This window comes from Theropithecus gelada, chromosome X (genome assembly GCF_003255815.1).
Source record: "Theropithecus gelada isolate Dixy chromosome X, Tgel_1.0, whole genome shotgun sequence".
Taxonomy (NCBI): domain Eukaryota; kingdom Metazoa; phylum Chordata; class Mammalia; order Primates; family Cercopithecidae; genus Theropithecus; species Theropithecus gelada.
The window spans coordinates 13,500,939-13,645,117 of NC_037689.1; the positions used below are offsets into that span (position 1 = coordinate 13,500,939).

General features: G+C 39.1%; 2 pseudogenes; one reads left to right on the top strand and one right to left on the bottom strand.

Moving 5' to 3' along the window:
- Nucleotides 1-5,153: 5,153 nt before the first annotated feature.
- Nucleotides 5,154-6,021, bottom strand: LOC112616436 (annotated as a pseudogene).
- Nucleotides 6,022-37,304: 31,283 nt separating this feature from the next.
- On the top strand, nucleotides 37,305-95,273 carry LOC112616342 (annotated as a pseudogene).
- Nucleotides 95,274-144,179: the final 48,906 nt, after the last annotated feature.

Consider the following 144,179-nt stretch of genomic DNA (forward strand, 5'->3'; position numbering starts at 1 on the left):
CTGCACATTGTGCACATGTACCCTAGAACTTAAAGTATAATAAAAAAAAGAAAAAACAACTTTATGAGGTATAATTTACATATATTAAAATGCACCAATTTTAAGTATATAATTCAAAAAGTTTTGATAATATATACCCATTAGCAATCATCACAACCAAGATATAAAACATTTTATTATCCTAAAAATCCCTCTCATGTCTCTTAGGTCAATTCCCACTCCCCTCCCACCGCTACAAGGCACACACTCACCTGCTTTCAATCAATAAATTGGATTTCGTTTTCTAGAGTTTTATGTAAATGGAATTGTATATATAGCCGTATGAGTCAGGCTTCTTTCTTTCTCTTTTTCCTTTTTTTTTTTTTTTTTTTTTTTTGAGACGGACTTTTTCTCTTGCTGCCGAGGCTGGAGTACAATGGCACGATCTCGGCTCACCGCAACCTCTGCCTCCCGAGTTCAAGCGATTCTCCTGCCTCAGCCTCCCGAGTAGCTGAGATTACAGGCATGCGCCACCATGCTCGACTAATTTTGTATTTTTAGTAGAGACAAGGTTTCTCCATGTTGGTGAGTCTGGTCTTGAACTCCTGACCTCAGGTTATCTGCTTGCCTTGGCCTCCCAAAGTGCTGGGATTACAGGTGTGAGCCACCATGTCTGGCCGAGTCAGGCTTCTTTCACTTGGCATAATGTTTCTCAGATTCTTCTGTGTTTCATGAATCAGTAGTTCTTTTTTACTGCTCAGTAAAAAAGCTATTAAATGGATATATCACAATTTGTTTATCTATTCATCTTTTAATGGACATTTGGGTTGTTGTTAGTTTTGACTATTGAGAATAAAGCTTTTTATGTACATTGAATCTTTGTATAGTCATATATTTACCTTTGTCTTGGGAAAATACTTGTGAGTCACAGGTAGGTATATTTTTAATTTTATAAGGAACTGCCAAACTGTTTTCCAAAGTAATTGTACCACTTCATGTTCTCACCTACAATTTATGAGTGTTCCATCTGTTCAAATATTTTTGCTGACCCTTGATATTGGCAGTCCTTAATTTTAGCTGCATTAGTGGCTATGAGTAGTATCTCATTGTGGTTTCAAATTGCACTTCCCTAATGACTAAAGATATTGACTTTCTTTCATGTGTTTATCTGACATTCATATGCTTTTTTGGTTAAATATCTCTTCATATCTTTTGCCCATTTTTAGATGGAATGTTTATCTTCTCATTATTCAGTTTTAAGAGTTTTTATGTATTCTGCATAGAGATCCTTTATTAGACATGTGTTTTGCTAATATTTTCTCCCAGCCTGTTGCATGCCTGTTCTTTTCTTAACAGTATTTGTATTAGTCCGTTTTTACACTGCAATAAAGATACTACCTGAGACTGGGTAATTTATAAACAAAAGAGGTGCAGCTGGCAGAATTCCCACACTGGCTCTCTGAACAGTAGGGTGAGGGCTACTATGGTGGGAAAGGCCAAATGGAAGTCATTAGAGCTGCCTCTGCCTAGAAAAATAGTAAATCAAAAACAATATCCCATCCCTGGAGGAATTGTGGAGATCAGTGCCACCATCAAGGACTTCAAAGACACATGGATGGTGATTTCCACTACACTCCCGTTCAACTCTCCTATTTGGCCTGTGCAGAAGGCAGATGGATCTTCGTGAAAGATAGTGGGTTATCTAAGCTTAACTAAGTGGTGACTCCAATTGCAGCTGCTGTACCAGATGTGGTTTTGTTGCTTGAGCAAATTAACACCTTTCGTGGTACCTGGTATGTAGCCATTGGCTTGGAAAATGCCCTTTTCTCCATTCCTGTCCATAAGGCCCACCAGAAGCAATTTGCCTTTGGGTGGCAAGGCCAGCAATATGCTTTTACTGTCCTACCTCTGGGTTATATCAACTCTCCAGCTTTGTGTCATAATCTTATTCGGAGAGACCTTGATCACCAAGCTTCCTCAAGATATCACACTGGTGGCAGGGGCAGGCGTGGGGTGCTGGTGGCGGAGAGGCCCTGGGCCTGGCCCACAAGGCCATTTTTCTCTTCTAGGCCTCTAGACCTGTGATGGGAGGGAGTGCTAGTCTGACATGCCCTGGAGACAATTTCCCCATTGTCTTGGCTGTTAATATTCCCATCTTTCTTTCACCTGTGCAAATTTCTGCAGCCTGCTTGAATTCCTCCCCGGAAAATGCATTTTCTTTTCTACACATGGTCAGGCTGCAAAATTTCCAAACCTTTATTCTCTGCTTCCCTTTTAAATGTAAGTTCTAATTTCAAACCCTCTCTTTATGAATGCACATGACTGAATGTTTTCAGAATCAGCCAGGTCAACTTTTTAATGCTTTGCTGCTTGGAAATTTCTTCCACCAGATACCCTAAATCATCTCTCTCAAGTTCAAAGTTCCACAGATCTCTAGAACAGGGGCAAAATGCTGCCAGTCTCATTGCTAAAGCATAGCAAGAGTGACCTTTGCTCCAGTTCCCAAAAAGTTTCTCATCTCTATCTGAGACTACCTCAGTCTGGACTTCATTGTCCATATTGCTATCAGTATTTTGGTCAAAACCATTCAACAAGTCTCTAGGAAGTTCCAAACTTTCCCTCATCTTCCTGTCTTCTTCTGAGCCCTCCAAACTGTTCCAACCTCTGTCTGTTACCAAGCTCCAAAGTCACTTCCACATTTTCAGGTTATTTTTATAGTAGTACCCCACTCTGCCAGTACCAATTCTCTGTATTAGTCCATTTTCACACTGCTATAAAGATGTTACCCGAGACTGGGTAATTTATAAACAAAAGGGGTTTGAGTCACAGTTCCACATGGCTGCGGAGGACTCAAGAAACTTACTATCATGGCAGAAGGCAAAGGGGAAGCAAGGCACATTTTATATGGCAGCAGGAGAGCAAGAGCACAGGGGAAACTGCCAAACACTTTTAAAGCATCAGATCTTATGAGAACTCACTCACTATCACAAGAACAGCCTGGGGGAACCGCCCTGATGATCCAATCACCTCCCACAAATTCCCCCCCTTGACACATGGGGATTACAATTGGAGATGAGATTTGGATGGGGACACAGAGCCAAACCATATCAGTGTTGTTCAAAGAAGAGAAGTTTTTGACATCTAATTTATCTACTTTTTTTATTTTTTATTTTTTATTTTTTTGAGACGGAGTCTCACTCTGTCAGCCAGGCTGGAGTGCAGTGGCCAGATCTCAGCTCACTGCAAGTTCCGCCTCCCGGGTTTATGCCATTCTCCTGCCTCAGCCTCCCGAGTAGCTGGGACTACAGGTGCCCACCTCGCCTGGCTAGTTTTTTGTATTTTTTAGTAAAGATGGGATTTCACTGTGTTAGCCAGGATGGTCTCGATCTCCTGACCTCGTGATCTGCCCGTCTCGGCCTCCCAAAGTGCTGGGATTACAGGCTTGAGCCACCACGCCTGGCCTACTTTTTTTATTCTTTAGATTTTTTTAAAATTTATTTTTAATTGACTAATAATTGTATATATGTGATTCAATGTGGTGTTTTGGTATATGTTTACAATGTGCAATGATTAAATTAAGCTAATTAACAACCCTACACCTCACATACTTACCTTTCCGTGGTGAAAACATTTAAAATCCACTATTATGGCTATTTTTAAATATGCAGTATATTATTATTTATTATAGTCACCATTCTGTACAATAGATTACTAAAGCTTATTCCTCCTGTCTAAGTGAAATTTTGATAAGCTTCTTTCATTTTCTCATCCACTCCCATTCTGAGCCTCTTGTAACCATCATTCTGCTCTCTACTTCTGTGAGTTCACGTCTTTTAGATTGACTTGTAAGTGAGACCATGTGGTATTTGTCTTTCTGTGCCTTGCTTATTTCACTTAACATAACGTCCTCCAGGTTTATCTATACTGTTGAAAATGACACAATTTCCCTCTTTTAAAGGCTGAATTGTATTCCATTTTGTATCTATACTGCATTTTTTAATTGTTTTACTTTTAAGAGTATCATGCTTTTTATATTTCCTTATTAAGGAAATCTTTTCTTTTGTCTCCTTATAGACTATTCATAATTTTAGCTTTTATTTGAGGTTTATGATGCATTTCTAATTAATTTTTGTGTATGGTATAAAATAAGGGTTGAGATTCTTTTTATTTGCATGTAGATTTCTAATTTTTTTTCAGCACCATTTCCTGAAAAGACTATCCTATTCCTACTTAATTACATTGCTCTCTTTTAAGAAAATAAATTAACCATATATGCATGGGTCTATTTCTATTCTGTTGATAGGTATGTCTATCCTCATGCCAATATCACACAATCTTGATTACTAAAGACTAAAGTTTTATAATAAGACTTGAAGTCAGTAGTTTAAGTCCATCAACTTTATTCTTCTTTTTCAAACCTTATTTGGTTTTATTTTTTGGTTGACAGTTTATTAAATATACCACATTTGTACTTAATGCTGTAGTTTTAAAAATTATTCACACATGGACTTAGTAAAAATGCACTTTATAGAAAACCAACTGCAAGACCAAAATGAAAATAAGAACACACTTATTGCACATGTATTAGATAAACTGCTGAAATGTTATGAATTAATTTAACCTGTACACGTGCTTAATGAAGGTGATCATGAAATATTAGGTGGTTTGATTTACTTAAATTTGACACCAGACCATGACTTCAAAAGTGTTAATGTTGAAATGTAGATGCAAAACCATCTATTAACAAAATCGTTTAATCTATTAGTCTTTGAAAAACAGAATAAAACATTGTTTTTCTTTTTAAAGATACTTTCCGAAATCCATTCTCTATGCACTCGTTCTCCCATTCAAAAAGTTAGTTGTGCAGGCTGATGAGGCAAAAAATCAATTCCTTTTAAAAAAATCCTAACAAACTAGAGCCTACTTACAAAACATGCAAAGGGAGAATTTTAAGTAGGTATTACTGCAGAACTGGTTAAAAGTGAATACAGCTGAGTGACAGAATATACCTTTCCTCTGACAATACAGGTCCTTCCCCCTTCTCTCTGGAAGAAACACATCACTGGGGCATGGACTATATAACGGCATAAAATGCAAAGACAGAAACAAAGAAGTTTGCAAGTTCTCTATATTTCTAGCTGTTGAGGCCGTATGTTTAAGAGCTGAAGTTACCTCTAGCGGCGAAACCAGAGCCAGGTATTAAGCAGCCAGAATCCTATGGTAATTGAATACATGACCATTTCTCTCTTGGCACGTTCTTTGTTCTCCTCTTCTAGATGTTGTAAGCGTCTATTTAGTTTGATTATCTGTCGTCTTAACGAAGCTGCACCTGCACCAGTCACGTCATCCAAAGTTCCTTCACTTGTATCTAGGTTTGAAGTGCCATACCTGATGTTGTCACGATGCAGATTAGAAGTGGTAGCAGCAGACCTGCCATTCTGCACAGGTCTGCGATTTTCACCCATCTCATTCACGATATGCTGGTAAGCCCTACGAGTGGAAGACTGGATAAATGACAGAATGCCATGAACAGAGGAAAGATTAGTTCTATTTTCGGGTAACATCTTGGGAAGACAGATCCAAGCTTCTTATGGTGATGGTGTCACGATGAAATAACTCCTGATCAACTGTCTATTTTGGCCAACAACATTTTCACTCAAAGAGCAGTCTCTTTTTAGCTTGCCAACCACACAGATTTCTTCATTTTGAAGGGTTGAAGGAGGTCTTTCTAAATCCTGAAAATCTGGTGGTCTTCCACTTGAAGTACATGAAGTGGTGGTTTTAGTGCCAGAGGTTTAAAGGGAGTTGACTGAATAAGATCAAGATGCATTGGTGTTCAAAACAGAATGTCTCCGTTGTTCTCTGCTGTAACAATCCTCTCTAGAACCTGCATCATCACATTAGCATTTAGAACTCCTTCTTGGAATTCTTGTTCCAAGTCACCATTTGATGATGCTGACTTAATTTTTCTGGGACCCTCATTTGCTGACTAATATCTTTATTGTATTCCATTTCATACTGAAATTCACTAATTTCTTCCATCTCGGCACCAGTAGGAGAAGGAAGTGCTTCCCTACTCACCAAATATGTACCAGCTACTACTTGCTATTTGGCACTATCTGCTCCCTTGCTTCATATTAAATGCTTTAATTTCATTCAAAGTACATGTGCTGGGTTTGGAGCCACTTTTGTTCCTCTGGGCCTGTAGAGAGTTCTCAGTGAGAGCTGCCAGGGTGGGTGCTCTCAGGGGCCATTAGCAAAATGCAGGAAAGAGCTAGGACAAAGCACCTGTCAGGTTGGCCTGTGGCAGACTAGGAGAGCCTCATGTGGTTATTTTAGATACTTTATAATTTCATATAAATTTTACAATAAGGTTTCCAATTTCTATGAAACAACTTGGTGGAATTTAGATTGTGATTACATAAAATGTATCATCTATCTATCTATCTATCATCTGTCTATCTAGATATCCCTCTCTCCACCTCTACTCACTACTCACTATGACAACTTTTTCTTTACTGCGTAACTGTGCTTCCCCTGGAATAAATACTTTTCTTGTTTCTTTTGTTTCCTTAGTTTTCTATGTATTTACACATACTTTTGCTTCCAGACTTTTCTTCATTCCTTCTCTCAATAAATTTGAATACATTAGATATTCCATCAGTTTTATCTTTTTAAACAGAAATATCTCTTTTTTTAAATTATTATTATACTTTAAGTTCTAGGGTACATGTGCATAACGTGCAGGTTTGTTACATATGTATACTTGTGCCATGTTGCTGTGCTGCACCCATCAACTCGTCAGCACCCATCAACTCGTCATTTACATCAGGTATAACTCCCAATGCAAACCCTCCCCGAAATATCTCTTAATAAACCTCTGATCTGCTTAAATATAGACAGCTTGCTCCCTAGGCCTGTTGAACACTCTCATCCTATAATCTCCCTTTGCCACCATCTCGGGTTTTTTTTTTTTTTTTTGCCACCTTCTTGACTTGGTTCCCCTGTTGCCTTATATATTCCTCTTCCTTGGTTTACCATCTTTCTTAGTGACCACATACCCTAGTAGTTGCCCCAGAAAGAGGGCATGGGAGGTAAAATTTTTAAGACTATATATAATATATATATACTTAAAATATATATATATGTTCTTTTAAAAAATACATTTATATATATATATATATATATATGAGACAGAGTCTTTCTCTGTCTCCCAGGCTGGAGTGCAATGGCACGTTCTTGGCTCACTACAACCTCTGCCTCCTGGGTTCAACCGATTCTCCTGCCTCAGCCTCCTGAGTAGCTAGGATTACAGGCATGAGCCACCACGCCTGGCTAATTTTGTGATTTTTTAGTAGAGACGGGGTTTCACTCTGTTGGCCAGGCTGGTCTCGAACGCCTCACCCCAGGTGATCCACCTACCTCGGCCTTCTAAAGTGCTGGGATTACAGGCGTGAGTCACTGTGCCTGGCCTTCCTTCGAATTTTGATCACATTGTTCTATTGTTTTCTAGCTTCCAGCATTGCTGTGGAAAAATAAAATACCACAGCCATTCATTATCCTTTATGTAAAAGCTGAGTTTTTGCTGTTGCTGTTTCATCTCTTTCTCTTCAGAGAGAACTTTTATTTGACCTAAGTAATGTAAAACTGGCTTGATGCAGCTCTATCTTCCTTCTTTGTGATAAGTTCTTTCAAATTGGAAATTCAAGCTTTTTCAATTTTGGGGAAGATTCTGGAAATTATTTTGTTGCTGATGTCTTCCTTTCTGTTTTTCCATCTTATGTTTGTGGCCACAGGAACAGAAGAGAGGGACAGCTGTTGGTCTTTTCCATAAGTCTTATAGACCTATATGCCTCTTAAACTATCTACATTTCATCATGACTTCAAGAAAACTAAATTATAAATAAGAAAAACAACGAAAACTTAAAACAAATTTTGTAAAGCTTAGGAACTCATAAGTATACCTCAGCAAATGATTTTAGTTACTTCAATTTTCTTCTGCAAAATTAACACAGATTATTCAGATTAGTATCTTCGGAATGGATTATTTTTGCCTTCATATTTATACTTTTTGGTCTACTTTCTGAGATGCTTTCCAAACTCGTATTGAATTTTTATATTATTGCCAACGGCTCTTCAACTTTTTGTGTATTCCGAATGTTCTTTCCTCGTACCATATTGTTCTAGTTTCATGGATACAATATATTATCTCTCAGAAGATATAAGTAATCCTTTTAAAAGTTTTCTTCTCTCTGCAAAGTTTGTTTCTTGTTTCTTTTCTTTCTGGTTGTTTTGTTCACTTTGTTTCATATTTCTCATATCTGATGACCCTTGACTGTCTGAATACATCATACAGCTTTGTACCAATGAGTAGGGTTTTTCAATTGTGGGAGACACTATAATGTGATTTGCCTGATCTATTTCATCAGAAAATCCCTAATGCCAATATCTCTTCTCCCCAACCACCCCAACTCTTGCCTCCCACCCAGTTGGTCAGGTTCCAAAATGAAGACCTTTACAATAGCTTATGAGTATCTGGGAAACTGAAAGAGATGAGAAAGCTGACTGTGTCAACATTTAATAGGCAAATTTCCCCCTCTCTATAATCAACTGTGCCTGGTGTACCTTAGTCCAAAGACCCGCTGTCCTCATTCGCTACAAGAAATAAACCTTCAGTCTCCTGTTAGGATGAAGTAGGATCAGTGTCGACTGCTTGGAGTGGAGGAGGCACTTTGGGACCCCAATTCTTCTTAAATAGATTTTCAGTGAAGTCTCCTGTTTTTAGCCTTACTTTAACTAGCATTTCTACAGCTGCCACCAATTCCTAAGCTGTTAGGAAAAAGTTCTGAGGTGCAAACTGGGTTGTTTCTGGCTTTCCTGCTGCCGGCTTAGAATTCAGCTGAGTTGAGCCTTTTAGGTCAGTTACCATCTATCCATCTGTTTTCTGGCTTCCATAAATTTATTACTGTTGTCTTCTCTCTCTTCTCTTTGTTCTTGTGACTCTATGACAGATATAAATGTATTTGTTCAGTTGGTCATTGTTATTCAGAACAGTGCTCTCCTTTTAACTTAAATTCATGATAATATTCATGTGTTTTCTAATGCACTTGTTTCCTCCCATTATTCCTGCTGTCCGTCTTTCACCTCAATGTAGCCATATATTTAAGTGTTAAACCTCATTCATGATGCCCACATAATGTTATAAATGATAGTTGCAGAATCCAGTACAACTGTAGGAAGAAACCATATATGTGTGTGCATGCCTGCACACATGCACACATAGGTTAGATTAAACTCCTGGTTTATTCAGGCCAGAATGTAGAATCTTCTTGGAAACAAGGTAGCTACCTTTCCACTGCCTGTGCTAGCATCTCTTGGAAGCTTCTATTAACATTTAACATGCAATCTTGGGTTTTTCTTTTGTTTTTTTGATCTGAGGAATTCATTTTTTGACTATGTCACAGTACCATTGAGGAAGCATTTACACAGATAATGTTTTTCCTTAGAAGACAATATTTAGATATATTCTGGAACATTAAAGACAATCTAGAGGGTAAATGTGCTAATGATTCTTTAGCTAAACTCAGTGTCAGCAAGATTTATGCTTATTTAAAGGATAAAACAGAGTGAGTGTCCAGAAGTCCCTGGATAATCTCTGTATCCTTCTTCTCAGTGTCCTGGAAAGCCTATTTCCCCATTAGTCCATGCACAGGTGTAATACAATATCTTATTTTTTTTTTCTGGGGTGGCTCTGATAGTGTTTTTGGTCAAAGGATCATCTAGCATTAAATTTTAGAACAGTTTCCCAAATGTGTGACTTGGTGTTGATGGAATATGGCAATGTTGATGTCCAGAGGAATCTTGGTATAGAAGCCATTTATTGCTCTGGCAACCATTAATATTATCTGTGGCATCACACTTTTTTAGTCCTAAGCAATTATTGACCCATGTAAGTCATGCAGAAACTTTCAGTTTTAAAGAGTATGCTTTCACCCTCGATGTTCTGCCAAATGGTCTTTCTCCCAGGAATACATTTTAGTTTTATGTAATGGAGCGCAGTAGGACTCTGTTTCCTATGGGTTGGTCTAGTTATAGAAGCTTCCAAAAATGTCATAAGGTGCTGGAGACCTTCATGTGGTCTTATAGAAGGTGCTGCAAGGGCTACAGTGATTGGTACAGCCTACTTTTGGAGAACCTTTTTTTTTTGTTTAGCATCTAAATGGCAAATATAAGTGAGTTCAAAAAGACCTATAAGCCAGGCACTGTGGCTCACACCTGTAATCCCAGCACTTTGTGAGGCTGAGATGCGGGGATCACTTGATGTCAGGAGTTCAAGACCAGCCTGGCTAATGTGGCAATAACCTGTCTCTACTAAAAAATACAAAACTTAGCTGGGTGCTGTGGTGAATGCCTGTAATACTAGCTACTTGAGAGGCTGAGGTGGGAGGATTGCTTGAACCTGGGAGGCAGAGGCTGCAGTGAGCCAAGATCACACCACTGCACTCCAGCCTGGGCCACATAGTAAAACTCTGTCTCATAAGAAAAAGACCTATAATTAGAAGCAAAGTGACTTTTTTCTGTTTCTGTAAAGAATATCCTTACTGTTTTGATAAGGATTGCATTGAATCTGCTTTGGTTAGTATGGACATTTTAACAATTTTAACAATATTAACAATATTAATTATTTAACAATATTAATTCTTCCAATCAGTGAGCATGGGATATCTTTCCATTTATTTGTGTACTTTTCAATTTCTTTCATCAATGTTTTATAGTTTTCATTGTGGAAATATTTCACCTTCTCGATTAAATTTACTCCCAGGTATTTCATTTTTTTATAGCTATTGTAAATGGAATTGTTTTCTTGATTTCTTTTTCAGATAGGCTGCTCTCTCTATATAGATATTCAGATATATACTATCTATTAATCTAATATTATTAATGTTGATTTGGTATTCTGTAACTTTATTGAATTCATTTATTAGTTCTAACAGTTTTTTTTGGTGGAGTCTTTAGGATTTTCTATTTGTAAGATCATGTCATCTGCAAACAGGAATAGTTTCACTTCCTCCTTTCCAACTTGGATGTGTTGTATTTCTTCCTCTGGCCTAATTGTTCTGGTTAGGACTTCCAGGACTATGTTGAATAGAAGTGGTGAAAATGGGAGTCCTTATCTTGTTCCAGATCTTGGAGGAAAAGCTTTCAACTTTTTCCAGTTCAATATGATGTTCACTATGGGTTTGTCAAATAAGTTCATTATTATGTTGAGGTATATTTCTTCTTTACCTAATTGGTTGAGAGTTTTTATTATGAAAGGGTGTTGAATTTTGTCCAATGTTTTTTTGCATCTCTCGAAATGATCATATGGATTTTGTTGTATGGAACCACAAAACACCCTAAATAGCCAAAGCAATCTTGAGCAAAAAGAACAAAACTGGAGGTATCACATTACCTGACTTTAAAATATACTATAAAGCTATAATAACCAAAACAGCCTGGTACTGAGATAAAAAATAGACACATTGACCAAAGGAACCAGAATAAAGAGCCCATGAAAAAATTTACACATTTACAGCCAACTGATATTTGACAAAGATGTCAAGAATACACATTGGGGAAAGGACAGTCTTTTCAATAAATGTATTGGGAAAACTGGATATCCACATGCAAAACAATGTTATTAGGTCCTTATTTCTCATCATATGCAGAAATCAATTCAAAATGGCTGCATATTATTTCATGGTATATATGTACCACATTTTCTTTATCCAGTCTGCCATTGATGGGCACCTGGGTTGATTCCATGTCTTTGCTATAATGAATAGTACAATAATGAACACATGCGTGCATGTGTCTTTTTGGTAGAATGATTTTTTGGGGGGCTGTATATACACAGTAATGGGATTGTGGGGTCTATGCAGCCATAAAAAAGAATGAAGTCATGTTCATTCAGCAACATGCATAGAGCTGCAGGCCGTAATCCTAAGCAAATCAACGCAGGAACAGAACATCAAATGTTGCATTTTGTCACTTACAAGTGGGAGCTAAACATTGAGCTCACATGGACATAAATGTGGGAACAATAAACACTGTGGACTATTAGAGGGTGGAAGGAGGGGGTGGGTTAAAAAACTATCTATTGGATACTATGCTTACTACCTGGGTGATGGGATCCGTACTCCACACCTCAGCATCACACAATATTCCCATGTAACAAATCTGCACATGTACCCCCATATCTAAAATAAAAGTTGAAATAAAAAAGAAAAAAACTCTAAAGAAATAAACACAAAATGGATTAGACTTAACTGCAAAACCCGAAACTATGGAACTACTAAAATAAACAGGGAAAATGCTTCATGACATAGATATAGAAAATGATTTTTTGGATAAGACCTCAAAAGCACAGGCAACAAAAGCAAAATTGGACAAATGGAACTATATTAAACTAAAAAGCTTATTCGTAGCAAAAGAAACAATCAGCAGAGTGAAGATATAACCTACAGAATGGGAAAGGATACTGGCAAACTATACAAACTATGGGGGCTAATTTCCAAAATATGTAAGGAACTCAACTCAAAAGCAAGAAAACAAACAACACTATTAAAAATTGACAAAATACCTGAATAGACACTCTGTAAAGAAGATATACAAGGGGACAACAGGTATATAAAAAATGTTCAGCATTGCTAATCATCAGCGAAATGCAAATCAAAACCGCAGTGAAATATCGCTTTATACCTGTTAGAATGACTATATCAAAAAGACTATTACAAAAAGTGTTGGTGTGGATGTGGAGAAAAGGTAATTCTTACACACTGTTGGTGTGAATGTAAATTCGTACAGCCACGATGAGAAACAGCATTGAAGCTCCTCAAAAAACTAAAAAGAGAACTACCATATGATCCAGCAATACCACCACTGGGTATATATCTAAAGTAAATAATATCAGTATATCAAAAAGACATCTCCACTCCCATGTTTACCACTATTCACAATAGCCAAGACGTGGAATCAACCTAAGTGCCCATCAACAGATAAGTGGATTAAAAAAGTGAAATATATATATATATATATATAGAGAGAGATAGATTTATATACATGTATATGTATACACATATATACACACATATGTGTGTATATATACATATGTATATACATATATACACACATATGCCCATATGCCATGTATGACAGCATGAATGAAACTGGAAGATATGATGTTAGTAAAATAAGCCAAGCACAGGAAGATAAATACTGCACGATCTCATTCATCTGTGGAACCTAATAAAGCTGATCTCACAGAAGAGGAGAGTAGAATGGTGGTTACCAGGGGCTTGGGTGATTGCAGCATAGGGGGAATTGTTGGTCAAAGGATATACAATCTCAGTTAGACAGGAGGAGTAAAACAATTGTACAGAATGGACAAATATATAGAAAGGGAAACTAGACAAGTGACCGCCTGGGGTTAGGGGTTGGAGGGGAGAGGATAGAAGGGAGTGGAGAGAAATAGGGAATGACCACTAATGGTTATGGAGTTTCTTTATTAGATAATGAAAATGTTCTCAATTTGATTATGGTGATGGTTGTACAGCTCTGTGACCATACTAAAAACCATTGGATTGTACATGTTAAATGAGTGAATTGTATATTATGTGAATTATATCTCAATAAAGCTGTTGAAAAAGAAAGTGAGAGTGTTTCATCAAGGTATAAATAGCTAAATAACCTACATTTATTCATAAAATAAAGCAATATAATAAGTGTGACCAATCTATGACTGAATGTTATCTTTTTTTTTTTAAATTGCCACTTAAAATTTCTGTTTAAATAAGTACCTTTTTTTCCTCTTTGGTACAGAGATGATAAATCCAGACATTTTTGCACCAGCAGAGCTTAGTGAGCTGTAGCCATTGTGAAAGCAGCCACCGAAGGGGATTTCATCCATGAGTCAAGGAAAGCTGGACTCTCATGCCCTCAATTTTATTCCTTGCTTTGAAATTTCCTTTAGCAAGTTTATGTGTTTTACACGTTTGGCAGTAGAGTCAAAGTTAAATAATCAACAGTATTCAAGTCTTGAGGCATTTAGTCCTTTTTGCAAATTGGATTTTTCTCATTTGAACTCTCAGCTCAGATTCAAGGAGTTCAGTCTAAGTCTGTGCTCTCACATTAAGGAATAAGCAAAGTTTATTCCTATGTTGTTCTTTTCTATAGGATGGCTGTTACTAAGTTAATATAATTCTTTTTTTCTTTTTTGAGACAGACTCTCACTCTGTCACCCAGGCTAGAGTGCAGTGGTGTGATCTCAGCTCACTGCAACCTCCGTCTCCTGGGTTCAAGCAATTCTCCTGCCTCAGCCTCCCGAGGAGCTGGGATTACAGGTGCCTGCCACTATGTCCAGCTAATTTATATCTATATTTAGTAGAGATGAGGTTTCACCTTGTTGGCCAGACTGATCTCGAACTCCTGGCCTCAAGTGATCCACCCATCTTGGCCTCCCAAAGTGCTGGGATTACAGGTGTGAGTCACCATGCCAGGCCAAGTTAATATAATTCTTTTTTTTAAACAACTAGTATTATATGTTTTAAGAGCCTGAATCAGAAATGTAAGAAAACCCTCTCAAATCTACATTTTTCAAACTATTTAAAGAGAACAAACCCAGACTCAAATTTCAAGATGACATTTTTTAAAAGACTGCACAAACTACATTTTTCTGCTGCTCTGTAAGAGGATTTTTTTGTAACTTCTTAATGTCTGTTATGTGGCTCACATGGCTTTTGGCCAAAGTTACCGTTTATGCTTATACTTCATCTCTTGTAGAAATATTCTTGCCTGCCTTTTCAGTGCCTCATCCACACATGGCCTATGATTAATCACTATTCACATTTTAATTAGTTCCAAGACTAAACATAGAATTGAAGAAAATGTTTAATCCATAACATATATATCCCAGTTGATGGTGTGCATTTCCAAAGTTGTATATCATATTAAGAAAAGACCTGAATGAAAAGGCAAAAATGGATTTCTTTTTTGAGATGGAGTCTCACTGTGTCGCCCAGGCTGGAATGCGGTGGCGCAATCTCAGCTCATGGCAGCCTCCACCTCCCTGGTTCAAGCAATCCTCCTGCCTCAACCTCCCGAGTAGCTGGGATTACAGGTACCCACCACCATGCCCGGCTAATTTTTAAATTTTTAGTAGAGAAGGGATTTCGCTATGTTGGCCAGGCTGGTCTTGAACTCCTGACCTCAGGTGATCCACCCACCTTGGCCTCTCAAAGTGCTGGGATTACAGGTGTGAGCCACTGCGCCCAGCCAAAAATGGAATTAAAAAAAAAATCTAAACCCTGATGCCATTCGCTGGAAGATTTATGGCTTTAAAAATTCCCTCTATAGTCATTTGACAATCAATTTTCTCTCTGGTCTGGATTGCACATGCTAAAGATATGTTTAGAGTCTTTGTGCTCCTTTCCAATATTACAAGGACTCAGTTGTGTTGGTTTGTCGTTTTAAGGTCCTATTTTCCAAACAACCTCATAGCTGAGAAGAAACTAAAAAAATTGAATATTGAGTCTGAAACATATTTTATAAGTTTCTTTTAAAGCATACGACCTTCTCAAACTCTTATAGGTCCAGAGATGCCAGCAATTTATAGTAATAGATCATCTCCCTCATTTTACAGATGAGGGCACTGAATCCCAGCTAGTAAGCCAAGATATGTATCTGCTTTTGGCAAAACAACTTTAAAGGATGTAAGCAATAGCACGAATGTATCAAACCAATGTGGCAGTGAAGCTCTAATTTTGAATTATTTTTTAGCACACAATAAATGTGAAGAAAAAAATTATATATATACACACACACTATGTACATGTATATGTAAATATATTTGAGTTTCAGAAGAGGCTTAACTAACTGGACTCTGAACATTCCTAGTCTACGTTCTTAAGAGTAATACCAACCAATGAATATGAGGTTTGAATACTACCCAAATTTTGTAAAGAACTTGCTTTGAGAATTCAATTCTACAGACATTTATTAATGCCTGCCATGTGCAAGGCACAGTGTCAGATGCTAAGAAGGCGTTGCATTTCCTTTAACAAATAATCCCAAAATCTCAGTAACTAAACACTTAGGTCACAGTCCAATGCATTTAGCAAGTGTTGGCAGGATGACGGGGTGATCCAGGCTTTATCCAGTCTGGTGGCTTTATGTGACAGACTAGATTCTCACCAAACCCAGCCAGTGTTGAAGATGGCAGAGTAAATTAGTTAAGGTAAGTTATACACAATAGTATGCTGAGACAGGTTTGTACAGGTTCACAAGAGCCACTGATTAGCATCTCTTTCCAACTCCAAGTTCAGTAAATGTTGAATAAATGATCACTTTGGTAGCTTGAAAACAGCCATGGTGGGAGGATTTACATCACAGAAATCAGCAAACACTACAAATAGGAGTTATGTGTTTGGTTTTATTTTGTTTCATTCGAACATCCCGTTGGTAAACATCTACCAACACAGGAGTTCTTATATGATCTGCTGTTACAAACAATCCCCGTATGTCAGTGACTTGATATAAGAAATTTTTATTTCTCCCTCACATCACTATGCAATGCCAGCTGACAGTGGGGACTCTGCTCCAGCCAGTAAGTCAGGCATCAAACTCCTTTCACTGGAGCTCCACTATCTTCACATGGATTCATAGTCATCTGGGGATATCTGCTTACAGAGAGGGTAGGTGGAGAGAACACAGAGACTACCACCTCTTAACTGCCTCAAAGTGACACATCACTTCCACACACTCTAGTAATCAGAACTAACCACAAGGCCCTATCTGGATGTTTGACAATGAAGTGTAGCAAAAGAAGTAACACTGTAAAGGGATTGAAGGGCTGAGAAATGTTTTTTCCCTAGATTTGGAAAGACCTGGATTCAGGAAGTACTCATTATGTCGAACAAATCCTGCTCATGGGATGACAAGTTGACCATTCCATTGATAAAACAGAGTCATAAGATCAGCCCATATTCAAAGGGAGGGGAAAGAAATGCCATTTCTCGATGGGAGAAGCACATCAAGGAAGGAGCACACTGCAAAAGGGCATGACTCACGGGAAGACATTTTTTTTCTGTCTATATTATTTATTTATTTATTTGTATTTTATTGACGTATATATTTTTTATTATACTTTATGTTCTAGGGTACATGCGCACAACGTGCAGGTTTGTTACATATGTATACTTGTGCCATGTTGGTGTGCTGCACCCATTAACTTGTCATTTACATTAGGTATATCTCCTAATGCTATCCCTCCCCCCTCCTCCCACCCCACAACAGGCCCTGGTGTGTGATGTTCCCCTTCCCGTGTCCAAGTGATCTCATTGTTCAATTCCCACCTATGAGTGGGAACGTGCGGTATTTGGTTTTCTGTTCTTGCGATAGTTTGCTAAGAACGATGGTTTCCAGCTGCATCCATGTCCCTACAAAGGATACGAACTCATCCTTTTTCATGGCTGCATAGTATTCCACGGTGTATATGTGCCACATTTTCTTAATCCAGTCTGTCATTGATGGACGTTTGGGTTGGTTCCAAGTCTTTGCTACTGTGAATAGTGCCGCAATAAGCATACATGTGCATGTGTCTTTATAGCAGCATGATTTATAATCCTTTGGGTATATACCCAGTAATGGGATGGCTGAGTCAAATGGTATTTCTAGTTCTAGATCCTTGAGGAATCGCCACACTGGGGAAGACATTTTTAATAATCTACCACAACCTCACATCAGCAGCGGGATCCCACCAACCTGGCCTGCTCTCTCTTCTTCCACATACACCTCTTGAAGGCATTTTGTGACTTTGGCTATCTGTTATGGTGGCCCTAGTGTCCACTATAAAGTAATTTGCTTGTGGCCTGCAGGACTTGACAAAAACTCAGAATATGCTAACTCAATCTTAGGTCTCTGCTTTTACTCGGTTTTTTGTTCTAGCCATTTGTCCACTGGTAATTTCTTCTCTAACAGGCCACTGACTTCTTGAAAGCAAGGCCTGGGTCATTCTAACAGGTATAAGGTGATATCTCATTGTGGTTTTGATTTGCATTTCACTGATGTTTAGTAATGTTAAGCATTTTTTATACACCTGTTGGCCCCTTGTGTATCTTCTTTACAGAGTGTCTATTCAGGTATTTTGCCCATTTTCTTGCTTTTAAGTTGAGTTCCTTACATATTTTGGACATTAACCCCTGTAGTTTGTATAGTTTGCCAGTATCCTTTCCCATTTTGTAGGTTGTTTGTTCATTCTGCTGATTGTTTCCTTTGCTGTGAAGAAGCTTTTTGATTTAATATAGTCCCGTTTGTCCAATTTTGCTTTTGTTGCCTGTGCTTTTGAGGTCTTATCCAAAAAAAATCATTGTCTATGTCCATGCCATTAAGCATTTCCCACTTTTTTTTTTTTTGTAGTTCCATAGTTTCAGGCTTTGCAATTAAGGGCTAAGCACAGCTTTTTACATATCAGGCTTCAATAAATATTGAATAAATTATTCAAATTGACCAGCTCCAATTTTTACCAACCTTTCTGTATGATCTTCCCCAATATGTAATTATTTCTGATTATTATTTAAGAAAAGAAAGCAAATGAAGCAATATTGAAGTCTCCTAGAGAATTTCTAAAAATTATTCTTTATTTCTAGCCACACTGTTTCTCACAGGCAAATACCATCCTTCGTCTGGTATCTATGCCTGTGGTTAGGCTTCTAAGAGCAGCCCAAGGAAGGCCAAATACTTAGTGGGTACTGAATGAAGGAACAGGAAGAATCAGAATAAACTCTTTCCACAACTGTTTTTTCAAAAAACACAAAGGAATAGAGCCTTGGTATTGTAAAGGGCTGTGAGCCTGGTGTGGAAAAACATCATATGAGAACAATGAATGAATACATACCCCGCTCTTAGAAGCCAACCACATACATACCTCTTTCTCCCTCCCCCAGCCAGAAGTGACTGTAGAATCTGTTGATGCCATTAGGAAAATTGTAGAAATTCCCGCTATGTTCCACTTGATTCCAAGTGCTGCCTCATGACCCTGTCAGCCAAAAAATATTCGTCAATACACTCACCACTAATTCTGATGCAGTCTTTGTCTTTTAGATGTGTTTGTTGACCCTCCTCCACTCTGGTAAGCACCTGCTCATTCCAAGGCAAGGCAGTTTCAGATGAATCCCAGTACTTCACCCACCCAATTAAATTGGATATTCATGCAGTTTTAATTTCTCCCATTTTCCAACCCCACTTGTGATTTGGAGAATTAGCCAAGCTTCTCTATCTGCTTGTCTGTAAAATTGGGCTAGCCATTTACATAAAAGAGAAAATCTGCAAAATAAGCTGAGATTTTATTTTCAGAGATTACTTAGCTTGAGTCAGATTTTAGGCCTTGCCCATTCCCACAGGCCGAGAGGAGCTTGTAGAGGAGTTACCCCCCACCATACCTTAAGGTTCTTTCTGGGACAGAAGTAGCCCACCTTCCATTCTCTTTCCAGATAATTCTTGTCTCACCTCACCACCTACAATGGACTGAATGCTTATGTTCCCACAAATACCCCCCCCAAGGTGATAGTATTAAAAGGCGGGGCATTTGGGTGGTAATTAGGTCATGATTTGGATTGATGCCCTTATGAAAGGAATCCCAAAGTGCTCACTTGCCTCTTCCCCATGTGAGGACACAGTGAGAAGTCTCCATCTATGAGGAATGGGCCCTCACCACATACTGAATTTGCCAGTGCCTTGGTCTTGCACTTCCCAGGCTCCAGAACTGTGAGAAATCATTGTGTTTTATGTATAAGCCACCCAGTTTATGGCATTTAGTTATAGCAACCTTAACAAACTAAGACACTGCCCATGTTTAACTTAGCTATGTGATTTTTTTTGTTTTTTTGTTAGCTCTTTGATATTTTTGTAAATTGTAGTTGTTTGCATTTGGATCAAACACTTTTAAAATCAATGAATGGATATTTGTCTATGTGAACTATTTATCATGAACCATTGATTCAAAGCAAAACAGAAAAGTATTATTTATAGAAATTCTGTACTATTGCCATATAATCACTGTATTTTAAATACCTTTATTGAGGTGTAATTGCTATAATATATGCCGTATAGATTGAGAATGTACAAGTTGATAAGTATTCACATGTGTGTATATACCTGTGAAGTCACCTTCACAATCAACATAATGGACAGATCCATCACCTCTAAAAGTTTCTACCTGCTCTTTTATAATTTCTTTCTCCCAACCCTCATCCCACCTATCTCCAGGCTGGGAGGAACAAGTATTATTTACTATTTCTGGTTCTGTGTGAGCACTGGATATTGTTCCCTCTGAAGCTTTCATGTGGTTCTTTCCCTATGCTTGTATAGTTTCCTCAGATGCATGTGCTAATTAGTACTCTGCTGAATACTCGAGAGGGACCTCCGCAGCAATCCTGAATTTTTTCTCTTCTCTCTACACTGCCAAGTCTAGTTGCCTTGGTCTCCCTCAGATTCTCAACTTTATTTCTGCAACTCAAGGAGTCTTCTGGGCCCCCTCTGAGTTCCCCATCACTGCACTATGACCTGGACACTCTCTCCAGGCAGTAAACTGGTGCAATTGTAGGGCTTAACTACTTTGTTTCCTGTTTCTCAGGAATCATTGTCTTTATTGCTTAATGTCGAATGTCTTGAAAACCTTTTTTTTTTTCATATATTTTGTCTAGTTTTTTAGTTGCTTAAGACAGGAGTATAAATCTCCCTGGTATTCCATTTTGGCTAGAAGAGGAAGTTGCTCATAGTTCTATTGTTTGCTATAAAAATCTTAAGGGGCAATAAAATTTCCACTAATAAGCTGTAGGAAAATGTTTTTATAAGTTCAATAAGCAGATTTGGAAGGTAAATTTAACTTCTCAACTTCTTAAATACAGGGCCATGGAAACATTTAGAAGATCAATATTTATTACAACTCTGTTTGAAGGAAAATGAATGAATTGAATAAAAAATTAGAAGTGAATAAATGAAGTGGCATGATTTCTGATTTCTTTTCTCTTTTGTCCGTTTTCTTACAGTGTCTTCTCTCTGATGTTGGCCCACACTCCTGCATTTAAACTTTACCACTCAACCCATCCATCTATCCGTCTACTAGTCCATCTATCAAATGTTATCTAATGCCAGGGATAAAATGACAGGGAAGCTCCTACAATGTATGTACATATGGTGGGTGGGAGTTCTATTATTGTAGAAGCCTGAATAAAATGCTGAAGCATTGTGGAGGGCAGAGTCATTAACTTGGGGCAGGGCTGGGGAACAGATTAAGGAAGGCTTCTCTCAGGAGAAAACATTTGAAGTGAGTATTGGAGAGTGACTGGCGTTTGGCTAGGTTGAGATGGGAAGGAAGAAGCATTTGAAAGAGAGGTAAAGAGCTAGGCCAAGGTGAGTGTGGGGAAAAAGGCCAGTCCTATTTCTGGAGTGGTAAAAAGCTGACTGTGGCTGGGGTCTAGGGGCTGGAAGGTGGCACGGCAGGAAATTAGGCTACAGAGGTGGTTGGAGCCAGCCTAAGAACTCTGAGTGCTAAGCCAGTGTCTCCCAAGAACCTGAAGTCTCATAGCATGGAAATAACATAATCAGATGTGGGTTTTTGGGCTCTCTAGAGGAGGCAGGTGGCAAAAGGCTCCACAGGATGCTGCTGAAATCTTCCAAGAAAGGATACTAGTCCCTGAACTCAGATGGGGAGGATGCAGACTAATTCAAGAGACATTTCTGCAAGAGAACTGGAAATGTACAGTGACCGGTTGCATGTTGAGAATGAATGAGAGGGAGACATAAGGATAAATGCCTCTAGGTTTTTCAATTTGAGAGAACTGGCAGATGTCATGTAATTAACTGAGATGGAGACAGAAGACAGAATAGGTTTGAATTAGCTTTTAGTTCCACTGAGTTTAGGGTTTTTAACGGATCACTCATGTGGAGAGATAGAACAGGAAATTGGACCTCAAGAGAGAGGTCTAAGAGTTGATGGCACAATGCCATAGTTAGAATGATCACAATTGGTTTGATCATGGTGCATAGAATGAGCATAAAATAATATGACATTCTTGTTCTCTGGAAAACTTTAATGGAGAATTTTGTACTTCAAATATCTACCAAGCAAAGATATTCATGCAGGCCAATTTCTGAGTATCCCAGTGCAGGAGATAAAAGTCTGCTGTAATATTCTCTATTCTCTCAGTGGGCAAAGGGAGTTAAGGTATTCTCATCAGTTGTCATGAATTCTAGAATTTTACACAGTGTAATAATGTTCTTCAGTCAAAATGAAAAAATCAGACACGGACATATACTGTCTACAGACTTTCTAAGCAGTGACCACTGGAACAGAAAAGTAAGAAGAGCATCTGAAAGAGAGTCTCAGGAGTCAATGCCGAGCCCTTTTCAAAGAGTTGTTATTTTAAGGTCAGCTCTGATTTAAATATTCCTGGTACTGAATAAGCAGGGGAACTTGGGAAAGCCTGAGTCACCCTCACACCATTAGCTGGCTTCATAAACCAAGACACATTCTGACTTGGCCATTTTATGAGCCTGTGAAAGTGAGATCTATTTGAGGAAGAAGTGATTTGATGTGGCCTTTAAGCAGTGGAAAAGAAAACACTTGCCACTTCCGGAGGACTTTCCTCAGAGGAGGTGCTGCCTCAGGCAGTAGAACCCCGCTGGCATTTCCCAATCTCCTGAAATGTCAGAAATATTGGCTACAACATTTGTGTTCATAAGGACTACATGTTTGAGAATTATTGGTGGACAACTTTGTTAATGTCAATCTGTCCAAAGCTCTAATTAAGTTCTTTCCTTCCTTAATTAAGATGGTCCAAGGTGAGCAGACAGTGTTATATATTGTGAGGAAGCTCCCTTTCCCCAGGCTACAAGATGTAGGCAGAGAAAATGAAGAGCCCAGTTTTCCCAAATCCTAATTCAGGAAATCCCTCAGACATGGCATGGTTCCATTCCTGTATTTCAGTGTCAGATATTCGGTGGCATGGCCACTTAGTTTTCAGACTGAGACCAGATTTGGTGGGGTTTGTGTCTTTCATGGAAGTAGACAGCACCAAGAAACTTCTTGCTCTTGCTCTAGTGCTACCCGGGATGAATGATTCTTAAATATAACACAGGTTGCAAAATGGTCAGGATTTGCCATCACATGCTTTAAAAGTTTCTTCTTTATATCACTGGAAGTTGTGGATGGCAATAAAAATATGCAATAGTAACTCTCTTCAGAAACTTCTAGACTTGCAAGCACAACCCTGAGAGGAGAGACTGTTGTCATCCATCTGAGAGTATTTGGAAGGTACTTGATAAGATAGAAGCTGATCTTCAAAGAGCTTAGCAATTCTTGGCAAGTGTAGCCTGTCCTGGAAGTTGGGGCTTTCTGTCTTCTGGGAAATGAGTACCTGAAAACAATGGTGGATGGGCAACTACAGGCCATGTCTACAGATGTCCAGTGTGAGGCTTCTGCAATGAATCCTTTGACTGAAATGCACAGAATGCTCAATGGAGTAAAAGCCTTGAGTCTTTTGTATCCAAAATTCACTGTGTGGAACAATGAATCACCTTAAGGATGTGGTATGAAGGGTTAGGGAGAATAGGCTCACACTCAAAAGACCACCACCCTTGTTCCAAACTTCTACTGATCCCTGAACTTCTACTACCAGTCATTCTCTACTTTCCCTCTTTATGGAATGTATGGAAGAAAAACAGGTGTTGCCACCAGGCTGTGAATTAATTAATCAAATTGACTCCCTAGTTAATTTCTGGGCCATTGGTTGGGAAGAGAACGCGAGGAGCCCAGTAAAACTACCTAATTATACTTTTGCTTACTTATTATATGGTCTGATGAAACATTACCTTAGAAGTGAGAATGCCTTACAATACACTAGTTTTTGGTGGCCATTTTATTGGATATTTACTATGTGCCAGGTTCTGTACTAAGCATTTCATAAGCACTATTCTTAGAAAAGAACCTGAGAGATGGGTAGTATGACTCTTTTACAGATAAGGAAACTAAGAGTCCCTGAGGTTAAGTGACTTAACCAAGGTCAATGAGACCCAAACCTAGGTTTGTGTAACTCTGCTGTCCTATTCTGCTTAGACTTTCGTTATATCTTTAACCAGCTGTCTTAGTCAGCCTGAGCTGCTATAACAGAATACCACAGACTGGGTGGCTTAAACAACAAACACCTACTTTCTCACACTTCTCAAGGCTGAAAGTCCGATATCAGGGTGCCAGCATGGATGGGTTCTGGTTAGGGCTCTCTTCCTGGGTTGCAGAAGGCTGCCTTCTTATTGTATCTTCAGATGGTAAGAGAGGGATCATCAATCTCATACCTCATCTTATATGGGCACTAATCCCATTCACAAGGGCTCCATCCCCCAATACCTAATCACCTCCCAAAGACTACTCTTCCAAATACTATCCCCACTGGGGAGTAGGGCTTCAACGTATGATTTTGGTGGGGCCACACTAAGTTCGCAGCACCAGTCATAATAATATTTTTCTTCATACTTAAAAATGTGGCTCCCCCCCAATAGCTTTTAGATGGTTTTCCACTAGTGTTTATGGGTTTGCATGCATCCGTCCTCACTGTTTGACTCAGTCTCCGTTGGGGCCAGCTTTTGCCCACATTCACTTGTATATACTTCTTGCTTCATCCAAACTAAAATGTTTCATGTTCCCATACATGCCCCATGCTTTTCATCGTGTTTCCTTTTGCCAGAGCAGAAACACAGGGGTGGAGGGTAGAAAGAGCTGCATAGTGTTCACCTTTTGCTCAGTGTTGAGGCAGGCAGAAGCTGAAGACATTGTTTTAAGGAGGGCTGTATCAGATATGAGAAACATGACACAGCCTCATGTCCATGTGTATGACCATAGAGGGCAAAAGGTCATTCTCCACAATTCTCTGTAGAATCAATAAGGCTTGAATCCCAGAGGTCAGAAGGGACCATGACACCATCATGGTCTCCGTTGTAGCAGCTTTGCAGACACTGGAGAAAAGCACCTAGGAAGGTACACCATACTCACAGAGAGGGTGGTGGTCTGCAGAGTGGGCATGACTGAAGTGCTGTCCCTCTCAAAACATTAGATAAAGACCAGAATGGAAGAAAAAGAGAGGATAGTATGGAAACACAGATTAAACTCTCTGTAAGATCCTGGAAGTAACTAGAATGATTTGGGAGGGGGACACTTTTGGTGCTGAGACTCAACATTACCCAGAGTTGTCAAAGAAATCTGAGTTATCCCCCTTCTGTGACCTCACCCTCATTTATACAACCAACTGGTGGGGATTGGGCAAGATTGAGTTCATTTATTTGCGAAACATGTCTCGTATACCTAATATGTGCCAGACACTGCAAAGCTCTGAAGATCTAAAGATAAGACTCAGTCCCTGCCCTCTCAGGACTTACATCATGGTAACACGTCTACTTCTTATGTCCACAGAGGTTTTGCACTGTATATCTCTTAGACTTTTGTCCCAGGGTTGTCACCAGTGGTCACACAGATTGTTTTCTACACAGAGATTTTGATGTGAATGGCAACCCCTAGAGTTGTATATTGCGTAGCCTGCACAACCTGCACAACTGCACGTGGTGGCCCTGTTTGCCCAAATAATTTCCCCCTAAAATACCTTCCCCTGCAACTCTGCCTTCCAAATTTTTCCCCATGCATCTCTGATCTGAACTCCTCTTTCCATCCTGGCCTTACCACAACCCCCAAGGCATTCCTTTTTCCTCAGACCTCCTTTGATATTTTCTGCCTGTGGTGGTAAACTGAAAATTAAACAGGGCCTCCACGGACCCTTTCTTGTTTAGAGTTTTTTAACTATTAGTTTAGCCTTGCCTTTATTTAGCTTTTTGCCAGCCTGAATCTTATCTCCCTGCATGGTTTTTGGTAGTAAGGGTAAGAACTGTGTCCTATCCATCTTTGTGTCTCCCCACAGGGCGTTGCACATAATTGAAATTCAATAGGACGAAAGAAGAAAGTGGTATTTAAAATGAGAGACCTTTCAAAGAGTGAAAGATGCCAGTTGAAATGGAGTGTTTGTGACAAAAATCTTCGGTCAATACGTTTTTCAAATTCTTTCAATGTTGACTCTCAAATATTTATGCTAATGACAACCAGGAAAAGCACAGATATTGGAAATGTACCAAACCAAGACTAATTCTGGCCAACTAATTCTTTTCACCAAACCTTCTGTAAGAGTATCTAACAAGAAAAGTTTCAGGCACCACTGACCCCTCACAACTCTTCCTCAAGGGAGTCAAGCTCGATTCATGCCTCAGGCTCAAACCATTCGTGAGAGGTCCAAAGTGTGGTGATCTGAGGGTACAAGAGAGAGGGAGGAAGATGGAGAGAGAAAGTCAAAAGGCAAAGGGTCTGAAAATGAAAGAAAATATATAATCAATTGTTTACATAGAGCTTGGATTTAGAACCTTTAGATCAGCTAAGGTCATTTCCAATTAATTACTTAAGTGATTTTATTCATATAAAGAACAGCTACTTTTTCCATAAAAGGACGGAAAGAAGGAAGTAAAGAAAGAATGGAAAGAAAGAAAGAAGAAAGAAAGAAAGAATGGAAAGAATGAAAGAAAGAAAGAAAGAAAGAAAGAAAGAAAGAAAGAAAGAAAGAAAGAAAGAAAGAAAGAAAGAAGAGAGGGAAGGAGGGAGGGAAGGAAGGAAGGAAGAGAGGGAGAGAGAAAAGAGAGAGGAGGTGGAGGGAGAGGGGAGAGAGATAGAATGCAATCAAAAGGGTAGGGCAAAAGGGAGCTCTCCAAAAAGACCATTATTTGCCTTTTTGGTATTTTATTGAAGTTCAATATGCTTTAATTGACACAGGAGTCTGGAATGCTCTGAAACTGTGACTAAGGGGACAGCCTCCCTGGGTAATTTAAGCTTCCTTTTTCATTCATAACCTCAACCACAAGGTTGAACTGGCACCCTGTTCTTTTTGAATTTCATGAGTAAAAAATGCACTGAAAACCATTACTCTAGCCAGAATGAGTGCTGCTTCCTCCAGATCTACTTACTGACAAATAGTACATCCTAAACCAGGTAGCTGACTAAGTCCTTAGTCACAGAAACAGAAGTTTTTCATCCCATCAGCCTTTTCCTCTCCCAGTTGGCCAGGCTGCCCCATCTGCTCTGAGACACTGGAGCCCGTTGAGTAAATTAGAAACCCAACTTCAGGGGAGTGAGCTACAAGGAGAAAAACCCCAGCATCCTGTACCCTCTGACAGTAGCACCAAACAAGGACATTTAGGAAAGAAAATGCAAATAGCTTGACATAGACTAAGAATTAGCAGCCTCTGTGGTCTGATACTAGGGAGTCTGGGAAGGCCCTAATGTCAGCCCCCACCATCACCACCACAGGGCTGTGGCCTTCTTGGGTAATGCTCTAATCCTCCCTCAAAGGTCAAGTGATTAAGGCCTCTACGACGTTATTACTCACATCTTCATGCGAATGCATAAACTGAAAGGCAAAGACAGGGAGAGAGAGAGAGAGAGGAACAATGGGGGTTAGGGGGTACATTTCAAACCCCAAATCAGAAGCCTTGAAGTGCAGGGTACATTTGGGAAAGTGATTTCATTTCTCTGGGCACCATCTTCATATGAAAGTTGATCTAGCTAGATAATTTTTACATCTTTCTCTCTTCCTTCCTGTCTTTCATTCTCTTTCTTTCCCTTTCTTCTTGTCTACGAGTATTTATTGAGCCCCTACTGTGTGCTACACTTTGGTATAGGCATTGTGAATACCACTGTAAACAAAATAGGCTAAGTCTGCATCCCATGTAGCTTACATTCTAGTAGGGGAAACATAATAAGCAAAGAAATACATAATGCAGATAATTCTCAATTTGCATTGTTTTGATATGCATGAATTTTGATTACCTTGCTTTAGTTAACACCAGGTTCCCAACAAAACAGTTCAAATTTTACTCACCACAGCATATTAATTGTGAGTAGCTGCTGCAAATTTCATTGCTAACTCTCCAGGCCACAAATGGCTATGTAAGTGACAAATGTTCATCATAATCAGTGACCAATCGCATTACTTCTTTCGAAATCATTCAGTGATTGGTCACTGTGCATCTGTTACTCAGTTCACACAAGGAAAGCAAAGCCTGTAGCTGTGTTGCCTCTTTGTCTCCCAGTGGTAGAGAGATACTGTAGGCAAAATAATTGAACTTTTAAAGCACTACTACTGTTGGATAACACTCCAGGTCAACCTGATTCTCTTAAATGGAGATGTGAAAATTTGCTTTTTACACCCAAACACAACTTCATTAGTCCATCCAATGGACTATGGAGTTATTTCAAATTTGAAAGCGTATTAGATGTACTTTCAGACAGACTAGGAATGCTCTAACTGGAAATCATGCCATTTCTTTAGCTGAGTTTTGAAAGAAATATGACATAAGACACGTACTTGAACACATTCAAGCACCGCGGCAGGAAGTAACAGCAAGTAGTACGCCCGCAGTATGGGAGGCAGTTTTCCTATGCCACGCAAGTAACTTTATGGGCTTCTAATAAAAGGTAAATGGAGTTGTAGAAGAAATAGTTGACCATGGCAATGTGGACACACTGCTGCTGTTTGAGAGGCTCTTGATATGCAGCCAGAGAAACTTAGTGAGGGCAAACTTACGAACACAAATGAAAAAGTGATTTTGTGGTGAAAGAGATGAATATATCCCAGAGGAAGGAACACTGGTGAAAAACTTCACATTAAAAGAGCTCTCAGAGATATTTCATGACATTGAAAATGCAAGGTACAAATATTGGAAGCTGATCCAATAAACTTAGAAAGGAGGATGGCTATTCACCAAGGAATGTTAAAAAACATTCTCTCTGCATTGTAGGTTTTATGAAGAGAAGAAAGAAGCAAGCACTGATCAAACTACTCTTTTCGTAGTTTGTACAAATTTATGTGGTACATGGAAAATTTTGTTATGTGTATATAGTGTGTAATGATCAAGTCAGGGTATTTACGGTGTCCATCTCCTGGGTACAGCACATTTTTAACTATAGTCACCCTACTCCGCTAGCAAACACTGAATTTATTCCTTCTATATAACTGTATATTTGTACTCATTAATCAACTCTTCTTCATTCCCCACTCCCCTCACCAGTTCCAGTCTCTATTCTCTAACTTTCCACCCTCTACCTCCATGTGATCAGATTTTTTAGCTCCCACATATAAGTGAGAACATCTGATATTTGTCTTTTTGTGCCTTATGACCTCCAGTTTTTCCATCCATGTTGCTGCAAATGACAGGATTTCATTTTGTTTTATAGACAAATAATATTCCATTGTGTATATATACCATATTTCCTTCATCCAGTTTACCACTGAAGGGCATTTAGTTGGATTTCATATTTTTGCTATTGTAAATACTGCTGCAATAAACATGTGAGTGCAGGTATTTCTTTGATATGTTGATTTTTTTGGGGGGGTGGGTAGTTATTCGAAGGGTAGGATTGCTGGATAGAATGGTAGTTTTATTTTTAGCTTTTGAGAAATCTCCATACTGTAAAACTACTCTTGATAAGTTTTTTAATTGTGGCAAAACATGCATAACATATGATTTACCATTTTAACCATTTATAAGTGTATCTTTCAGCGGCATTCACAATGTAAAAGTATATTCACATTGTTGTGCAGCCATCACTACCATCTATGTCCACAACTTTTTCGTCACCCCAAACAGAAACTCTGTGCCCATGAAACATTCCCTCTTCCCCCACTCCTCCCAGCCTCTGGTATTCTCTATTTTACTTTGTCTCTACGAATTTGACTGTGCTCATATGAATATAATCATATGAGTAGAATCATACAGTATTTGCCCTTTTGTATCTAGCTTATTTCACTTAGCATAATATCTTTAAGCTTCATCCATGTATTAGAATTTCATTTCTTTTTAAGGCTAAACAGTATTCCATTTTATGTATATACCATATTTTGTTTATCCATTTGGGTTGTTCCCACCTTTTGTCTATTGTAAATAATGCTGCTATGAAGGCCGTGCACGGTGGCTCACGCCTGTAATCCCAGCACTTTGGGAGGCTGAGGAGGGCAGATCCCTTGAGGCCAGGAGTTCGAGACCAGCCTGGCCAACATGTTGAAAGCCTGTATTTACCAAAAATATTTTTTAAAAAATTAGCTGGGTGTGGTGGTGTGTGCCTCTAGTCCCAGCTACTCAGAAGGCTGAGGCAGGAGAATCGCTTGAACCCAGGAGGTGGAGGTTGCAGTGAGCCAAGGTCGTACCACTGCACTCCAGCCTGGGCAACAGAGTGAGACTCCGTCTCAAAACAAAAACAAAAACAAAAACAAATAATGTTGCTACAAACATTGGTGTGGAAATATCTGTTCAAGTCCCTGTTTTTAACTTTTTCGGGTGGATAACTAGAAGTAGAATTCTTAGATCATATGATAATTCTGCTTTAATTTTTGGGAAACTGTGACTCTGTTTTCCACAGTGGCTCCCCCATTTTACATCCCACCAGCAATGTGCAAGAGTTTCAATTTTTCCATATAGTCACAAACATTTCCTACTCCTTTTTTTTTTTTTCTGTAGTAGCCATCCTAATGAATTTGAAGTGGTATTTCATTGTGGTTTTGATTTGCATTTCCATAATGATTAGTGATGTTCAGTATCTTTTCGAGTGCTTATTGACCATTTGTATATCTTCTTTTGAGAAATGTCCATTCAACTGATGTTTTCTACAAAGAAATGAAAACATTTTGATTCCCAATATCTCTAGTGTTTTAAATTACAGTTTAGTAAATAAATATTCATCTTATTTTTTTTCATTTTCCTATACATTTATAGCCAATAGTAAGAAGGTTTTTATTGTTTTGACAAAAAATTTTTAATGGTCATTCATGGAGCAATTATTATTTCTCCCATCGATTATTACGGATGCTTTAGATCGTTTCAGCTTGCATGGCCGTTTTTATGGTCCCCTACTACCGTACAAAGTAAGAACTTCCTATAGAGTGTTGAATTAATGCTAAAGGATATGAAAATAAAGCAAGGCAAAGGGGTAGAGAATGATGGACTCTGATGGGAAAATGGGCTATTTATACGGGCAGTCAGAGAATGCGCCTCTGGAAAGGCGAGATTTGAACAGAGGCCTAAGTGGGGTAAAGAAGTCAGCCATATCCTTGCCTATGGGAAGGAATTTCCAGGCTTGGAGAATAGCAAGAGCAAAGGCCCTCAGATGGGAGCCCACTTGGTGTGTTTGGGAAATAGTAAGAATGCCAGTGTGCCTAGAGCACAATGAGGGAGGAAGAGAATGGTAGCAGGGACTGGATCATGTAGAGCCTTGTTGGTTATGGTATGGACTTTGGATTTTATTCTAATATGATGGGAAGCCATTGAAGAACTGAGAGCGATGTTGTGTTAGTGAACAGGGCATTTGATTGGTTAGGGATGAATTCCTCCAAGGAGATAATAAGGGAGAGTGTGAACAGTAAAGATTAACTTCATCTACTTCATATTTTGTCTAATGGCCAGTCTTAGCTTAAATATCAGCACAGGATAAAACACTTGTGGAGACTAGGACCTACTCATGGTCTCATTAAGCATTCCCTGTGTACCAACGAGACCTCTCCATTTTTTCAATTTCACTACGAACTCCTAGAATTTTCCCAAGAGGGGTTTGAGCGGAGACACTTCTCACCCAGGACATGGAGGACCGAGAGTTCCCAGTTAGCAGAACCATCAGCAGACATGAATGTTCTGGAATTACCAGAGAAGCAACAGCCGGATTTCCCCACACACCAAGCTGGGCTTACCAACCCATGAGCCTACATCTAGGTTGGGCAGGGAATACAAAACAGTGAGGCTGGGTCAGGGAGACTGATGGTCGGCTGTTACTACAAGGGAACGTGGCCCTCGGGGCCAGATCTTCAAGAGAAGTGGCAAATCCAGATTTCAGTCCTGGATTTTGAGTAGTGGCAAGTAATTTAAAATGTTTTTAACACATCATGCAGGTTTTATATATATATATATATGTAGTATATATGTATGTAATATATATACACATATATATGTATATATATGCGTATTATATATACACACGTGCATGTGTGTGTTTGCGTGTGTCTGGTGTCTGTAGCCTGGATCAGCCTGCAGCTCTTAAGTTGTTATTTCTGGTCTTAAAGGGCCTTGTCCACCAAAACATCCCTCCTCCATTCCCTAAAAATATTTGTGCAGAGATAATCAGCACTGATACTTTTCTCTCACCCATGTGTCTTCCAGAAGGGAATCACACTTCATTGAAAATCTGAGTGTCTTGCAACCTCTTAGTGACCTTTTAGTTCCAGGTTTAATGTACCTTGACCACTTAAAAAGCCTTTTAAAAAAGGCTCCTAGATTTAGTGAAAACTTCTGGATCGAGCAGATGTTATTTAAAATCTAAGTATCCACAATTTTCTCAACATGCTACAAACTCTTAAAGGATATGGGATCGTTATTACGCAATTTGATACATAAAGGAACATCACCAATATCTTTGATTTACAAGGCAGGAATTCACTAAAAAAATTATGCTTGCTGCATTCCAATTGTGGAGAATGAAGAAGAGACAAGCAAATATGAGAATGTTTTGGTTAAAGGTTGAGTAGATTTCCTTTGTGTTCAGCTTTCTGAAAAAAATTAAAATACTTGTAATACTTAGAAATTGTGTACATGCAGACCTTTTTACACTTCTAAAAATGCACCATATTTGCACCAACATTTTAGTTTATTTTTCCTGCTTCTGATTTGTTTCAAAGAAAAGGGAGGTTTAAATGGGATTGTAATTTGAGGTTATAACAAATTACAAGAAGGGAATACATTGTTATAACAATAACAAGAAGGGAAAATTATATTGATCTTTCAAGGTCAGTCTTTTTTTAAAAGATTTTTTGATGTATGAAGGCAATTTAGTCAACTATTTAACTTGAAAACAAAAAAGGCTTTATGTCTTAAAAAATCCCTGTGACTGTTACTGTTTTAAACTCAAAAAAGCTGAAGAAGAACTTTCTTACAGGACATTAAACTGCAGCATTTGCTACCCAGTGTTAGGTTGGAAAGAAATCCACAGTGTGTAATTCACACAGAATCTTCATTTGATGTAGATAATTACTTTCAAATTATTTAATTATCTTATCTAAGAATATCAGCATCTCCTTGGTTTCTTTCTTTCTATCTCTTTCTTTCTTTTTTCTCTTTCTTTCTTTTGACAGGATCTCATTCTGTCATCCTGGCTGGAGTGAGGTGGCACGATCTAAGAATATCAGCATCTCACTGGTTTCTTTCTCTTTCTCTCTTTCTTTCTTCCTTCCCTTTCTTTCGACAGGATCTCCTTCTGTCATCCTGGCTTGAGTGCAGTGGCATGATCACGGCTCACTGCAGGCTTAACCTCCTGGGCTCAATAGATCCTTCCACCTCAGCCTCCCGAGTAGCTGGGACTACAGGCACGTGCCACCATACCTGGTTAATTTTTGCACTTTTTTGTAAAGACGGAGTTTTGCTATGTTGCCCAGGCTTGGTTTGAACTCTTGGGTGCAAGCAATTCACCCAACTAGGCCCCCCAAAGTGCTGGGATTACAGGCATGAACTACTGTACCTGGCCTACTTGGTTGGTTTCTATAGCAACTGTAGCTTCCGAGCTTCAATAAATGTTGGCATAGCTCAAAAGCTGATGGGAAATGGAACTCATGTGTCCAGCCTCAGAAGTTGAGCAGCCCAGCTCTTCTCACAGAGATAGACCAATAAGCCTATTCTTTAGTTCTCCAAGGTGGTGTCAGGAGGAAACAGCCTTTCTATATTCATTTACAGACATGAGAGAACTTACAGGGATTCAAAGAGGACCTGATTTAACTTAGCAAAGGACTGACCCCTACCATATCCTGTTTCTGAGATGTTTACTCTGATAACAGGTGGAGTTCAGTGATTCCTTTAAAATGCCCCCCAGCTGACCTAGGAGGCTACAGCTCTGCTTTAAAGCCCTCACAGCTCTCATTGTATTTAGCTAATGAATGAGCATTATGAGATCTGTCAATATATACTGCACATGGCTCTGGAATCCAAAGAAAATTCTGTACTTTCACGGAATTCCATTCAAGAGACACAGAGAAAAGTCGCCTTCTTGTGTCACGTCCTTCACAGAACAGATATGGGGCTTATACGTGGCACATTTCTCTAAAACTGAACTGAAGTACTCTTGCATATGGATGGATTTTTCTTTTTGATTCAGCTATGTTTTCCCTCTGCAGAACAGTGTCTTATGAGGTAGGAAGTGACAGAAACCTGATGTTGCAGAAGAAATCAGGATAACAGGGGTGAAGATGTGGGGGAGAATGACTCTTTACAATGTCTGAATGAATCAATGCAGAAATCAATGCACAAATTTAAGGAACCAAGTTGTGAGGCACAAATTTCAAACTTTCCTCCGAGTTTTTTTTGTTATGAGACTTTATGATAAAATGTTAATACTGGCATTGTCAAAGCTCAGGCCAACTGTGTGAGTTTCCTGTTGCTGCTGTAACAAATTATCACAAACTCAGTGGCCCCAAACAATACGAATTTATTATCCTACAATTTTGGAGGCCAGAAATCCAAAATCAGTCTAAGTAGGCTGAAGTCAACGTGTCAGCAGGGATGGTTTCTTCTGGAGGCTGTCAGGGAAGAATCCATTTCCTTGCCTTTCCCAGCTTTTAGGGCTGCCTATCTTCTTTGGCCTGTGGCATCATTGTTTGTCTTCAAAGCCATTAACAGTGGGTTAAGTCCTTTTCACATCGTATCACTCTGACACTAACTCTCCTGCTTCCCTCTTGTAAGGACCCTTGTGATTACATTGGACCTACCTTGATAATCCATGCTAATTTCCCCATCTCAAGATCCCTAATTGAATCACATCTTCAAGGCCCCTTTTGCCATGTAACATAACACTTTCATAAATAGGTTCCAGGGATTCGGACATGGACATCTTTGGGGACTATTATTCTGCTTACTATAGCAGTCACATTGCAAATTTCAGTGGGGTCTAAGGATAGCAGTTCAGCCAGTTAACGTGATGAGTTCCTTTAAAGTATCAAGTTTATAGCATCTCCTGGGGGCTCCTGAGTTACCTCTGCCTACTGTTACATTATTCCAAATAGGAACAATCTTGTTTCATAGGTGTGAAAAGGGAAGCTGAAAAAGATAAATGATTATTTTCAACAACTCTTCAGTGTTATCAAGGCAGGAGTAAGTCCAACTCAAGGGCTTCTGATGCTCTGTCCAGCATGTTTCTTGCCTTTCTCCAGTGCTTCCAGGGAATGCTTCTAAAGAGATGTCAGAGTCAGTTTGGCACCATATTGGGTGGTGTTGTGTGGTATGGGGGTTGAGTGTGAGTGAAGGAAGGGAAATTGACATTTTACCCATAGGAAGTAGATAAAGCAGCCACACAGTGGCAGTACTCCCAGCCACCATTCTCCACTCTTACACAGACTTTTAAAGAGTGATGTGGTTTGGATCTGTGTTCTCACAACATCTCATGTCAAATTGTAATCACTAGTGCTGTAGATGGGGCCTGGTGGGAGATAATTTGATCATGGGGGTGGATTTCTCATGAATGGCTTAACACCATCCCTTTGGTGCTGTTTTTGTTACAGTGAGTGAGTTCTCATGCAATCTGTTTGTTTAAAATTGTGTGGCACCTTCCCCCATTTCTCTTGTGTCTGCCCTGGCAATGTGAAGGGCTGGCTTCCCCTTCACCTTCCACCATGATTGTAAGTTTCCTGAGGCCTCCCTAGAAGCTGAGCAGATGCCAGCGTCATGCTTTCTGTACGGCCTGCAGAGCCATGAGCCAATCAAACCTCTTTTCTTTATAAATTACTCAGTCTCAGTTATTTCTTTATAGCAATGTGAGAACGGACTAATACAAAGAGGATCCCTTTCATAGTGCCTTCTAGACCTTATGATGGATGATGCTGCTGAGCATGCTTCATTCATGTGTCCCCAAAACGGTTTTTAAGGCCACTTATATATTTGATGTAGCAATAAATTGTTTGAGAATGAAAATCAGTTTGGGGTCAGACCCCTGTGGGGTCACATCTCAGCTCTAGCACCTACCATTGATTGTGTGACCACTGGAAATAGCAACAATCTCATGAGGTAGATGTGAGCAGAAAGGAAGCAAATCCCTAGAAAGTAGTTAGCACTGTCCAAGGATGTCATAAATGTTAGCTGCTCTTATTATTACATCAGCTGGTCCTGCATGAGCTAGCCCCTGCCTACTTCTTCAGCCTTATATTCTACCACCCTCTTTCCTTATCTACTGTGCTCCAGTCATACTGGTTTTCTTTCTGACCCTTAAGCAGGTCATTAAGGCCTTTGCATTTGCTGTTCTTTCAAGTCAGAACTCTTCCTTCCGAAATCTACAAGGCTAACCTCTATGTCATTATTCAGGCCCTAGCTCCTACAAAATATTCCTGTGACCACCCTGACTAGAGTACCTCCTTCCTTATTCCCCGCTCACAACCTGTACTATCTTTCTCTTTTATTTTCTTAGTGGTTGGCCATTATTAAGCTCTGAAAATTATCTCTCTCCTTCTTTCCTCCCTCCCTTCCCCTCTTTCTCTCTCTACATATTAAGCTCCTCTAGTCCAACAGAGTTATCATGCTTATTGCTAGATCTCCAGCATCTGGAACAGAGTCTGAACAATAATAAGAGCTCCATGTTTCCTGGCCAGTTGAGCAACTCATATAGGCTACCATCAGAATACAGATCTTAGTTTAATGTATCATTTGAAATTTTTGTTTTCTATGAACATTGGCCTCTTGGGACCTATTTATTATCCACATCCCTCATTAATTACACCAACCTTTCTCTGATATCTCTTCACCCCTCCCCAGCTCTTCCTCCTCTTCATCCCATTCCTTCAGGGCCATTGAGTGGGCTTCTCCCTCCTTCCGAGTACTTAAAACAATTTTTTAATAGAGCGCTCTGAAAGTCCAAAAAGCCCAGAAGATTCAAACAGTGAATCATTACTGGTGAAACTTCAAAGGCCATGGTGGGTCTCTACTATGAGTCTCTTTGTCTCCCTAATCAAAACCACAATTGCACAATTATTAGTGGGCTCAGGAAAACCCAACTCTGCTCTATCCCCAGTGTTCAGTACAGTGGTTTAAGCATACATACATCACACACACATAAATGCGTGTGGAATGAATGGAACTTCTCTTACCTACTCATAAAGTCATATGAAAAAAACACAAATTAATAGTGATTAAGGATGAGCATAAGGATCCTGCCACTAGGTCCTGGCAGACCTCCACACCTCTCGCAGATTCAGGCCACGGGCCATCTCATCAGTGGAGAGGTTGTCCAGATGGGGTAGGGAAGGTGAATACTCTGTTCCTAGGCCTTATCTCCTAGGACTTGGGCTTGGCAGAGCCATCGGGGTTTCCAGCTCACAGACAAGAGCTGTTAACAGGAATAGGAAATACATCTTGGTGTCTTCTTTGAAAAGAGAAAACATCCCATGGAGATAAACAAAGTATCGGGTCATAGAATTTCAAATTGGAAGGGTCTTTGGGAATCATCTGATCCATTCTTCCATTTTCAATTAAATTACTAGCCCATAATAACCCAGTAGCAGAGCTGAGAATAGAACTCAAGACTGATGCCCATAGCTTTGCTGTGAGGAAAGTAAAAGAGAGAGAATGTGTAAGGCAATTTTCTCCTTCTCAGTCTTCATGTTTGAAGACACTCTGAGAGGACAAATGTGAGGCTATGTAAATATATATGCAAGTCATTCTTCACTTTATACACATTATATATATAGCATTTATCAAAATTTTAATTTATTACAGCTGAGAATATAGAAAAATATCCTTGAATTTCTGGTCTCAAAATTCTTATCCTCAAAATAAATCCTTATTTACCACGTGGTAAATCTGTATACTGAGTTAATATTCTGGGTACTTCTTTTCACTCCAGTGAGTAGTGTTTTTAAGGAGTGCTGGATTATACATTGTAAGATACAGATTGGCACGTATTTATATTTGAGGCTGCTGTGGAACAGTCTAGAACAGATTTCAGTACCAAAAAATATTGCTGGTCAGTTGCATCCCTTCCTTTCCTTATTCCTCCTTTTCCTCTCCTCTCTTCCCCAACATGGCTTTCCCCCCAAGCGTCTCTTTAGAGACACAGGGAATGCAATCTCCCTGGGAAATGGATCAGCGATGCTCAACACTGATTATTAGTTACCTACAAAATCCAGGCTCTTTCAGACCACCTTAACTAATAAAACATGTTAGCTTTGTAAAGTTACTACATGTTTTTTTCTTTAGAAAATTGAACATTTAAAAAATCTTTGGAGCATAAATGGTTAAAAAATCAACTCCCTCTTGTTTCTACAATTCTTAAACAGTGTTTATTTATTTTCCAGGGGTGTGGAGGGTGGGGGTGCTCTGCCTGGTATTAATTTTCAGAATTTTCAGTGTGTCATTCTTTGATGAGTGTGTGTGTGTGTGTGTGTATGTGTGCACACGTGTGTGTATGTTTCTCCCTTTGAAAAAACAAAGGATGGGTTTCCTCGCCCACCATGGAAAAAATGTAACATACGACCCAATCCCTTCCTGAGAGCATGGAGGACCAAGAGCAGACGGCTTAGATCAGGGTGGTGAGGAAGTTTTGTCATTTCCAGAAGGAAGCATGAGTCAGAGTGTGCAACATTTTAGGAGGCCTGAATCAGAGCTGTCGAGGAAGTCAGCTCTTGGACAATTTAACTTCAAATCAGAATGTTATTTAATTGAATGCCTTCCTTCAAAATCATGTCTTTCTCCAAGATGGCTGCAGATGGTGATGTTCCAATTATTTCCTTTCAGGAACAGGGAGTAACTTAACAGTTGAAGAAGTTCTTGCATCCACTTTTGAGGCAATGAAGCCTGGAGATGAATACATATCTCTTAGAAAGGAGAAAAGAGAGTGAGTAAGAGAAGGAGGGAGAACAGTGCTCTAAAAATCTCTACATAAATGAAGAATGATCAAGTTAAATTATACTGTTAGAAAAATTAAATTATTGTGACCAATTGAGCATTTTAATAAGGATGCATTTTCCTCCTTGAGGCCAATGCGTACTTGAGAAAAATCTTTCCACACACTCAAATTTCTCATTGCTTCAAGATTTGTTTCTCTTTTGCAAAGCTCAATACACAGAAAGGCTCCAGAATGCTAAAGGGCACTCCATACAATCTTTCAGAAGGGTATGATCAAGGGTGGAGCTCAGGGGATGAGAAGAAATCCTGGTTTGGAGGACTGAGGGAAGGGGTGACACTGGGTTTGGGACATGGCCAAGAGCTTCAGGGAACTAAGGATTCTGAAACCTGATAATATTTAGTTATAACATGATCTGATAATCAAATAGCTTTAGAGTGACTTCAGATAGAGAAGTTGGGGTTCTGCTCCGCTCCCAGTCTCCACCATTATCTCCTCAAGGTCTGAGGGCCGTGAAGGGCTTGCTTTAGCATGACAGTTTCCTGCAGTTGGTTTCACTCTCAGCTAATCACTTAGACAGCCAGCTGCTTTTGACTTGGAAAAAATTACTTGGGGCAGTTATAGCCCTTGGGGACTCTAGGAACATGTATATATATGGGAAAAAGAGAAAGAGGGCTGTATGTTTCACAATGGAGAAATTTAGGAGATATACACCCACATGCATGTGCATACACACACACACACACACACACAATGTGTGGCATGAGGCCCTGAGGTCCATTTGGAATCGCAAAGGATGGCCAGAAGTCTAGACTTGATAGTAGCAGAAACCTGTCCTTCTGACCTTTTATATGTAGGTTATGAAGAAACATTATTAATATCAGGATTTATGCAACTTTTTAAAAAGTCTGTCTCTGAGTCAGGCTTAAACTGGGCCAGGAGCTGCCCCCAGGGTTTTAGGGGTGGACTTTTGTTCCATCAAACTTCCTAGACTCTGCAGTTCACACAGTCTTAGCCTCTTCCATGATACCCTGGTAATGTCCTAGAAGGCATGGAGGACAGAGGGTAAGATGGAGAATCCCAAGATATATAGGCAGAAAGCCTAGTTTCAAGTCTCCAGTTTGCTTTTGCAAGATGTGAGTTGAACAAATCTGAACCTGAGATGCAGTGTCCTGATTCTTAGAAGTGTGGACTAGAACCCCAGGGTTGCAGTGAAGACTTGATTCAGTAAGTACCATGCGAAGCCATGTGGAACTGTGCAAAGCCATAGAACTCTAAGCATTACCACACAGTGGCATGGTAACTGTGCATGGTGTTGGGGGCCATTCTCTTTCTGAACTATTCATTTTTTCTTCTTCCTGGTCCATGAAATGATGACTTCTCAAGTCTGTCCCCTGTCCTTCTTGCCTCCCACTATTGCCCTGGTTCACCTTTCTGTTGCACCTGGGCTATTTTCAGTAGGCTCCTTCCTGAACTCCCACCTCCATCCTTTGCTTTTCCTGTTTCCACTTCCTGGCATGCTCTTCCACCTGGTGTCCACATGACTTGCTACTCATGCCTATTCAAATGTCTCCTTAGGGAGCTCTTCCCTGACCACTATCTATAAAATAAAACCCAGCCCCTCCCTTCAAGTGCCTTACCCAGTTTTATTTTTTTCCACAGGGCTTATCATAAATCTCTGTACTTATTTTGTTATTTTAATGTAAACACACCTTTTGTTTTAGAATACTTTTAACTTTACAGAAAAGTTGCAAAAATAATAGAGTTTCTGTATGACCCTAACCCAATTTTCCCTATTGTTAGCAACTTGGATTGCTATATTACATTTGTCACAAGGGACCAATACTGATACACTATTATTAACTTAACTCCATACTTTATACAGGTTTCATTAGCTTTCCTTGTCTATTCCAGGATTCCATCCAGGACAGCACATGGCATTCAGTCATATCTCCTTAGCTTCTTCTAATCTGTAGCAGTTTCTCAGGCTTTCCTTGTTTTTGATTACCCTGACAGTTTTGAGCAAAGTTCTGCTCAGGTGTTTTCTAGAATGTTCTTCAATTGAGGTTTTCCTAAAGTTTTTCTCATGTTTAGACTGGGGGTTTTTGGGAGAAGGGACATAGAGGTAAAAAGTCCTTCTCATATTATATCAAGGATGCATACTATTAATCAACGTGATTTATCACTGTTGATGTTGACTTTGATCTACCAAGGTAGTGTTTGTCAGGTTTCACTATTATAAAATTACTTTACCCTCCCTTTTCATACTCTGGAAATAAGTAACTAGGCACAGCCAACGCTCAGAGTATGGGGGCTCAGATTATATCTCCTCGAGGTGGGAGTCTCTATCTTACTTGGACTTCTGTATAGGAGATATATGTTTCTCAATTTACTTATTTATTCAATCATTTACTTATATCAGTATGATCTCACAGATATTTGTTTTATACTCTGGGTTATATTCTAATATTATATTATATATTTTGTTGCTCAAAATCGCTCCAGCCTTGGCCATTGGGGACTCTTTCAGTTGGCTCTTGTGTCCCTTTGACATGCCACCATTGTTTTGTTATTTGAACACTTTCTTACTTTCTAGCACTTCAAGACACTCCAGGCTCATCATATATATTTCCAGCCCTAGCCCTAGAATAAGATATGTCTCTAAAGAATTCCCAGTTTCTTTCATTAGAAATATTATTAGAAACCAAGATCTGGGAGTTAGGCATGCTCGTTGCTACGAGGGTGTCTTTGCTTTGAGACCCTCTCAGAGGACAGAGCTAGGAGATACATGTGTATATACAAACTCATGTATGCACTCATCTTTACAACTACTTCTGTATCTATCCATCTGTATCTATATCAAGCTAAATATGAGTTTACCTTGATGTCTCTGACTCTAATCCAGTACCACATGGGTCAGTCCATTCTAATCTCCCCTTGCTTATCTGGAACTTTCCTCACCAACAGAGAGAAGACTGGCTCAACCACTCATTTACTTATTTGCTCATCCAAGTATACATATACAGCCATGTCAGAATTAATTAACTTGTACACCTATGACAAGCAACCTTATCAACTAGACTATAGTGTTCATATATCATCCCTTTTGTTTTTGGTCTTACAGTGTATAGTGAAACACAATTTTTCAAAGTGACTTAGGTCGGAATATTTTGTCTCCATTCTCTTCCATGAAATTATGGCTTACATTTGTAATACCATTAGATTCTTCTGCCATAGTGTACATCTCATCCTGGGATCCCCTGACCTCCTGGTTGATTTTAAAAATTCGCATGCCTTAAGGTTCACTTTTTGTGCTGTAAAGTTCTGTAGGTTTTGACAAATGCATAACAACATACACATACCACTCAATACAGATTAGTTCCACAAACCAAAAAACTTACTGTGCTTCCCCTAGTGAAAAACTATTTCCTATTTTTCTTCTATTTGACTTCATAAGGACAGGGACTTTTGTATGTTTGGGTTAATGTTGTATTCCAAGTCCCTAGAAAAGTGCCTGGCACATAGTAGGTGCTCAATAATTTTTTTTTTCAGTTATCATCATTTATTTTGAACTTTGTTCTAACTTTATTTTTTTTGTTTATTATACTTTAAGTTCTACGGTACATGTGCACAACATGCAGGTTTGTTACATATGTATAAATGTGCCATGTTGGTGTGTTGTACCCATTAACTCGTCATTTACATTAGGTATATCTCCTAATGCTATCCCTCCTCCTTCCCCTCTCCCCACAATAGGCCCCGGTGTGTGATGTTCCCCTTCCTGTGTCCAAGTGATCTCATTGTTCAATCCTAACCTATGAGAGAGAACATGCGGTGTTTGGTTTTCTGTTCTTGTGATACTTTGCTGAGAATGATGGTTTCCAGCTGCATCCATGTCCCTACAAAGGACACAAACTCATCCTTTTTTATGGCTGCAGAGTATTCCATGGTGTATATGTGCCACATTTTCTTAATCCAGTCTGTCACCGATGGACATTTGGGTTGATTCCAAGTCTTTGCTATTGTGAATAGTGCTGCAATAAACATACGTGTGCATGTGTCTTTATAGCAGCATTATTTATAATCCTTTGGGTATATACCTAGTAATGGGATGGCTGGGTCAAATGGTATATCTAGTTCTAGATCCTCGAGGAATCGCCACACTGTTTTCCACAATGGTTGAACTAGTTTACAGTCCCACCAACAGTGTAAAAGTGTTCCTATTTCTCCACATCCCCTCCAGCACCTGTTGTTTCCTGATTTTTTAATGATTGCCATTCTAACTGGTGTGAGATGGTATCTCATTGTGGTTTTGGTTTGCATTTTTCTGATGGCCAGTGATGATGAGCATTTTTTCATGTGTCTGTTGGCTGTATGAATGTCTTCTTTTGAGAAATGTCTGTTCATATCCTCTGCCCACTTTTTGATGGGGTTGTTTTTTTCTTGTAAATTTGACTGAGTTCTTTATAGGTTCTGGATATTAGCCCTTTGTCAGATGAGTAGATTGCAAACATTTTCTCCCATTCTGTAGGTTGCCTGTTCACTCTGATGGTAGTTTCTTTTGCTGTGCAGAAGCTCTTTAGTTTAATTAGATCCCATTTGTCAATTTTGGCTTTTGTTGCCATTGCTTTTGGTGTTTTAGACATGAAGTCCTTGCCCATGCCTATGTCCGGAATGGTATTGCCTCGGTTTTCTTCTAGGGTTTTTATGGTTTTAGGTCTAACATTTAAGTCTCTAATCCATCTTGAATTAATTTTCATATAAGGAGTAAGGAAAGGATCCAGTTTCAGCTTTCTACTTATGGCTAGCCAATTTTCCCAACACCATTTATTAAATAGGGAATCCTTTCCCCATTTCTTGTTTTTGTCAGGTTCATCAAAGATCAGATGGCTGTAGATGTGTGGTATTATTTCTGAGGCCTCTATTCTGTTCCATTGGTCTATATCTCTGTTTTGGTACCAGTACCATGCTGTTTTGGTTACTGTAGCCTTGTAGTATAGTTTGAAGTCAGGTAGCATGATGCCTCCAGCTTTGTTCTTTTGACTTAGGATTGTCTTGGCAACACGGGGTCTTTTTTGGTTCCATATGAACTTTAAAGCAGTTTTTTCCAACTCTGTGAAGAAAGTCATTGGTAGCTTAATGGGGATGGCACTGAATCTCTAAATTACCTTGGGCAGTATGGCCATTTTCACAATATTGATTCTTCCTCTCCAAGAGCATGGTATGTTCTTCCATTTGTTTGTGTCCTCTTTTATTTCACTGAGCAGTGGTTTGTAGTTCTCCTTGAAGAGGTCCTTCACATCCCTTGTAAGTTGGATTCCTAGGTATTTTATTCTCTTTGAAGCTGTTGTGAATGGGAGTTCATTAATGATTTGGCTCTCTGTTTGTCTGTTACTGGTGTATAAGAATGCTTGTGATTTTTGCACATTGATTTTGTATCCTGAGACTTTGCTGAAGTTTATCAGCTTAGGGAGAGTTTGGGCTGAGACAATGGGGTTTCCCAAATATACAATCATGTCATCTGCAAAGAGGGACAATTTGACTTCTTCTTTTCCTAACTGAATACCCTTGATTTCTTTCTCTTGCCTGATTGCCCAGGCCAGAACTTCCAACACTATGTTGAATAGGAGCGGTGAGACAGGGCATCCCTGTCTTGTGCCAGTTTTCAAAGGGAATGCTTCTAGTTTTTGCCCATTCAGTATGATATTGGCTGTGGGTTTGTCATAAATAGCTCTTATTATTTTGAGATACATTCCATCAATACAGAATTTATTGAGAGTTTTTAGCATGAAGGGCTGTTGAATTTTGTCAAAGGCCTTTTCTGCATCTGTTGAGATAATCATGTGGTTTTTGTCTTTGGTTCTGTTTATATGCTGGATTACATTTATGGATTTGTGTATGTTGAACCAGCCTTGCATCCCTGTGATGAAGCCCACTTGATCATGGTGGATAAGCTTTTTGATGTGCTGCTGGATTCGGTTTGCCAGTATTTTATTGAGGATTTTTGCATTGATGTTCATCAGGGATACTGGTCTAAAATTCTCTTTTTTTGTTGTGTCTCTGCCAGGCTTTGGTATCAGGATGATGCTGGCCTCATAAAATGAGTTAGGGAGGATTCCCTCTTTTTTTAATGATTGGAATAGTTTCAGAAGGAATGGTACCAGCTCCTCCTTGTACCTCTGGTAGAATTCGGCTGTGAATCCGTCTGGTCCTGGACTTTTTTTGGTTGGTAGGCTATTAATTATTTCCTCAATTTCAGAGCCTGCTATTGGTCTATTCAGGGATTCAACTTCTTCCTGGTTTAGTCTTGGTAGAGTGTAAGTGTCCAGGAAATTATCCATTTCTTCTAGGTTTTCTAGTTTATTTGCGTAGAGGTGTTTATAGTATTCTCTGATGGTAGTTTGTACTTCTGTGGGGTCGGTGGTGAGATCCCCTTTATCGTGTTTTATTGCATCTATTTGATTCTTCTCTCTTTTCTTCTTTATGAGCCTTGCTAGCGGTCTATCAACTTATTGATCTTTTAAAAAAACCAGGTCCTGGATTCATTGATTTTTTGGAGGGTTTTTGTGTCTCTATCTCCTTCAGTTCTGCTCTGATCTTAGTTATTTCTTGCCTTCTGCTAGCTTTTGAATGTGTTTGCTCTTGCTTCTCTAGTTCTTTTAATTGTGATGTTAGGGTGTCAATTTTAGATCTTTCCTGCTTTCTCTTGTGGGCATTTAGTGCTATAAATTTCCCTCTACACACAGCTTTAAATGTGTCCCATAGATTCTGGTATGTTGTATCTTTGTTCTCATTGGTTTCAAAGAACATCTTTATTTCTGCCTTCATTTCATTATGTACCCAGTAGACATTCAGGACCAGGTTGTTCAGTTTCCACGTAGTTGAGCGGTTTTGATTGAGTTTCTTAGTTCTGAGTTCTAGTTTGATTGCACTGTGGTCTGAGAGACAGTTTGTTATAATTTCCATTCTTTTACATTTGCTGAGAAGTGCTTTACTTCCAACTATGTGGTCAATTTTGGATTAAGTGTGATGTGGTGCTGAGAAGAACGTATATTCTGTCGATTTGGGGTGGAGAGTTCTGTAGATGTCTATTAGGTCCACTTGGTGCAGAGTTGAGTTCAATTCCTGGATATCCTTGTTAACTTTCTGTCTCGTTGACTGTCTAATGTTGACAGTGGGGTGTTAAAATCTCCCGTTATTATTGTATGGGAGTCTAAGTCTCTTTGTAAAAGTCTCTAAGGATTTGCTTTATGAATCTGGGTGCTCCTGTATTGGGTGCATATATATTTAGGATAGTTAGCTCTTCTTGTTGAATTGATCCCTTTACCATTATATAATGGCCTTCTTTGTCTCTTTTGATCTTTGATGGTTTAAAGTCTGTTTTATCAGAGAGTAGGATTGCAACCCCTCCTTTTTTGTTTTCCATTTGCTTGGTAGATCTTCCTCCATCCCTTTATTTTGAGCCTATGTGTGTCTCTGCATGTGTGATGGGTCTCCTGAATACAGCAGACTGATGGGTCCTGACTCTTTATCCAATTTGCCAGTCTGTATCTTTTAATTGTATCATTTGGTCCATTTACATTTAAGTTTAATATTGTTATGTGTGAACTTGATCCTGTCATTATGATATTAGCTGGTTATTTTGTTTGCTAGTTGATGCAGTTTCTTCCTAGCATAGCTGGACTTTACATTTTGGCATGTTTTTGCAATGGCTGGTACCGGTTGCTCCTTTCCATGTTTAGTACTTCCTTCAGAATCTCTTGTAGGGCATGCCTGGTGGTGACAAAATCTCTAAGCATTTGCTTGTCTGTAAAGGATTTTATTTCTCCTTCACTTATGAAACTTAGTTTGGCTGGATATGAAATTCTGGGTTGAAAATTCTTTTCTTTAAGACTGTTGAATATTGCTCCCCACTCTCTTCTGGTTTGTAGAGTTTCTGCCGAGAGATCTGCTGTTAGTCTGATGGGCTTCCCTTTGTGGGTAACCTGACCTTTCTCTCTGGCTGCCTTTAACATTTTTTCCTTCATTTCAACTTTGGTGAATCTGACAATTATGTGTCTTGGAGTTGCTCTTCTGGAGGAGTATCTTTGTGGCATTCTCTGTATTTCCTGAATTTGAATGTTGGCCTGCCTTGCTAGGTTGGGGGAGTTCTCCTGGATTATATCCTGCAGAGTGTTTTCCAACTTGGTTCCATTTTCCCCGTCAGTTTCAGGCACACCAATCAGACGTAGTTTTGGTGTTTTCACATAATCCCATATTTCTTGGTAGCTTTGTTCATTTCTTTTTACTCTTTTTTCTCTACATTTCTCTTCTCGCTTCATTTCATTCATTTGATCTTCAATCACTGATAATCTTTCTTCCAGATGATCGAGTCGGTTACTGAAGCTTGTGCATTTATCACGTAGTTCTCATGTCATGGTTTTCATCTCTATCAGTTCTTTTAAGGTCTTCTCTGCATTGATTATTCTAGTTATTCATTCATCCATTTTTTTCAAGGTTTTTAGTTTCTTTGCACTGGTTGCATAGTTTCTCCTTTAGCTCTGAGAAGTTTGATTGAATGAAGCCTTCTTCTCTCAACTCATCAAAGTCATTCTCCATCCAGCTTTGTTCCATTGCTGGAGATGAACTGCGCTCCTTTGGAGGGGGAGATGCGCTCTGATTTTTTGAATTCCCAGCTTTTCTGCACTGCTTTTTCCCCATCTTTGTGGTTTTATCTGCCTTTGGTCTTTGATGATGGTGATGTACTGATGGGGTTTTGGTGTGGGTGTCCTTTCTGTTTGTTAGTTTTCCTTCTAACAGTCAGGACCCTCAGCTGCAGGTCTGTTGGAGTTTGCTTGAGGTCCACTTCAGACCCTGTTTGCCTGGGTATCAGCAGCGGAGGCTGCAGAAGATAGAATATTGCTGAACAGCGAGTGTTGCTGTTTGATTCTTGCTCTGAAAGCTTCGTCTCAGGGTGTACCCAACTGTGTGAGGTGTGATATGTTGGTCTGCACCTAGTGGGAGATGTCTCCCAGTTAGGCTACTCAGGGGTCAGGGACCCACTTGAGCAGGCAGGCTGTCGGTTCTCAGATCTCAACTTCCATGCTGGGAGAACCACTGCTCTCTTCAAAGCTGTCAGACAGGGACTTTTACATCTGCAGAGGTTTCTGCTGCTTTTTGTTTAGCTATGCCCTGTCCCCAGAAGTGGAGTCTACATAGGCAGGCAGGCCTCCTTGAGCTGCGGTGAGCTCCACCCAATTCGAGCTTCCTGGCGGCTTTGTTTATCTACTTAAGCCTCAGCAATGGCAGGCGCCCCTTCCCTAGCCTCGCTGCCACCTTGCAGTTAGATCTCCAACTGCTGTGCTAGCAGTGAGGAAGGCTCCGTGGGCATGGGACCCTCTGGGCCAAGTGTGGGATATAATCTCCTGGTGTGCCATTTGCTAAGACCCTTGGTAAAGCGCAGTATTAGGGTGGGAGTTGCCTGATTTTCCAGGTGTTGTGTGTCTCAATTTCCCTTGGCTAGGAAAAGGAATTCCCTTCCCCCTTGCACTTCCCAGGTGAGGCGATGCCTTGCCCTGCTTCAGCTCTCACTGGTCGGGCTGCACCCGTGGACCAGCATCAACTGTCCCACACGCCCCAGTGAGATGAACACAGTACCTCAGTTGAAAATGCAGTGATCACCCATCTTCTGTGTCGCTCACGCAGGGAACTGGAGGCTGGAGCTCTTCCTATTCGGCCATCTTGGGTGCCACTTCCTCAATAATTTTTTTTCTTGAATGAGTGAAGGTCTTTACTCTTGCCTTCTGAAATCCAACTCCCTCCTTTCCCATAGTAAAGCTTTGATAAACCCACATAAGGAACATATCAGTCCTTGGTCTGAAAATTTATTATGGCATAGAGAGACTTTTTTTGTACAAATTTAAGGAGTGTAAATGTAGTTTTGTTTCATAGATACATTGCATGGTGGTGCAATCTGGGCTTTTAGTGTATCCATCACCTGAATGAAGTACATTGTATCCATTAAGTAATTTTGCATCCCTCATCCCCCTCCCACCCATCCAGGTCTCCAGTAATTATTATTCCACACTTTCCCAGAGAGACCTTTATGCACATAGGTCCTGACCACCTTTTCTTTCCCAAGATGGGTTACATGTCCCACACCTGTACAGTAAGCATACCATATATACATAACTCTATTATAATATGTTATACTATATAATTATTCTATTCACTCATCTGTTTCCTTGTACTAGAGAACCAGACTAGTCTGGCACTATGTTTCTCTCTAATTGATCTTTAACTCTATAGAGATCTTCTCCATTCCACCTCAGGGGAGTTAGGAGAGGAAACTCTGAGTATTTAGTTTCCTTAGGCACATTCTTCTTACATTGTTAATTAGAAGGTAGGATTTTAATTTTGTTCATTCTCTTTCCATTTTGTTTGCTTTTATTTTATGTTCCCCATCATAAAATCATAAAAACTAATGGATATACAGGGATGGATATGTGAGGGTGTATGCCTGTTTGAGGTTATGTATTTCCCTTTCTTCTTTGTGACTCCTGAGGGCAGAAGCTGAGGCTCCAAAAATTACTCTAGCAGAGACTCTATGTATATGTGGGAATAGGGAGAGGTAGAAAAGGATAGGACCAGCTTTATTCCTCACTGCTGAAGCCCAACTGTTAAGCCAGAGCTGGTGCCTTTGCTGATGTCTTTGATGATAACCTTTATCAGGCAAAATGGCCAGGGTCAGGACTAGCAGCTGACCCAAAAGATTCTGAGACTGCCTGCTTGCTCAGTGAGCCAAGAACTTTTGAGCACTTTGCTTCCATTGCCTTCCTCTGGCACACCCTTAGATGTGGGTAACCTGGTCCTGCTTTTTAGAAGACCCTGATTTGTTCCTGCAAAGACCCTGCTTTGTTCCTGCAAAGAACATGATCTCATTCTTTTTTACGGCTGCATAGTATTCTGTGGTGTACATGTACCACATGCAGAAGATTGAAACTGGACCCTTTCTTTACACCATAATAAAAAATTAACTCAAGATGGATTAAAGACTTAAATGTAAAACCCAAAACTATAAAAACCCTGTGAAGCAACCAAGGCAATACCATCCCTGGACACAGGAACCAGCAAAGATTTCATGACAAAGACATCAAAAGCAATTGCAACAAAAGCAAAAACAGACAAATGGGAACTAATTAAACTAAAGATCTTCTGTGCAGCAAAGGTGAGTATCAACAGAGTAAACAGACAACCTAAAGAATGGGAGAAAAATTTGCAAACAATGCATCTAGCAAAGGTCTAATATCTAGCATCTATAAGGAACTTAAACAAATTTACAAGAAAAAAACCAAACAACCCCATAAAAAGTGGGCACAGGACATGAACAGACTCTTTTCAAAAGAGGACATACATGCAGCCAACAATCATATGATAAAAAGCTCAAGATCTCTGATCATTAGAGAAATGCAAATCAAAACCACAAAGAGATGCCATCTCACACCAGTCAGAATGGTTATTACTAAAAAGTAAAAAAATAACAGATGCTGGCAAGGTTGCAGATAAAAAGGAATGCTTATACACTGTTGGTGGGCACATAAATTAGTTCAACCATTGTGGAAGATGGTGTGGCAATTCCGCAAAGACCTAAAAACAGAAATACCCTTTGACCCAGCAATCCCATTACTGAGTATCTGCCCAAAGAAATATAAATCATTATATTATAAAGACACACACACACATATGTTCACTGAAGCACTATTCAGAATAGCAAAGACATGGAATCAACCTAAATGCCCATCAATGATAGATTGGATAAAGAAAATGTGGTACATGTACACCATGGAATACTATGCAGTCATAAAAAAGTACAAGATTATGTTCTTTGCAGGAACACTGATGGAGCTGGAGACCATTATCCTTAGCAAACTAACACAGGAGCAGAAAACAAAATACCGCATATTCTCGCTTATAAGTGGGAGCTAAATGATGAGAACACATAGACACATAAAGAGGAGCGACACACACTGGGGTCAACTGGAGAGCGGAGGGCTGGAAGAGCAAGAGGATCAGGAAAAATAACTACTGGGCACTAGGCTTAATACCTGGGTGATGAAATAATCTGTACTATAATCCCGCATGACTCAAGTTTGCCTATATAACAAACGAGTACATGCACCCCTGAACTTAAAAGAAAAGTTAAAAAAAGACTAGGGGCAGGGCCAGGCACGGTGGCCGGTAATCCCAGCACTTTGGGGGCCAAGGCGGGTGGATCACGAGGTCAGGAGTCCTAGACCAGCCTGGCCAAGATGGTGAAACCCCATCTCCACTAAAAATACAAAAATTAGCCAGGCATGGTGGTGGGCGCCTGTAATCCCAGCTATTCGGGAGGCTGAGGCAGAGAATTGCTTGAGCCCCAGAGGTGGAGGTTGCAGTGAGCCGAGATCACGCCACTGCACTCCAGCCTGGGCAAGAGTGAGACTCCATCTCAAAAAAAAAAAAAAAAAAAAAAAAAAAAAAAAAAAAAAAAAAAAAAAAGATTGGGGGCATGGAACATTGATAGGCTTCCAGGTTGGCTGGCAAAATTTTGTTTCTTGACCTGGGTGATGGTTACAAGGGAACAATCCTATTGCATTGTGGGGTTTTCTGTATCTATGTTTTATTTTATAATAAAAAGGCTTGTAAAACCCTGCCAGCTGGTATTATAGACAAAACAAAAGAGTTAACTATTTGGGAATATGTTCCATGTGAAAAGACTCACTTTATAGAAATGAAGATGCCTAGATATATATTTTTTTTTGTGGACCTAGGTCTGCCTTTTCCCACGAGGTAGGTGGGAGGAAAATAGCATTGGAAATAGTGGAGAGCAGTAAGTGGAAACTACTCAGGCCAGCAGAATCTTCCAGTTTAGTGCACTGTGCAAACTACTGACAAGGCTAGATGGAGCAAAGAATCTCAGCTCAGTTTTTTAATACATGCAAGTAGATGATAAATATGAAGACTTCAGAGGATTAGATATAGTAAATCATGAAGGCCAGAAAATCTTTTGGGGTTTTCACCTTTGAGCAGGAAAATGTTGAACTTTTGGGCTTTTTATTTAATATATAGAAAGCATGCATATTTAACTATCCCATCTAACAGCAGCTTAAACAAACTGGAGCCTTAGGAAGGGGACACTGAAGCTGGAGGAGGGAGAGACAGCATGAAGGGCAGTGTGTCAATCGTTAAAGGCAGTCCGGAAGGGTATATGTTTTCTTGGTTCCAGTTGCCATATTGTTAGTTAGTGATGAGTATTTTTTTGTGGCTCCCCACTCAACACCCACTTTGGGAATGCTGATTTACCTCTGTGGCATAGAAGCTTTGGACATTTATCTAACTTTTTGTGCTGCCCAACCAGTTCAAGACAGGTGGGTGCCTTGGTCTGATGGGCTCTAAAGGTGTAATGTCCAAAGGCAGAGGGAGACTCTCCCATCTTGCTGGACCCACATTGCTTAGCACAGTCTAGATACATCACAGAACCTAAGAGTCTGTCAGTCTGAAATGATTGCCCTTCACACTGGCCTCATTTCCACTTTCCAAAGAAGTTGACTCTTCTGGAAATATTGTCTAAATTGTGCTTACAGAATCATGCCATATAATGTACGCCCTAAAATCATCTTGGTTTGTAGCAAAAGGGTAATAACTAAGTATTTAATAATACAAATAAAAGAAAAACGGAAATTGCCAATTCAAAATATGATGCACACTTACATGTGTGTATAACATTTTTTTCTGAAAGTACAAGAACAAATGCTTTAATAATTATAGCTAATGTTTAATGAAAGGCCAATATTTGGCCAGGCAATGTGTAGAACATAGTATGTATACTAATCCATTTATTCCTCATCACAGCTTTATGAGAAAGAGACTATTATTTTCCATAATTCACAGGTAAAGAACTGAGACACAGAGAGGATATGTCACAGTCCAAGCTCACACAGACTCCTTTCTTATTCCTTGTTCTTCTTCATATTCTTCTCTATATGGCAGTCAGCACAATTTTTCTAAAAACAGAACAAAAATGATCAGTGCCTTCCCACTGGTTTTAAGGTAATGTGCAAATGCCATAAAATGGCTGAAGACCCTTACATCATCTGAAGTAGGCGTCTGCCTCCCTCTCAACAGCAACTTTCAACCATCCCTGCTACCTCACTCTCTCTCTCCTCAAGCCACCTCATTCAGTTCCCTCAACATGTTATTTCCTACCACACTTCCATGCCTTCTCAAGTGCTGATCTCTCTTTTGGGAACATTTTTTCTGTATCTCTGCCTATCTGACAAAACTTAAAAAAAAAAAAAACCTCTTTATTATCTGCCTACAAACACATGCTCAGTTAGGACTTTGTGGTGTGAGCTCCACTAACACCCTGTCTTCCTATCACAGCACACCTGCGGCCCTTCAGTTGGTGTGACTGCTTCTTTCATCATCTGTGTTTCCTGCTAGGCTGTAAGCTCCACGAGGTCAAAGACCATGACTATCTTAGATCACTGTCCGCCAATACAGAGTCCCGTGATTAGCAAGTAGTAGACACTAAATAAATATGTGTTGTATCAATATTATGCATGCCTGGGATTCAGTTTATTGTTATCAATGAGCTTTTGAAAGTTAATCCAGAGATGTAAGTTTGTGATACAATCATATAATAAGAGTTTAATTATTTCAAACCTACAGCACAAATTCTGTACGTGCAAGGCTAAGAGAGACCACCTTGGGAGTCATGGGCTAGGGTAGAAAGAGTTGGGCTAGAGATATAAATAAGGAAATATAATATGAAGTAAAATAAAATAATCACTATAATTTTCTTCTGTGCATGGGTGAGGGCAAGTAGGAGTGGGAAATTGTGTACATCAGAATAGTGACATAAGAATTGAACGTTAAGGAGTGGAGAGGATTTGGGTAGCAACAAGGTGGTGAGAATAGCAATCTGGAGAGCAGGAATAGCAAAAACTAAGGCTTGGGAACAAGAAAAGGCATAACTTGCTTAGGAACAAGTGGAAGTCTTCATAAACTGAAATGCAATCATATTTTGGCTTTTTACTTAGCACAGCACGAAGCAAGAATCAAAGATGCAGATGAAGTGTTGTTAAATGTGCACAGGTACTCACTGTAGATGCCACTTCTAGGTGAACTGCAACAAGTGGGTTCTGGTATTCTCAAAACCAGTCCTGGTTTCAGCAGGGAAAACACCTGCGATTATTTCTAGCATCCTTCTCTATAAAAGGGATAACCTGAAAAAGGAACTTGAGCAATTTCTTTGGTGTAATGGATTTCTTTAGTCCAAAAGACGTGTGACTATCAGACAATCTTGGCCCAATACCATGCAGTCCTGGACTTGTCAACCTCCTTTGTTTGGAGTCTATATTTTCCTTTGGCTGTGGTTTGGCCACCAGTGGAGGGCTCCCTACAGGAATAGAATATGCTATTCAGTGGGATTCAAGAATTTCCATCCCTGTGATTCTGATTTTCAAAAGCACATTAATAAATCTCATCTTTGGATACACTGGGTTGATGAGAGGTTGTTCTGTAGAGACAGGTCCACCCTTGATGGACTGCCGAGTCAGGTTTGTGAACTGCCAAGGGTGAGATTCAGTCCTCAGGCATTGTCTGTCATCTAAAGCATTAAATGGAGGCACACTGGTATCATGGCTACAAGTGCAGGCTCTAGAGCTAGTAGCTCAGCTCCACTACTGTGATATTAGCTTCTCTGTGTCTCAGTTTCCTCATTTATAAAATGGAGATAATAACAGAATCTACCACATAAGGTTGTTGTGATAATTAAATGAGTTAATAAAACTAAAATCCTTAAAAGAGTGCCTGGCACACAGAAAGTACTCAATGAGTATAAACTATTTATTTTGTTCAGTTAATAGAGACAATCTGGTTAATAACAACTCTTGTAATTCTCAGAACCATTCTTTAAGGTGATTATGAATAATTTCTGCTACTTATGAATTTTTCTCTACCCAGGATACGGAAAACCAAGGCTCACAGCAAGAAAAGAACAATTATGACCCATCTTCCTGGGGGCAATTTCACCTGAAGTTTTAAGGCAATAATAAACATTTTGAGATTAACATAAGCAGACTGTGTTTAGACCGAAAAGCAAATTTTGCACAAATATTTACTCTAAAGCATACAATTTTAAAGAAATTTCTTGCTTACAGCATCCCTCTCCAGGACTCATCTGCCATAACAGAGGAAAAAAGGCAAAGTCAAGTCTGGTCTGGTTGGCTGAATATCTGAGGCATTTGAAGGTTTGGTCCACTCCGTAATAGGGAGCTTTCTACGTAGGAGACTCCTGCTGTCAAGTCCCATGTGGTTGATTAAAAATGGCCACAAAGTTTTGACCCTTGTGTTATTGAGAAGTGAATCTATGTCTCATCTGCTGACTTTGGGATGGAATGTGATTGCTTTGACCAATAGAATATGGCAGAAGTGATACCCTGCCACTTCAGACCTAGCCTTTATGAGGATTGGCAGTTTTTGCTTCCTTCCTCCTGAAGCCCTGAGCTACCCTTTCAAAAGTCTGGCTACCCTGAAGTTGCCATGCTGTGAGGAAGCCCAGGCTAGCCACATGGAGAGTTCGTGTGACAGAAAAGAGAGAGAAAAGAGAGAGGCAGACAGAGACTGAGACAGAGACACAGCCAGCCTCTAGCCATTCTGTCCCCCAGTAGTACAAGTCATCTAAGCTGGGGGCCCAGACTATGTGGAGCAGAGATGACCTTCCCTTCTTTGGCTTGTCTGGATTTCTGACCCAGCTTGAGAAATAATACTAATAATACTAACAATAAATTGTTATTTTAAGACTCAAAAGCACACCAGCAGAAGTCAGATCACACAGGCCAGGCAACCACATTATGGGGTCAAGGGAAGTTGGCTGACTCTGAGGATAGAGGTGGAGGATGGAGTTGGAGGTGACATGGGCCCCCATAAGTTCCCCTTGGACTTGCTGGAAAGCTGACTGGCAGCAGAAACAGATTCCAGCTATCAGTGCCAACCTTGGTTCTCATTGCCCCAAGGACTAAAAGGCAAGTCTCCACTGCCCGAAGTTGGAAGGGTTTGGGTGGATGCACAGAGGGATGTCTATTAGAGTGGGAAATGGAAGGGGGGTTTCTTGGGACAAGAGAGGGCTGCAGACATCACTCTGTACTACAGGGAGAAAGGGAAGGAGACTAATGGTTCCAAAGGCAGGCATGAAGAGGGGTGGTTCTTCAGCCTGTTATTTAGGCTGTCTGCAACCTGGCACCCACCTGCTTTTGCTACACTGCTATCTAGGGCTTTTCTTCATGCATGCTGTGTTCTGTGTATATGACACCCACTTCTTTGCGTCAATGTCTTCACTCAGAATGGAATGTTTTTTCCCTGGCATCACATGTCTGGACTTTGGCCTCCTACAAAGTGTCCTTGAAATGCTATGCAAAGATTGTCTCTGATCCCTCAGTGTGGAGGTAACCGCAACACTCCGAATACTAGGTGTGCTGTCTTCACACTGCACAGTGATGAAAGTCTTGCTTCATCCTCCCTCATAGCTCAGGAACTTATAAGAAGACCTCTATCTGACTTCTGAGACTGCCCAATGCTACGACCCTCACAGCAACCCAATATTGAATGTACCGTTAATATATTTCATTGCCCTCAATATATTTCATTGCATCAGTAATTAGAAGTAAATCTGAATATTTATAAGGACTCTGATATTACTCAAAATGGAAATATTTTGGAATTCAAGTAGCTTTTCCATGGCCATATATCTAGTAAGGATAGTTCCAGGATCCAGACTCAGGCGATGGGGTTCCAGGGCCGGTTGTCTGGAACTCTACCCTGTTCTGCATAGTAAGAGCTTATCGTCTATCCAGAAAATATCTTACCCTGTGACTGCAGATGATTAAGTTAGTTAAACCAATTAAAATCAGCCATGTAAATTGTAAGCTATATCTAATTAAAATAAACTTTTGTTCATTTTTCGGGCTGGGCATGGTGGTTCACACCTGTAATCCCAGCACTTTGGGAGGTCAAGGTAGAGGACTGCTTGAGCTCAGGAGCTCAAGACCAGCCTGGGCAGCACAGCGGGACCTGATCTCTACAAAAACATTTAAAAATTAGCCAAGTGAGGTGGCATGTGCCTGTAGTCCCAGCTACTCAGAAGACTGAAGTGGAAGGATCACTTGATCCCAGGAATTCTAGGCTCCAGTGAGCCATGATTGTGCCACTGTACTCCAGCCTGGGCAACAGAGCAAGACTGTTTCTAAAAATAAAAATTGTAAAAATAATTTGTTTGTCAACTGTATGCAAGGTTAGTGAGATGTCTCTGCCCTCAAAGATCGTATACTCTAATGTGTTTGTAGAATCTCACACTGGATAGCAGTTGCAATGTCATGTGAAACAATTTATCTGATTCAACCTGTTTTACTCCTGCTATTAATAGCTTGCTAGTCACTGAAAGTAGGCTATATCAGTTTTTTCTCTTTGGGGGCCATCTGTATTACCAGGTTTCAGATGCCTGGGCTATCTTGAGTCCCTCCACACTAATTGTTATTACTAAGGAATAGGGCTGAAAGCAAAAGGACAGATAAAGGCTTTGATCTTCCTACAAAACCCATCTGGGGTAGGAATTCCAAGTCTAGGGGGAAAAGAGGGAGGGGAAGAAAGAGGTAGACAGGAGAAAGTGGAGGTGAGAAGGTCAAAGAAATAGCAGCAAAAGGTGTAAGATGATTGAAAAAGAGAATTAAAAGAAAGAGAAAAATTAGAGTGGGAAAAAATGGAAACAGAAGAAAGTCAGAGAGAAAGGTAGAAACTAAATGGGAAGACTAAAAATAAACCAACAGGGAACAACAACAAAAATTACATTCAATTGTGGGCTTATTTGTAGTTGTGTTACCCAAATTGAACTGCCAACTTATTCAATATCTTGACTTCATTACATAATGTGTTTTCATTTTCCCAAAATGTTTGTGTCTGAATGAAAAGATCTTCTCTACAAAATATTTCCATGTCTGAATTTGACTACTCTAACTACTTCATGTAAATGGAATCATATAATATTTGTCCTTTTGTGTCTGGCTGATTCACTTAGCATAATGTCCTCAAGGTTTATCCATATTGTAGAATTTGTAGAATCTTACTTCTTAAGGCTGCACAATATTATATACATATGCCACATTTTGTTTATCCGTTCATCTGCTGGTGGACATTTGGATTATTTCCACTTTTAGCTATTGTGAATAATGCTGCTATAAACACTGGTGGCTTTTTGTCTTAGTAAAGCGATGACTTTTGAACTTAGGAAAGAGAGGCAAAATGGGCCTTTAGGATGCTTTGGTTTTAGGCCATTGAAGCCAACTTTGCTTGAGTAAATGAGCCAGCCATGGGACCCAGCCCAAGTTATTAGAGCTTCACACTTGGGATTAGAAGCAAAATTCCTGTTAGTAATCTAAAGTTTTACTTGGCCTTACTTGCAGATGTCTCTGTTTCTCTCTTCCGAGCTCCTCAAAAGGAGAGACAGGTGAGATGAGGTAATATTTAAGTTTTCTTGAATCAATAACCTAACACCATCATAATATCATTGCTTTGTTATGCTTCATTGCATCTCCAACTACAGAGTTATACTAAAGCAAATAATTGCCCTTCCAAAGAGTAGGTATAGAGAATACATCTTTCCTTCCAGAGAGAAAAGGAGGATTTTGACTTCTACTATAATATGTGTATACATCCTATACATCTATCACATCTTTTAGAGCCTAAATCAATTTATTAGCTTATCTCTGAAATCCACAATGAAACACAATGAAAAATTTGCAGAAAACAGTGGAACAAACTTAGACCCACCATTTGTATTGAATGTATTTATAGGGTACAATGTGATATGTAAAAAAGCTTTTTAAACTTTCATTTTAGGTTCAGGTGTATATGTGCATGTTTGTTATATAGGTAAGTTGCATGTCTCAGGTTTTGGTGTACAGATTATCTTGTTGCCCAGGTAATAAACATAGTATCTGATAGGTAGTTTTAAAATTCTCACCCTCCTCCCACATTCCACCCTTCAGGTAGCCTCAGTATCTATTGTTCCCTTCTTTGTGGTCATGTGTACTCAATGTTTAGTTCCCACTTACAGGTGAGAGCATCAGGTATTTGGCTTTCTGTTCCTGTGTTAGTGGACATAGGATAATGATCTCCAGCTTCATCCATGTTGTTAAAAAGGACATGATCTCATTCTTTTTTATAGCTATGTAGTATTCCATGGTGTGTAGGTAGCACATTTTCTTTATCCAGTCTCCCATTGATAGGCATTTAGATTGATTCCATGTCTTTGCTATTGTGAATAGTGCTGCAGTGAACATACACACGCATGTGCCTTTATGCTAGAACAATTTATATTCCTTTGGGTATATACCCAATAATGGGATTACTGGGTTGAATGGTAGTTTTCTTTTAAGTTCTTGGGAAATCACTAAAGTGCTTTCTATAATGATTGAACTAACTTACATTCCCAAGAGCAGTGTATAAGCGTTCCCTTTTCTCTGTCGCCTCACCAACATCTGATATTTTTTGACTTTTTGATAATAGCCATTCTGAACAGTGTAAGATGGTATCTCATGGTAGTTTTGATTTGCATTTCTCTAATGATTAGTGATGTTGAGCATGTTTTTACATGATTGTTGGCTGCATGTATGTCTTCTTTTGAGAAGTGTATGTTCATGTGCTTTGCCCACCTTTTTTTTTTTTTTTTTTTTTTTTTTTTTTTATAATGCTAGGATTATAGTCATAAGCCACTGTGCTGGTCTTATATTGTTTTCTTTTTGAGACAGAGTCTCACTCTGTCACCCATGCTGGAGTACAGTGGCATGATCCTGGCTCACTGCAACCTGTGCCTCACGAGTTCAAGCAATTTTCCTGCCTCAGCCTCCTGAGTATCTGGGATTACAGGCACACACCACCCCGCCTGACTAATTTTTTCTATTTTTAGTAGAGATGGGGTTTCAATGTATTGCCCAGGCTGGTCTCCTATTCGTGGCCTCAAGTAATCTGCCCACCTCGGCCTCCCAAAATGCTGGGATTACAGGCATGAGCCACTGTGCCTGGCCTTTTGCCCACTTTTTAATGGAGTTGTTTTTTGTTTGTTAGTATGTTTAAGTTCCATATAGATACTGGACATTAGACCTTGGTCGGATGCATAGTTTGCAAATATTTTCTCTCATTCTGTGGGTTGTCTGTTTATCCTGTTGATAGTTTATTTTGCTGTATAGAAGCTCTTTAGTTTAATTAGATCACATTTGTCAATTTTTGTTTTTGTTGCAATTGCTTTTGGCATCTTCTCATGAAATCTTTGCCTAGACCTTTGTCCAGAATATTATTTCCTAGATTTACTTCCAGGGTTTTCATAGTTTTTGGCTTTACATTTAAGTATTTAATCTATCCTGAGTTGATTTTTTAATATGGTGCAAGGAAAGGGTCCAGTTTCACTCTTCTGCATATGGCTAGCCAGTTATCCCAGTACCATTTATGGAATATGATGTCCTTTCCCCATTTGTTGTTTTTGTTGACTTGGTTCAAGATCAGATGGTTGTGGTTATGTGGTTTTATGTCTAGGCTCTCTATTCTGCTCCATTGGTCTATGTGTCTGTTTTTGTGCCAGCACCACGCTGTAATGGTTACGGTAGCCTTGTACTATATTTTGAAGTTGAGTAGCATGATGCCTTCAGTTTTGTTCTTTTTGTTTAGGATTGCCTTGGCTATTTGGGCTCTTTTTTGGCTCCATATGAATTTTAAAATAGTTTTTTCTAGTTCCGTGAAAAGCATTATTGGTAGTTTAATAGGAATAGTGTAGAATCTGTAAATTGCTTTTTTACAATATTTTTTACAATATTGATTCTTCCTATCCACGAGCATGGAATGTTTAGTCACTTGTTTGTGTCATCTTTGATCTCTTTCAGCAGTGTTTTGTAATTCTTGTTGTAGAGATGTTTCACCTCTCTGGTTAGCTATATTCCTAGGTATTTTATTCTTTTTGTGGCTATTGTGAATGGGATTACATTCTTGATCTGGCTCTCAGCTTAGAGGTTGTTGGTGTATAGAAATGCTATGAATTTTGTACATTATTGTTGTATGCTGAAACTTTGCCTACGTTGTTTATCAGATCTAGGAGCTTTGGGGCAGAGACTCTGGGGTGTTCTAGGTATAGAATCATATTATCTGCATACAGAGACAATTTCACATCCTCTCTTTCTATATGGATGCCTTTTATTTCTTTCTCTTACCTGATTGCTCTAGCTAGGAGTTTCAGCACTATATTAAAGAACAGTGGTGAGAGTGAGCATTCTTATCTTGTTTTGGTCCTCAAGGGGAATGCTTCCAGCTTTTGCTCATTCAGTATGATATTGGCTGTTGGTCTGTCACAGACAGCTGTTATTATTTTGTGATATGTTCCTTTGATGCCTAGTTTGTTGTAGGCTTTTAACATGAAGGGATGTTGAATTTTATCAAAAGCCTTTTCTGCATCTATTGAGATGATTATGTGGTTTTAGTTTTTAGTTCTGTTTATGTGATAAATCACATTTATTGATTTGCATATGTTAAACCAACCTTGCATCCCAGGGATAAAGCCTACTTGATTGTGGTGGATTAGCTTTTTGATGTGCTGCTGGATTCAGTTTGTCAGTATTTTGTTGAAGATTTTTACATCTATGTGCAAGGATATTGGCCTGAAGGTTTTTTTGTTTGTTTGTTTTGTGTTTTGTTTTGTTGCGTGTGTGTGTGTCTGCCAGGTTTTGGTATTAGAATGAAGTTGGCCTCTTAGAATGAGTTAGGGAGGCATCCCTCCTCCTCAATTTTATGGAGTAGTGTCAGTAGGAATGTACCAGCTCTTCCTCATAAATCTGGTAGAATTTGACTGTGAATCCTTCTAGTCCTGAGCTTATTCCGATTAGTAGGCTTTTTATTACTGATTCTATTTTGGAACTTGATTTTGATCTGGTTAGATATTAAATTTCTTTCTTGCTCAAGCTTGGGAAGGCATATGTGTCCAGGACTTTATCCATTTCTTTTAGGTTTCCTAGTTTGTGTGTATAGAGATGTTCATAGTCATCTCTGAGGAGTTTCTTTGTGTGTGTATTTCTGTGTGGTTGGTGGTAATGTCCCCTTTGTCATTTCTGATTGAGTTTACTTGGATCTTCTCTTTTTTTCTTTGTTAATCTAGCTTGTGATCCATCTATCTTTTTATTATTATTATTTTTAAAAAAGAACAACTCCTGGATTTGCTGATTATTCTTTTTTTTGTACAGTGTTTTGTCTGTCAATTTCCTTAAGTTCAGCTTTGATTTGGCTATTTCTTGTGTTCTGCTAGCTTTGGGGTTGGTTTACTCTTGTTTCTTTAGATCTTGTAGGTGTGATCTTAGAGTGTTATTTTGGAATCTTTCTAACTTTTTGACATGGGTGTTTAACGCTATAAACTTCCCTCTTAACACTGCTTTAGCTGCATCACAGATATTCTGGTATGCTGTATCTTTGTTCTCATTTGTTTCAAAGAATGCCTTGATTTCTGTGTTGGTGTTATTGTTTACCCAAAAGTCATTCAGGATCAGGTTGTTTAATTTCCATGTAACTGTATGGTTTGTAGCAATTTTTAAAGTACCAATTTCTATTTACATTGTGCTGTGGTCTGAAAGTGTGTTTAGTATGATTTTGGTGTTTTTGAATTTGTTGAGGTTTTTTCTATGGCCAATTCTGTGGTCACTTTTAGAGTGCCTGCCATGTGCAGATGAGAAGAATGTATATTCTGTTATTTCACAGTGGGGAGATCTATAGATGTCTGTTACGTCCATTTGATCAAATATCAAGCTCAGGTACTGTATAACTTTGTTAGTTTTCTGCCTTGGTGATCTGTCTAGTACTGTCAATGTGTTGTTGAACTCTCCTACTATTATTGTGTGGTTATCTAAGTCTCTTCATAGGTCTCTAAAAACTTGTTTTATGAATCTGGGTGCTCTTTTGTTTTTTTTTTTTTGGTTGTTTGAACTTTTTTTTTTTTTAATTATACTTTAAGTTCTAGGGTACATGTGCACAACGTGCCTGGGTGCTCTTTTGTTCAGTGCATATATATTTAGAATTATTAGGTATTCTTAATGAATTGAAACTTTTACCATTATGTAATGCCCTTCCTTGTCTTTTTTTGATCATTGTTGGTTTGAAGTCTGTTTTGTCTGAAATTAGAATAGCAACCCCTGCTTTTTTTTTTTTCTATTTTTCATTTGCGTGGTAGATTTTTCTCTATCCCTTTACTTTGATCCTGTGGGTGACACTGCTTGTGAGATGGGTCTTTTGAAGACAACATAGAGTTGGGTCTTGCTTCTTTATCCAATTTGCTAGTCTGCGTCTTCTAACTGGTGCATTTAGCATGTTCACGTTCATAGTTAATATTGATATGTGCTTATTTGATCCTGTCACTGTGTTGTTAGCTGGTTATTATGCAGAATTGATTGTTTGGTTGTTTTATAGTGTCAGTGGTATATGTACTTAAGTGTGTTTTTGTGGTGGCCGGAAACAGCCTTTCCTTTTCATATTTAGAACTCCCTTCAGGACCTCTTGTAAGGACCATATTAGAACTCCCTTCAGGACCTAATGGTAATGAATTCCCTTACATTTGCTTGTCTGAAAAGTATGTTATTTCTTTGCTTATGAAGCTTAGTTTGGCTGAATATGAACTTGGTTGGAATTTCTTTTTTTTACGAATGCTGAGTAAAGGCCTCTAATCTCTTCTGGCTTGTAGGGTTTCTGCTGAGAAGTCTGCTGTTAGCCTGATGGAATTCCCTTTTGTAGGTGACCTGTCCCTTTGATCTAACTGTCTTTAACAGTTTTCCTTTCATTTGAACTTTGGAGAAGCTGATGACTATGTGTCTTGGGTATAGTTGTCTTATATAGTGTTTCCCAGGGGTTCTCTGCATTTTCTGAGTTGGAATGTTGGCCTCTTTAGAGAGGTTGGGGAGATTTTCATGGATGATATCTTCAAATATGTTTTCCAAGTTGCTTGGTTTCTCTCCCTCTCTTTCAGGGACACCAATGAGTTGTAGATTTGTTCTCTTTACATAATCCCATGTTTCTCTGTGGTTTTGTTCAATCTTCTTTACTTTTTAAAAATTTTTCCTGACTGAGTTATTTCAGGGAACTGGTCTTCAAGTTCTGAGATTCTTTTATCAGCTTGGTCAATTCTGCTTTTAATACTTGCAATTGTATCATGAAATTCTTAAGATGTGTTTTTCAGCTCTATTAGGTCAGTTTGGTTCTTTCTTAAAATGGCTACTTGGTCTTTTATTTCCTATATTGTTTTATTGTATTCTTTGGATTCCTTGGATTGGGTTTCAACTTTCTCCTGAATCTTGATGACCTTCATTCTTATCCATGTTCTGAATTTTACTTCTGTCATTTCAGTCATTTCAGCCTGGTTAAGAACAATTGCTGGGGAACTAGTGTGGTCATTCGGAGGTAAGAAGACACTCTGGCTTTTTGAGTTGCCAATGTTCTTGCACTGCTTCTTTTTCATCTGTGGAGTCTAATGTTCCTTCAGTCTTTGAAGTTGCTGTCCTTAGGAAATTTTTTTTTTTTTTTTGCTTTCATCTTTGATAAAACCCACCTTACAGCACATCTTTGATGCCCTTGAGAGTTTAATTATGGTAAAACAGGGGTTTAGTCAACTGACTTCCTTTCTGGAAGATTTTAGGGTGCCAGTGCTCAGCTTAGTACTCCTGGGCTACATACTGTAATTCTGGGGGCCTAGTACTGGGCCTCTAGCTTTTTTCTCTAGCCCCTAGAAGTTAGGAACCTGTGGAGGGGCTGAGGTATTCCTGTTCTCCTGGCCACAACGATTCAACGAGTGGTACCAGCCAAAGTGCTTCATAGGGGTAGTGGCTCATGAGTGCCAGCAGCTGTGGCAGCACAGCAGGATGCATGTGCATCAGTTGGGGCAGGGTACTAGTGGGAGTGGGGCTGCTGCATTCCTCTGCATGCTCAAACCCATGGTAGCAGTGGTGGTGGTGGTGCGTTGGTGGGCAGTGGGACCACTGGCATCTATGCACACATTTGCACTGGCCATGGCAGGGGCAGCATGCAGGGGGTGGCACTGTCAGCATCCCTGGGTGTTTGCACTGGCAGTGGCATGGTGGGGCATGGTTGCCAGTATCTATGCAAATGTTTGTGCCGGTGATGATGATGCAGGCAGGTGCTTGTGCATTAGCAGCAAGGTGTGACAGGCAGTGGGTGCACTCAGGCTGGCAGCAGCGGTGTGGCGGGCTGTGCGCGCACATGCACCCTCACAAGGGAGGGCAGGTGAGGGCCACCTGCCCTTGCATGCTGGCAAAGCAGTGAAGGGACAGTTATTGGCCAGCACAGTGGTTGGGGAAGGCTATGGTGTGTGGAGTGGTGGACATCAATGGAGTTGGACATCTTCTGGAGTTCTCTGATGGTCAGGTGTGGTTTACCAGCAAAGAAGCTACGATGATGGCCCCCCAGAAGCACCCTGGTTGGGCATCTGCTGCACTGCAAGCAGGCATGGCCAGGCTGGGGCCCCAGGAGAGGTCAGAAGACAGGAGGCACTTATACTGGACTGGCCCCATTGCATGGGCAAGACCATCCCGCTCTGTCCAGATCTGATAATCACCCTAAGCATAAAGTCTCTTGAAGGAGTGTGGCAAGCCTTGAGGGAGGAGTATCCCTGGCCATGCTCCATCACAGACATTCCAGCACCAAAGTCTCTGGGCTCTGAAGAGGCTGGAATTCTGCCCTTGCCACCTCTCTAAGGAGCTCTCGCTGCCAGCTCAAGTGTCCATGGGGGTTGTAGGGTCTCCCGCTGCCAGGATTCCAGAGGTTTGTGACAAGAGTGGGCCACTGCTCACCTGTTCAACTCACCCCTTCCCCAGGAGTTGCTGTGGGCCAGGAACAAATCCCTGTGCTTGGTAGCCACATGCAGGGTTCTTAGCTTCCTCCCCCTTCAGCCCAGCAACTGAGTTTTCCCTCCATCCACTTTTGATGCCTTCCTTCTGAAGATCTGCTTGGAGTGTGCCAGTGTTCCCAATGTCCCAGTCTCTTTGTTGGGGATGTTCCTCCTGGATGCCTCTAGTCAGCCATCTTGTCTCCCCTCCCAATGTGATGTTTCAATATTTGTATACATTGCAGAATAATTAAACCTAGTTAATTAACATAAGGCCCACCAAATTAGACTTGAGTGCTTACGGAATCTGGCCACTGTTGTGAGAAGGTGTTCTTTATTGGTGTGTATTTTCTATTGTTGTTGTTGACAGTGTTTCTCCAGATTTTGATAGTTTCTTCTAAAATGGGGTGAGCCACTTATAACCTAGACAATTTCTTTTGAGGTGAATTTTTATAATTTATCCCTAGACAGCAAATCATAGAATGCTTCTGTTGTGGAGTGAATTGTGTCTTTTCCCACCAAATTCATATGTTATAATTCTAACCCCCAGTAGACACTGGACTTTCATCTGACCAGAGGTATCAGGAGTGCTCAGTGCTTCAGGATTCTCAAACGTGAGCTTGAATTAATGCAAGAAAACTCTGAGCCTGTACATTCTTATTTTATTTTGCTTTATTTTATTTTAATATTCTGCATGGCAAAGTGGAAAGTATGCATAAGGCACTTCTACTGTGTATTCAAACTCAAACGTTGTCTCCAGGAAAAGTACGTGTGCAATTGAGTTGTAGCTTAACTAGCTACTTTTTTCATGGACAACCATTTTCACTTGAATGAATGACTGACAGATAAATCATGGTTGTTCAGATTTGGGTATTTGGCAGATATTTTCTTGAAAATGAACAAAGTGAGCTTGTTATTTCAAGGAAAACAACTGGCAATATGTGTTGCCAAAGATAAAATTCCAGCTTTCAAGAAAAAATTGGAATTTTGGAAAGCTTATATCTGCCACCATGAGTTTGTCAGCTTCCCAATATGTAAAGACATTTTCTGATGAGATTGCTGTTTATATTAACAAATATGATTCAAAAATTTATATAATGAAATGTGTCAACATTTGAAAGATCTGCATAATCTGAACCAATATTTTCCAGATGACCAATTCATAGTTTTACAAAGTCATTTGCGAGTAAAAAAATATATATTTCAAGTACAAAATAGAACAATGAATTTTAATGTAACAGACGATGAAGCACTCATTGATATGGTCTCAGATCTATGTTGCAAGTAACCTTTATGCAGCTACCACTCGCATTTTGGTATAGTATCAAAGAATATTCACAAGTATCTAAAAAGGCTACTAAAATACCCCCTCCTTTATCCAACTACACATTTGTGTAAGCTGGATTTTTTTTTAACATATATACTTTGATCAAGACCGCATATTGCAACAGCTAGAATTTAGAAGCAGATATGAGAATCCAGGTGCCTTTTTTATTTGTTTGTTTATTTATTTATTTATTTATTGAGATGGAGTCTCACTCTGTTGCCTAGGCTGGAATGCAGTGGCACACTCTCGGCTCGCCACAACCTCCAACTCCCGAGTTCAAGCGATTCTCCTGCTTCAGCCTCCTGAGTAGCTGGGACTACAGGCGCGCACCACTATGCCCAACTAATTTTTGTATTTTTAGTAGAGATGGGGTTTCACTACGTTGGCCAGGCTAGTTTCAAACTCCTGACCTTGTGATCCGCCCACCTCGGCCTCCCAAAGTGCTGGGATTATAGTCATGAGCCACTGCACCTGGCCCCAGCTGTCTTTTATTAATCCAGACAGTAAAGAGATTTGAAAATGTAAAATAATGTTATTCTTCTCACTAATTCTTTTGCTTCACAAAAAAGTAGCAATTTTTCATAAAATATTTAACTTATATTAACTTATAATGTTTATTATTGTTATTTCAAAGTGAATTTATAAATTAACATTTTTCAAATTTCTGTTTTTATTTTAATATAGCAACTATCAATAAATATAATCTACATTAACCAAAGCTCGTTAGGATCCTCAATAATTTTTGAAAGTGCAAAAAAATTCTGGGATCCAAATATTTGAGAACTACTGATGTAGATGGCACACAGCAGTGTTTCCCAAAGTAAGCTCAGGGAACTCTTTGCATCAGAAACACTCAATTCACTTGTTATAAAATACAGATTTCTGGGCTTTGTGCCAGATTAAATCAGGTTTCTTAAAGGGTCAGCTTGTATTTGTTTTCAATTTTGAAATTCCCAAACAAAACATTGCTTGAATTTAATAAAATTAAGGCAGTCCCTTAATAGTGTGGCCAGTTGTGTCATCTGAGATTGTAGACAATCAAACTGAACACAACACCTGTTCTATCAGATATCCAAACCTCAGGAATTATGGCCATGTTTGTACAAATGCAGTGATGAGAGTTCTTTAGACAACATTTTCTGCAAAAATAACTTACATACATAGAGAAATTGACATATGGAAGTGGATTGCATTTGACGTGTCTTCTCCAGTTACCTGTGGAGCAGAGCATATATTCCCAAGGCTTTCATTTTTTCTGCTCCAGCATAAAAACCAACTACTGTGGTGGCCATTTGACATGAGGCAGGGGAAGGGTTGGTGCAGTGAGGCTGGGTTGAACACAGAAGAGTGGATCTTGGCAACTAAGACATACAGAAGCCAAGCTAAGGAATGTGTTTTTCTGAAAAGCCACATCTGGACCCCTGGTTAACATCCTGCCTGATCTTTTGCCTCAGACAAGAGACTAACCACATAAAACACACAGAGTGTGGAGATTTGGCCCATCTTTATTTGTCAGATATAGTAACACAAATTCAAAGCACTTTGGCTATATGCATAAATATGTATATGCATGCACAGTCACATTTGTGTGTGTTTTTATGGTGGGGGTGGGTGGGAATTTTAGTACTCAACTGGGAACCATGTCTCCCTGTGGTCTGCCGCCTGGATAAAATCCATTCTCCTTCTTTGTGAACTATTAAAACAGACAAGTCTGCAGGCTCCTGTTGCTGGAATAAGCTGAACAATGGCATGGGATAGAAACTAAGATCTGGAAATGTGTTTTTGGTATGTGGCCCATGATTTCTCTTGCCTTTTTATGATATCTTCACTATAGGCACGAGGGCATTTTTACAAAGTCAACCTGCAGATATGTGATTTTATAACACTCAGTTCACTTGTCATTTTCCTTTGTCTTATTGATGGAGCTTTGTGTCCATCTCCCATCCCTTCCCCAACTCTACAATCCTGTCCTGGCCATATACATCCCAACATGTTTTCATTCTGATCAAAATTTCTTCTCTATGATGTCTCCTGAGTTATGTGCAGCATAAAACATTAAGAGGTTTTGTTGTTTTCATTTTTTTCAATAAAGCAAAGGATTTGGCTTACAATTCACTTAGGTGTTATAGAAGTAAGAAATACAGGTATGGAATATTGGTTTGAATAAAAAAGTCAAAGAAGCAGAATCGAGAAAAACAAGTCTATAGTGGCCAAAAATATTGGAAGGATGAATTAGACTTGTGTAAGCTTCGAATGCAGGTCAGTATAACAGGCTGCATTCATGGCGTATTATTGTAGTGACTGTTTCTTCCTTAGTACATTATCTACTTGTACTAGCTGGGCTGCTAGCCAGAGAATGATATGCTCTGATTGCTCAAAGCTCCCTCCTGCCTTCCCACCCTTTTCACCTCTCTTCTAAGAGGTCTTCTGTGACCACACCCCAACTTTACAACTTCCCTGGAGCACCAGAACATCATTCCTTCTTCTTGCCCAGATTAAACTTATATTTAAGGACAGTCTACAGGAGGCTGGGCATTCATTATATTTTATTCCACTAGATTATTACCACAATTCCATGAGGTAGCAATTATATATCCCTTTTTCACAATTAAAAAAAGTGAATGCCAAAGAAGTGATTTCCTTGTGGTTACAACAGCTAGTGAGTATCAGAGGAAAGAATTCTGGGTGTTCATACCACTGGACTCTCGACTCCCACCCACCTCTACAACTTCGCCTTTCCTGCATTACGTAAGTGGATGTGGCGAACTAGCGTAGTCTAACCAGCGAATGAGTGATGAGTGCTCAATATGCTCCCCACAAGGGGGATTTTGTGTCTTGAAAGAGAGGCCTTAGACATGGGAAAGACTGCTGGACTTCTAGAGGAGTAGCAGAAGGTAAGGGACATGTTTGGGGTCAGAAGGAACCTCCTCAGGAACCTGAAATTGTACCATGTAGAGAAGTGTCACAATTTGGCAATCCTTGGTCCATGTCTGACAAATAGAAATATTTGTTCCTTGGGCTCACGTGGTGTTTTTAAAAACTTGAATATTTGCCAGCAGTTAGAAATTGGGAGATTCAATCTAAAAATCTAGATTTCTAGGTTTTCTCCGCAAATTGGATGATACAACATCACAGGATCTATATTTTTCAATGAAAGCGACTGGCCAGAGCTTCCCTCTAAAGAGATTCAAGCTCTCATGTCATCACAAGGCTTGCAGATCTCCTGGCTTATTTCATTTCTTCCTGTGCCACTATAGGCTTTTGAGTTTGAGACTCCTGAAGTAGATGAAGGCCTCTTCTGCTCATGAGAAGGGCGTCATCCTTAGAGGTGGAGGTTGTGAAGAGGCCTGGAGGCTGAATTTCCATTTTCCTATTATCTTTCAAGAAAGGAGTCAACAAATACATCAGCCCCCATATCTCAAGGCTGGAAAACATTTTACGAAAATAAGGCCCCCGTAAAATAAAATGTGCCTTAGCTTTGTAGGCAGGACTCTGCAGTCTGATAAGGCAATGTTCCTATCAAGATTCAGACCTTTGCCTTGATCACATTTTTTTTTTTTTTTTTTTTTAAGAAACAAGGTCTCTACCCAGACCGGAGTGCAGTGGCATGATTATAGTTCACTGCAGCCTCCAACTCCCAGGCTCAAGTGATCTTTCTGCCTCAACCTCCAAAGTAGCTAGGACTACAAGCATGAGCTACCATGCCTGGCTAATTTTCAAATATTTTGTAGAGACAGGATCTTGCTTTGCTGCCCATGCAGAGCTCAAACTCCTGGCTTCAAGTGATCCTGCCTTGGCCTCCCAAAGCACTGATATTACAAGTGTGACCCACCACATCTGGCCTGCTTCAATCATAAGAAAGATGGTGAGGGCCAGAGGGAATTGGCAGCTAGCTACTTTTACCACCACAATTTGCAAAAGGGATTGAAAACTGTCCAGGCCCACAGAAAAGGCAATAGGCCCATGAAATTCACAGGACTTGACCCACTTTTATAAACATCATCCCCTCATAAACCTGGTCCTCCCAATGCCCACTCATGGGGAAACTGACTCCCTCTGCTGATCCTAACTATTCGTGATGATTCTCTGGCCAGGGCCACATTTGAAAAGCCATCAAAGCTAACATTTGCATTGTAAAAATCATACTCATAATCATAATCATAGTTAGCAGTCGTTGAACTTTATAATGGGTGCTATGCTAAGCTCTTCCAATACCGTATCTCAATGAATCCCTATGACAATGTTAAAGTTTGTTATCATTATTATTCCCTTTCTACAAATGAAGAAACAGAGACCAAAGAGATTAAGTAATTTGCCAAAGATAACACAGCTAAAACATCTTGGAGTCAGATTTCAGGCCCAGATATCAGGGATAGGACCCCTGATACAATGGGCAAAAAAGGCTTTCATCTACACTCTATTAATTTTTGAAATCTTTAACTGAAAATTCACAGTAACTAGATAAGATGTTAAGTCTTGCTAATCCTGCCTGCTTTCTTTTCACAGTAAGTGTATAATATATCGACCCTGCTTTCTATTTTCCCTGCACGTGGTTGATAATAGAGCAGCTAGAACCCTAGTTATATTTTGGACAGTTCTTTTTTACTTTTTGACGTAAGATTTCAAATACTGCTGCCATTCTTTTGCTTATTACCACGTGTGCTTGATTTGGCTCAGTGCTTGATCTCGGTGATCCAGCAATTTGTCCCACTGCAAATACCCTTCATTTCACATGTGCCATATTGGGAACTCTATTTAATCAGAGTTTGTTTGATATGTGCTGGGAATTTAGCAGTGAGTGGGAAAAGTTGAGCAGATCTTCAGCCTCTGTTGAAGTCCAGGTAGAATTTTCACCTTAACTGGAAATGACTTAAATCTTATATAGAGAGAAGTGTGATGCTTGCATGTGTCTCAGTGATTTTATACATTATATTCTAACAGCCATCCTTATGCTCAGAGGGTTATTGTTTTCTCCAAAGAAAAATGTGGTGCGTGCTGAGTTTTGTTTAGGTGGCAACAGAAAAGAGAGGTGCCAATTCCACGTTTTTAAAAATTTGAAGTTGAGTGGGTGGCTTTGAAATGTCATAGAAATCAACTCAATTAGATGTTTGGCTGGAAAACATCAGGATGCATCAACACTGCTTAGGCTGGCTTCCTACAGTCTGAAACAATGTGGCACAAAAAGCATATTCAGAAGCATTGCTTGTAGGAAAATTGCTGCACAAAGCAGGACCAGGCAGGATGGGTTTGGGGGATGAAGAGAAAGAACCTTTTTAGATATGGGCCAGAAGTTAAAAGGGAGTTAGTGATAAAGCCAAGGCAGCACTTTTGTGTGTCAAAGCACAGACTTCACCTTTGAATTACAAAGCAGATGCCACGAGCAGGTGACCTGTAGGTTCAACGTCAGTCACTATCCACACCTCCAATACATGAGGGTACCCTGTTGGACCCTCTAGTTGCTCTGCTTACTGGGACTAGGAAGAACAAATAAAGCAGGAGAATAATGAAGAGGAAAAATAATAGTAAACTAAAGAAAATGAGGGGCCAAACGGGTGGGATGTGTCAGGAAAAGTGCTGACAACCAGGGAACAAGTCTAGCTAGGGCATGAGAAATCCAGTCTAACTCCAGGCAAGGATAGAAAATGAAGAGGAGTCTTATCTGGAAAGAGTATGGGAATATGGGTGAGGCTTTGTAAGTTCAGGGCAAGAAGTATGACTGCACCTAGCTGGATAGGTTCATTTTATTATCAATATTACCATATTATGAAAAGTGAAGGGCTAAAGCAATTGAACATCATTCAGCCTCTAAAATGAGACCACCGGAGATGAGTTAGACTAACAGACAGCCAGACAGTATAGGTAGAGCACTTCTTCTACCTTCTCATAAGCCCAGGCACCCAAGCCATCAGGTAAAAGAGGATTCAGTGGGTAGCCTGTCCTTTCTTTGGAGGTATATCAGGGGGCTTTCCCAGAATTTTGTTGAAGCACTGAAATTGTGGTATTCCATAAAGGCCAACTACTAAACTGCATTTTTGGGCAAAGAGCAAGGTGGGCTCAAAATTATTTGGTACTCAGAGTTGATCACCAGAAGGAGGCTAAATCTGGGGCAATAACAGCTCCTTTCCCTAGAGTAGAAGTCCCCTGATGGTGACAGATAATGCTGAGCCCCTTTCCTTGACAGTATTATTGGGCTCCCAGATGAGATGAACAGCCAGAACAGAGTGAGTCAGTGATGTGAGAACCAAAAGAGGGGTACCATACACAGAAATCCAGGAATTTAGGGGATGTTCCAGCTCAGGAGATCCAAACAGGCCAGGAGTATTATGTGCAGGTTCCCTCAGAGACTCACAGTGATTGGATATTTAAGATGGCCTTGGCACCTGGATGATAGAGAGTGACCATAGAGCTCTTCATTGACAAGTCTGGGCAGAGAGTCAGAAGTCTGGATGCTATTTTAGCCACTAATTATTAAGGACATATTTAGGAAATCAGAGTTCAGAGCATTTAAGGCATTTGCCTGATGTCTCGTATCTGAGAAGTGACAGAATCAAGATTTCAACCTAGGTCAGCTTGACTCCAGAATGCTGCCTCTCCATGACCCTTTTCTCGCCGTGCTCTTTAGTAGGTGACGAAAGATAAATCAAGACACAATAAGGGCAGATGTGAGCAATATGACTCTGACATGTGGCTTCCTGTGGATCCTAATAGCCTCTCTACCTCAGTGGTGAACATCTGTCAACAGATCTAGAGGCACAAATAAAAGCAAATACGTTATTCTGCCTGGTTGGAGGGTTGTTAAATGGTGGCTGCAGATGGGCACTCATTAGAGGGCCAATGTTGGCGGTTGCTAATATTGTTAATATATCAGGACCACAGCATTCCTCTAACAAAATCTTACTTTCCTCCCAACTTTTAAATCCCTTCCAGGATTGATTGTCCAACTGACAGGACTTAGTGAAACCTGGAAAGGATGCCAGTTGAAAGCCCTATGTTGAATTTCAGGCTTCCAAAGGTGAGACCAGACTAGATGAGACTTTAACATCGAGTGGTCAAAGGCAACATCAACTGACGGCAAGTACAGAATAGAGAGAAGATGGTTGGGGTGTGTGGTAAGAGATGGATTATGGAATGTGATTCAAGATGAAGACTGTGAATACAATGAGGTCTTTGGTTCCTGCTTTTGTGTGGTGCTGGCTGAATGGGACAAAAAGAGACCTCACATCTTAGGTACCAAGTAGAATACACATGAGTATATCTTGTTTCTTTGTTCTCTGAGAGCCCAAATTCCCCAGAGAGTTCTTAGGAAGAATTATTTCTATATTGAAAATAACTTGGAATAGCTCATGATTTAAATTTTTATCAGTACTTATATGGAATTTGCTGAAACTTGAATTAAGGCACTTTACCAATTTATTTTTATACCTGGCTAAAAAGAGAAGCAGCTGACTTGTGGGCTCTGGCCATGATTGGTAAATAGAATGCTTTTAGGAATTCTACCATCTCTGCAGAAAATAAATATCCAAAAAAATTTCTCCCTGACATCAGTGGCCACCAGTTACAGTAGTGGTAAGAACTCACTGAACCATGAGCCGCATCTGTGCAGATCCCAACTTAATTCATTTTATGTCATTCATCACATTCATCTCATCCTTTATGTCATGAATATCAAAACAGCATATATCTGCACAGAGTTACAAATATACTTCAGCTTGGCAATAGCTTTGAAGTAATCCAAAGTGAAGTTATTATCATGAAAGTCTGTCATTCTAGACATATGTCTATCTTATTCTGTCTGAATGTGTTTCCTTAACATTTTTTTAGCCCATTTGTTCTCTTCATCTATTAACATATTTGATTTTATCATCTTTATTAAGTATAGGTTTATATAATTTTCTTTAAAAAGTTTAACTCATTCAACTAAGACATTACCAGAAGATGACTTGATTTGGAGTGGTGACTTCCGTAAAATTAGCAAAAAAGAAAAAAAGACATACACAATGACAAAATCAGGTTTATCCCAAAAAGGCAAAATTGATTTAATATTTTGAAAGTCAATCAGTAATAGTTAACCATTATTAACAAACTAAGAAAACACTCATATTATAATCTGAATAGGTATAGAGAAAGCATTTAACAAAATTCAACACCCATTTATGATAAAATTCTCACTAAACTAGGAACAGAAAGTGTATTAGTCCATTCTCACAGTACTATAAAGAAATAACTGAGACTGGGTAATTTATAAAGAAAAGAGGTTTGATTGGCTCATGTTTCCACAGGCTGTAGAGGAAGCACGGAAGTATCTGCTTTTGTGGAGGCCTCAGGAGGCTTTTCCTCATAGCAGAAGGCAACGCAGGAGCAGGCATCTTACATGGCAGGAGCAGGATTGAGAGAGAAGGGGAAGTGCCACACACCTAAATTTTTTTTTTTTTTTAATTTTCAATAGGTGTTTGGTTACATGAATAAGTTCTTTAGTGATGATTTCTTAGATTTAGGTGCACTCATCACCTGAACAGTGTACATTGTACCTGATGTGTAGTATTTTATCTCTCAACCCCCTCCCACCCTTTCCCCCAAGTCCCCAAAGTTCATTGTATCATTCTTATGCCTTTGCATCCTCATAGCTTAGCTCCCACTTATGAGTGAGAATATATGATGATTGGTTTTCCATTCCTGAGTTACTTCACTTAGAATAATGGTCTGTAATTCCATCCAGGTTGCTGCACATGCCATTATTTAATTCCTTTTTATGGTTGAGTAGTATTCCATGGTATATATATACCACATTTTCTTTATCCACTTGTTGATTGATAAGTGTTTGGACTGGTTCCATATTTTTGCAATTGTGAATTGTGTTGCTATAAACATGTGTGTGCAAGTATCTTTTTTGTATAATGACTTATTTTCCTCTGCATAGATACCCAGTAGTGGGATTGCTGGATTAAATGGTAGATCTACTTTTAGTTATTTAAGGATTGTCCACACTGTTTTCCATAGTGGTTATACTAGTTTACATTACCACCAACAGTGTAAAAGTGTTCCCTTTTCACCACATCCATGCCAACATCTATGATTTTTTTTAATGTTTTGATTATGACCATTCTTGCAGGAGTAAGGTGGTATCACATTGTGGTTCTGATTTCCATTTCCCTGATAATTAGTGATGTTGAGTGTATTAGTCAGTTTTCATGCTGCTAGTAAAGACATACTTGAGACTGGGTAATTTATAAAGAAAAAGAGGTTTAATGGACTCACAGTTCCACATGGTTAGGGAGGCTTCACAGTTATGGCAGAAGGCAAAAGGCATGTTTTACATGGCAGCAGGTAAGACAGAACTTGTGAAGGGGAATTCCCATTTATAAAACAATCAGATCTCGTGAGACTTATTCATTACCACAAGAACAGTATAGGGGAAATTGCCCCCATGATTCGGTTATCTCCACTTGGCCCCACCTTGGCACGTGGAGATTGTTACAATTCAAGCTGAGATTTGTGTGGGGACATAGCCAGACCATATCATTCCATATCTGGCTCCTCCTAAATCTCATGTCCTCACATTTCAAAACCAATCATGTCTTCCGTACAATTTCCCAAAATCTTAATTCATTTCAGCATTAATTCAAAAGTCCACAGTCCAAAGTCTTATTTGAGACAAGGAAAGTCCTTTCTGCCTATAAGCCTGTAAAATGAAAAGAAAGTTAGTTATGTTCTAGATACAATGGCAGTACAGGCATTGGGTAAATATGCCCACTCTAAATAAGAGAAATTGACCAAAAAGAAGGGGTTACAGACCCCATGCAAGTCCAAAATTCAATATGGCAGTCAAATCTTAAAGCTCCAAAATGATCTCCTTTGACTACATGTCTCACATCCAGGTTGTGCTGATGCAAGAGGTAAGCTCCCACATCCTTGGGCAGCTCTGCCCTTGTGGTTTTTGCAGGGTATAGCACCCCTCCAGGCTGCTTTCACAGGCTGGTGTTGAGTGTCTGCAGCTTTTCCCAGTGCACAGTGCAAGCTGTCGGTGGATCTACCATTCTGGGGTCTGCAAGATGGCAGCTCTCTTCTCACAGCTCCAGTAAGTAGTGCCCCAGTGGGGACTCTGTGTGGGGGCTCCAACCCTATGTTTCCCCTTTGCACCACCATAGCAGAAGTGCTCCATGAGGGCTCCGCTCTTGCAGCACACTTCTGCCTCTATATCCAGGCATTTCCATGCATTCTCTGAAATATAGGCTGAGGTTCCCAAACCTCAGTTCTTGACTTCTGTGCACCCACAGGCTCAACACCCCATGGAAGCTGCCAAGGCTTGGGGCTTGCACCCTCTGAAGCCATAGCCTGAGTTGTACCATGGCCCCTTTTAGCCATGGCTAGAGTGGTTGGGATGCAGGGCACCAAAACCCTAGGCTGCACACAGCAGGGGGGCCATGGGCCCAGCCTATAAAACCATTTTTTCCTCCTAGGCCTCCAGGCCTGTGATGGGAGGGGCTGCCACAAATGTCTGTGACATACCCTGGAGACATTTTCCCCATTATCTTGGCAATTAACATTTTGCTCCTCATTACTTATACACATTTCTGCAGCTGGCTTGAATTTCTCCTCAGAAAATAGGTTTTCTTTTCTATCATATCATCAGGCTGCAAATTTTCTGAACATTTATGTTGTTTTTCTTTTAAAACCCAATGCTTTTAACAGCACCCAAGTTACCTCTTGAATGCTTTGGTGTTTAGAAATTGCTTCTGCCAGGTACTCTAAATCATCTCCTTCAAGTTCAAAGTTCCACAAGTCTCTAGGGCAAGGGCAAAATGCCACCAGTCTCTTTGCTAAAACATAGCAAGAGTCACCTTTACTCCAATTCTCAACAAGTTCCTCATCTCCATCTGAGACCACCTCAGCCTGAATTTTGTTGTCCATATCATTATCAGCATTTTGGTTAAAGCCATTCAACAAGTCTCCACGAAGTTCCAAACTTTCCCACATTTTTTTGTCTTCTTTTGGGCCCTCCAAATTGTTCCGATCTCTGCCCATTACCCAGTTCCAAAGTTGCTACTACATTTTTGGGTATCTTCACAGCAGCGCCCCACTCTACTGGTACTAATTTACTGTATTAGTTCATTTTCACGCTGCTGATAAAGACATACTCAAGACTGGGCAATTTATAAAGAAAAAGAGGTTTAATGGGCTCACAATTCCACATGGCTGGGGAGGCCTCACAATCATGGCAGAAGGTGAAAGGCACATTTTACCCAGTCTCAGGTAGTATCTTATAGCAGTGTGAAAATGGACTAATACAACTTGATAGCACAAAAGGGTGACTATAGTCAAAAACAATTTAATTGTACATATTGAAATAACTAAAAGAGTATGACTGGATTGTTTGTAACACAACAGATAAATTCTTGAGGGATGGACACCCCATTTTCCATGATATGATTTTTATACATCTCATGTACCCCATAAATATTTACACCTACTATATACTCACAAAAATCAAAAATTAAAAAAAGATAGTTCTCCTGCTCTTTGAAGGACACTATTAAGAAAAGGAAAAGATACTCCACAGACTGAGAGAAAATATTTGCCAATCACATATCTAACAAAACACTGGTATCTGGAATATATAAATAACTCTCCAAATTCAACAACAAGAAAACAAACATCCCAATTAAAAATGGATAAAAGATTTGAACAAAAGCTTCACCAAAGAAGAAAAATGGATCACAAGTAAGCATACAAAAAGATGCTCACCATCATTAGGGAAATGCAAGTTAAAACCACAATGAGATACCCCTACACACCTTTTAAAATGGTTAAAATAAAATAGACTTACTATATCAAGTGTTGGTGAAGTTGTAGAGGAACTGGGGCTCTCAGTACTGTTAACTGGAATATAAAATGGTGTATCCACTTTGGAAAACAATTTGGCAGTTTTATAAAATGTTAAACATATACCTACCACATGACTAAGCCATTCTACCCATAAGTATTTACCCAAAGAAGATGAAATATGTCAATACAAAGACTTGTATATGACAACTTGTATACAAAGACTTGTATATGAAATATGTCAATACAAAGGCTTGTATATTTTATGTCAATACAAAGACTTGTATATGAATGTTATAACAGATTTATGTGTAATAGTCAAAAGGTAGAAAAAATCCAAATTTCAATGACAGGTAAATGGACAAACCAATGTTATTCAGCTTCATATGCAATGGCACACATAGGCTTAAAATAAAAGGGTGGAGAAAAATCTGCCATGATCCTATATCTAGAAAACTCCATAGTTACAGCCCAAAAGCTTCTTAAACTGATAATTTCAGCAAGGTCTCAGAATACAAAATCAATGTGCAAAAATCTCCCTTCTGATGCCTAGATTACTGGAACTCTAGAAGCCATCTTGGACAATTAGGCAGTTTGAAAATGGAAGCTGTGCTCCATGGACGAGCAGAGAGTTAAGGGGCTTCAGTCTCTGACAACTGTAGACTTGCCATACCAACTCTAAATAACTCATCACCACCACACTTCTATTATATGAAAAAGAAATTTGTATTGTGTTTAAGACGCTGTTACTCGGGTTTTATGTTGCATTCAACCAAATCTGCCCCTAGCTGATATACACATACACGTAACATCAGAAAACAACAGTTGAAAACTTGTTCAAACTTATTGAGGGGGAAAGCAATGTATATGCTTGCACAATGCGAGTATACTTCCATGGTGAACATAATTATGGCCTGCATGAACACATCTGGAAGCATAACCACAGTTTAATAATACTGTGTGTTTGAGAGTGTGGTAAAATTCAACAACAGAAAACTGAGAAGGGGAACTTTCATGAATTGAATGATTTTTTTTTCTTCCAAAACTCATATTTTAAAGCCTTAATCCCCAATGTGATGGTATTAAGAGGTGGGGCCCTTGGAAAGTAATTAGGTTTTGGTGAGGTCATGAAGGTGGGGTTCTCATGATAGGATTAGTGCTCTTATAAGAAGAGATCAGAGAGCTAGCTCTCTCTCTCTCTCTGCTGTGTGAGGACATAACATTAAGGCAGTCATCTACAAGCCAGAAAGAGGGTACTCACTAGAACCTGACTATGTTGGCACCCTGATCTTAGACTTCCCAGCCTCTAGAACTGTGAGAAATAAATGCCTGCTGTTTGAATCCCCCAGTCTATAGGGTATTTTGTTACAGTAGGCTGAGCTAAGACAGAAACATACCAGGTTTTAATTTTTTTCTCTCCCCTGAATATCCTAGACTCATAGATATTATATAGTTTGAAGGAAACTTACTAAGCATCTATTTTAATTTTCTCACTTTAGAAATGAGGCAACCCAAGTTGTTTTCTATTTTAACTGTCATCAAGTCCTTTCCTCTCCTCTCCTCTCCTCTCCTCTCCTCTCCTCTCCTTTCCTTTTCTTTTTTCTGAGACAGAGTCTCACTCTGTCGCCCAGACTGGAGGGCAGTGGCATCTGCAACCTACGCCTCCTGGATTCAAGCAATTCTCCTGCTTTAGCCTCCTGAGTAGCTGGGATTACAGGCACCCGCTACTGGGCCTGACCAATTTTTGTATTTTTAGTAGAGACGGGGCTTTGCCACATTGGCCAGGCTGGTCTCAAACTCCTGACCTCAAGTGATCTGCCCACCTCGGCCTCCCAAAGTGCTAGGATTATAGAAGTGAGCCACCATGCCTGGCCACTGTCATCAAGTTCTGCATATCTTTCTTGGCAATATGACAGATCTATCTCCTCTTCTTTATGTCCACTCCTGACACAACTTAACAGCTTTCACCACCTCATTTGTGAACTCCACTAGATCTCATTGTGTAAAATCCTATACAGCTCTACTTTGAGAATAAACCTCACAAAATACTACTTTTTTCCCATTGGCTTCCCTTTTAGGACACTTTCAGGGAGGCCCAATGGTCTCATCAATCAATTGCAGTCAGTCACACTTTTCCTTAGCTCTAAATTTTACCCTTCCATGTTTGACGGTGCCCAGAGAAAGCACTTACATCAATCTTTACTATCTCAATGGGCTCAATCATCTCAATAATGGATCCATCAGATTTAGCTGTCCTCTTGTACACTCAGGCAACATTTCAATTTGCTGATGCCAAAATGATATCTAGTTGTAAAAGATGATCACAACTGTTGGGAAGCCTTTTTAATGGAAGAGAATGTACTTGAGTTGTCTCTGGGTGACTGAGAACCAAGTGGTGGGTGAACACAGCTGCCAGACAAGGCTTCGATGAGCCACGAAGGGCCAAATAAGCAGGAGAAGGTTAAGACAGGAAGAAAAGGGCATAAAACAGTGGAAGTGTGTGTAAGAACTGCCACCTCCAGAGGGAAACAGGATTCACTACACTTGCCTTTGATTACGCTTTGTCTACCAGGTGCTCGTTTCTCTCCTCTGCCAATTCATATTATGTGACATCTACCAAGAAGAAAGTCAAGTCCTACTCTTCTCCCCATTGTAGCTTCAGGTATTTAGCTCTTCCATTTTCTTCCATTCCATAGTATATTTTGACTGTAGGAAACATTTGACTTGGTGTTTTATTCAATTTACTATTTTGTTATATAGACTTTTTTTGCACCATTATTGTTTGAGATATACAAAGCCCATTTCTTTCGAACAACATTGACGTTTATGAAGTCTGGTGGTGTGTCATGTATTTTTTTGGTATCACAACATGGTTTGACATTAAGAAAGTGCCAAAGGGATAGGCTGAGATTATCCAAATGTACTTGAGATTATCTCAATACAGACAAGATATATTTAACATATATAAATATATACAGGTGTAAAAATTTCCTTCAGTGTAAAATTCTCTTCAACATAATAAATTTAATATGTGAAGTATTTTATTAATAAAATTTAGCATTGTGTAGGTGTTAAAAATGTAAACACCCAAATCGTTTTAAAAAGCAGAAATTATATTTAACATTATTTTCACCAATAGGCGGGCAAGGACTTAGGGACTCTGGTCACACACGATTTCTCTTCCATGAAAATTTATTGTATATATATCGCCAAAGCAGTTTCAAATTAGGTGGTCAGTCAAATCATGAAAGTAGCCTTGTTATGTAATTTTAACAGTTTGATGGTATTCCTTAAAATGAGATTCTGCCTGGAATATTACATTTTATAATATCTTCTTTGCATTATTAACTACAACATCTGTGGAAGCATATTGTATGAATTGATGTTAATGAGTATTACATTTAAAAGGAATTTCTTAAGTCAAACATGTTTGGGAAAGTTAAACAGACATCTCAGTGCCTTTTATATATTCATGTGCATTTTGATTCTCCAAGAAGAAATATGTTACGTTCCTCAAACTACTTCAAATCATGGCTTGATGGAGCCTAAGCTAGTCATGGGGACAGGCTGCATGTAGAGACAGAGATACCTAGAGAAATCCAGTTGTTCTAGCTATCTAAGCACTGACACCGGACATGTGAGTAATGAAATCATCTTAGACATTCTAACTCCAGCTGAAGTGATGTGAAGAAGAATCAAGTAGTCCAACCAATAACTAGAGCTATATTCCCAGAATTATGACCCCAGAACAGCCATGCCACCTTTCCTCAGCCATTCAAGCCACTTCAGCCAAGACCATGGACCAAGAATTTGTGGAAACCAGAGAAAATAATTTTCAAGATGGTGCTATTCACGTTTTTCTTTTTTGATTCTTATCCAGGATAACATGAACAAAAGCACTTTTTAAAAATCTGTCTCTGTGCCATCTACTTAGCCTACCCTGTATGGCCAGTGAAAAGGAGATATTTTGTAGGCCCCTGAATGAAAGGAATTTCAAGGGAGGGTAGATAGATACCTAAGGTCCATAAAATCTAGACTCTTGAATGCTTATCTCTTTAATCATGTTTCTTTTTCTTCTTCTTTTTAGTTATTCAGTTAAATATCCAAGGCTATATTTCTCTCAAGACTGACATATATATATATAAATTTTTGGCAAGATTGATGATAAAAAGCAAAGATACAAAAAAGGATGATAAAGAATGCAGATATTAGAAAAATTATAAAATGATGTTTTGAAAAACTTTGCCAGTACATTTCAAAATTTAGGTAAAATATTTACATTCCTAGAAAGTTGTCTTAGTTCATTTTGTGCTGCGATAACAGGATACCTGAGACTGAGTAATTTATGATGAACAGAAATTTATTGTCTCACAGCTCTGAAGGCTGGGAAGTCCAAGACTGAGGGGCCGACATCTGGCAAGGGCCTTCTTGTCACATCATCCCATGGAGGAAGGGCAGTAGAAGTGAGAGAGAGTAAGAGGTGGAACTCGCAGCCTCAAGCCTTCTTTATAGTGACATTAACCCATTCATGAGGGTGGAGCCCTCATGACCTAACCATCTCTTAAGTTCTTACCCCCACAACACTGTTGCATTGGTGAGTAAGTTTCTGACACATGCTTTTTGGGGGACACATTTAGTTTAAACCACAGCAGAAGATATAATCACTAAAATTGACTCAAGACATAAAATGCCTAAATTTGTAGTTACAAAACTCTTCTCACAAAGAAGACACAAGGACAGCACAGTTTTATAGGTCATTTCAATAAACTACAAATAACAAATATACTTATATAACCAGTTCCAGGGAGAAATTTTCCAATTTTTTTAGGAGACTAGTATAAGCTTGATATCAAAACCTTACCCTGGTAACATGAGAAAAGAGAGTTATAGTGCTATCTCATTGATTAATACAGATACAAAATCATAAATAAAACATTATTAAATAGAACACTATAATATGTAATAAAGATTGTACAACATGACCAAAGTTGGCTTATCCCAGCACTGTAAGGTTGGTTTAAATCTAATAAAAAGTTTATATTAACAGATTAAATAAAAAGTTTAATCCTCTGAATATATGTGAAAAACTGTTTAATGTAATTCAAAAACCATTCCTGATATAAAAAATTATTAAAGTAGAAACGTAAGATAAGGCCGCTAATCCCATAAAGGGCATTAAAGAAAACTGAGAGCAAACTTTATACTTAATATAAGAATGTTGAAAGCATATTATTAAACAGTAGGAACAAGATAAAGGCCTCCGTTATCACCACTTCTATATTTAGAATTATTCCAACCAGCACAGTAAAGAAAAGGAATTAAATATGTGAAGACTCAAATAGAAAAAAAAAATCATTATTTCTCTGAGATGAGATTATTGTCTTTATTGAAAACCTAATTTATTAGAATTTATAAATAATTTAGCAAGATGCCAAAATCTAAAATTAGTACTCAAGAATAAATTGCCATTATACAAAATGTATTCAAGATGAATAATAGACTTAAATGTGAAGCATAAAACTACAAATCATTTAGAAGAAAACATAAAAGAAAATATGCATGGCATTAGGTTTGGCAATGAGTTTTTAGATATGATATCAAAAGCATGACCCATAAAATAAAAAATTGATAAATTAGACCTTTCCAAAATTAAAAACATTTGCTCTGTGAAAAACATAGTTAAGAGAATGAAAAGAAATGCCGCAGAAAGGGAAAATATTTGCAAATCACATATCTGATAAAGAAATTTTACCTGTAATATACTTAAAGCACTTAAATTTGACCATAAGCAAACAAACAACTGAATTTTTAAATAATGAACAAAAGGGCCTGGCATGGTGGCTCACGCCTCTAATCTTAGCACTTTGGGAGGCCAAGGAGGGTGGATCACCTGAGGTCAGGAGTTCAAGACTAGCCTGGCCAACATGGTGAAACCCCATCTCTACTAAAAATACAACTTAACAAGTTGTTAAGTGAGTACATGTATAATCTGATTTTCTATTCCTGCATTAATTCACTTAGGATAATGGCACCCAGCTGCATCCATGCTGCTGCAAAGGATATAATTTTGTTCATTTCTATGGCTGTGTGGTATTCTATGGTGTATATATATCACATTTTCTTTATCCAGTCCACCATAGTTGGGCACCATTGTTGATTCCATGTCTTTGCTATTGTGAACAGTGCTGTGATGAACATATGAATGCGTGTATCTTTTTGAAAGAATTATTTCTTTTTCTTTGGGTATGTACCCAGTAATGAGATTCCTGGGTCGAATGGTAGTTCCATTTTTAGTCCTTTAGGAAATCTCCAAACTTCTTTCCACAGTGGCTGAACTAAACTACATTCTCACCAGCAGTGTATAAGTGTTCCCTTTTCTCTGTAACAAAAAATCTGCTATTCTTTGACTTTTTAGTAATAGCCATTCTGGTTTGAGATGATATTTCATTGTGGTTTTGATTTGCACTTCTCTAATTAGTAAATTTGAGCATTTTTTCATGTTTCTTGGCTGCTTGTATGTCTACTTTTGAGAAATGTCTGTTCATGTCCTTTGTCCACTTTTTAAAATTATTTTACTTTAAGTTCTAGGGTACATGTGCACAACATGCAGATTTGATACATAGGTATACATGTGCCATGTTGGTTTGCTGCACCCATTAACTCGTCATTTACATTAGGTATTTCTCCTAATGCTATCCCTCCCCCAGCACCCCACCCCCTGACAGGCCCTGGGGTGTGATGTTCCCCACCCTGTGTTCAAGTGTTCTCATTGTTCAATTCCCACCTATAAGTGAGAACATGTGGTGTTTGGTTTTTTGTCCTTGTGATAGTTTGCTCAGAATGATGGTTTCCAGCTGCATCCATGTCCCTGCAAAGGACATGGAACTCATCCTGTTTTATGGTTGCATAGTATTCCATGGTGTATATGTGTCACATTTTCTTAATCCAGTCTATCATTGATGGACATTTGCATTGGGGTTGTCTCTTGCTTATTTATTTGTTTGAGTTCCTTATATAGTCTGGATGTTAGATCTTTGTTACATGTATAGTTTGTGGGTATTTCCTCCCATCCTATAAGTTGTGTGTTTATTCTGGTGATAGTTTCTTTTGTTGTGCAGAAGCTCTGCAGCTTAAATACGTCCCACTTGTCAGGCAAAGGATATGAACAGACACTTCTCAAAAGAAGACATTCATACAGCCAACAGACACATGAAAAAATGCTCATTATCACTCACCATCAGAGAAATGCAAATCAAAACCACAATGAGATACCATCTCACACCAGTTAGAATGGCAATCATTAAAAAGTCAGGAAACAACAGGTGCTGGAGAGGATGTGGAGAAATAGGAACACTTTTCACTGTTGATGGGACTGTAAACTAGTTCAACCATTATGGAAGACAGTGTGGTGATTCCTCAAGGATCTAGAACTAGAAATGCCATTAGACCCAGCCATCCCATTACTGGGGATATACCCAAAGGATTATAAGTCATGCTGCTATAAAGACACATGCACACGTATGTTTATTGCAGCACTATTCACAATAGCAAAGACTTGGAATCAACCCAAATGTCCATCAGTGACAGACTGGATTAAGAAAATGTGGCACATATACACCATAGAATACTATGCAGCCATAAAAAAGGATGAGTTCGTGTCCTTTGTAGGGACATGGATGCAGCTGGAAACCATCTTTCTCAGCAAACTATCGCAAGAACAGAAAACCAAATACCGCATGTTTTCACTCATAGGTGGGAATTGAAAAATGAGATCACTTGGACACAGGAAGGGGAGCATCACACACCAGGTCCTATTGTGGGGAGGGGGTAGGGGGGAGGGATAGCATTAGGAGATATACCTAATGTAAATGATGAGTTAATGGGTGCAGCACACCAATATGGCACATGTATACATATGTAACAAACCTACACGTTGTGCACATGTACCCTAGAACTTAAAGTATAATTATAAAAAAAAATAGGTCCCACTTGTCAATTTTTGTTTTTGTTGCACTTGCTTTTGAGGATTTGATCATAAATTCTTTGCCAAAGCTTATATCCAGAAGGGTATTTCCTAGTGTTTCTTCTAGGATTCTTATAATTAAGTGCTTACATTTAAGTTTTTAATCCATTTTGAGTTAATTTTTGTATGTGGTGACAGGTGGGGGTCCAGTTTCATTCTTCTGCATATAATTAGTTAGTTATCTCAGCACCATTTATGAAATAGGGAGTTCTTTCCTCACTGCTTATTTTTGTTGACTTTGTCAAAGATCAGTTGGTGGTAGGTGTGATTCTTTATTTCTGGGTTCTGTATTCTATTCCATTGGTCTATATGTATGTTTCTGTGCCCGTACCACACTACTTTGGTTACTGTAGCCTTTGATGTTGGGTAATGTGATGCCTCCAGATTTGTTCTTTTTGATCAGGATTGCTTTGGCTATTTGGGCTCTTTTTTGGTTGCAAGTGAGTTTTAAAATAGTTTTTTTCTATTTTTGTGAAAAATGATGTTGGTAATTTGACAGGAATAGCACTGAATCTGTAGGTTGCTTTGGGCAGTATAGACATTTTAATGATATTGATTCTTCCTATTCATCAGCATGGGATGTTTTCCCATTTGTTTGTGTTATCTCTAATTTATTTGATCAGTGTTTTATAATTCTCATTGTAGACATCTTTCTCCTCTCTGGTTAGCTGTATTCCTAGATATTTTATTCTTTTTGTGGCTACTGTGAATGAGATTGCATTCTTGATTTGGTTCTCAACTTGGACATTGTTGGCGTATAGAAATGCTCCTAGTTTTGTACATTAATTTTGTATCCTGAAACTGCTGAAATTGTTTATCAAATCTAGGAGTTTTTTGGCAGAGACTGTGGGGTTTTCTAGGTACAGAATCAGATTGTCTGCAAACAGAGATAGTCTGACTTCTTTTCTTTCTATTTGGATGACCTTTATTTATTTCTCTTGCCTGATTGCTTTGGCTAGGATATCCAGTACTATGTTGAATAGCAGTGGTGAGAATGTGTATTCTTGTCTTGTTCTGGTTCTCAAGGGGAATGTTTCCAGCTTTTGCCCTTTCAATTTGATGTTGGCTGTGGGTTTGTCATAGATGGTTCTTATTATTTTGAAGTATGTTCCTTTGATGTCTAGTCTGTTGAGGGTTTTTATCACGAAGGGATGTTAAATTTTATCGAAAACTTTTTCTGCATCTATTGAGATGATTATGTGATATTTGTTTTTTATTATGCTTATGTGGTGAATCACATTTATTGATTTGCATATGCTGAACCAAACTTGTATCCTAGAAATGAAGCCTACTTGATTGTGATGGATTGAAGTTTGATGTACTGCTGGATTTGGATTTCTAGTAGTTTGCAGAGGAATTTTGTATCTGTGCTCGTCAGGGAGCAATATACAACTATATTGGCCTGTAGTTTCCTTTTTTCATTGTGTTTTTGCCAGATTTTGGTATCTGGGTGATGATGATTTCATAGGGTGAGTTAGGGAATAATCCCTCCTCCCTGATTTTTTGGAATAGTGGTGTAAGTGGTCACTAAGAGTGGCACCAACTCTTCTTTACATATCTGATAGAATTTGTCTGTGAATTCACCTGGTCCTGGGCTTCTTTTGATTGGTAGGGTTTTTAAAATTATTATTACTGACTCAATTTCAGAATTTGTTATTGGTCTGTTCAGAGTCTTAATTTCTTCCAGATTTAGTGTTGGGAAGTTGTGTGTTTCCAGGAATTTATCTATTTTCTGTAGGTTTTCTTGTTTGTGTGCACAGAGGTGTTCAGAGATACTCACATCTCTGAGTAACTTCTGTGTTTCTATAGAATTGGTTTTAATGTTGTCTTTGCCATTTATGATTGTGTTTATTTGAATCTTCTCCTTTGTTTCTTTGTTAATCTAGCTAGTGTTCTATTGATCTTGTTTATCTTTTCAAAGAACCAATTTTTGCTTTTATTGATCATTTGCATAGATTTGGGGGTCTCAATTGCATTCAGTTCTGTTCTGGTTTTAGTTATTTCTTTTCTTCTGCTAACTTTGGGGTTAGTTTTTGGTTTTCGAGTTCCTCTAGGTATGATGTTAGACTGTTGGTTTGAGGTGTTTCTAACTTCTTGATGTAGGTGTTTAGCACTATAAACTTTCCTTTTTACACTACTTTTGCTGCATCCCAGAGATTTTGGTATGCTGTGTCCTGGAAAATAGTAAAATGGTTTTTGACTGGAAATTTTATATCTAAAGACCAAAAGAACTATAAATAAACATTGTATTCTGGTTGGGAACTTTTTTCACATAAGGTTAAGGGTTAGCATTTCTGAAACTACTTCATATGCATAGTAGGATTGATCAAATAAGTAACTACATTAAAGCAAATGAGCCCACAAAACAGAGCCCGCATTGCCAAGACAATCTGAAGCCAAAAGAACAAAGCTGGAGGCATCACAATACCTGACTTCAAACTATACTACAAGGCTACAGTAACCAAAACAGCATAGTACTGGTGCCAAAACAGAGATATAGACCAATGAAACAGAACAGAGGCCTCAGAAATAATACCACACATATACAACCATCTGATCTTTGACAAACCTGACAAAAACAAGAAATGGGGAAAAGATTCCCTATTGAATAAATGGTGCTGGGAAAACTGGCTAGCCATATGTAGAAAGCTGAAACTGGATCCCTTCCTTACACCTTATACAAAAATTAATTCAAGATGGATTAAAGACTTAAGTGTTAGATCTAAAACCATAAAAACCCGAGAAGAAAACCTAGGCAATACCATTCAGGACATAGGCATGGGCAAGGACTTCATGTCTAAAACAACAAAAGCAATGGCAACAAAAGCCAAAATTGACAAATGGGACCTAATTAAACTAAAGAGCTTCTGCACAGCACAGGAGACTACCATCAGAGCAAACAGGCAACCTGCAGAATGGGAGAAAATTTGTGCAATCTACTCATCTGACCAAAGGGCTAATATCCAGAATCTACAAAGAACTCAAATAAACTTACAAGAAAAAAAACAAACAACCCTATCAAAAAGTGGACAAAGGATATGAACAGACACTTCTCAAAAGAAGACATTCATACAGGCAACAGACACATGAAAAAGCTATCACTCATCGTCACTCACCGTCAGAGAAATGCAAATCAAAACCACAATGAGATACCATCTCACACCAGTTAGGATGGCGATCATTAAAATGTCAGGAAGCAACAGGTATTGGAGAGGATGTGGAGAAATAGGAACACTTTTCACTATTGATGGGACTGTAAACTAGTTCAATTATTGTGGAAGACAGTGTGGTGATTCCTCAAGGATCTAGAACTAGAAATACCATTTGACCCAGCCATCCCATTACTGGGTATATACCCAAAGGATTATAAATCATGCTACTATAAAGACACATGCACACGTATGTTTATTGCAGCACTATTCACAATAGCAAAAACTTGGAACCAACCCAAATGTCCATCAATCATAGACTGGATTAAGAAAACGTGGCACATCATATACACCATGGAATACTATGCAGCCATAAAAGAGGATGAGTTCATGTCCTTTGTAGGGACATGGATGCAGCTGGAAACCATCATTCTCAGCAAACTATCGCAAGAACAGAAAACCAAACACTGCATGTTCTTACTCATAGGTGGGAATCGAACAATGAGATCACCTGGACACAGGAAGGGGATCATCACACACCAGGTCCTATTGTGGGGGGCTGGGAGGGATAGCATTAAGAGATATACCTAATGTAAATGATGAGTTAATGGGTGCAGCACACCAACATGGCACATGTATACATATGTAACAAACCTGCACGTTGTGCACATGTACCCTAGAACTTAAAGTATATATATAAAAAAAAAGCTAATGAGCCCAGATTTCACACTGTCAAAGAAAGAAGTTACAAGTAAATGGAGGGGTGGGGGAGGACAGAATGAATCCTGTGGTGCTACAGTAGTCAGAGATATCAGTATGAGCTCATGTTGATAGACAGATATAAATAAAAATAGAGATAAAAATAAATATAGATGTATATTTGTATACATGGGTTTGAGTGTGTGGGGGTTTGTAACTTTTTAGCTCTGAGAGATTCTAGAAGCAGTAACATTTCAATAGTAACAGGTATACCCAGCACCAAGGTCTTCGTTTTAAAATACCACCTTTCAATAAAAGGAACCACAGCTCATTGGAGAATGGCTAATTATAACGCTAAAGGAAGGAAAATACCTTATCCATTTTGTAGTATTAGAAAGTAAGGAAGGGCTAAAAATGGGAGGGGGTTAGGAGTGGAGGCATGTCATAAGAACACAGGAACCAAACTGAAAGAGGGTCAATAACCAATTGAGGAACACAAAAATAATGATAATAATGATAGTGTTGGGTTATAACTCTAAGGATAAAATTATCCATGAGTCCACCTTGATATAAATAAATGATCAAAGCTATGAAAAATGGAGAAGAAAGGACAAATCTTCATTAAAGAATAATTTCAATTAATGAGTATAAAAGAAATGAAGAAAACAGATTATCAGCATTAGAAACACCACAGTGATAACTGTTGTAGGTAGTATCTGTTGATGAATGCTAAATTGGTGGACAAAACTTTAAGGAGAAAAGTGTATTTGTATAGTCTCCAAGTATTTCTCCCCAATTTAGTAATTACTCTGGTGGACTTAACACATTACCACAAATTTTTTTCATACTCCTTCCTCAAGGAGGTGGAGTTTAATTTCTTCCCCTTGAATGTGACTGAACTTAATGACTCACTTTTAACAAATTGAACACGGAAAAAAATAATGAATTCACTGTGAAGAAACCTGGCAGACACCTTAACCAAATAATCAAGTCTAATATCACCAATGATAAGTTAATGCCATGTACTCCTTGAAATGAGGTAATGAGAAGGGCACTTTCCCTTATGCTGAATTCTTCCTCCAAATCTATAACTCAAGTCTAATCTTGAGATAACATCTTACAAATCCAAATTGTGAAACAGTCTATAAAATACCCAGCCAGTACTCTTTCAAAAGCGTTAAGGTCATGAAAGAGAAGCAAAACCAAGAAGCTGCTACACATTGGAAGAGACTAGGGAGACAACGTGATTAAATACAAGATGATACCCTGCATGTGATCTTCAAACAGATAAAAAGACATTGGCAGAAAAACTGAGAAAATCTAAATAACACATATAATTTAGTTGACAGTATTGTACTAATGTTAATTTCTTAGTTGGATAATTGTGCCATGGTTATGTAAGATGTTGTATTAGTCTGTTTTCATGCTGCAGACATGAGAGCATTCCATGCTTTCTGACATACCCGAGACTGGGATGAAAAAGAGGTTTAATGGGACTTACAGTTCCACATGGCGGGGAAGGCCCAGAATCATGACTGGAGGCAAAAGGCACTTCTTATATGGCAGTGGCAAAAGAAAATGAAGAGGAAGCAAAAGCAGAAACTCCTGATGAACCCATCAGATCTTGTGAGATTTATTCACTATCACGAGAATAGCATGGAAAAAAGACCAGCTCCTATGATTTAATTGTCCCTCCCACAATATGTGGGAATTCTGAGAGATACAATTCAAGTTGAAATTTGGGTGGGGACACAGACAAACCATATCAGATGTGAACATTAGGGGAGGCAGGGTGAAGGGCATATGGGAATTCTATATGCTATCATTGTAACTCTTCTATAAATCTAAAATTATTTCAAAATTAAAAATTAAAAATTTCAATAACATTTCTATATTCCAGTGACAGAAAATGAACTTAGCATTAAAACCCTACAGTTCCTAGAAATAAAAGTAGTTAAAAGGATGTAATATATTTATTGTGGAAATAAAATACTATATTGAAAGTCATTTAAAAATTTCTAAGTGGAAACTGTAGTCATGGGTAGGAAGACTTAATATTGTGATGATATCAATTTTCCTCCAGTTGATCAACAGATTCAGTGGAATTGCAACCCAAACCCAGCAGGCATGTGTGTGTGTGTGTGTGTGTAACTTGACAAAACGATTTAAAACAAATATGAAAAAACAAAGTGTAAAAATAGCCAAGACACCCCTAAAGAGAAAATATCCTTACTAGATACCAAAATTAGCTATAATACTTATGGCACTGTATATAGTATTGTTAAAATGATAGACTAATAGACAGAATAAGATGCCTAGAAACAAGCCCTGCCAAACTTTATACTGCCTAAAAGGAAGATATCAATATAAGGACACAGAAAGATTTATAGCAAAAGGATTACAATGTATACACCAAAAGAAAATAAAGTAGCCAAAATAATATTATACAGCATGCAATTCAAGGCATGAAGAATTGTTTGAGATAGAGACATTTCATACCAATAAATAGGAGAAACGAATAAAAACTATTATTGTAAACACCCAGTAATATACCTGAAAAGTATATAAAGCAGAAATGTACAGAAATAGAAAAATCCATAATTAACATTAACAAACTTATCAGTGCCTGATAGTACAAGCAAATGAAAAATAAAACAGTAAAGATATAGCAGTTGCTCACCAAGAAGCAGCTTCTCTGCTCCTTCTGGAATCTCCACCTGGTTCAGCCTGCCTGCCTCCACTCCTGCCTCCACCACGTCCACCAGGGTGACCCAGAAGTCCTACAAGATGTCCACCTCTGGCCCCCGGGCCTTCAGCAACTGCTCCTAGACGAGTGGGCCTGGTGCCTGCATCAGCTCCTCAAGCTTCTCCCCGAGTGGGCAGCAGCAGCTTCCGGGGTGGCCTGGGCGGAAGCTATGGTGGGGTCAGTGACATGGGAGGCCTCACCACCATCACAGTCAGCCAGAGCCTGCTGAGCCCCCTTCACCTGGAGGTGGACTCCAACATCCAGGCTGGGCACACCCAGGAGAAGGAGCAGATCAAGACCCTCAACAACAAGGTTGCTTCCTTCATCAACAAGATACAGTTCCTGGAGCAGCAGACCAAGATGCTGGAGACCAAGTGGAGCCTCCTGCAGTAGCAGAAGATGGCTCAGAGCAACATGGACAACATGTTCCAGAGCTCTATCAACAACCTTAGATGGCAGCTGGAGACTCTGGGCCATGAGAAGCTGAAGCCTGAGGCGGAGCTTGGCAACATGCAGGCATGCAGGGGCTGGTGGAGGACTTCAAGAACAAGTATGAGGATGAGATCAATAAGTGTACAGAGATGGAGAATGAATTTGTCCTCATCAGGGATGTGGATGAAGCTTACATGAACAAGGTAGAGCTAGAGTCTCGCCTGGAAGGACTCACTGACGAGATCAACTTCCTCAGGCAGCTGTGTGAAAAGGGGATCCGTGAACTGCAGTTCTAGATCTCAAACAGGTCTGTGGTGCTATCCATGGACAACAGCCGCTCCCTGGACATGGACAGCATCATGGCTGAGATCAAGGCGCGGTACCAGGAGACTGCCAACCGCAGCCGGGCTGAGGCTGAGAGCAGTTACCAGATCAAGTATGAGGAACTGCAGACGCTGGCTGGGAAGCACGGGGATGACCTGGGGCATACAAAGACTGAGATCTCCGAGATGAACATCAGCCGGAACATCAACCGGCTCCAGGCTGAGATTGAGGGCGGGCTTCCCTGGAGGCTGCCATCGCAGACGCCAAGCAGCGTGGGTAGCTGGCCGTTGAGGATGCCAACGCCAAGTTGTCCGAGCTGCAGGCTGCCCTGCAGCGGGCCAAGCAGGACGTGGTGCGGCAGCTGCGTGAGTACCAGGAGCTGATGAACGTCAAGCTGGCCCTGGACATCGAGATCGCCACCTACAGGAAGCTGCTGGAGGGCAAGGAGAGCCGGCTAGAGTCTGGGATGCAGAACATGAGCACCCATAGGAAGACCACCAGCGGCTATGCAGGTGGTCTGAGCTCCGCCTATGGCGGCCTCACAAGCCCCGGCCTCAGCTACGGCCTGGGTTCCAGCTTTGGCTCTGGTGCGGGCTCCAGCTCCTTCAGCCGCACCAGCTCCACCAGGGCCGTGGTTGTGAAGAAGATCGAGACCCGTGATGGGAAGCTGGTGTTCCAGTCCTCTGACATCCTGCCCAAGGGAACAGCTGCGGCAGCCCCTCCCAGCGTGCCCCTCCTGTGGCTGCCCCAGAGCCCGGGAGGGAGGTTGCTGTGCAGGGGAGCACAGCGAACGGGAGGGAGGCTCACCTGAGGCTCAGCCCTAGCCCTCAGCCCACTCTCGGGGAGTTTACTGCCTGAGGACCCCCCCTTGCCCATGCCTCCAGCTACAAAACAATTCATTTGCTTTTTTTCTTTTTGTACATAATAAAACTTCAGTTAGCTCTAAAATATATATATATATATATATATGTAGCAGTCAAGAATAACAAAATTAATACAATTGAGTTAATTGACATGTATACAAAACTGTGGCAAACAATAGAATACACATTTTTATCAGTGAACTTGGACTATACCAAAAGTGACCATATTCTGGGTTTTCAAAGTCCCAATAAATATTAAATAAATGAAATAATTCAAAATGTGTTCTCTGACCCTAGTTAAGATAGAAATCAATAATAAAAGATAATCATAAAAATCCTAAATTTGGAAATAAAACAATATACTTGTTTATGAGTCATGATCCGAAAAATAACAAAAAAAATTAGCAAGTTTTACAAAATTGACTTATAATGAAAACATGACAAATAAAAATTTGGGAGATGCAGCTATAGAGTTTAGAGGAAAAGTTATAGTTTTATTTACGTATATTAGAAAAGATTAAAGGCAAAAATTCATGATCTAAGCTTTTATCTCAAAAAGCTAGAAAAAGACCATCAAATAAAATCCAAGGGAAATAGAAGGAAGTAAAAATAAAGACACTAGGAAAATGTTGTGAAATAAAAAATTAATATAGAACAGAAAACATGAAAATAGGCAAAAGTGATGTCTGAAAAGATTAACAAAATTAATAACATGCCAGTAAAACTGTTCAAGAGAGAGGAAACACATTACTAATATTAAAAATAAAAAAGTAAACATTAACTATAGATCTTACTAACGCTAAAAGAAAACTTACTACTAATATATTTGACACTTAAGTGAATAGTAAATTCCTTAAAAAACACCATGTACCCAAACCGACACTAAAAACATAAGAAAATTTGAGTAGTTTTATACTTGTTAAAACAATTGAATCCACTAGTGAAAGCCTTCCCATAAAGAAAACTCTAGATCCAAGTAGCTTCACTGGCGGATTGTGCCAAACATGTAAAGAATTAATAATACCAATTGTAACCAAACTCAAAGAACAGAAAAAGAAAAACTGCTTCCCACTTCATTCTCTTGTTGAAAGTCAGACATAATATAAATAGTCCTATAGTGTAAGCTTTTATATTAATCTGGCTGGGAGTTGGGCTATCTTTAATGTTTATGGTGGCTGTAGGTGACAAAGGCTTCAAATTCCGTTAACGTCCTTGTTTCTGTCTCCTTTGTTGACTTTGGGTTTCCCTAAGTACTCCTACTCAGAGAGAGTCTGTATCTTACAGCTTTTTCTGCTATAATGTATTTTACCCATATTTGTTTTTTATTGAGGTATAATTTAGGTAAAATAAAATGCACAGATTTAAGATGACAGTTCTATGTGTTTTGATGGATTTATACACCCAGAAAATTGTCACTCTAATTAAGACATGAGACATTTCCATCACCTCAATAAATTTGTTTTGTGTTTCTCTATATTCAATTCTTGTCCATATAATCTACTTTTATTATTGGGGTGCATATTAGTATATAGAACGAAAGTATTCTATAATCTTATGATGAAATCTCAGCCTTTTGGTGGGCCTGTGTTCCTGGACACTGTCCTTCACAAGTGTTTCTTCACTTTTCCCTCCCTGTTAGGTAAGACAGGAAGGTTAGAGGAAAATAGAGGGGGATCAATGCCCTTTTCCCAGGTGGGATAAGGCTCTGGAAAAGCCTGTTTGTCCTTGGAGATGCCTTTGCTATGGAGCATACCTTGGGTTTATTTCATAAAGATTTATTTTCTTCCCCTGCTCTATCCCACCAGAACTAGTAAGGGAGAAACAGAACCAGTAAGGGAGAAACTAATGAGGTTTTTGGAAATAGAATCCATGAAAATATGAGGGCCCTCCTAAGATGGTGGTCCCAGAAGTTTCTCAGTCTCATGCTAGTTCACACTCAGCTTCTAGCAATTTGTCAAAATTACCATCGAAATTACTATTTAAGTGTTCCTAACAGTTTATGGTTCCAAGTGGCTTCTGCTCCAGATTCGCACATATTAGCTGTACTTCTCTGGTTTTGCCTGTCTCTCCCAATTTCAGAGTGGTGGTCTACCTTGCAACTTCAGCTCTCTGATAGGTCCAGGAAAAATCATTGATTTTCAGTTTGTTCAGGCTTTTCTTATTATAAGGATGGAAGTGACAACTTCTAAGCTCTTTACGTGTTGGAGCTGAAACCAGAGGTTTCCAATTCATTTTATGATATGAATATAACCATGATACAGAAAAACCTGCAAAAGACTTTACAAGAAATGAAAATTAATGTCAGGTCATCTCCATGAACATGAATGCCAACATTCTAAACAAAATATTAGCAAATAAAATCCAGATATATGTATAAAAGTTAATGCGCTGTGGCCAATGAGACTTATTCCAAGAAAACAAGACTTTAACATTTAAAAACCAATGTAATTCAACATATTAACAAATAACTGAGAAAGTAAAATGATCACTACTCCTTAAAAACCTAAGTTCTTGAAGCCTTTCCCAGCTTCATGTGGTGTTATTTCGTACCTTCTCAGAGGACGTTGGCTTCTCTTTTCTCCAAAAAGATTGGTTGCCTTTGGCTGGGGCGCCAATCCAGTTAGTGATGGTCAGGATGAAAGGTTTGGTTACCTTTGGCACACATGGCATGGACCAGAGCTACATGATAGGGAAAGAACTGCTTGAGGAAGTTACAACTTAAATACCTGTAGGGGTTGGGGTGGAGGAGGTCCTAGTGAAAAGTGAGCTTATTTGCACCCCAGAGTCCCTGAGAAGCTCAGCACTTTTATTGTTGTATGACATCCCATATAACAGTAAGATGTTTCCAACAAAATAACAGCCAAATGTTTATAACAGACTCTTGGAAAAATCCACGTAGACTTCATGCCAGGGTCTCAAGCAAAACATGCTCAAAACTGTCTGCACCTCTCCTCAAATAGATCCTGCCATCTGACTTCTCTCTTCCTCCCACTCACCCAGGACTGCAGACTTGATCTCTTCTACATCATCTCCCTCCTACCCTACATACAATCATTTGCCCTCAAAACTTCTATATTCATTAGCTTTTTCAGTCTCAATGCTGGTGTCTTCATTTAGTTTCCTATATGATTAAGTGAACTCATTCCTAAAGGTATATGTTTAGAATGTAACCAAATCAATTGTACTCAGGTTAATTTGTTTCCATACATTTGTAATAGGTTAAGAATCATTGTGGAAAAATTATTGTGGCAGAAGCAATATAGCAGGTTAGCATCTGTCAAGTCAGTTGGGAATCACTGGTTGGAATGAAAAAAAAAAAGGACAATCCTCACCATGTGAAGAAATAGTAACCTCTTATTCCTTAACAATTCCCTAGGTCATCCCCAGGCTATCCCCTGAAATAGTGACTCAATCCTAGTCCTAATCTCCACATCTCTTGCCACCAAATCCTAGACAAAACCATATCAGAACCCACAACTACAAATCACATCTGAGGACACCCCATTCTGATGAACCTATGAGACAAAGCAGGGAAGCCTCTTAGGGGCCTGCCATGCACTCCCACCCCCACCCCCCCAAGCATGGAAATAAAGGAAAATCTTGAGTTCTTTCAAAAGAAGTTCTGGAAATTCTACCTAGCTAGCCCTGGGAATTAAATGAGCAACTTGATAAGCAAAAAGGTAATAGTAGCTTAAAACAATAGCCAAGGAAGTTAGAGTCATGAGATGTTTGTTTCCCTATAGAAACTAAAGGTAATATCTTAATGTATGTCCCTAAGCTGTTTTTCAGAAACCCAGATCCCCACAGACCTCCATCAAACAGATCTGCTGATAGGCAGACCTCAGATAAGGGGGAACTAAGGACTGAACCCTGACCACCATTCTATGTTCTGAAGTCCTTCCTGAGGGTCTGAGTCCTCGTGGGTGAGGAAGTTACACCCACGAGACAGAGCTAACATTCCTTTAGGGTGATCACAAATTTTTAAACAAAGCTTCTCTTCCTTAACCAATTGCAAATCAGAAAGTCTTTGAATCTGCCTATGATCTATAAACCCCTGCTTAAGATGTCCCCCCTTTAAGGCCAAACCAGTGTATAGTTTCCATGTCGTAATTTATAAGTTTGCCTGTAACTTCTGCTTTCCTGAAATTTTCCCCTGTCTTTGAAAACCCTTACTTGCAAGCCACTGAGGAGGTTGGGTCTTAAGCACAAGCTGCCCAATTCCTCCTTGTGTCTTGCAAATAAACACCCTCCTTTTCCTGCTGCAAACCTCAGTGTGGATGTTCGGCCTTACTGTGCTGGATGGGCAGGCCCCAGTTCAATTCATTTCAGTAACACCTGTAACTTTTACACCTTGGAATTATTGCAACCAACTCCTCCCTTGATTAATAGTACCACTTTTATCTCTATTAAAGGTCAAGCTTTTAAAAAGTTTCCACCTTGTACATTTTCTTCATTCAGGCACTTCTTTTAATCCTGACATTATTACATTTTAGCTAACTAATTATTGATACTCTCTTTTCCTGACATTGTTCACCTCTGGTTTTCCTCTTATCTCTGTAGGAGATGGATTCTCCTCTATTGGCCCATTGATAGAGTTCCCACAGGTCCAAGTATGATCTTATGCTTTCTCTCCAATATCTGACTCTCTTTTAGTGTTTTTTTTTTTAATTATTATTTTTTAGTTAGTAGTTCCACCAAATTGGACGTGATAGAAACCCAGGAATAATCTCTGGCACCTCCATCTGTGTTACTCTCCATGGTCAATCCCTCAACAAGTCCTGTGAATTTTCCCTCCTATAGTCATCCACTTCCATCTGTCTCCTCTGCTCCCACACTAGACCAAGCTATAATCATTTATTGCCTGGACTAATAGAGTAGTCTCTTGAAAAGTCTCCTTGAAGAACTACAAACCACTGTTGAAAGAAATGGAGATGATACAAACAAATGGGAAAACATTCAATGTTCATGGATAGGAAGAATCAATATCATTAAAATAGCTATACTCTCCAAAGCAATTTATAGATTCAATGCTATTTCCATTAAACTACCATGACATTTTTCACAGAACTAGAAAAAACTATTTTAAAATTCATATGAAATCAAAAAAGAGTCCCAATAGCCAAGGCAATCCTAAGCAAAAAGCAAATCTGGAGGCATCATGCTACCCAACTTCAAACTATTCTACAGGGCAACAGTAACCAAAAAAGCATGGTACTGGTACAAGAACAGACACATAGGCCAATGGAACAGAGAAGATAACCCAGATATAAGACTGCACACCTACAACTATCTGGTCTGACAAAAACAAGCAATGGGGAAAGGATTTCCTATTCAATAAATGGTGCTGGGATAACTGGCTAGCCATATGCAGAAGATTGAAACTGGACCACTTCCTTAAACCATATAGAAAAGTTAGTTCAAGATGGATTAAAGACTTAAATATAAAACTCGGCCGGGCGCGGTGGCTCAAGCCTGTAATCCCAGCACTTTGGGAGGCCGAGGCGGGTGGATCACGAGGTCAGGAGATCGAGACCATCCTGGCTAACATGGTGAAACCCCGTCTCTACTAAAAATACAAAAAACTAGCCGGGCGTGGTGGCGGGCGCCTGTAGTCCCAGCTACTCGGAGGCTGAGGCGGGAGAATGGCGTGAACCCGGGAGGTGGAGCTTGCAGTGAGCCGAGATCGTGCCACTGCACTGCAGCCTGGGCGACAGAGCGAGACTCTGTCTCAAAAAAAATAAATAAATAAATAAATATAAAACCCAAAACTATAAAAGAAAAAACAACAACAACCCTGGAAGACAACCTAGGCAATACCATTCAGGACATAGGCACAGGCAATGATTTCATGACAAAGATGCCAAAAGCAATCACAACAAAAGCAGACATTGACAAATGGGATGTAATTAAACTAAAGAACTTCTGCACAGTGAAAGAAACTGTCAGCAGAGTAGAAAGACAACCTGGGAGAATGGGAGAAAAATTTTGCAAGTTACGTATCCAACAAAGATCTGATACCCAGCATCTATAAGGAACTTAAACAAATTCACAAGAAAAAAAAAAGCATTAAAGAGTGGTCAAGGACTTGAATAGACACTTCTCCAAAGGAGACATATGTGTGCCAACAATCATATGAAAAAAACCCCAACATCTATATACCCAAAGGATTATAAATCATGCTACTATAAAGACGCATGCGCATGTATGTTTATTGCAGCACTATTCACAATAGCAAAGACTTGGAACCAACCCAAATATCCATCAATGATAGACTGGATTAAGAAAATGTAGCACACATATGCCATGGAATACTATGCAGCCATAAAAAAGGATGAATTCATGTCCTTTGCAGGGACATGGATGAAGCTGGAAACCATCATTCTCAGCAAACTATCACAAAGACAGAAAACCAAACACCGCATGTTCTCACTCATAGGTGGGAATTGAACAATGAGGACACTTGGACACAGGGTGGGGGGTTGGGGGAGGGATAGCATTAGGAGAAATACCTAATGTAAATGACGAGTTGATGGGTGCAGCAAACCAAAATGGCACATGTATACCTATGTATCAAACCTGCACATTGTGCCCTAGTACCCTAGAACTTAAAGTACAATAATAAAAAAACCCAGCATCACTGATCATCAGAGAAATGCAGATCAAAACCACAATGAGATACCATCTCACACCAGTCAGATGGCTATTTTTAAAGTCAAAAAATAATGGATCCTGGTGAGGTTGTGAAGAAAAAGGAACACTTATAGGCTGTTGGTGGAAATGTAAATTAGTTCAGCCATTGTGGAAGATGGTGGCGATTCCTCTAAGACCTAAAGATAGAAATACTATTCCAGCAAGCAATCCCATTACTGGATATATATCCAAAGGAATATAAATCATTGTATTATAAAGACACACACATGCGTATGTTCATTGCAGCACTATTCACAATAGCAAGGACATGGTTTCAATGTAAATGCCCATCAATGATAGACTGGATAAAGAAAATGGCAGATATACACCATGGAATACTACATAGCCATAAAAGAGAATGAGATCATGTTCTTTGCAGGCACTTGGATAGAGCTGGGGGCCATCATCCTTAGCAAACTAATGCAGGAACAGAAAACCAGATACTGCATGTTCTCACTTATTAGTGGGAGCTAAATGATGAGAACACATGGACACAAAGAAGGGAACAACACACACTGGGGCTTTTCAGAGGGTTGAGAGTGGGAGGAGGGAGAGGATCAGGAAAAACGACTAATGGGTACTAGACTTAATACCTGGGTGATGAATAATAGGTACAACAAACTCCCATGACACAAGTTTACCTATGTAACAAACCTGCAGTTGTAGCTCTGAACTTAAAAGTTAAAAATAAAAATAAGAAGAAAAAAAGAAAAGTCTCCTTGAACCTAGTCCCTCCACCTTTAATTTATTCACCACAATTCATACAGACCAATCACTAAATGAGAATCTGGGCATGTAGTGTCTCCCCAAATAACTTTCACTGGCTACTCATTGTTCTGCATATAAGGCTATACAAATGAAAGTGACATGGTTTTCAAGGCCCTGATGATCTGACACTTCAGTTACCCTTCCAGCCATTTTCTCCCTCACTTCTTGTAGTCTAGCCACACTAACCTTATTTCTGTGCCTGGAATGTGCCATAATATCTCTGCCACAGAGCCTTTGCACAGCCTGTTTTGCTTTGTCTGATACGTTGTTTCTTTCTTCCAAATACTTCAGAGCTCAGGTCAAACTTTACTTCCTGAGGGAAACCAGGTAGAAATGCTTTTCACATCAGAATACAAGCCAGAAGAGGGCTACAGAGCAGGGAAGGGGTCATTTGTAGGATCTTTGTTGTCTTCTTCTCTACGTATCTTTTATTGGTAGCTCCATAGCTCTACTTTCCAAAACCCTCCGTGTCTCCTCATATCCATATTTGAGAAACACAAGTCTGCAGTTCTGCATCATTGCCAAGCTCTGGTTGACAACCGACTTGAGTTTGAGACATAAAGAAAAACAATGAATTCCTTCATTGTTCCTATTGACTCTGGTATCAAGGAGTTTTTATTCTTTTTATTTATTTATTTATTTTTGAGACGAAGCCTCGCTCTGTCACCCAGACTGGAGTGCAGTGGTGCGATCTCGGCTCACTGCAAGCTCCGCCTCCCGGGTTCACGCCACTCTCCTGCCTCAGCCTCCCCAGTAGCTGGGACTACAGGCGCCCGCCACCACCCTCGGCTAAGTTTTCTGTATTTTTTTTTAGTAGAGACGGGGTTCACCGTGTTAGCCAGGCGGGTCTCGATCTCCTGACCTCGTGATCCGCCTGTCTCGGCCTCCCAAAGTGCTGGGATTACAAGCGTGAGCCACCGCGCCCGGCCGAGTTTTTATTCTTATAGGCTCTGGGAGTGAAAACCAAGAAGTTTCCTTTTTCAGCCCCTGTGGACACAGAACTCCAACAGTTCAAGGTTTTATGGACATAGAACTCCAACAGTTCAGCGTCGGTTCTAAATTTAGAATTGCTGAAGTTAGAGTGTTTTGTTAGTCTGACAAATACAATATTCTCCTGAGTCTAACATTTAGAGCTTACGTATTTTTTACCATTCACAAAATGCTATAGGCAATGACTGCTATTTGGTTTGGGACTTTTAGTAGTGAGTTTTTAAAAACTCTCAAGTCACTCTGACTTTGACCCTCTCCAGTCAAAGGCATGACCAATGCATTTTAGTTCACCAGAACTTACCATTCTCCCCAGGCTGTTCTGTCTTAGATTTCATTTGGATTCTCTCCAGAGTTTAGTGTTTAAACTGCCATTTATGGGAACACATTTTGCTAATTGTGCTCCTATTTAGATAAGTCACATGAGCCACATTGCTAAGTTGTGACTACAACCTCAGCTGCTGCTGAACTGCCCAAGGCAGGAAAATAAATTGCACCAATCTGCTCCAGAAATGAGAGCATGGGGGAAAATCCTTAGATTTGATTAGATGTTAGCTTTCAACTATTTATGTGGGGTTTTTTCCTTCTTAATGAAAACATCCTGTTAGTAAAAATGTAACCATCGCAAGAGCTTTGACAGACTATGAACAAAATGATGTCCTCCTAATGTAGGCTCCTAGAATATCCATCCATCATTTTACTCATGTCAGCAACACCCACATTTGTTGCTTGATTTACTGATTCCGTGGTTCCTTAAGCTATCTATCTATCTATCTATCTATCTATCTATCTATCTATCTATTATCTACCTATCTATCTATGTCTATTATATCTCTTTGCTATATCCCTCTCCATTCTTTTTCTTTTGAAGCAATTGGTAGGTCAATATATACATCTGTGAGTACCTATAATATGAATTCATTGTGAGAAAGATGAAATGTAGTGGTCGCAAGCAATAAAACTTTTGGGGGGACAATTGATGAATGAGACTCATTCATGACACATGGACTTTATTAAAATAATGGTGCATGTGTCATCCTCTGATAGAAGAGCTGGACTGGGATGAACTGTGAGCTTGCTTGTTTGCAGATGCTGAAGCTCATAGGCCAGATTCCTCATTTCTCACAAGTCCACATAGGTATGCCTGCAGCATGGCATCTACCAAACATGCTGCCCTAAGCACAAAAGTGGATTATCTGCTTCTTTTGGTTGATGACAGTTATTTCAGGGAGGGACTATCAACAAGTTTCTACTTGCTACAATCTAGGGCTTGAATCCATAGGCCATACTCACCAGACTGCAGAAAAGAACCTTGCCTTAATTAAAATGTTAAAATCTCAAGAGTCTTGCATAAGGGAGGAGGAAATAATGGACAGAGTATTCTCAAAACTGGCTTTCTGCTTGCCAAGCAAGCATACACACATAAAGGTAATGTAAATATATCTTCTCTAAAGGTGAACTACTGTTACCAATGCCAGGGTGGAAAGCAAGACTGAAGTTGTTGAAGAAAATAAAGAACTGTAAGTAGTAATAGCACCACTAAAACTAGAAATGGTGCCAAGCTGCAGGTTATAAGTACGACTTCACATGAAACCATAAAGCGTGTATCATTACTTCAGATTCAAGTTCTGAGCAGCTTTTAGAAAATAGAAATGACACCTTTTACAGATTTAAATTTCAACGCTGCTTTTGTTTTTCATGCTGATTCACCCAGAACTTGCCAAAGAAAGTCCCAGTAAACATGTTCATGAAGTTTTTAGTAAAGTAAAAGACAAAAAAGATTTGTTTCTGAGGCTTTCCTGAGCGATTTCTCTAAATTCTTCTTGAATCATCATTCTTTGGAAAATGAGTCTGTACTCCTGCAGGCTCTGAAGGTCAGGATAGACCAGCTATGACTTTTCCAGGAAGTGAGTAATACTAAGACCAGGGGACTCATTTCTGGAGGCCTGGAGGAACTTTTCATTTCAGAAGCTGTAGGTGTGGTTTTCCCCTCCAAATGGCTTTAGGGAGCTCCAGAGGCGTGTGTACACTTGAAATAGGAATAGCCAACCTAAAGTAAACTTACCCTGGAGGTTCTGCCAACCTCTCTCAGCTCTTACCCTGGGTTTCCCCACCCATAGTGGCTGGTCCTTTATATTCCTTCTCACTCCTTTCTTCTCTAACTATCACCCATTCCTCCAAACATTCCTCCCCACCAACTCCAAATCTTAATACCCATGCAAAAACCTGAGAATTCTTTGAATACGTATCCCTTAGAATTCTTTCTTCCTGGAAAATATGGAAGGACACTGCTGCCAAATGCTGTCTGTAAGACTCACACCCAAGCTATAGCCATGGAAAATTCGTAAGAATCATTGTTGGGAGGGGGACACATTCATAATTCCTTAAAAATTCATATTCTTTTTGGAGAAAAATTTACAGTTTTAGTGTTAAAATGCAGGTAAGTGGCTTCATTTTCTTCATTCATTCACTCAATAAAAATTTATTGTGCACCTACTATATGCCTGATGTGGTGTTAGAAGACACAGTCACTGCCCACAAAGATTTTATGAGTTGGTGAAGAAGAGAAGTAAGCAAAACAATAATTACAATATAGTGCTATAAAGACTATGAGAGATGTTATAGTCAGTATGCCATGGGCAGTTAAAAATGGTTGAAGTCCCCAATGATAAGTAGGACTTAATGAGGAGACTGTGTGTATGTGTGTGTGTATATATATATATGTGTGTGTGTGTGTGTGTGTGTGTGTGTGTACTGGACTTGGGGAAATTGCTGGTGCTGTCCGGCTTTAGACTGGCTAAAGTTACCACCAAAAGCCACTTTCTAAAGCTTATTACACACTAATAAGGCAGAAGAGGAAAGCAGACCAAGGTTTCTTCAGTATTGTCTTTCCTCTCCATGGTGTTCCCAGTTTCTCCTCTCCTTTTCCCCATATGCTTGCTTCCAACTTTCAGGAAATAATCAATAGACTCAGTTCTTCATGGTTAAGTTTCATTGCTTGTTTCCCACAGGAGCATATGCATTTCAGTAAATGTCAGTGTCTTCATTCAAAAATCTGAATCTGTAATGGAATGTGTTTGGAACTTAGGGAGGAGATGGAAGGCTCACGGCAAACACCTCTTTTACTCATCCTACCCATTTCTGCAAGAAATGATCCTGGCATTTATGACATTAAGGAGTAGGGCAGAAACCTACACCATCAACTATAGTTCAAATTCCATTAAGATGAATTTCAAGAGCTGCCCATATTCTTTAGCTGTACTGGAATGTGGTTTTATTTACTGGCAGGTGAACTGAGCAAACTCAACACTAGTTTGGAAATAGTTAATGTAATACAACAGATGATCTTAAAAGTCCCCAATTCTCAACTGCTGTGAATTCTATGCATTAGATTCGTATTAAATTCTGCCTATGACCAGGGGAAATGGTTAACAAAGTGGCAGAAGCTTAGCTTTACTTGCTGGTTTTCAACTATTCTTTTTTGTTAAAGTAATGCATTACATGTTATAAAATCCATTATATAATGAATATATAAAATACGAAGTAAGTCTCCCTGCCAACCCTGGATTCTCTTTCCAGAGTCAACACTGTTACTATTTTCTTATACATCTTCCCAGATATTTTCTCTTCACATATAAAATCTTGGTCTTTTTAAGATAATATATTTTTCATAATATATTACTGCTAGAAACAGACACAATAAGCACTATACTTTATATTTTGATGTATTTAACTGATTTCTTGTATCTCTTGTTAAAAATGTGTTTTAAAAATATTTTTCTCAAAATATACATATAAGCAAGACAATATTATTCGGTTATTTAAATAAACTTGAGAATTTTTGAAATATTTGATTTTTATTGGTAGTTAAGCTCTTTTTATTCTTAGTCAAAGATATATTTACACTAAATTAAAAGTAAACAAGTTAATGACAAGAATATATTTGTAACCTGTCCTCAGACAGGGGCACACATATCAGGTGTTTTGTATTTTGTGCTGTTTCATTAATGGAGTTCATATTATTTTATACAATACATAGTTTCAAAAAATCCTTCAGTATGGTTGATGTGCCTCCTGGAAGCTGTGACTATTTGAGATATTAGTAAGTTCCTGGCACAACGCTTTCTGAAAGAACCACCCCCAGCTCTATTCTGTGTCTTGCAAATGACAAATTGGATAATAGTGGGAAGACATCACAGCATAGATAATAGCAATGGTCAAATAAGAAGATCTGTGAGATTTTAGCTTTGTTGATTTTTGAAGAGAAAAATCCCATGGAAGTGACTATTTAACTTCCTGAAATGTCTCTTAACAAACTATATTTAGCCTTGCAGAAAACCTAGACTCCAAGCTCTTCATTGTTGCTAAATGCTAAGTTCTGTAAGCCAGCCAGACCTCCTGCTGTCTAAATTGATCATGTTAACCAGATAGTTGCTAGGTTTCCACTTCAACCTGAAATAATTCTTCCAGAGACCAGATGGAACATGTTGAGATGAAAAATCCAACTCTTGCACAAAGTTATTATATCAGTAGTGGGTTATGTCCCTGAAAACAGTGTAAAACAGCTTGTTCTGATGAATAGTGGTTTATTGCTTCACCTTTGTTGCACATGGAACATTTTCCAACATAGATCCATATGCTAGGCTATAAAACAAGCCTTCATAAATTTAAAAGTATCAAAGTCATACAAAGTATGTTATCTGACCCAAGTGGAGTGAAAATAGAAATCAATAGCAGAAAAATGTGGAGATATTCACAAATGAAATTAGAAAATACTTTGAGATGAACAAAAGTGAATACATAATATACAAAATTTTATAGGATGCAGCTAAAGCAGTAATTAGAGATACAATTGTAGCTTTAAACACCTATACTGAAAAGAAGAAAGATCTCTAATCACTAACCTAATTTTCTACCTCTAGAAACTAGAAAAAGAAGACAAATTAAACCCAAAGAAAGCAGACAAAAGGAAAGAATAAAGATTACAGTAGAAACTAATAAAATAGAGAATAAAAAACCAATGGAGAAAATCAACAAAAGCAAAAGTTGGGTCTTAGAAAAGATTAATAAAATGGACAAGCCTTTAGCTAGACTGACCAAGATAAAAAGAGAGAAGACTCAAATTACTAAACAGGATGAAAGAGGTGATATTACTGTCAACTTTATAGAAATAAAAAGGATTATAAGGAAATACTATGAGCAACTGTATGTCAACAAATCAGATAGCATGGATGAAATGGAGGGATTCCTAGAAAGACCCAAACTATCAACACTGATTCAAGATTAATAGAAAATCTGAATAGATGTATAAGAAGAGATTGAATTAGTAATCTAAACTTCCCACAAAGAAAAGGTCATTCCCAGATAGCTTTACTAATGAATTCCACCAAACATGTAAAGACAATTTAATACTATTTTTTCACAAAATCTTCCAAAATATAGAAGAGGAGGGCCACTGGCTAACTTATTCCATGAGGCCGATATCACTATGATACCAAAATGAGACAAAAGATCATAAATAAGAAAAAAACTACAAGCCACTATTCCTTATGAATTACATTAATCTGTTCTTACACTGCTATAAAGGACTACATGAGAGTGGGTAATTTATGAAGAAAAGAGGTTTAGTTGACTCACAGTTCCACAAGATTTATAAGAAGCATGACTGAAGAGGACTTAGGAAACTTACAATCATGGCAGAAGATGAAGGGGAAGCAAGGACATCTTCACTTGGCCAGCAGGAGAGAGCGTGAATGACTGGGGAGGTGCTATACACCTTCAAACAACCAGATCTCATGAGAACTCTATCATGATACAGCATTAGGGGATGGTGCTAAACCATTAGAATTCGCCGTCATGATTCAATCACCTCCCACCAGGCCCCACCTCCAACACTCAGTATCACAATTCAACATGGAATTTGGGTGGGGACATAGAGCCAAACCGTATCATAAATATAGATGCTCAACAAAATGCTCACAACATATAAAAAGGATTATATCATGACCAAGTGGGACTTATCTCAGGAATTCAAGGTTAATTTGACATCAATCAATCAATGTATTACCACGTATTGACAGAATAATGGACAAAACCCACATGATCATGTCAATAGATGCAGAAAAGCATCTGATAAAATCCTACAACTCTTCATGATAAAAAAGAACTTTTCAACAAACTAGGAATATAAGGAAACTTCATCATTCTGATAATGGGCATCTACAAAACACTGACCGCTAACATTATATTTAATAATGACAACTTCTCCCCAATATCAGAAACAAAAGGAAGATGCCCACACTAACTACTTTTATCCAACATTGTGCTGGAGTTTATAGCCAGGATAACTAAACAAGAACAAGAAATAAAAGGCATCTAGATTAGAATGGTAGAAGTAAAACAATTTCTATTTTTAGATGGTCTGATCTTGTATATTGAAAATCCTAAAGAATACACCAAACAACCTATTGGAACTAATGTTAAAAATTTAGTAAGGTGTTAGGGTATAAGATCAATATATATAAATTGGATTGCTATACATTAACACTAAACCATCTCAAAATAAAATTAAGGAAATAATTTCATTTTTAATAGCATCAAAAAGAACAAAATACTTAGGAATAAATTTAACAAAATAAGTGTAAAACGTATACTCTGAAAACTATAAAAGATTGTTAAAATAAATGAAAGAAAACCTAAATAAATGGAATGTCATTCCATGTTCATGATTTGAAAGACTTAATATTGTTAACATGGCAATACTCCCCCAACTGATCTACCGATTTAATAAAATTCCTATGAAAATCCTAGCTAGCTTTGTAGAAATAGGCAAGTTAGTTCTAAAATTCATATGAAAATTCAAGGTTCTCAGAATGGTAAAACAATCTTGAAAAAGATCAGAGTTAGAGAACCCACTAGTTCCAATTTCAAAACTTACTATAGAGATACAGTAATTACAACAGCATGGTACTGGCATAAAGATAGATGTACAGATCAATAGAATAGAATTGAGAGTCTAAAGAAAACCTCACATTTATAGCCAATTGACTCTGGACAAGGGTGTCGATTCAATTCAATAGAGAAAGTACGGTATTTTTAACAAATGGGACTGGGACAATTGGATATCCATATGCAAAAAAACTGAAGTTAGACCTCTACCTCAAACCATATACAGAAGGGAATACAGACCTAAATGTAAAAGCTAAACCTATAAAACACTTAGAGGAAAATAAGGAGTAAATCTTCATGACCTTGGGTTAGGGAAAGCCTTCTTAGATATGAAATCACAAGCATGAGCAACAAAAGAATAAATAGATAAATTAGATTTCGTCAGAATTAAAAGCTTTTGTGTTCCAAAGGACAGTATAAAAAAAGTGAAAACATAACCCACTGAATGGTAGAAAATATTTACAAATCATATATCTGATAAGGAACTTGTATCTAAAAAGTATGAATAACTGTTAAAACTCAACAACAAAAACACAAATAAACCAGCTAAAATATGGTAAACAGATTTGAATAAACATTTCTCCAAGAAGATATACAAATGTCCAATAAGCACATGAAAATGCTCAATATCATTAGCTTTCAGGGAAATGCAAATCAAAATCACAATAAGATACTACTTCACACCCACTAGGATGGCTACAATGGAAAAGATGAATAAGAATGAGTGTAGATGAGTATGTGGAGAAGCTGGAACCCTAATACACTGCTGGTGGAAATGTAAAATGGTACAACTGCTTTGAAAAAAAGGTTTGGCAGTTTCTCAAAACATTAAACATAGAATTACCATAGGTACTAGTAACTCTACTTCATTTTTTTCTCATTTATTTTAAAATAAATATCCAGTAATAAGACGGATTAGTCATTGCCTTTGTGAGGAAGGAGATAGTGTGATTGAAAAAGAGACACAAAGAACCTTCTGTGAGAACTGAGTGGAGATAATACGGTATGTCCGTTTTTGTGATAATTTTCTTACGATTTATGCAGGCACCTTTCTGTACATATGATTTACTTCAATTGAAAAAAAGGAAGGACTGTGTATGGAACACCAGACACTCTTCCATGTACCTCATAAATGTTGGCATTTTTCACAACCTTCTAATTTAGGTACTATCGTCATCCCTATATTACACATGAGAAAACAGAGATGCAGGAGGGTTAAGGGACTTGCCACAACTGATGAATCATAAGGCTAGTATTAAAACCTGGCACCTGACTCAAGAGACCATACTTTAAACCATGAACTACACTGCCTCCCGTACAAAAATAAAATATTTGAAACATTTTAATAACAATTAGTCTTCCTTCAGGAACAATTAGTCTTTCTTCAGGAAGGATGTCCCTTTCAACACTGCTTTTCTTTCATTAGTATGTTTTATTAATTAATTACTTAATTTTAAAAAATTTTATTAATAAATATTTTTTCTCACTTTTAGTCAGGTACAATTTATAAATAAAATTGTATATATTTACAGTATACAACATGATGTTTTCTTATACACCATGAAATGATTACCACAATAAAGCTAATTAACATGTTCATCACCTCATATATTTACAACATTTTTTAATGGTAAGAACACTTAAGAATGACTCTTTTAGCAAATTTCAAGTATATAACAAAATATTGTTAATTATAGTCACTATGCTGTACATTAGATTTACAGAACTTATTTATCCTGCACAACAAACATTTTGTACCCTTTGACCAACATCTCTGCATTTCCCTTAACCCCGAACCCCTGGCAACAACCATTCTACTGTCTGCTTCTATGAGTTCAATTTTTCAGATTTCACATATAAATGAGATCATGTAGTATTGGTCTTTCTGTTCTTGGCTTATTTTACTTATCATAATGTCCTCTAGGTTCATCCATCTTGTTGCAAATGACAAGATTTCTTTCTTTTTAAAGGCTGAATACTATTCCTGTGTGTGTGCGTGTGTGTGTGTGTGTGTGTGTGTTTGTATCACATTTACTTCTTTTTTTATTATCATACTTTAAGTTCTAGGGTACATGTGCACAACGTGCAGGTTCGTTACATATGTATACATGTGCCATGTTGGTGTGCTGCACCCATTAATCATAGGTGGGAATTGAACAATGAGAACACTTAGACACAGGATGGGGAACATCATACACCAGGGCCTGTCGTGGGGTGGGGGGAGAGGAGAGGGATAGCATTAGGAGATATACCTAGTATATCACATTTTCTTTATCCAGTCATGTGTTAATGAACATGTAGGTTGATTTTATATCTTGTATACTGTGAATAACCCTGCAAAGAATACAGGTGTGCAAATAGCTACATAAGATACTGATTTTATTTTCTTTGGCTATACAGACAGTCCCCAACTTATGATGGTTCAACTTAGGATTTTTCAACTTTATGATGGTGTGAAAGTGATATCTATTCAGTACACTCCTCTATTTATGATGGGGTTACATCCCACAGGTGTAACTTCACAGGTGTAACCCCATCATAAGTCGAGGATCATCTGTGTACCCAGAAGTGAGATTACTGAATCACATGGTAGTTCTATTTTTAATCTTTTGAGAAACCTCCTTATTGTTTTCTAGGATGACTGTAACAATTTACATTTCCACCAACATTGTACACAGGTTCTCTTTTCTCCACATCCTTGCCAAAACTTGTTATCATTTGTCTATTTGATAGTAGCCATTCTAACAGGTGTGAGGTAATATCTCATCGTGGCTTTGATTTGTATTTTTCTGATGATTAGTGTTGAGCACTTTTTCATAACCTGTTGGCCATTCATATGTCTTCTTTTGAGAAAAAACTATTCAGATTATTTGCCCATTTTTAAATTGGGTTGTTTTCTTTCTATTATTTGAGGTCATTGTATATTTTGGATATTAACTCTTTATCAGATGTATGATTTGAAAATGTTTTCTCCCATTAAGTAGGTTGTCTCTTAGCCCTGTTGGTTGTTTCCTTTGCTGTGCAGAAGCTTTATAGATGTAATCTCAATGGTCTGTTTTTGCTTTTGTTTCCCGTGCTTTTTGTGTCATATTCAAAACATCATGACCAATACCAATGTCAAGAAGATTTTCCCTTACAATTTCCTTCTAGGAGTTTTATGGTTCAGGTCTTACGTTTAAGTCTTTAATGCATTGTAAGTTGATTTTTGTGTATGATGTGAAATAAGGGTCCAATTTCATTCTCTAGTTTGTGAATATACAGTTTTCCCACCACTATTTATTGAAGAGACAAACCTTTCCGATTGTGTGTTCTTGGCAACTTTGACAAAGATCAACTGACTATAAATGTGTGGACTTATTTCTGGTCTCTCTATTCTGTTCCACTGGTTTATATGTGTGTTTTTGTACCAGTATCATACTTCTTTCATCATTACAGCTTTGTAGTATATTTTGAGATTAGTATGATGCTTTGGCTTTGTTCTTCTTGCTCAAGCTTTGTTCTTCTTGCTCAAGCTTTGTTCTTCTTGCTCAAGCTTTGTTCTTCTTGCTCAAGATTGCTTTGGCTATTCAGATTATTTATAGTTCTATTAATATATGAATTCTAGGATAGCTTTTTCTATTTCTGTGAAAAATGCCATTGCAATTTTGACAGAAATTGCATTGAAATCTGGGGATGTGGGGACTGGTCTGGCTTTGGGGTAAGCCTAGAACTTGGGTCTGTAGATGCCAGCTTGAGCCTGAAGCTGTGGAGACAGTCTGGCACTATGGCGGGCCTGAAGCCTGAGTCTGCAGGGGATGGCCTGGACCATGTGCTCATAAGTACTGGTCTGGTGGCTGGGGCAGCAGGGCCTGGCCTGGTGCTGGTGTGGGCCTGGAGCTTGGGTCTATGGGGGCTGGCCTGGCATTGGGATGGGTCTGGGGGTTGGGTCTGTAGAAGCCTGCCTGGAGCCTGAAGTGTCTCAAGAGAGTGTCTTATTTTCCTTTGAGTTCTTTCTTGCTCCGTTGGTTGTTCAGAAGTGTGTTGTTTAATTTCTATGTATTTGTAAATTTTCCTATTTACCTCTCATTATCGATTTCTAGTTTAATGCCACTGTGGTCCAAAAAACATACTTGATATAATTTCAGTCTTCTTAAATGTGTTAAGATTTGTTTTGTGGCCTTATATATTATCTACCCTAGAGAATGTTTCATGTGCACTTGAAAGAATGTGTATGCTGCTGCTGTTGGAATTACCACTGCTTTTCAACATCATACTGGAAATCCTAGCTAATGCAATCAGACAAGAAACAAATAGAAGGTATGCAGACTGGGAAGGAGGAAATCAAACTGTCTTTGTTCACTGATGAGATAATCCTCTATGTAGAAAATCCAAAAGAATCAACAAAAATCTCCTGTAACTAATGAGCAAATATAGCAAGATTTCAGGATATGAGGTTAATATATAAAAGTTAATCACTGTCTTATATACCAGCAATGAACAAGTGGAAGTTGAAATTAAAAACATTTTGTCATTTATATTAACTGCTCCAAAAACGAAATACATAGGTATAAACCTTAAAAATGTATAATATCTATATGAGGCATACTACAAAGCTCTGATAAAAGGAATCAAAGAAGAAAATAGATACCCTGTGTCAATGGATAAGAATATTCAATATTGTCAAGATATCAGTTCTTCCCAACTTCATCTGTCTAATAAATGCAATCCCAATAAAAATACCAGAAAGTTATTTTGTGGATATCAACATAACTGTTTTAAAATTTATACAGAGAGGCAAAAGACCTAAAATAGCCAACTCAATATTGAAAGAGAAGAATCAAGCCAGAGGACTGATATTACCCAATCTCAAGACTTAATATAAGCCTACAGTAATCAAGACAGTGTGGTATTGGTGAAAGAACAGAGAAATAGACAAATAGAACAGAATAAGGAAGCTAGAAATAGATTCATATAAATATAGTCAATGGATATTTGATAATCTAGCAAAGGCAATACAACAGAACAGAGATAGCCTCTTCAAAAGATGGTGCTGGAACAACTGGACATTCACATTCGAGGAAATGAATTTACACACAGACTTTAATATCCTTCACAAAAGTTGATTCAAAAAGGATCAGAGACCTAAATGTAAAAAGAAAAACTACAAAATTCCAAAACATAACATAGGAGAATTCCTAATAGAACTTGGGTATGGCAATAAGTTTTTGAATCGAACATCAAAAGCATGTTCCATGAAAGAAAGAATTGATAAGTTGGATTTCATTAAAATTAAAAATTTCTGCTCTGTGAAAGACAATGTCAAGTGAATGAGAAGACAAGCCACAGATTGGAAGAAAATGTTTGCAAAAGATACATCTGACAAAAGACTGCTATCCAAAATATACAAAAAAACTCTTAAAGCTCAACAATAAGAAAATAGGAGATGCTGGGCTGAAGCAGGAGGAGGCTAGGAGAACTGCACGGGGCAACCAAGCACAGGGACTCATTCCTGGCCCCCAGAGACTCCTGGGGAAGAGGTGCGCTGAATAGGTGAGGAGCAGCCTGCTCTTGACACAAACCTCTGGAATCCAGGCAGCAGGAAACCCCATGTCCTCCATGGACACTTGAGCTGGCAAAGAGAGCTGCTTAGAGAGGTGGTAGTAGCAGGACTCCAGCCTGTGTGGAGCCCAGAGGGCTTGGTACTGGAATGTCTGCAGTGGAGCACAACCAGGGACACCCATTTCCCCAGGCTTACCATGCTCCTCTAGGAGAATTTGGCCATAGGATGACTGTCATAACTGAACAGAGCAAGGTGGTCTTGCCTGTGACACAGGACTAGTCCAATATCAGCTCCTCACTGCCTGCTGGCCTTTCCTAGAGTCACAGCCAGTTGTGCTCACTGGCAGGTCAGCATCAGATGCCCAATCAGGGTGCTTCCTACGGGCCCACATCATACCTCCTTCACCAGCAGACAATGCCTGACAATCAGAGAGATCCAACAGAGCAGCTCCAACTGATGTGCACCAGCCCACCCACACCCTCCCTCCCCTGTGCCACTTTGCCAGCATGCACTCTCCCAAGGACATGCCCCTACCACTCTGATGGTGTGCACACATAAGTGGACCTAGCTTCCCCTCCCCGACTGGTGTGCATAAGCCCATGCACCCCACCACTGGTGCTGGCAAGAGGGAAACTTGTTGGTTACCCTTCACTAAGTGAGGGCACTCAGCTGAGCCACTGTAGCCAGCATGAATGTGCACACAGATGCTGGCAACTTCATGCCCCCCAAGAGCCATTGCCTATGTGAACATGTGCATGGATGCTGGCAACCCCACCCACTCCCATGCTGCCAGTGCTGATGGTATAAATGGATGCACAAAGGCCAGCAGTCCTGTGCATGCCAGCACCACACCCCTGCCACTGCCAGTGCAAGTATGAACATGGACACTGGCAACCCCACTCCCACCTGTGCCATATGGCCAGAATGAGCATACACAGAAATGACCCAACTTCACTTCCACCAGTAACCTATCCAAGCTGATGCATGTGCACTCTGCTGCACTGCTGCTGCTGCTACTGATACAGGCGAATGAGCATGGATCCCACTGCCATCACCCTGACAAAGTGCTTTGATTGGTACTACCCATCAGAGTGTCACTGTCAGTGAACCTGGAACAGTCCAGCCCCTCCAATGCAGCAGGTTCCTAACCTCAAGGGGCCAGAGAATGAATCCAGGGGTCTGGTACCAGCTCCCTAGAGTTACACCACACAGACAAGGGGTGCCAACTTGAGCCTTGGCACCCTAAAATCTTCCAGAAATGAAGCCAGTCAACTGAAACCATCTTACACCACGATCAAACAAACCCCCAAGGGCAACAAAGCTTAGTTATAAGTGAAGGAAAAATAAGATCTTTTTCAGACAAGGAGATGCTAAAGGAATTTATTACCAACAAACTTGCCTTACAAGAGGTCCTGAATGGAATGTTAAATATGGAAAGGAAAGAGCATTTCTGGCAATTACAAAAACACACTTAAGTACATAGACCATTGACACTATAAAGCAATCACACAATCAATCCTGCATAGTAATCAGTTAACAACATGATGACAGGATCAGATCTGCAAATACCAATATTAGCCTTGAAGGTAAATGGTCTAAATGCCCAAATTAAAAGGTACAGAGTGGCAAGTTAGATAAAGAAGCAAGATCCAACTGTACGCTGTCTTCAAGAGACCTGTCTCACATGCAATGACACCCAAAGTAAAGGGAAATCTACCAAGCAAACAGAAAACAGAAAAAAAGCAGCAGTTCCTATTCTAATTTCATACAAAACACACTTTAAATCAACAATGATAGAGAAAGACAAGGAATAATGCATTAAATAATGGCAAGGGTTTCAGTTCAACAAGAAGGCCTAATTATACTAAGTATATATACACCCAACACAGGAGCACCCACATTCATAAAGCAAGTTCTTAGAGACCTATGAAGAGACTTAGATAATCACACAATAATAGTGGGAGACTTCAACTCTCCACTCGACAGTATCAGATAGATCCTTGAGGCAGAAAATGAATAAAAACATTCAGTACCTGAACTTGACACTTGACCTGGGCTTAATAGACATCTACAGAGCTCTGCACTCCCCCAAAACAGAATATGTATTCTTCTCATCTGCATAAGGGACATACTCTAAAATTGACCATACAATTTTCCATAAAACAATCTTCAGCAAATTCAGCAAAACCAAAATCATACTAAACACACTCTCAGACCACAGCCCAATAAAAATAGAAATCAATAGTAAGAAAATCACTCAAAACCATACAATTATATGGAAATTGAAGAACCTGCTCCTGAATGACTTTTGGGTAAACAATGAAATTAAATCAGAAATCATAAAATTATTTGAAACTAATGAGAACAAAGATAGAACATGCCAGATTATCTGGGACACAACTAAAGCCGTGTGAAGACGAAAGTTTATAGGGCTAAACACTCACATCAAAAAGTTGGAAATATCTCAAATTAACAATCTAACATCACACCTCAAAGAACTAGAGAAACAAGAGCAAACCAACCCCAAAGCTAGCAGAAGACAAGAAGCAACCAAAATCAGAGCTGAACTGAAGGAAACTGAGACGTGAAAAACATACAAAAGATCAATGAATACACCAATTCATTCTTTGAAACAACATTTAAGATAGACCACTAGCTAGACTAATACTGAAGAAAAGAGAGAAGATTCAAATAAACAGAATCAGAAATGACAAAGGGGACATCATTATCAACCCCACAGAGATACAAAACCTCTCAGAGACTACTACAACTGCCTCCATGCACACAAACTAGAAAACCTATAAGAAATGGATAAATTCCTGGAAATTTGCAACCTCCTAAACTTGAACCAGGAAGAAACTGAATCTCTAAACATACCAATAATGAGTTCTAAAATTGAATCACTAATAAAAAGTCTACCAACCAGCAAAAGCTCAAGACCAGACGGATTCACAGCTGAATTTTGCCAGATGTATAAAGAGGAGCTGGTACCATTTCTCCTGAAACGATTCCCAAAAATTGAGGAAGAGAGATCCCTCCTTAACTCATTTTATGAGGCCAGCATCATCCTGATATCAAAACCTGTCAGAGGCAGAACAAAAAATGAAAATTTCTGGCCAATATCATTGATGAACATAGATGCAAAAATTCTTAACAAAATACTAGGAATCCAAATCCAGCAGTACATCAAAAAGCTAATCCACCTGAATCAAAAAGGCATTATCCATGGGATGCAAGGTTTGTTCAACATATTCAAATCAATAAACATAATTCACCATCTAAAAAGAATTTAAAACGAAAACAACATGGTCATCCCAACAGATGCAGAAATGGCTTTTGATAAAATTAAACATTCCTTCATGTTAGAAACCCTGAACAAACTAGGCATTGAAGGAATGTACCTCAAAATAATAAGAGCTATCTATGACAAACCCACAGCCAATATCATCCTGAATGGGCAAAAGCTGGAAACATTCCCCTTGAGAACCAGAACAAGACAAGGATATCTACTCTTGCCATTGTTATTCAACATAGTAATGGAAATCCTAACCAGAGCAATCAAGCAAGAAAAAGAAATAGAATAAATTCAAATTGGAAGAGAGGAAGTGAAACTATCTTTGTGTGCAGATGATATGATTTTATACCTAGAAAATCCCATAGTCTCTGCCCAAAAGCTCCTATATCTGATAAACAACTTTGGCAAAGTTTCACAATACAAAATTGGTGTACAAAACTAGTAGCATTTCTATACACCAACAACATCCAAGCTGAGAGCCAAATTAAGAATGCAATCCCATTCCCAATAGCCACACATTGAATAAAATGCCTAGAAACACAGCTAACCAGGCAGATGAAAGATCTCTACAATGAGAATTACAAAATACTGCTGAAGGAAATCAGAAATGACACAAACAAATGAAAAAACATTCCATGCTTATATATAGGAAGAATCAATATTATTAAAATGGCTATACTGCCCGAAGCAATCTACAGATTCAATGCTATTCCACAGAATTAGAAAAATCTGTTCTAAAATGCTTATGGAAGCAAAAATTTGTCCAAATAGCCAAGGCAATCCTAAGCAAAAAGAACAAAGGTGGAGGTATCACATTACCCAATTTCAAGTTATACTACAAGGTTATAGTAAACAAAACAACATGGTACTGGTACAAAAACAGATACATAGACCAATGGAACAGAATGGAAAGCCTAGAAATAATGTCATGCACTGACAACCATCTGATTTTCTACAAGGTCAACAAAACAAGAAATGGGGGAAGGACTTCCTATTTCATAAATGGTGCTGAGATAACCAGCTTAGCCATATGCAGAAGATTGAAACTGGACCACTTCTTTACACCATATACAAAAATAAACTAAAGATGGATTAAAGACATACATATAAAACGTAAAACTCTAAAAACCTGGAAGATAACCTAGGAAATACCATTCTGGGCATAGGACCTGGCAAAGATTTCATGATGAAGGTGCCAAAAGCAATTGCAACAACAACAAAAAAAATGACAAATGGGACCTAACTAAACTAAGGAGCATCTGTACAGCAAAAGAAACTATCAACAGAGTCACAGACAACCTACAGAATGAGAGAAACTATTTGCAAACTATCCATCTGAAAAGGTCTAAAATTCAGCATCTATAAGGAACGTAAACAAATCAACATGTGCAAAACAAACCACCAAATTAAAAAGTGGGCAAAGGACATGAATAGACATTTTTCAAAAGAAGACATACTCACAGCGAGCAAGCATATAAAAAACGGTCAACATCATTAATTATTAGAGAAATATAAATAAAAACCATAATGAGATACCATCTCATACAATCAGAACGTCTATTATTAAAAAGTCAAAAAATAACAGATGTTGTCAAGGTTGCAGAGAAAAGAGAGTGCTTATACACTGCTGGTGGGAATATAAATCATTTGAGCCATTGTGGACAGCAGTATGGCAATTTCTCAAAGAAGTCAAAACAGAAATACCATTTGACCCAAGAACCCCATTATTGGGTGTATACCCAAAGGAATGTCAATCATTCTACCATAAGGACACGTGTGCACGTATGTTCATCACAGCATTATTCACAGTAGTAAAGATATGGAATTAACCTAAGTGTCCATCAACGGTGGACTAGAAAAAGAAAATGTGGTACATATACAAAGGAATATAAATAATTCTATTATAAAGATACATGCATGCGTACGTTCATTGCAGCACTATTCACAATAGTAAAGACATGGAATCAATCCAAATGCCCATAAATGATAGACTGGATAAAGAAAATGTGGTACATATATATCATGAAATACTATGCAGCCATAAAAGAGAAGGAGATCATGTCCTTTGCAGGGACATGGATGAAGCTGGAAGCCATTATCCTCAGCAAACTAACACAAGAACAGCAAACCAAACACAACATGTTCTCACCTGTAAGTGGGAGTTGAACAATGAGAACACAAAGGCATAGTGAGGGGAACAATACTTACCGAGGCCTGTTGGCAGAGGGAGGTGGGGAGAGCATTAGGGAGAAAAGCTGATGTATGCTGGGTTTAATACCTAGGTGATGTGTTGATAGGTGCAGCAAACCACAATGGCACATGTTTACCTATATAACAAACCTGCACATCCTGTACATGTACCCCAAAACTTAAAAAAATTAATTAGTTAAAAAAGATACTGTGGTAGATATACACCACGGAATATTATGCAGCCATAAACAGAAACAAGATCATATTTTTTCAGGAACATGGAAGGAGCTCACCTTCAGTCAAATAGACAGTTTGTTTACATGTAGACTAAAATGTTCTCAAAATTAGTAAGTTACACTTTCGAAAAGCTTTGTTTAGTTAGAATTGACATAATACAGTGACAAGAACTTCAGTTTGGGGGGGGCGGAGCAAGATGGCCGAATAGGAGCAGCTCCAGTCTTCAACTCCCAGCGCCAGCGACACAGAAGACCGGTGATTTCGGCATTTTCAACTGAGGTACTGGGTTCATCTCACTGGGGAGTGCCGGACGATCGGTACTGGTCAGCTGCTGCAGCCCGACCAGCGAGAGCTGAAGCAGGGCGAGGCATTGCCTCACCTGAGAAGCGCAAGGGGGAAGGGAATCCCTTTTCCTAGCCAGGGGAACTGAGACACACAACACCTGGAGAATCGGGTAACTCCCACCCCAATACTGCGCTTTGAGCAAACAGGCACACCAGGAGATCATATCCCACACCTGGCCGGGAGGGTCCCACACCCACGGAGCCTCCCTCATTGCTATTACAGCAGTCTGTGATCTACCGGCAAGGCAGCAGCGAGGCTGGGGGAGGGGCGCCCGCCATTGCTGAGGCTTAAGTAGGTAAACAAAGCTGCTGGGAAGCTCGAACTGGGTGGAGCTCACAGCAGCTCAAGGAAACCTGCCTGTCTCTGTAGACTCCACCTCTGGGGGCAGGGCACAGAAAACAATAACAAAGCAGCAGACACCTCTGCAGACGCAAACGACTCTGTCTGACAGCTTTGAAGAGAGCAGTGGATCTCCCAACACGGAGGTTGAGATCTGAGAAGGGACAGACTCCCTGCTCAAGCGGGTCCCTGACCCCTGAGTAGCCTAACTGGGAGACATCCCCCACTAGGGGCAGTCTGACACCCCACACCTCACAGGGTGGAGTACACCCCTGAGAGGAAGCTTCCAAAGCAAGAATCAGACAGGTACACTTGCTGTTCAGAAATATTCTATCTTCTGCAGCCTCTGCTGCTGTTACCCAGGCAAACAGGGTCTGGAGTGGACCTCAAGCAATCTCCAACAGACCTACAGCTGAGGGTCCTGACTGTTAGAAGGAAAACTATCAAACAGGAAGGACACCTACACCAAAACCCCATCAGTACATCACCATCATCAAAGACCAGAGGCAGATAAAACCACAAAGATGGGGAAAAAGCAGGGCAGAAAAGCTGGAAATTCAAAAAACAAGAGCGCATCTCCCCCGGCAAAGGAGCGCAGCTCATCGCCAGCAACGGATCAAAGCTGGACGGAGAATGACTTTGACGAGATGAGAGAAGAAGGCTTCAGTCCATCAAATTTCTCAGAGCTAAAGGAGGAATTACGTACCCAGCGCAAAGAAACTAAAAATCTTGAAAAAAAAGTGGAAGAATTGACGGCTAGACTAATTAATGCAGAGAAGGTCATAAACGAAATGAAAGAGATGAAAACCATGACACGAGAAATACGTGACAAATGCACAAGCTTCAGTAACCGACTCGATCAACTGGAAGAAAGAGTATCAGCAATTGAGGATCAAATGAATGAAATGAAGCGAGAAGAGAAACCAAAAGAAAAAAGAAGAAAAAGAAATGAACAAAGCCTGCAAGAAGTATGGGATTATGTAAAAAGACCAAATCTACGTCTGATTGGGGTGCCTGAAAGTGAGGGGGAAAATGGAACCAAGTTGCAAAACACTCTTCAGGATATCATCCAGGAGAACTTCCCCAACCTAGTAGGGCAGGCCAACATTCAAATCCAGGAAATACAGAGAACGCCACAAAGATACTCCTCGAGAAGAGCAACTCCAAGACACATAATTGCCAGATTCACCAAAGTTGAAATGAAGGAAAAAATCTTAAGGGCAGCCAGAGAGAAAGGTCGGGTTACCCACAAAGGGAAGCCCATCAGACTCACAGCAGATCTCTCGGCAGAAACTCTCCAAGCCAGAAGAGAGTGGGGGCCAATATTCAACATTCTTAAAGAAAAGAATTTTAAACCCAGAATTTCATATCCAGCCAAACTAAGTTTCATAAGTGAAGGAGAAATAAAATCCTTTACAGATAAGCAAATGCTTAGAGATTTTGTCACCACTAGGCCTGCCTTACAAGAGACCCTGAAGGAAGCACTCAACATGGAAAGGAACAACCGGTACCAGCCATCTCAAAAACATGCCAAAATGTAAAGACCATCGAGGCTAGGAAGAAACTGCATCAACTAATGAGCAAAATAACCAGTTAATATCATAATGGCAGGATCAAGTTCACACATAACAATCTTAACCTTAAATGTAAATGGACTAAATGCTCCAATTAAGAGACACAGACTGGCAAACTGGATAAAGAGTCAAGACCCATCAGTCTGCTGTATTCAGGAGACCCATCTCACACGCAGAGACATACATAGGCTCAAAATAAAGGGATGGAGGAAGATTTACCAAGCAAATGGAGAACAAAAAAAAGCGGGGGTTGCAATCCTAGTCTCTGATAAAACAGACTTTAAACCATCAAAGATCAAAAGAGACAAAGAAGGCCATTACATAATGGTAAAGGGATCAATTCAACAGGAAGAGCTAACTATCCTAAATATATATGCACCCAATACAGGAGCACCCAGATTCATAAAGCAAGTCCTTAGAGACTTACAAAGAGACTTAGACTCCCATACAATAATAATGGGAGACTTCAACACTCCATTGTCAACATTAGACAGATCAACGAGACAGAAAGTTAACAAGGATATCCAGGAATTGAACTCATCTCTGCAGCAAGCAGACCTAATAGACATCTATAGAACTCTCCACCCCAAATCAACAGAATATACATTCTTCTCAGCACCACATCGTACTTATTCCAAAATTGACCACGTAATTGGAAGTAAAGCACTCCTCAGCAAATGTACAAGAACAGAAATTATAACAAACTGTCTCTCAGACCACAGTGCAATCAAACTAGAACTCAGGACTAAGAAACTCAATCAAAACCGCTCAACTACATGGAAACTGAACAACCTGCTCCTGAATGACTACTGGATACATAACGAAATGAAGGCAGAAATAAAGATGTTCTTTGAAACCAATGAGAACAAAGATACAACATACCAGAATCTCTGGGACACATTTAAAGCAGTGTGTAGAGGGAAATTTATAGCACTAAATGCCCACAAGAGAAAGCAGGAAAGATCTAAAATTGACACTCTAACATCGCAATTAAAAGAACTAGAGAAGCAAGAGCAAACACATTCGAAAGCTAGCAGAAGGCTAGAAATAACTAAGATCAGAGCAGAACTGAAGGAGATAGAGACACAAAAAACCCTCCAAAAAATCAATGAATCCAGGAGTTGGTTTTTTGAAAAGATCAACAAAATTGACAGACCACTAGCAAGACTAATAAAGAAGAAAAGAGAGAAGAATCAAATCGACGCAATTAAAAATGAAAAAGGGGATATCACCACCGACCCCACAGAAATACAAACTACCATCAGAGAATACTATAAACACCTCTACGCAAATAAACTGGAAAATCTAGAAGAAATGGATAATTTCCTGGACACTTACACTCTTCCAAGACTAAACCAGGAAGAAGTTGAATCCCTGAATAGACCAATAGCAGGCTCTGAAATTGAGGCAACAATTAATAGCCTACCAACCAAAAAAAGTCCAGGACCAGATGGATTCACAGCTGAATTCTACCAGAGGTACAAGGAGGAGTTGGTACCATTCCTTCTGAAACTATTCCAATCAATAGAAAAAGAGGGAATCCTCCCTAACTCATTTTATGAGGCCAACATCATCCTGATACCAAAGCCTGGCAGAGATACAACAAAAAAAGAGAATTTTAGACCAATATCCCTGATGAACATCGATGCAAAAATCCTCAATAAAATACTGGCAAACCGGATTCAGCAACACATCAAAAAGCTTATCCACCATGATCAAGTGGGCTTCATCCCTGGGATGCAAGGCTGGTTCAACATTCGCAAATCAATAAACATAATCCAGCATATAAACAGAACCAAAGACAAGAACCACATGATTATTTCAATAGATGCAGAAAAGGCTTTTGACAAAATTCAACAGCCCTTCATGCTAAAAACGCTCAATAAATTCGGTATGGATGGAACGTACCTCAAAATAATAAGAGCTATTTATGACAAACCCACAGCCAATATCATACTGAATGGGCAAAAACTGGAAAAATTCCCTTTGAAAACTGGCACAAGACAGGGATGCCCTCTCTCACCACTCCTATTCAACATAGTGTTGGAAGTTCTGGCTAGGGCAATCAGGCAAGAGAAAGAAATCAAGGGTATTCAGTTAGGAAAAGAAGAAGTCAAATTGTCCCTCTTTGCAGATGACATGATTGTATATTTAGAAAACCCCATTGTCTCAGCCCAAAATCTCCTTAAGCTGATAAGCAACTTCAGCAAAGTCTCAGGATACAAAATTAATGTGCAAAAATCACAAGCATTCTTATACACTAGTAACAGACAAACAGAGAGCCAAATCATGAATGAACTTCCATTCACAATTGCTTCAAAGAGAATCAAATACCTAGGAATCCAACTTACAAGGGATGTAAAGGACCTCTTCAAGGAGAACTACAAACCACTGCTCAGTGAAATAAAAGAGGACACAAACAAATGGAAGAACATACCATGCTCATGGATAGGAAGAATCAATATCGTGAAAATGGCCATACTGCCCAAGGTAATTTATAGATTCAATGCCATCCCCATCAAGCTACCAATGAGTTTCTTCACAGAATTGGAAAAAACTGCTTTAAAGTTCATATGGAACCAAAAAAGAGCCCGCATCTCCAAGACAATCCTAAGTCAAAAGAACAAAGCTGGAGGCATCACGCTACCTGACTTCAAACTATACTACAAGGCTACAGTAACCAAAACAGCATGGTACTGGTACCAAAACAGAGATATAGACCAATGGAACAGAACAGAGTCCTCAGAAATAATACCACACATCTACAGCCATCTGATCTTTGACAAACCTGAGAGAAACAAGAAATGGGGAAAGGATTCCCTATTTAATAAATGGTGCTGGGAAAATTGGCTAGCCATAAGTAGAAAGCTGAAACTGGATCCTTTCCTTACTCCTTATACGAAAATTAATTCAAGATGGATTAGAGACTTAAATGTTAGACCTAATACCATAAAAATCCTAGAGGAAAATCTAGGTAGTACCATTCAGGACATAGGCATGGGCAAAGACTTCATGTCTAAAACACCAAAAGCAACGGCAGCAAAAGCCAAAATTGACAAATGGGATCTCATTAAACTAAAGAGCTTCTGCACAGCAAAAGAAACTACCATCAGAGTGAACAGGCAACCTACAGAATGGGAGAAAATTTTTGCAATCTACTCATCTGACAAAGGGCTAATATCCAGAACCTACAAAGAACTCCAACAAATTTACAAGAAAAAAACAAACAACCCCATCAAAAAGTGGGCAAAGGATATGAATAGACATTTCTCAAAAGAAGACATTCATACAGCCAACAAACACATGAAAAAATGCTCATCATCACTGGCCATCAGAGAAATGCAAATCAAAACCACAATGAGATACCATCTCACACCAGTTAGAATGGCGATCATTCAAAAGTCAGGAAACAACAGGTGCTGGAGAGGATGTGGAGAAATAGGAACACTTTTACACTGTTGGTGGGATTGTAAACTAGTTCAACCATTATGGAAAACAGTATGGCAATTCCTCAAGGATCTAGAACTAGATGTACCATATGACCCAGCCATCCCATTACTGGGTATATACCCAAAGGATTATAAATTATGCTGCTATAAAGACACATGCACACGTATGTTTATTGCAGCACTATTCACAATAGCAAAGACTTGGAATCAACCCAAATGTCCATCAGTGACAGATTGGATTAAGAAAATGTGGCATATATACACCATGGAATACTATGCAGCCATAAAAAAGGATGAGTTTGTGTCCTTTGTAGGGACATGGATGCAGCTGGAATCCATCATTCTTAGCAAACTATCACAAGAACAGAAAACCAAACACCGCATGTTCTCACTCATAGGTGGGAACTGAACAATGAGATCACTTGGACTCGGGAAGGGGAACATCACACACCGGGGCCTATCATGGGGAGGGGGGCGGGGGGAGGGATTGCATTGGGAGTTATACCTGATGTAAATGACGAGTTGATGGGTGCAGCACACCAACAAGGCACAAGTATACATATGTAACAAACCTGCACGTTATGCACATGTACCCTACAACTTACAGTATAATAATAATAAATAAATTTAAAAAAAAAAAAAAAAAAAAAAAAAAAAAAAAAAAAAAAAAAAAAAAAGAACTTCAGTTTAGGCATCAGGACACATGGTGGTCCAACCCTACTCTGCCTTATCTGTGAATATGGACATTACGTTTCATTCCTTTGAGCCAGTATTAATTGCTCCATCCACAATTCTGCCAATAAAATATGGTTTTTTTCATGAGAAGAGCTTAAAAAATAACTAAAGTAACATCTCTTCTCTCCACTTATAAAAAAGAAAGACAAATCATTCTTAAGCTATTTTATTCCCCTGGATTCATTTCTCTAACCTTCCCAACCTAAGCCATTGATTACCATTATTATATATTTTAAAAGGTACTCATGGAGCTTTTGGTGTTTTTCCTTCCCTCCTATCCCCCCTCTCTTAAATCCTGTTAGCATTCTTCTTTCCATGAATATATATATATTTTTTTTCTTTGAGACAAAGTCTCGCTCTGTCACCCAGGCTGGAGTTCAGTGGCGCCATCTTGGCTCACTGCAACCTCTGCCTCCTGAGTTCAAGCGATTCCCCTGCCTCAGCGTCTGGAGTAGCTGGGATTACAGGCACCTGCCACTGTGCCTGGCTAATTTTTTGTACTTTTAGTAAAAACGAGGTTTCACTGTATTAGCCAGGATGGTCTCAATTTCCTGTCCTCGTGATCTGCCCACCTCGGTCTCCCAAAGTGCTGGGATTACACGCCCGGCCCTTTCCACGCTTTTTACTTGAGGAAACTTTTCACGTTGTCTCTTAGGTTTATCTCATATTTATATATGCCAACCTCCCTCAACATATGCATTTTACAATAAAACAACAAGAGGTGAGAGAGAGAGAGAGACAGAGAGAGCGAGAGAGAGAGAGCGAGCGAGCTAGGGAGTGGGCGAGTGAGGGAGGAAAGAGGAAGGGGAAGAAAAAATAAAGAAAAGAAGAAAAAAGGAAATAAATTTCCCTAAGTACTATTCTGCAAGCTGTACAAGAAGCATGTCACCAGTACCTATTTTGGTGAGAAACTCAGGAAGCTTCCACTAATGGTGGAAGGCAAAGGGAAGCAGAAATCACATGGTAAGAGGCGGGAAAAGGGACAGAGAAAGGGAGAAAGAGAGAGAGGAGAGGGAGAAAGAGAGAGAGATAGAAGGGGAGGAGGTGTGCCAGGCTCTCTTTAACAATCAGACCTGGAAGAAGTTTTGCTGTTCCTGAAGGGTCTGTCCCCATGTCCCTAACACCTTCCCCCACCTCCAATATTGGAGATCACATTTCCACATGAGGTTTGGGGAGTCAAACATCCAAACTAGAGCACCTGGCAAAGATGAAAAAGGTATGTCATGTTGGTATCCAACTTTTCTAAATCTTAGAGTTTATTCCTCTGGAGAATTCAGCATTTGTTGTACTTGAATTGAGAAAATTACAAAAGACGATTAAGGGCAAAACCCTAGATATTGCCTCCTTTTTCTCTCCATTCATGTGTAAACGTCCCAAGAAGCTCTTGTATCAGTTAAAATTTGACACACACATTCTGGCAATTAATAACAGGCAAGGAAACTTTTTTCTCCTAATTTTTGCTAGAGGCAAACGGTAGTTTCTAGACCTCTGGGAGGTCTGTAGACTGGCAGTTGCTATGTGCTAGGATTTCCAGTCCTGGTAGTATTTTCATATTTTTTAAATCCATGGGGCTGTTATTTCCTGCTCTTGTTGTTAAGGAGAGAAGTTAGGTCTTTAAAAAGGAAATTTTCCCCCACAACCCCAGGCAGATCCTTTTGCACCATTTCATCATTTGCCAGACCCCCTACATAATGCGGCAAACATTTGGACCATGCTGAGAAATCTTTAGTTAGAGCAACACTTCCACACTGTGAAGGCATTTCACATCAAACCAATGCATCTCCAAGACTTCTGTAGGCTTCAACAGGTACCTTTGCTAGTTTTACACCAGGAGAGAGGACAATAGGTGTGTGATGAGGTGATGACAGCGACCGATAAAGAGGCAAAATGGTGTGTGTGTGTGTGTGTGTGTGTGTGTGTATGCTTGTATAGTGGGGATAGTAGGTGCTCAGTGTCAGCTCTTTTTCTTCTATTATTACTTTATTATTGTTATCTTCTATTATCTTTATTATTATTACTATTTTATTAACCACATCTGAAACAATGGTTTCTTTCTGAAAATAAAAATGTAGTAAAGCCAAAAGCCTTGGGTCACATCAAAGTTGATATTGGCCCCAAGCTACAGTAATTAACAGATTACCTCCTTAATTCACCTCGCTCCTCTATGTTAACAAGTAAAAGTATCTGCCAGTATAATAGGGAAAATATGCAAGCAAATATGATAAGTATTCTCCGTGACAGCTGAGGACATCTGGGTGTTCCATCAAATTCGACCTCAAACTCTTGCAGTTTGACCTGCAAACAGAAAAATGCAAAGTTTAGATTAGATGAATAATTGTATACTTGTTTTTAAAAAGTCCCAGGCTTAGCAAACAACTGTTGCAAACACAGTCTGATCATTGGATTCTATTTTATTTGTTCCTCCTACAAGAGAAGGATGTTTTAAGCAACAGCTTCCTGAAAGCTGTTGAAAATTGTTCTCTTTGAAAAATGTTCTCTCATCACAAAAGAACACTTAGAAACTACTTATTCATTATCTTTCAGCCTTCAGTGAAATAACAGCTGAGGGTGGAAAATAAAAGCTAAATTTCTCTTCTCTTTAATTAAAATGAGATGAAAAATAGTTAAGTGATGAATACAAAGCTGATTTGTTTTTTAAATCTTCCCCCTTCATTTTTATAGCTGATTCATGCTAATTAATCCCTATTTTAACCCCTAGTTAAATAACATAAATTTTTAGTCATAATATACATAGGTAAAATGAAACAAGTAATTCACCTTTCCACAGTCAACTCCATTACCAGATTAGAGTGGGTTTTTAAAATATGTGTATTAATACTTGAATTATAATGAAAAGAATAATAATAATAATACTAAGAAATGTAATCCCTCCTACAGTGTGAATCAAAAAGAGGCCAAAGTGGATTTCACTTGTTCTAGTCATCTACATCGCGCACAGTGGCTGTGGTGGTTCTTTTAAAACGTATAATAATTAAATTCCATCCTCAACTTAGCTGAGCTTTACCCTTGCATTCCATGAATACTCTTGGGTATGAAAAGCAGTGAGGTCTGTTAAATATAGAAGTCTAGCATGGAGATAAAAATGATATTCTTAAACTGCCATTTATTTTAAGAGCTTGGATTGTGGTGGGCTGGGCTATATCAGATTACAAAAGTTGTCTTTATTTCACTGTCTTCCTTTACTTACTTATTTAAAGTCATTATGCTTATCCTCTCGGTGACAGTGCAGTGTGGGGCTGCACCTACCTCCTGGATCTCCCTGAGCTGCCCACCAGCTTCCCCTCTTCCCCAAGCAAATCATTTTTATTATTATTATTATTATACTTTAAGTTCTAGGGTACATGTGCATAACATGCAGGTTTGCTACATATGTATACTTGTGCCACGTTGGTGTGCTGCACCCATCAACTCGTCAGCACCCATCACCTCGCCATTTACATCAGGTATAACTCCCAGTGCCATCCCTCCCCCCTCCCCCTCCTCCCTCCCCATAATAGGCCCCGGTGTGTGATGTTCCCCTTCCCGAGTCCAAGTGATCTCATTGTTCGGTTCCCATCTATGAGTGAGAACATGCGGTGTTTGGTTTTCTGTTCTTGAGTCTCTTTGCACGGTTTCTTCCCTTGCTGGTCCTTCTTTATGAAATGCAAATGACTCCTTGCACAATGCTGCAAGCATTTAAACCAAATTGAGGACTCTTAGTTACAGCTACATTTCTGTACCTGTGAGGGCATTTCACTTCAAACTAATGCATTTCCAAGACTTCCATAGGCTTCAATAGGCTCCATTGCCAGTTTTTCACCAAGAGAGAGGATATGACATAATAAGAAATATATATTTGGTCTCTGCTCCCAGTCACAGACACAGAACTCCTAAAACCCTCGTAATTTTCTTAGTGATAGGAGCATTTTTTGTTATAATATTTGGTCTTAGTCCCTGGTTCCTGACGCAAAAATTTCTAGAATCTCTGGAGTGATGAGTGTCTCTTGTATACTAATGAGATGACAGTTGGCTAGGGATCCCTAGATAGCTTCGGGATGAGGTATAATTGGAGGGTTGGGACTTGCAGTGCCACCCTCTGACCTCTAGTGAGGGGAATGGTGTTGAAGGTTGAGCTGGTCACCAACGGTCAATTATTTAATCAATTCTGCCTACATAATGAAGCCTCCGTGAAAACCCTAAACAATAGGATTTGGAGAACTTCTGAGTTGGTGAGTGCATCAAAGTGCTGAGGGGATGGTGCACCCAGAGAGGGCATGAAAGCTCTGCACCCCTTCCTATATAGTTCACCCTATTCACCTTTCTGTCTGGCTGTTCATTTGTATCCGTTGTAAAATACTTCATAATAAGCCAGTAAATATTTTCCTGAGTTTTGTGAGGCATTATAGCAAATTATCAAAGATGAAGAGGCAGTTGTGGGAAACCCCAATTTATAGCCCGTTGGTCTGACGTACAGGTGACAATCTGGGACTTAATGACTGGCATGTGAAGTCTTGTGGGACTAAACCCTTTACCTGTGGGGTCAGATTTGAATTGTAGAACATCCTGCTGGTATCTGGAGACTTGGATAATTGGTTGATTGGACGTTTGGTGTCCAAACCCCCAGGCATTTGGTGTCAGAAGTGTTGTAAGTATTTTAAAAAAGTTTTTCCTTTTAGGGAAGAATGGGTGTTTGATGAGGTGATGACAGCTATAGTGGAGAAAAGAGGCAGAATTGTGTGTGTGTGTGTGTGCGCGCGCGTGCACGCACGTGCGCACATGCTTGTGTAATTAAGGTAGTAGATTTCTGGCTGTCAGAAACCCCTCTCCCTGTAGATTCAGTACCTAGCACAGCCCTAAATACCCACCAGACCTCTTACAGGTGCTGCAGTGTCCTTGCCTGTCATGCCATGGAAAGAGGCAGCAGAAAGTTGAACTCAGTTTGAAGGACTAAGTTATTGCTAACCTACCCGGTGAGGTGTTCTCTAAAGTGCAATCCTTACTTAACTGCGGCAGAATCACCCTAGGACTCTGATTAAAAGGGCAGATTCCCACTCCAGACCTACTGGATCAGATGTGCCAACTTTGGAGTCCAGGCATCTGTATTTTAACCAAATCCCCAGGTGATTTTTAATGCACACAAACATTTGAATATTGCTAGCTAAAAGGTTGTCGTGTTGCTCATATTCAATTACCAACAGCACACGTTGTCCTAAGGAGTATGTCTTTAGTATTTCAAACTTAATATGTAGTAACATTATTCCTTGAGAACTAACTATATACTCTAAAAAAGGATAATGAATTAATACGTTGAGTCTTTTAGACAAACAATGCAAAAGTATGTAAGTTAACATAAAGCTGATATATTTTAGTCTTTTAAACAAACAATACAAAATGTGTTGCATCTTGCTACAGACTGAATAGTCTCCCCCATATTCACATGTTAAAACCTTAACCTTCAGTGTGATGAAATTAGCAGATGGGGCCTTTGAGAGGCGATTAGTTTTTGATAAAGCTGTGAGGGTGGACACCAGGGAGCTTACTTTCTCTCTCTCTCTGCCATGTGAGCATACAGCAAGATGGCAGCCATCTACAAAAGGGCCCTTTACCAGAATCCAATCATGTTGGCACTTTGATCTTAGACTTCCAGCCTCTAGAACTGTGAGAAAATAAATTTGTATTATTTAAGTCACCCAGTCTACGGTATTTTGTTACAACAGCCTGAGCTGGCTAAGACACATTTTCAAATACATGTTTGATGCTCCCTGACTTCTGACTCTTTCACTGTGTTTTCCACTCCCTGAACCCCTTGCTTAAGGAGATTGCAGCATACAATACACCCTGAATCATTCTCTAAATGTCTATGACTATTTACCATTCAGTAGTCCCCTCTTATCCATAGTTTCATTCCCTGTGGTTTCAGTTACCCAAGGTCAATCACAATCTGAATATATTAAACGGAAAATTCCAGAAACAAACAGTTCATAAGTTTCAAATTGCACAACATTCTGAGCAGTGTAATGAAATCTTACACTGTTTGGCTTCATTCAGCCCTGGATATGAATCTTCCCTTTGTCCAGTCCATCTACATTGTCTTCACTCTCCGCCCATTAGTCCCTTAGTAAGCCATCTCCGTTATCAGATGGACTGTCTCAGTATCACAGTGCTTGTGTTCAAGTAACCCTTATTTGACTTAATAATGGCCCCAAAGTGCAAGAGTAATGCTGGTGATTCAGATATGTCACAGAGAAGCTGTAAAATGCTTCCTTTAAGTGAAAAGGTGTAAGTTCCCAACTTAATATGAAAAGAAAAACAAATTGTACACTGAGGTTGCTGAGATCTAGGGTAAGAATGAAACTTCTATCCATAAAATTGTGAAGAAAGAGAAAAGTTGTTTTGATGTCGCACCTTAAAGTGCAAAAGTTGTGGCCGTGGTGTGTAATAAGTGCTTAGTTAAGATGAAAACGGCATTATATTTGTGGGTGGAAGACATAAACAGAAGTGTGTTCTGATTGATGATAATCAGGTTCAGTACTGTCCTTGGTTTTGGGCATCCACTGGGGGTCTTAGAACGTATCCCCCACAAATAAGGGGATACTACTGTACTCTGAAGTTTTGTCCAACAAATCTAGGTTTATTATATTTCAACTTATCCATTAATTATGTTATTTATTCATTTTTAGATAATTTAGTAAGGCTTTTTAATCCTTCCCCACAGGCTGGGCCCCAAGCTAAGTGGTAGTAAAAGAGATGAATCGATTTATGTGCTTCCTGCCTTTATGGAACTCTCGGTTTCATAGGGAGTCAGCAAATCAATAACAGATATGTAATCATAAATTGTGAAGTAAAGAGAAAGAAATCAGGATGGTCTCAGCATGGTGCTGATATTTTAGCTGATTTCTGAAGGATAAAGATGAGTCATCCATGCAAATGCCGAGGGAAAGTATACTAGATAGAAATACAAGTACATGAAATTTTCTGAAGGGAAAAAATCTTAAACTGAAAGTGTGTCGGAATACTGTGATGTGCCACCTAGATACCCCTTTATTGAATGACTTATTGTCCCAGTTGCTGGGAGTGCTGAGGGCAGGCAGCCTTCAGTGTTACCACATTCAGGGGCTCCCTCAGCTGCAGAGAGCCATGTTACCAAGGTTACCTCTTTCTCAAGATGGACCATATCCAGTGATGGATTCACATGGGAGTATAAGGCTTGGCCATCTCATTTCAAAGGAATATAACCATGAAAGGCTATTTCTAACCACACATTTCCATATAGGATCAGCTGAGTCTATTACTGGGCCAGTCCTGCAGCTCTGTTTCTCCCTGTGCCCACTCCCTTTTCTTCTCCTCCCTTCACAGAGGTTGCTCCCAAGGGCACTTCCTAATAGACACCTTGCAAGTTAAATGCTATCTCAGAGTCTACTTCTTGGGAAATTCAAACTACAGCACCTGCTGTGGCCATATCAGAGTGATTAAGGTAAACTATGAAGTAAAATTAAGTATCAGATGATGCCAGACTTGGACATGATGTTTGATTTTATTCTTATTGAACTGGAAGCCATAGAAAGTTTTAAAATAAGGGCATATCACAATGCTTCATCCCAATCATGAGAAAATATTAGAAAAACGTAAACTGAGGGACATTTAACAAAATAACTAATATTCTTGAAATGTGTCAAGGTCATGAAAGATAAGGAAAGAATGAAGAACTTGTATAGATTGGAGGAGACTAAGTAGAAAAGCAATCAAATGCAATATGAGATCCTGGATAGGATTCAGAACAGAAAAAGGATGGTAGAAAAAATAAGACTCGTAGTTTAGTTAATAGTATTGTACCAATGTGAATTTCCCAGTTTTGATAATGTACTAAGGTTATGTAAAATGCTGACATTAGACAAATCTGAGTGAGAAGTATAAGGGAATTCTCTTGAACTATCTCTGCAACTTTTTTGCAAGTCCAAAATTAGTTTGAAATAAAATAAACAAAGTTTACTCAGGTTGCTATATAGAGTAAAGGTTGTGGTGAGAGCAAAAGTGAAAGGAGATAGACCAGAGTAGAGTATTGCAATAGTACTGTGACAGTTGATGATGGTGGATTGGAGTATAGCAGCTAGTAGAGGGAGATTTGAGAAGGTAAAAAAAGAAGTCAACCATGTCGACCACATTTCATCTTTCATATGGCAGTCTTTGTCTGAAGCAGGCATAAACTAGAAAAGAAATACAGTTTAATGCTAACTCAAGTTTGACGTTTTGACTATTAAGCAAGACTGGACAATCTAATTTCTGAATTGAGACTGCCACCTAAAGTATCTTGAGGACTGTCCAGTCATGGTTAAGAGGTTTGAACTGCTGAAACTATTTTTGCTTAGAAACTATGAATCAGGCCTTTAAAACAACTACATAAAATTTTACATGAAATACATATATATAATATGTACACTTAAAGCAAGTATAGAGTTAGATAATAATTCCAAACAAATTTCTATTTAGAAACAACCCAGCTCAAGAACTAGAACAGTGGTTCTTAAAACTTGGTTTTATCAGAATCAACTGGAGGGCTAATAGAGGCTTACATTCCTGGAAGTAGGATAGAACTCAGGTTTTAAAATTTTTATCAAATTCCCTGCCTGATTCTGAAACAGAAGAGTTTGAGAACTGCTGAACTAGAACATTTGTGATACCTTTGAAGGCTTCTGCATACCTCTCTCCAATCGTACTCAACTCTTTATTCCAGAGTCAACTATTCAATTTTGTTAATAATTCCCTTATTATTCTTTATACTTTTTTATTTGCACCTGTTCAAGTATCCCTAAAAAATACTTTGCTTAGTTTTGCCTGTTTTCAAGCTTTATATTATTAGAAACACAGTATGTGTTTTCTTCTGTGACTTGCTTTTTATTTGCCACATAATGTTCTTGAGATTCATCCATGTTGATGCATGTAATAATTATTCATTCATGGTCATTGGTGCTTGGTATTCAATTGCGTGACTATGCCACAATTAATTGTCCACTGTCTTATTGTTGAATATTTAAGGTGTCTCAAGTAACTACATATAAACAACTTCATTGGTTGCTTGGGAAGCATTAGGATCTAGTGAAGGGTAGCATCTCTGCCGTCAATTGCTCCCCTGCTGGCCTCTCCTCACCTGCATTCCTGGCTCCCCATCCTAGCCTAGGAAGAACAAGAAGACCCTTCTACCCAGGGGTCAATAGGAAATGAATGGAGAACGTCTAATTCCACGCTCATCCAACTGTAGTGAGGTGGCACCCTTTTATCCATGGGAGTGTTATCAGAGAAAGCCTGCTAAAATACAAGATTTAAATAAGATCCAAAGTCTTGTAACATAATATCCAAAATGTTCAATTTTCAGTTAAAAATCACTTGTCATACCAGGAACCAGAAAAATCTCAAGCTAAATTTAAAAAAGCAATCAACAGATGCCAACACAGAAATGGCACAGATGTTAGAATTATCCGACAAAGATATTAGAGCGCCATCACAGCAATGTTTCAATGAGCAATCATGAGAAATTATGAACATGCTTGGAACAAATGAAAAAATAGTTTTAGCAAATAAATAGAAAGTCTCAACAAAGAGACATTCATATAGAAGATATTAAGAAGAACTAAATGGACAGTTTAGAACTGAAAATACAATAACTGAAATCAAAATCTCAGTGGATGGACACAGTAGCAGAATGGGCAGGAGAACAAAAGAAATAATTAGTAAACTTGAAGATAGAACAATATAAGTTATCTAATCTGAGCAACAAATTGACTGAACAAAATGAAAACAGCTTCAGAGATATATGGAACTATAGCAAAAGATTTAATATTTACGTCATTAGAGTCCTTAAAAAAGAAGAGAAAGAGGGTTGGGCTGAGAAAGCATTAAAAGAAATAATGGCTGAAAATTTCCCAAAGTTGGCAAAAACACATGAACCTAAATGTTTAAGAAGCCAATCAAACCCCAAACAGGTGAAACTCAAAACCATCCATGCTCACACATATCATAGTCACATGTCTGAGAAACAAAGACAAATTTAAAATCTCGAAAGCAGCCAGAGAGAAATGACATTTTACCCATAAGAAAAAAACAACAACAACAATAACAACAAACTTGAATGACAGTAGATTTCTCATCAAAAGCCATGAAGACCAGAAGGAAATGGCACAATATTTTTTAAGAAAATGCTGAAAGAAAAGGTCAACCCAGACTTTTATATCTAGTGAAAATATCCTTCAGAGATGATGGAAAAATGAAGACATTTTCAAATGATGGGAAACTAGGAAAATTTGCTGCCAGCAGACATACCCTAAAAGAATGGTAAAGAAGTTCTCTCCAGATAGAAGAATATGGTGAAAGAAGGAATACTGGAACATCAAGAAGGAAGGAAGAACATGGAAAAAACAAAAATTGGGTAAATAAAACAGACTTTCTTTCCCTTCCTGAGTTTTCTAAATTATGTTTGACAGCTGAATAAAAGTTACAAGAATCTCTAATGTGGTTCTCTGCATAGAGGAAATATCTAAGAAATATTATAAATGTGGGAAATATTATAAATGTGGGAGTGTAAAAGGATATAAAAAGAAGTAATATTTCTATACTTCTCTCAAGCTGGTAAAAAGTTGAAGCCAGTAGACTGTAATACGTTATTTATATATAACATAAAGACTATAACAACCACACACGAAAAGCTATACAAAGAGATTAGCACAAAAATACTATTTATAAATAAAAATAGAATTCTAAAATATGTTCAAGTTAATCACAGGAAGGCAGGAATGAAAAAGTAAAAATAGGAATACGACAGAAAACAAAAATACAAAACGGCAGACTTAAGCCTTAATATACCAATAATTACATTAAATCACATTGTCTAAATACAACAATTCAAAGAAGGATATTTGCAAAGTGTATGAAAAAGACATGAACTAACTACAAGAAACACTTCAAATAAAATGATATGCATAGGTTGAAAGTAAAATGATGGGAAAAGACATACCATGTAAACAGTAGCCAAAAGAAAGCAGGAGTAGTGATAGTCACATCAGACAAAGTAAACTTCAGAGCAAAGAAAATTACCAGAGACAGAGAGGACATTACATAACGATAAAAGAGTCCATCCACCCCTTTATGTGAACTGTGTATGCCCCAGACAGCAGAGTTGCAAAATATAAAAAGCAAAAACTGAAAGGAGAAATAGGCAAATTCACAATTATAAACGTATTACAGTCTACTGGTTTCAACAAATCCAAAATTTGTTTGGAATCGGACTCCAAACAAACAAACAAAAAACCTAGAGCTAGCATTATACTTAATGGTGAAAAGCTGTGTGCTTTCTCCCCTAATATTAGGAATAAGGCAAGGATGATGACTTTTCTCACTGGTCTTCAGCATAGTACCAGAAGATCTAGTCAGCAAAATAAGGCAAGAGAAGGAAATTTAAAAAACAAGCAGATCAGAGAGGAAGAAATAAAATTGTCCGTTCTTCTTTTCTTGCATATGACATGACGGTCTATATTGAAAAATCCAAGGAATCTACTGAAAACAAAAACAACACAAAACTCCTAGAAATAATAACTGAGTTCAGCAACTTTGAAGAATGCAGGCTAATGTGTAAAAATCATTTTCATTACATATACTATCAATGAATTTGTGAAAACCAAAATTAAAAATACAATACTGTCCAGTAACAATGGCTCACACCTGTAATCCCAGCACTTTGGGCAGCAAGGCAGGAGAATCAGGAGTTTGAGACCTGCCTGGGCAACATAGCAAGATCTCATATCTATTAAACATTTTAAAAACATAGCCAGGTGTGGTGGTGTGTGCCTATAGTCCCAACTACTTGGGAGGCTGAGGCAGAAGGAACACTTGAGCCCAGAAGGTTGAGGCTGCAGTGAGCCATCATCATGTCAGTGTACTCCATCCAGGGCAACAGAGTGATACTCTGTCTCAAGAAAAAGAGAGGGGTGCGCCAAGAGGGCAGAATAGAAGACTCCACCAATTGTCCTCCCTGCACAAAGACACCAATTTCACAACTATCTGCACATTTAAAAAAAAAAAAAAAACAAAAAAAAAACAAAGCACCTTCGTAAGAATCAAAAATTGGGTGAGCACTCACAGTAACTGGTTTTAACTTCACATTGCTGAAAGAGGCACTAAACATGTAGGAAAAAGTCTTGCCAATGTCACCCCTCCCCCATCCACCAGCAGCCCGCCGTGCGGCACCAAGAGAATCTATGTGCTTGGGAGAGGGAGAATGCAGCAATTTTGAGACATTGCATTGAACTCAGTGCTGCTCTGTTATAGCAGAAAGCAAAACCAGAACAAACTCAGCTGACACCTGCCCACGGAGAGAATATTTAAGCCAGCTCTAGCCAGAGGGGCATTGCCTATCCTAGTGGTCAGAAATTGAGTTCCAGCAAGGCTCACTATCTCAGGCTGGAGTGCCCTGGGGCCCTGATTAAGCTTGAAAGGCAGTTTATGCCCCAAGGACTGTAACTACTAGGCGAGTCCTAGTGCTGAACTGGGCTAAGAGCCAGTGGACTCAGGGGGATGGGTGAGGGGTGGGGAATGTAACCTACTAAGACACCAACCAGGGTTGCTAAGGGAGTGTTGGTGCCACCCTTCCCTAACACCAGGCTGCACAGGTCTCAGCTCTAAAAGAGACTTCTTCCACTTGAGGAGAGGAGAGGGAAGAGTGGGGAGGACTTTTTCTCACATCTTGGATATCAGCTCAGCCACAGTAGGATAGGGCACTGGTCAGAGGTCTTCATTCCAGGCTCCAGTTCCCAGAAGACATATCTAGACACACGCTGGGACAGGAGAGAACCTGCTGCCTTGATAGGAAGGACACAGTCCGGGCAGACTTCATCACCCGCTAACTGAAGAGTCCTTGGGGCCTGAATAACAAGCAGCCATACTCAGGTATTATGTGGAGGGCCTTGGGTGGCACTGAGATTTGCTGGCTACAGGTAAGACTCAGCACATTCCCAGCTGTGGTGGCCCTGGAAAGAGATCCCTCCTGCTTGAGAAAAGTGGAGGGAAAAGTAAAGGGGACTTTGTCTTGTAGCATAAGTACTAGCTCTGCCACAGGGGGTAGAGCACAAAGCAGGCTTTTGGGGTCCCTGATTCCATGCCTTGGCTCTTGGATGGCATTTCTGGACCTGCCTTGGGCCAGAGGGGAGCCCACTGCCTTGAAGGGTGAGTCCCAGACCAGGAAACATTCACTAAAAGGTAACTGAAGAGTCCTTGAGGCTTAAAGGAACATCAGTGGTAGCCGGGCAGTAATCCCCATGGACCTGTGGTGATGGTGGCCAAGGGATGAGGCTCCTCCACTTTTGGAAATACACTTCACCTATAAAGGCACACATAGAGTAAAAAAAAAAAAACTGGAAAAAATATCCCATGCCAATGATAAAGGGGTCAATTCAGCAAGAGGATATAACAATTTGAAATATATATGCACCCAACACTGGAGCACCCAGATATAAATATAAAGCAAATATTATTAGAGCTAAAGTGAGAGAGGGACCTCAATACAGTAATAGCTGGAGACCTTAACATCCCACTTTCAGCATTGGATGAATAATCCAGACACAAAATCAACAAAGAAACATCAGATTTAATCTGCCCTATAGACCAAATGGGCCTAATAGATATTTACAGAACATTTCATCCAATGCCAGCAGAATACATTTTCTTTTCCTCAACACAAGGATCAATCTTAAAGATAGACTATATATTAAGTCACAAAACAAATCTGAAAACATTTAAAAAAATTAAAAGAATAGCAAGCACCTTCTCTGACTACAGTGGAATAAAATTACAAATCAATAACAAGAGTAATTTTGGAAACTATACAAAGATATGGAAATTAAACAATATGCTCCTGAATGACCAGTGGGTTCATGAAGAAATTAGGATGAAAATTGAAAAATTTCTTGAAACAAATGATAAGGGAAACACAGTATATCAAAACCTATGGGGTACAGCAAAAGCAGTATAAGAAAGAAGTAATAAAGATGAGAGCAGAAATAAATGAAAGTGAAGTGAAGAAAACAATACAAAAGATCAATGAAACAAGAAAGTTGTTTTTTTGAAAAGTTAAACATAACTGACAAACCTATAGCCAGACTTAAAAAAAAAAGGAGAGAGGACCCAGATAAATAAAATCAGAGATGAAAAAAAAAAAAAAAGAACTATTACAACTGACATTGCAGAAATTCACAGGATCATTAGTGGCTACTGTGAACAAGTATATGCCGATAAATTTAAAAATCTAGAAGAAATGGACAAATTCCTAGGTATATACAATCTACCAAGATTAAACCAGGAAGAAATCCAAAACCTGAACAGATCAATAACAAGTAATGAGATCAAAGCTGTAATAAAAACTCTCCCAGCAGAGTAAAGCCTGTGACCCAATGACTTCACTGCTGAATTCCACTAAACATTTAAAGAAAAACTAATACCAATCCTACTCGAACTATTCCAAAAAACACAGGAGGGAATACTTTCAAACTCATTCTATGAGGTCAGTATTACCCTGCTACCAAAGCCAGACAAAGCCACATCAAAAAACCAAAATACAAAAATCAAACAAACAAAAAACAAAAAACCAAAACCCTACAGGTCAATATCTCTGATGAATACTGATACAAAAATCCTCAACAAATACTAGGAAACCAAATTTAAGAATACATTAGAATGATCATTCATCATGACCAAGTGGGACTTATCCCTGGGATGCAAGGATGGTTCAACATGCACAAATCAATCACTGTGATACATCATATCAACATAATGAAAGATAAAAACCATATAATCATTTCAATTGGTCCTGAAAAAGCATTTCATAAAATTCATGCCCCATTCATGATAAAAACTATCAAAAAACTGGGTATCGAAGGAACATATCTTAACATAACAAAAGTCATATACAACAGACAGAGATCTAGTTATTTATTTATTTATGTATTTATTTATTTATTTATTGAGACGGAGTCTCACTTCTTCGCCCAGACTGGAATGCAATGGCGTGATCTTGGCTCACCACAACCTCCACCTCCTGGATTCAAGCAATTCTCCTGCCTCAGCCTCCCAAGTAGTTGGGATTATAGGCACGTGCCAGCATGCCTAGCTAATTTTTGTTTTTTTAGTAGAGGCGGGGTTCCACCATGTTGGCCTGGCTGGTCTCAAACTCCTGACCTCAAGTGATCCTCCTGCCTTGGCCTGCCATAGTGCTGGGATTACAGGCATGAGCCACCACACCCAGCCGAGAGCTAGTATTATACTGAATGGGAAAAAACTGAAAGCCTTTTCTCTAAGATATGGAACATCACGAGGATACTTACTTTTACCACTGTTATTCAACACAGTACTAGAAGTCCTAGCTAGAGCAATCAGACAGGAGAAAGAAATAAAGGGCATCCCAATTGGAAAGGAAGAAGTCAAACTATCCTTGTTTGCAGATAACATGATCTTACATTTGGAAAAACTTAAAGACTCCACAAAAAAAGTATTGGAACTGATAAACAAATTCTGTAAAGTTGTGGGATATAAAATCAACATACAAAAATCAGCAGCATTTCTATATGTCAACAGTGAAGAATCTGGAAAAGAAATCAAGAAAGTAATCCCATTTACAATAGCTACAAATAAAATAAAATACCTAGGAATTAACCAAAAAAGCAAAAGATCTCTACAGTGAAAATTCTAAAACACTGATGCAAGAAATTGGAGAGCACACA